Source organism: Coregonus lavaretus, assembly GCF_964263955.1.
Source record: "Coregonus lavaretus genome assembly, chromosome: 12".
NCBI lineage: Eukaryota > Metazoa > Chordata > Actinopteri > Salmoniformes > Salmonidae > Coregonus > Coregonus lavaretus.
This window is the reverse complement of record NC_139999.1, coordinates 38,314,927-38,459,105: the sequence shown is the minus strand read 5'-3', so window position 1 is coordinate 38,459,105 and position 144,179 is coordinate 38,314,927. Positions and strand designations below refer to the sequence as shown.

Here is a 144,179-nt window from a genome sequence, read left to right as displayed (position 1 = left end):
GAAGATGGAAAAAAGCAGTCCTTTAAATATTATTAATGTGTTTGTCAAAAGAGAGATCAGGGTCCAGAGTAACACAGAGGTCCTTCACAGTTTTATTTGAGACGACTGTACAACCATCAAGATTAATTGTCAGATCCAACAGCAGATCTCTTTGTTTCTTTGGACCTAGAACTAGCATCTCTGTTTTGTCCGAGTTTAAAAGTGTTGGCCTAGTGATGAAAAGGGTTGGCCTAGTGATACTTACCCTTACCTGCCCGTCATGACAGATCTGTTTTCCAGACAAGGGTGTGCTGTCCCCACAAAAGACCAGACTGCAGAGACCACTGTAAAAGCCCTCTGGTCAGCTGTAGTGCAACACTGGGGTTGTCCTGAGTGGATTTGGTCCGATCAGGGGGTAGCTTTTGAATCCGCACTTGTAGCCCAGTTCTGCCAGCTGGATGGGTGTGCCAAGATCCGAACCACTCCCTACCGCCGTCAGGACAACGGGGCCTGTGAGCTGTTTAATCAAACAGTGTTATCTCTCCTTGGGTCCCTGGGGCAAGATGAGCAGATGCGTTGGCCAGAGCAGTTGCCCATGCTTCGGCAGGCATACAACAACACTGAACATAACAGCACCAGGCTTACCCCATTCTTTGTAATGAGTGGCAGGCATGTCAGTCTTCCTGTTGATGTGATTTCAGGTGTGGAGGCCCCCACGCTGTGGATGGACCTAGATGGATGGGTGAGGCACCATCATGACCAACTACAATGGGTCTACAGTTAGGTCATGGCAAGGACCCGACATCAGCAGGAGCGAGACAAACAGCGGTACGACAAGCGGGGAAAGGACCTTCCATTGATGGCTGGGGAAAGGGTGCTCCTGCGGAACTTCGGATGACATGATCAGGGTAAACTAGCCCCCCGATGGCAACCGCAGCCTTTTGTCATTCTAGGACACCTTCGGCCTGGACTGCCAGTCCTTCATATCCAACCAGAGGGAGGGGGACGAATACGGACAATTCATCGGAAACCATGTGCGGCCTTTCCCCTACCGACCTTCAAACCGCTCCCAGATGCAACTCATGGGTGGCTGCGCTGATGATGAACTGGGGCTGTGGAGCTGAGTGGTGATCCAAGAGCAGTGATTCTTCCTGTTTTCTCCTTACACTACTCTTGCTCTCTCTGGGCCGTTTTGCCACGCCACTGAAACCCACTATTGTCGGCAGGTCTATTGCCGTCTGTCTTCCTCTCGTTTAGCACTGGAGGCGGGTCCATCGGTGACGTCAGCAAGCAGAGTCTCAGACCAGGCGCATTCCAGGACAGGTAGCTGTGTGGTTCTGGATATCGCCATTCAGAGACGTTTATTTTATTTTGTGGAGATATGGTTCTCGTCGGGCCCTAGAAGTCGAGAATCTATCCCCACCCTTTCTGTATGTTGTCTGTCTTTCCCCCTCCTTATTTTGTCCCATAGCAGTAAAGAGTCTGTTAGAGGGGTTGGCAGAGTAGAGCAGGGCCAAGGGTGGGTCCCATATTGTGTGCAGCACCAGAGTGTACTTACCTGTTCTGGTCTTCTGTGTTGGGGTTATGTGCTGGAGAACATTAAATCCTGTGTTGGGTGGAGTAAAGGGGTTCACACTAAACTGTGACATGTACTGTCTTAATTTGACCAGTTTCTTACAGGAGGAAAATAATCCTGCAGCAACAGGGAATTATGTGGATTGAAATTCATGGACAATTTTGTAGGGGTTGATACATTTTTCGTTAGGGCAAATCAATTTAAAAGTGGAAATTATGAACTTTAGAAGCCTTTTTAAAACTTGAATACACTGCAAGTTTGCATTTCCTGCTGTGCAAATTAAGATATGACATCTGTACATAGGAAGGGAGAAATGACTGGTAAAAATTATACCACACTGGTAAACAGTTCCCACCCCACATCCGAGTGTCGTCCACCGTCTAAACCCTCAGGATAGAGAAACTATATCCATGAGCTCAGCGCTTGAAAGGAACTTTAAATAACTTCCTTCTGTAAACACCACATCACAAATAGACACACCTCAGACACTCCAAACGAAAACAGTTTTTAGACAAGTCGGTGTGATTGATGTTTCTTTGGAACTCCTGTGTTTGTGATGTGGAACTGGCAATAAACAAAGAAACCTGAGACATGGGATCTGCTGCTGCTCCATACACATTCATGCTTCCTGTGCCAGAGGCAACTTAGACTGACAGGGAGCTGTGTTGTCTTCATTTGGTCTGAACCACCATTACTACTTCATTGCTCAGAAATGTGACGAAGGCTGCCGGTGAAACGTGTCTTTGTTTTGACCTCTGTTGCTAAAAAAATAAGCCATTAAAAGTTTTCCTTTCTTCCAGTATATGCCTTTTGACCCTAGCACCCACATTTGTTTTAATATTTGAGCTGAGCACGCCAATTTCTCTTCCTATCACTATGACTTGTTCCTCATACATGAAATTTCAATAATCAGTAGTTTCTCATATTCATGTTAAAAAGAAAGATTGAATTGCGTGTCATTGGTTGTGCTCTTGTGGTTAAACATTTGCAGTATGGATACGAAGACTCTGGGAAGTAAACAGGTGTTGCTGACCCTTCAAACTGAAGGCTACTGTATGATGGTTTTAGATAGAGTAGTGCTGTCTGGATGTCATGTTCCACATTACACGTAAGGACATACATTACCAGTAGTTTTATGTTTAGCAAAAAATTGATAATTAAAATAATTGTTTGGACAAATAAACCTTTGCTGCTGCACCTCTTTTACATGTGTACTGAATACAATCAAATCCTATTCAATCCATATACCAAGTTTCCAAGTCAAGAACATGATTATTCTAAGGCTGCAAGAATGCACATTTGGATTTGGGTCGTCCTTGGCCTGACCGGGTAGCAGTTCAGAGTAGGCCTACATGACCATCTAAGCCAGACAGTTGGAAGAAGGCCAGGACCATTATCTCTTGCCCAAGAGCAGTAATGACAGACAAACATTTCTCACACCTTCTGCACTTTTTGGCTCTATCAGTCGGACAGAATGGCCAGTTTTTTCTAACTAAACCAGTTGGATGAAGCTCACTTATCAGTCACGGATAAGAAACAAAAAGCAGTATAAAGGAGTTCCACCAGCACTCATGACAGCAGCAACATGACTTCTATCATTTTGGTCTTGGCCCTCGTTGCCAGCGGTAAGACCTTTTTGCATTTTTACCAGACATGGCAAGTAGATCAGTGTGTTTAAATTATCATTATGTCTCAAGGAACAGTGTTTTCAAACGTTTTATATTGGCCGACAAGCTATGGTTTTTCCTCCAGCTAGCTAACCATCTCAGCATAGCCGCGTGAAGTATTTTGGAGGTGGGGGTGCTGCAAATATTTCTGTCAACGATGCAGATTTTTGTTGTTGTTGCCTGTGCTGATGACATCTATATTGGTCCGCTAATACAGGACTAGTAAAGGCCCAGTGCACTACTTATGTGAAAAAATTTAAACTAAATGTATTTGAGTGTTTACCAGCATTTGTAACTTGAGTCTGATAATTATCTGTACAAAACAGTTAATCTGATAATACTTGTAGAATATACAAATACTTGCTTGATAAACACTACCGTTCAATGGTTTGGGGTTACTTTGAAATGTCCTTGTTTTTGTTTTTGTATTTTGTCTATTAAAATAACATCAAATTGATCATAAATACAATATAGACATTGTTAATGTTGTAAATGGCTATTGTAGCTGGAAACGGCTGATTTTTTATGGAATATCTACATAGGCGTACAGAGGCCCATTATCAGCAACCATCAGTCCTGTGTTCCAATGGCACGTTGTGTTTGCTAATCCAAGTTTATCATTTTAAAAGGCTAATTGATCATTAGAAAACCCTTTTGCAATTATGTTAGCGCAGCTGAAAACTGTTGTGCTGATTTAAAGAAGCAATACAACTGGCCTTCTTGAGACTAGTTGAGTATCTGGAGCATAAGCAATTGTGGGTTCGATTACAGGCTCAAAATGGCTAGAAACAAAAAACTTTCTTCTGAAAGTACACAGCGTTGTACGAGATCTTCAGTTTCTTGGCAATTTCTCGCATGGAATATCCTTAATTTCTCAGAACAAGAATAGACTGACAAGTTTCTGGCCATTTTGAGCCTGTAATCGAACCCACAATTGCTAATGCTCCAGATACTCAACTAGTCTCAAGAAGGCCAGTTTTATTGCTTCTTTAATCAGCACAACAGTTTTCAGATGTGCTAACATAACTGCAAAAGGGTTTTCTAATGATCAATTAGCCTTTTAAAATGATAAACTTGGATTAGCAAACACAACGTGCCATTGGAACACAGGACTGATGGTTGCTGATAATGGGCCTCTGTACGCTCATATAGATATTCCATAAAAAATCAGCCGTTTCCAGCTACAATAGCCATTTACAACATTAACAATGTCTACACTGTATTTCTGATCAATTTTATGTTATTTTAATGGACCAATAAAATGATTTTATTTCGAAAACAAGTACATTTCTTAGTGCCCCAAACATTTGAACAGTAGTGTATGTTTTCCAGTTTCTTGAAATACTTTGCAAATGCAACTTATTTCTATGTGAAAACTGAAATGGTCTATTCATTCCTTTTCCATTTTAGTAGACGCTCTTATCCAGAGCAACTTACAATAGTGAGTGCATACATTTTCATACTTTTTCCTCGTGGGGTCGAACTCACAACCCTAGCATTGCAAGGGCCATGCTCTACCAACTGAGCCACATCATCACAAACCACTTGTCTAAATGTACTCAATTACTGTATTGTGCTTTGTTTTTCTTTCTTCATGGTGATGGAAAGTCTTCAGGTGTAAACCTAGATGACCAGCTTATGTCCAATACAGTAATGTACAATTACATTAAGTGGTTTGTAAGGATGATATTATTTGATCAAGAAATATATTGAATTTGATGTGGATGTTTTGTGTCTTTGCCCATAACTTTGCACCTTTTGATGTAAATGTTTGAGGACAGGGTTTTGTTCTTTCTGGATGCCATTAAAATGACAATTGCAGAGAAAGGGACAGGGCAACAACTCTTACAATTACAACAATTCAATCCTGCTAGATCCTGTTCTTAATTATACAACTAGCATTTTTGCCAAAGCAGAGATGGTGAATTAGTTTTTTGCCCGCCCTATATCGGTCCGCTAATACTAATAAAAATAATAACTACTACTTTTATTAATAACTAATAAAAGGCCCAGTGCACTACTTTTGTGTATTAATATATTTTTTCTATTCTGATTTTTCAGGGGGTGCTGCAGCACTGTCAGCACCCCTACTTCCTGCGTCTATGCATCTCAGGGACTTAACACACCACTGAGAAACACTGGCCTAGAATAGGACATCTTGACAGCCCTATACATAGCCTATATTCAGGAAGTACACTGAAATTCCAATTATCTTCAATGCTTTTCAATGAGGAACATTTGGAATTGGAATTTGGTTCACTTTCTGAATTGACTGCAATTGAATTGGAATGACCCCAAACCTAACTTGTAAATACAGTACATAGATCTATCTGCAACCCTCCATATAATAAGTCCTGGATGTCCCTCTTCCTCGTCTGCAGCATATGGCTGTGGAACCCCAGCCATTAAGCCTGATACAACCCGCGTGGTCAATGGCGTGGATGCCCGCCCCAACAGCTGGCCTTGGCAGGTGAGGATGTCGAGACATGGGTTTCGTTCAAGATGCTTCAAATGTTAACTAAATGTTTCAAAATGTAAACAGTGCTGAATGTAACTTTAAATAGGTAAAGTGATGGAGGTGCTGACTGACTGAAACTTTTAATGGTAATGGACCTTACAGGAATGTTTAGATGGAATAAACTATAGTGTTCATTGTATCGACTGTAAATCATTGATAGTTTTGAGTAAAAGGAAAGTGTTTATGGTATTGACTGTGAAGTGTTGACGGAGCGGACTCTAAAATGTTACGTTTAGGCTAATTGCTAAGTGCTGTAAGAGTCTACTGATCATCGTCTGTCTCTGTAGATCTCTCTGCAGTATGAGAGGAATGGTGAGTACAGACACACCTGTGGTGGATCCCTCATCGCTACCAACTGGGTTATGACTGCTGCCCACTGCATTGAGTAAGCCAGCACACACACAGACACACTGCTGGTAATTTTAAAGATGTTGACCAGCACAAAACAGTAAAAAAAGAAGCAATTGTCTTTGACCAATGTGAAGAGGGGTAGGCTTAAAGCTCTGCAAAATGATGCTTCATGGGCCAGTTTTTTCCCTATTCCTCCATACAGTCTGAACCTGAATTATCGTGTGGTTGTGGGCAAACACAACCTGGCAGAGGCTGAGCCCAGTGCTCAGGCCTACTTCCCAGCTAAGAAAGGAATCATCGTGCACAAACACTATAACCCTGTCCTCCTGTCAGTGGGGTAAGTTGGCCAATGGCTTGTAAAATGGCTTGTAAAATGGCTTGTAAAAACACAGGTAAAACTTTACATTTACACTATTAATACAGTATATTCAGATTTATAAGGAATAAGGAGTTTATAACCTTTTAAGTATTACTTCATAAATAGTTTATACATGTTGGTGGAAAATTGTGTGCTTGTCATTTAGCTGGCTTCCAAATACTGAACTTATATATGGTTTCAATGGCCATAATAACAGTAAACTAGTAATCAGTAACAGTTTCTGATCTATTCTGATCCATTCATACTCTCATTTCCCTAACGACCAGCAATGACATCGCCATGATCAAGCTGGCAGAGCATGTGACTCTGAGTGACCAGGTCCAGCTGGCTTGTGTCCCCGCCCCCGGAACCATCTTGTCCAATAATTACCCCTGCTACATCACCGGCTGGGGAAGACTCACCAGTGAGTGATGAGTTGTGTGTGTGCGTGTCCGTGCATGCATCTGTGTCTGTGACTTTGCCTGTGTGTAATGCCAAGACAGCTTACTGTATGTCTGTTCTCTTCCATTACATTCATGCTCATTATCCCTCTGCTGTGTGTGTTCCAGCCGGAGGCCCCACCCCTGACACCCTGCAACAGGCCCTGATGCCCGTGGTGGACCACAAGACGTGCACCCAGAGCGACTGGTGGGGCGTGTCCATTCGCAGGTCCATGGTCTGTGCCGGAGGGGACGGAGTGGTGGGAGGCTGCAACGTGAGTCAGACACATACACCCATAGGGCTCTGGTCAAAAGTAGTGCAATATAAAGGGCATAGGGGGCCATTTTGGAGCAGACATTGTCCATAGTTGCCTATAGTTGGGCTGATGTCTCAACGCCCAGGTATGCATTTACAAAGATATGGACGACAGCTTTCAATTTATAAAGGAGTCAAAAATACAAGAGATACAAGCTAAAAAATAAAGATACAAGAGATTCAAGCAAAGGTGATGAGCATTATATTGTCATCAACCTATGTGGTAAACATTTCAAAGATATGAAGTGTTTTATGTTCTCTAAGTGACATGTCCTGTTCCAGGGAGACTCTGGTGGCCCACTGAACTGTAAGAACTCTGCGGGAGTATGGGAGGTGCATGGCATTGCTAGCTTCGTCTCCGGCCAGGGCTGCAACTACATCAAGAAGCCCACCGTCTTCACCCGCGTCTCCGACTACAATGAGTGGATTGATGAGGTAACCAGAGTTGCTGATGACCAGATCACTAAACACATCGCTATACATCATCACACAGGGTTGAGGTCAATTCCATTGCAATTCAGTCAATTTAGGAGCTAAACTGAAATCCAAATTCCATGTCTACATTTTCCGCATAGAAAATAATTGAAGAAAATTGGAACTGGAATTTTAATTTACTTCCTGAATTGTCGAAATGGACTTGACCCCAACCCTTTCACTGTTTGAATTTATTGGTGTTCTTCTTCAGTTGTGTTTCAAATGTGTTTTGTTTGGCTTGTGAAACTCATCTGAGCCTGTATGTTGTGTTTCTTTCAGACCATGATGGACAACTAAGACGTGTCTGTGTGCTCTTCTAATAAAGACCTGTGAATACATGAGAAAATATATTATTTTATTGAAATATTGTCCTTTTGATTAAAGTCAGCTTAAAATGTCAAAATATGTGATTGTTATTTCATACAAAGTAGAGAACAGGGCATATTGGTGGTCCTCTGTAGCTCAGCTGGTAGAGCACGGCGCTTGTAATGCCAGGGTAGTGGGTTCGATCCCCGGGACCACCCATACACAAAAATGTATGCACGCATGACTGTAAGTCGCTTTGGATAAAAGCGTCTGCTAAATGGCATATTATTATTTATTATTATATTCCTTGTTCTATCTTGAAGATTAGGGCCCAACATAGAGATATAGTCTTGACCAGTAGGGGGCCTCAGACACTAGTGAATGAACACCGTACAAACCATTTGAGGTTTCATTAAATTACAGACATTTCAGATTCAGATTTCCTCCTCATCATGCCAGACGTTGTGTGTAAACATAATTTCTTCATATGAACATCATTTCCTCGTGGCATCAATTAACTCCCAAATAGGCCTATTTTCTAATGGTTTCACACTTCCACCACTTTTGTGTCAGGGTTGACATTTGTTTTATGAAGGTCATGGACTACTAGTGATGCACAGTCCTCCTCTCACAGCATTATGCCACAATTCAAGCATATGCGTGTCATTCCACAAATACAGTGCCTTTTGGGTAGTGTCATTTTGTCACCTATTTATGTCACCTAATTTTAACGTTCTGTCATAAAGAGCACATGTTCAACTTCAAAACAAACATGTTTTCCGATCTCAAGATGTTAAATTAAGAGAAAAATGACTATAAATGTTGACATAACAGGGTTGATGATTTCATCCTACATCAGCCATAACTCCCCTTGTGAAATAATTTTTAACATGGTTTAGTTTAGTTAGAGCATAGATGTACAGTACCAGTCTTTATTTTTACTATTTTTTACATTGTAGAATAATAGTGAAGACATCAAAACTATGAAATAACACATATGGAATCATGTAGTAACCAAAAAAGTGTTAAACAAATAGCCACCCTTTGCCTTGATGACAGCTTTGCGCACTCTTGGCATTCTCTCAACCAGCTTCATGAGGTAGTCACCTGGAATGCATTTTAATTAACAGGTGTGCCTTCTTAAAAGTTAATTTGTGGAATTTCTTTCCTTCTTAATGCGTTTCAGCCAATCAGTTGTGTTGTGACAAGGTATACAGAAGATAGCCCTATTTGGTAAAATACCAAGTCCATATTATGGCAAGACAGCTCAAATAAGCAAAGAGAAACGACAGTCCATCATTACTTTAAGACATGAAAGTCAGTCAATATGGAACATTTCAAGTGCAGTCGCAAAAATCATCAAGCGCTATGATGAAACTGGCTCTCATGAGGACCGCGACACGAATGGAAGACCCAGAGTTACCTCTGCTGCAGAGGATAAGTTCATTAGAGTTACCAGCCTCAGAAATTGCAGCCCAAATAAATGCTTCACAGAGTTCAAGTCACAGATACATCTCAACATCAACTGTTCAGAGGAGACTGTGTGAATCAGGCCTTCATGGTCGAATTTCTGCAAAGAAACCACTACTAAAGGACACCAATAAGAAGAAGAGACCTGCTTGGGCCAAGAAACACGAGCAATGGACATTAGACAGGTGGAAATTTGTCCTTTGGTCTGGAGTCCAAATTGGAGATTTTTGGTTCCAACCGCAGTGGCTTTGTGAGACGCGGTGTGGGTGAATGGATGATCTCCACATGTGTATTTCCCACCGTAAAGCATGGAGGAGGAGGTGTTATGGTGTGGTGGGGCTTTGCTGGTGACACTGTCTGTGATTTTTTTTAGAATTCAAGGCACACTTAACCAGCATGGCTACCACAACATTCTGCAGCAATACGCCATCCCATCTGGTTCGGCCTTAGTGGGACTATCATTTGTTTTTCAACAGGACAATGACATAACACACCTCTAGGCTGTGTAAGGGCTATTTGACCAAGAAGGAGAGTGATGGAGTGCTGCATCAGATGACCTGGCCTCCACAATCCCCCGACCTCAACCCAACTGAGATGGTTTGGGATGAGTCGGACGGCAGAGTGAAGGAAAACCAGCCAACAAGTGCTCAGCATATGTGGGAACTCCTTCAAGAGTGTTGGAAAAGCATTCCAGGTGAAGCTGGTTGAGAGAATGCCAAGAGTGTGCAACGCTGTCGTCAAGGCAAAGGGTGGCTATTTGAAGAATCTCAAATATAAAATATATTTTGATTTGTTTAACACTTTTTTGGTACTACATTATTACATATATGTTATTTCGTAGTTTTTATGTCTTCACTATTATTCTACTATGTAGAACATTTAAAAAAATTAAGAAAAACCTTTGAATGAGTAGGTGTGTCCAAACCTTTGACTGGTACTGTATGTGATCCAACTGTTAAATTGACTGTTTTATCAAAATATACACACATAATGTCTGAAGGACATAAAAGGCACTCTATTCGTGGAACGATCTTTGAGCCACCTGAAATAATTATTAAAAACAATAACTCCTCCTCTATCTGCTGAAAATGATGTGTGGTTGAATTTCAAACAAAGCTGTGTTGTGCTACCCAGGGCCAGTCTTAGCCTTTTGGGGCCCCCCCACTTCGCAGGCAAACATTTTCTACTAATTTCTGCAGTTCTACACATTTTGCCATGGGGTGGAGAGAAATGTTTGCTGTTTTAAAACACATTTCCAGGAATTCTACACATTTTGCCATGACTGATGCCAGATGAGACAGATGAGCTGATTAGACGAGCTGTATGCACTGATGTAAATCACAGAGATACTCTCATCAGATCTCTATTGAGATATTATATTATATCATGGAAATGGGGTGATACCAGAGCATGCATATTCAAATGTATACAATATTTTCCTCAGAAACTGCCTTGTAGAGTATCTTGGAGCCAAATGCCACATATCCCCATTTGAAAGGGAAAATGTAATTAAAGGACATTGCATGCTTCTTTTCATGGGCTCAGTCTCTGGGGCTATGTTCAGTTGAGATTGCAGCTACACATCTGACACCACACACCTGTGTCTGTCATAATGAAATCCAATTCCTTTTCACTTGGGTCCAAAACAAGTAGACATTTTGTATGGTTTGTAATGTGTGAGTTGAAGAGAGAGGGGTAACAAGTGAAGTAGACTAAGAAACAACAGCAAATATGAAGTGAGAGAGCCTTATTTGTGAGGCCCTCTCGGTCTTTGTCACGGATTGGCTATTGCAGCAGACGACCACACCGGGTTCCACTACTAACAGCTAAAAACCAGAAGAAGTGGCTCCAGTGGGCATGCGATCACCAACATTGGACAACTGAGGAGTGGAAGAACATTTCCTGGTCTGACAAATCCCGGTTCCTGTTGCGTCATGCTGATGGCAGAGACAGTCCATGGCCCCATCCTGCCTGGTGTCAACGGTACAGGCTGGTGGCGGTGGTGTAATGGTGTGGGGGATGTTTTCCTGGGACACATTAGGTCCCTTGATACCAATTGAGCAACGTTTCCTTTTTTTGAATATTTAATTTAACTTTTTCTCCCATTTTTCTTTCTGACAACAAACAAGAACATACATAGACAATTGAGCAACGTTTCCATGCCCCAAATAATTCAGGTTGTTCTGGAGGTAAGGTTGTTCTGGAGGCAAAGGGGGTCCAACCCGGTTCTAGATGGGTGTATATTTGAACTAAATGTTCTTGTAAAACATTTTTATATGTTTTACAAGAACGCTTTTATTTTGAAGAGGAGCTTTTATTTTGAAGAGGAATCCAGAGATTCCGATAAATGTTCTGGCATAACAGGTGACAAACCATGCGACAGAGTAGGTTACAAGCATTTCACTGCGCAGACTAGAGCCAGACAGTCCCTGTGTTAAGAACAGTTGGCATTTCATCTGCTTTGCTTTGAGAATGAATTCAGACGCCCATCCCGAGAAGAATTAGGCTACACATCTACATCTATGTTCAAGAGGTAGGCTATGTGCTCTTTGTTTTATTATCTTTTTGGTCTCCCTGCTCTGTTTAGATGTCTGATAGTAAATTGACTATATTCTAGAGGCTGTAGTGTGTAGGTTGAGCGATAATACCTGCACACATGCTTATCAATTGCTTTTCGCTTTAAAGGTACAATCTGCACTATTTACTGCTGTTCAATGGCATTTTAGTCTTCAAGAATATAAGTTAATGCTTCATAATGTTTACAACTGTCTTACCCCCATCATAACCCAGAATATTGATATAAATTAAAGATGGTTTTACTCCATTGTTTGTAAAAAAAAATTAACAATGTCTTTGTAAAAAAAACGACAGTTTCAAAATAATAAAGTATAATTTCAAATCAAATCAAACGTATTCGTCAACATGTTTCGTAAACAACAGGTGTAGACTATTACAGTGAAATGCTTACTTATGGACCCTTCCCAACAATGCAGAGAGAAAGAAAATAGAGAATTAATAGAGAAGTAAATAATAAATACATAATGAGTAACGATAACGGCTATATACATGGGGTACCAGTACCGAGTCGATGTGCAGGGGTACGAGGTAATTGAGGTAGATATGTACATATAACTAGGAATAAAGTGACAGATAATAAACAGTAGCAGCAGTGTATTATATGAGACAAAAAAGTTAGTGCAAAAAGGGTCAATGCAGATAGTCCGGGTAGCTATTTGGTTACCTATTTAACTAATTATTTAGCAAAAAAAAATTAAGGTGCTATCTAGAACTGAAAAGGATTCTTTGGCTATCCTCATAGGAGAACCCTTTGAAGAACCATTTTCGGTTCCATATAGAACCCTTTCCACAGAGGGCTCTACATGGAACCAAAAAGGGTTGTACCTAGAATCAAAAATGGTTATCAATGGGGACAGTCGAAGAACCAATTTGGAACCCTTTTGGGGTCGGCCCGTCAGGAAGTCCAGGATCCAGTTGCAGAGGGAGGTGTCCATTCCCAGGGTCCTTAGCTTAGTGATGAGCTTGGAGGGCCCTATGGTGTTGAACGCTGAGCTGTAGTCAATGAACAGCATTCTCACATAGGTGTTACTTATGTCCAGGTCGGAAAGGGCAGTGTAGAGTGCAATAGAGATTGCGTCATCTGTGGATCTGTTGGGGTGGTATGCCAATTGGTGTCTGGGATGATGGTGTTGATGTGAGCCATGACCAGCCGTTCAAAGCATTTCATGGCTACAGATGTGAGTGCTGTGGGGCGATAGTCATTTAGACAGGTTACCTTGGCGTTCTTGGGCACAGGGACTATGGTGGTCTCCTTGAAACATGTAGGTATTACAGACTGGGTCAGGGACAGGTTGAAAATGTCAGTGAAGACGCTTGGCAGCTGGTCAGCGCATGCTCTAAGTATGCGTCCTGGTAATCTGTCTGGCCCTGCGGCCTTGTGAATGTTAACCTGTTTAAAGGTCTTACTCACATCGGCTACGGAAAGTGTAGTCACACAGTCGTCTAGAACAGCTGGTGCTCTCATGCATGGTTCAGTGTTGCTTGCCTCTAAGCCAGCTCTTCTGGTAGGCTCGCATCACTGGGCAGCTCGCGGCTGGGTTTCCCTTTGTAATCTGTGATAGTTTGCAAGCCCTGCCACATCCACTGGTGTAGTGGGATATGATCTTAGTCCTGTATTGAGGCTTTGCCTGTTTGATGGTTCGTCGGAGGGCATAGCAGGATTTCTTATAAACTTCTGGATTAGTGTCCTGCTCCTTGAAAGCGGCAGCTCAAGCCTTTAGTTCAGTTCGGATGTTGCCTGTAATCCATGGCTTCTGGTTGGGATGGATATGTACGTACGGTCACTGTGTGGATGACGTCGTCGATGCACTTATTAATGAAGCCAGTGACGGATGTGGTAAACTCCTCAATGCCATCAGATGAATCCTGGAACATATTCCAGTCTGCGCTAGCAAAACAGTCCTGTAGCTTAGCATCTGCTTCATTTGACCACTTCCGTATTGAGCGTGTCACTGGTGCATCCTGTTTGTGTTTTTGCTTGTAAGCAGGAATCAGGAGGATAGAGTTATGGTCAGATTTGCCAAATGGAGGGCGAGGGAGAGCTTTGTATGTTTCTGTGTTTGGAGAAAAGGTGATCTAGAGTTTTTTTGCCTCTAGTTGGACACATGACATGCTGGTAGAAATTATTTCAATTGTCCTGCATTAAAATCACCGGCCACGAGGAGCGCCACCTCTAAGCTCATGGACTGTCAGTCTGTGCAGCCATAGCTCCATCTGAATTTAAAAGTTGTTATATTTCTCCAGCCCCATCCCTCAGCTTTATTAAGCCAAGTGGTGGGCTGGTTTTAGGCAGAAAAACATACTCAGAATTGTGCCCTTAATCCTGCTCACTTAGAACATTCACTCATTGGTGCTTCACCATTTAGCAAAACATCACTCAAAGTTAAATGCATATTTGACTGGACTAACTTGTGTTTTTTGTCAATCCAACCAATTAGTTTATAGGACAAAAAAGTGTAAAGTTAGTCCAGTCAAGCATGCATTTGACTTGCTGAAGAGGAGACTGCAGTCAGAAACCCCCACATGCAACAACTGAACTGAACATGGCTCTGCAAAGTAAAGAGTAAAGACTGAATGTCATTAAGTATCTAAAAATTAAGATGTCAAATTTGGTTAAAGCCTTGCAGGCTTGATGTACTTGTTTAAGCCTGCTGTGTAAACACAGCCTTGTGATTGGCAATGTGAGACTAGAGCAGGGTTCTCCAACCCTGTTCCCGGAGAGCTACCATCCTGTAGGTTTTCACTCCAACCCTAATCTAGCACACCTGAATCTAATAATTAGCTGGTTGATAAACTTAATCAGGTTAGTTACAACTGGGGTTGGAGCAAAAACTTACAGGAGGGTAGCTCTCCAGGAACAGGGTTGGAGGCCCCTGGACTAGAGAGACTGAAGCTGACAGTGACTTAGACCTTGGGAATCATCTCAGATGAATGCCCAGGCCAGTCGTGCAGCAACCCCCCCCCCCCCCCTCTGCTGATCCAGATGGTTTGTTCTGTTGCCTCTAGACAGCTGGCATGCTTCTGGCTATCCTCTGGGCCAATAAGACATTCCGGGTAAAGGAGGGGTGAATTGTTGTTGTGGAAAATTCTACGTTCCATGCTTGAGTGATATTCTCTGTTTCTGCTAATGCTTCTGATTCAAAGTCTCCAAATGTGAATGAATCCCAATTGTATTTCCTTGATTCCTCGCCTCCTCTCTCCTTGCTTCCGTCTCAAAGCGCATTGGAGAAGAACGTCAGAGGGGAGGAACCTCAGATCTTCTCCTCCAATGCATTTTGAGAAGGAGGCGAGGAGAGAGAAATCAAGGAAAGACAATTGATATCACCCTAAGACCAGTCTCCATGCTACTATTATTGATTAAGTGGAAGTCCCTGTTTCCAACCAGTATTTTGAGTGACGGTGTGTTTGGGGTCAATACTGGGCAAGAGGATAAGCTGATCTTGTTATCGTATGAGAGATTGTCATCTATTCAATGCTCTGTCTTAATTAAAGACATTGAGTTGAGTATTGTATTTATATTGATTTCAATGTCATGGATCAATGAAGCAGTCAAAGTAAGAGGTCCAGAATCACTGTTCATTGCCTCTGCGTAGAATGGAAATAAATGAGAAAGAGAGAAAGAGCAGTGTTCCATTACCTCAGCACATCACAGATTTGTTCTCTATCCAAGGAAGTTAATTCAATATTAGTTCAATAAACAGCGTTAAATTCATCATCCAAAATGCAAAAAAAAAAAAATCTGCCCGAATGCATTGCTATATAAAAATGACTTCAAATATGAAACACCACTGGCACCAACCCACTGAGGTAGTAATCGATGTGGCATGCCTTTAAAAACAACCAGTATTTAGTCTGACAGTTTGTGTGCATCCAAAATGGCACCTATTCCCTAGTCAAAAGTAGTGCACTATACAGGGAATAGGGTGCCATTAGGGATACATGCTTTGTGTTGCTCAACATTCTGACCATGTATACTGCCAGCATATACAGCCAAACCGTGCTATGTTTTCTTTTTTTTCTCTCTCTGACCTACAATCCACCGTCCTGAGGCAATGTGTTCTGCCTGTCTGATATGATCCGTAGTACCTCCAGAATTTACAAGACATTTGTTATTTGTCCTTTTAAAGCTTGACTTTGAGCAACGACAAAATGGAAGTCAAGCTTAGTACGCGGGCTTCATTACAAACAGAACAGCTGCCTTGTACCCCGATGTTAACATTAATGTTACTCTTACACCATTTATAAAGATTACAACACCAATAGTAATACAGTGACTTGACTCAAACCCTTTAGCTCCGTGAGGAGCATACATCATCCACAAATGTTCTAATAATAAGTAATACATAAGTATTAAATAAGTAATAAAGTGCCCTCCACTAGAAGAACCAAATACTTACAGTGGTCAAAAGCCTTTGTATACTTCTACACCAGAGTTATTCAAACATGGTCCTGGGAACCCACAGGGTGTGCAGTCATTTATTCCAGCCCAGGATTAAAACACCCCACTCATCTAATCGACTAATCATCAAGCCGTTGATTATTAGAGTCAGGTGTGTTAATACTGGGCTAAAACAAAAGCTTGCACGTCCTGTGGGTCTCCAGCATCAAGATTGAAAAACACTGTTCTGCCCTCTCTCTGCTGGGAGATGCTTGCTCTTACTCAGCCTCAGTGGGTATCACCAGCTCGCGTGTCCCACTTCTTTGGAACTTGCAGAGTCCTTCCTTCCTGCCCACGCATTGGCAGACGAAGCGCCTATCTGCTGTGCATGTGCTTCCCACATTCAGGCTGACACACATAGCTGACTCTGATCTCAAGGCTCCCTGCCTGGGTATTGTGAGGTGTCTGCGTGTTTATCTCCCAGGAAATGATTTTGCCCTCGTCTGTCATATTAATCACTCATCGTTATTCATAGGCAAGGTTTGTGTGTGTGTGTGCGTGCGTGTGTGTGTGCATGCGACGGGCTGTCTGTACAGAGGCATTTTTGATGCAGAAACAACATCCTCAACAACAAACATTTCCCGACTTGGTGTGAACTATTCCTGGCAATCCTTATAGTCTAAAAATGGTCCAGCTAACTACTGTTAATGTCTCGGGCACTCAGATCCACTCCACCAAGCCCATGACTGGGTTTCACTCAAAAAATCTCTCTCTCTCTCTCTCTCTCTCTCTCTCTCTCTCTCTCTCTCAGACTTTCCACATCGGCAAACCCTGAAATACTGTGCTATTTGGCCATCCTATATGCCGAGAGCCAAGCTGAAAGTCATTGTATGGTGTGTGACAGGAGCCTTTGTAAAATACAGCTTGTTGTGCCATGCAGAATCCCTGTGTAATTAGGCACACTCTGTTATCCTCTCCACGGTTCATATCGCTTCTGACATCTTCTGGCATGGATGGCCCTCCCTGGCCGCCTCTCCCGTTGGAAGAGGATTTGGAGAGGCCTGCAGGGCTGTCTTGCCTTCTTTATCTCTCTGTGCAGTGGTACGATGGGGCAAAGAGTGGGAGAGTTGAGAAAGAAAGAGAGAGAGATTGAAAGAGAGAGAGGAAGAGGGAGAGAATTCTACACACATCCATATCCACATTCATAGCCTGATGATCTCTGTCCTTCTGTAGGTTATGCCTTTCTATCAGAAGGTGTAACTGCTCAAGAGATCTAATGTAAGCACACCCACCTGTTTAATTCACCTGTTTTGCTACAATGTGGCATGGATTAGGGCAAAGTCTGCTCTATCCCGAGCCATATATTTAAATGCATATACAGTGCATTCGGAAAGTATTCAGACCCATTGACTTTTTCCACATTTTGTTACGTCAGAGCCTTTTTTTTTTTTTATGCCTCAACAATCTACACACAATACCCCATAATGACAAAGCTAAAAAAGGTTTTTAGAATTTTTTGCAAATGTATTAAAAATAAAAAACATAAATACCTTATTTACATAAGTATTCAGACCCTTTGCTATGAGACTCCAAATTGAGCTCAGGTGCATCCTGTTTCCATTGATCATCCGTGAGATGTTTCTACAACTTGATTGGAGTCCACCTGTGGTAAATTCAATTGATTGGACATGATTTGGAAAGGCACACACCTGTCTATATAAGGTCCCACAGTTGACAGTGCATGTCAGAGCAAAAACCAAGCCATGAGGTTGAAGGAATTGTCCGTAGAGCTCTGAGACAGGATTCTGTCGAAGCACAGATCTGGGGAAGGGTACCACAACATTTCTGCAGCATTGAAGATCCCCAAGAACACAGTGGCCTCCATCATTCTTAAATGGAAGAAGTTTGGAACCACCAAGACTCTTCCTAGAGCTGGCCGCCCGGCCAAACTGAGCAATCGGGGGAGAAGGGCCTTGGTCAGGGAGGTGACCAAGAACCCAATGGTCACTCTGACAGAGCTACAGCGTTCCTCTGTGGAGATGGGAGAACCTTCCAGAAGGACAACCATCTCTGCAGTACTCCACCAATCAGGCCTTTATGGTAGAGCGGCCAGACAGAAGCCACTCCTCAGTAAAAGGCACGACAGCCCGCTTGGAGTTTGCCAAAAGGCACCTAAAGGACTCTCAGACCATGAGAAACAAGATTCTCTGGTCTGATGAAACCAAGATTGAACTCTTTGGCCTGAATGCCAAGCATCAGGTTTGGAGGAAACCTGGCACCATCGTTACGGTGAGGCATGGTGGTGGCAGCATCATTCTGTGGGGATGTTTTTCAGCGGCAGGGACTGGGAGACTAGTCAGGATTGAGGGAAAGATGAATGGAGCAAAGTACAGAGAGATCCTTGATGAAAACCTGCTCCAGAGCACTCAGGACCTCAGACTGGGGCGAAGGTTCACCTTCCAACAGGATGACGACCCTAAGCACACAGCCAAGACTACGCAGGAGTGGCTTCGGGACAAGTCTCTGAATGTCCTTGAGTGGCCCAGCCAGAGTCCGGACTTGAACCCGATCTAACATCTCTGGAGAGACCTGAAAATAGCTGTGCAGCGACGCTTCCCATCCAACCTGACAGAGCTTGAGAGGATCTGCAAAGAAGAATGGGAGAAACTCCCCAAATACAGGGGTGCCAAGCTTGTAGCGTCATACCCAAGAAGGCTCGAGGCTGTAATCGCTGCCAAAGGTGCTTCAACAAAGTACTCCGTAAAGGGTCTGAATAAATGTGATATTTACGTTTTTTATTTTTTATAAATTTGCTAACATTTCTATAAACCTGTTTTCGCTTTGTCATTATGGGGTATTGTGTGTAGATTTATGAGGGAAGAAAACTATTTAATCATTTTTAGAATAAGGCTGTAACATCACAAAATGTGGAAAAAGTCAAGGGGTCTGAATACTTTCCGAATGCACTGTATATGATCTGGCTCTACCACATCCCGGTTGAACAGTGGATAAGAGTGTGTAAATGTGTCTCTCTGTCAGTCCGCCCATCTGTCTACAGTAACGGCCGGTATGTGTGTGTATGTCCGCGCGTGCATGTGTTTGTTCAAGATAACTACACAATAGATTATCTTTGTATCTTAACCTCTTTTCTTCCTCATATCTCTTTAGTTGTAAAATCTTTTACACTTCATTTAAAGCTAGACTCTGCATTCTGACATCATCGTACACAGCGGGGCACATAGCTTCCTGCTTAGTGTGGGGGCGTGCCCTCAAGGCAGGGTGCAAATTGTGGCACTCTTCTTGAAATATTATGTTGTTGTTGAGGTCTGTAAGCAGGAAGTTGCCCCACTGTGTATGATTATGTCATGGAGTCTACCTTTAAACTTATTCTGAAAACTGCACTCGAAACATCTACCTGCCACTCTTCTCTAGCCATGGAATATGGGCTAAAGCTTTTCAAGCTTGCCATGAAAAATGTACAGATAAACAAATTAGGGTTGTCACGATACCATAATCGCAATATCGTGGCAAGGAAACAAAACATTAAGAGGACTAGATTTCCTGAGGAAAATGTTGGAAACAAGCAGCCTTATGTTGTCCCCCAGAATCATGTTTATTTTCCAAGCTATAGCACACTATATTTTACATACAGTAAGTTTTTTAAAGGACCAAAGAATGTGTTCTGCTTTGTGTTTTCCTTTTTGCCATGGAAAATCAGGTATCGTAGTATTGCGATACTGGTATCGTGACAACCCTAAAACAAATGTGTTAAATATGAATAATGTGTGCGAACATACAGTGGCTTGCGAAAGTAGTCACCCCCCTTGGCATTTTTCCTATTTTGTTGCCTTACAACCTGGAATTAAAATGGATTTTTTGTATCATTTGATTTACACAACATGCCTACCACTTTGAAGATATGGAGCTTTGTAGCTCCTTCAGGGTTATATTTGGTCTCATTGTTGCCTCTCTGATTAATGCCCTCCTCGCCTGGTCCGTGAGTTTTGGTGGGCGGCCCTCTCTTGGCAGGTTTGTTGTGGTGCCATATTCTTTCAAATTATTTGAATAATGGATTTAATGGTGCTCCGTGGGATGTTCAATGTTTTGGATATTATTTAAAAACCCAACCCTGATCTGTACTTCTCCACAACTTTGTCCCTGACCTGTTTGGAGAGCTCCTTGGTCTTCATGGTGCCGCTTGCTTGGTGGTGCCCCTTGCTTAGTGGTGTTGCAGACTCTGGGGCCTTTCAGAACAGGTGTATATATACTGAGATCATGTGACAGATCATGTGACACTCAGATTGCACACAGGTGGACTTTATTTAACTAATTATGTGACTTCTGAAGGTAATTGGTCGCACCAGATCTTATTTAGGAGCTTCAAAGCAAAGGGGGTGAATACATACAGTGGGGAAAAAAAGTATTTAGTCAGCCACCAATTGTGCAAGTTCTCCCACTTAAAAAGATGAGAGAGGCCTGTAATTTTCATCATAGGTACCCGTCAACTATGACAGACAAAATGAGAAAAAAAAATCCAGAAAATCACATTGTAGGATTTTTTATGAATTTATTTGCAAATTATGGTGGAAAATAAGTATTTGGTCAATAACAAAAGTTTCTCAATACTTTGTTATATACCCTTTGTTGGCAATGACACAGGTCAAACGTTTTCTGTAAGTCTTCACAAGGTTTTCACACACTGTTGCTGGTATTTTGGCCCATTCCTGCATGCAGATCTCCTCTAGAGCAGTGATGTTTTGGGGCTGTCGCTGGGCAACACAGACTTTCAACTCCCTCCAAAGATTTTCTATGGGGTTGAGATCTGGAGACTGGCTAGGCCACTCCAGGACCTTGAAATGCTTCTTACGAAGCCACTCCTTCGTTGCCCGGGCGGTGTGTTTGGGATCATTGTCATGCTGAAAGACCCAGCCACGTTTCATCTCCAATGCCCTTGCTGATGGAAGGAGGTTTTCACTCAAAATCTCACGATACATGGCCCCATTCATTCTTTCCTTTACACGGATCAGTCGTCCTGGTCCCTTTGCAGAAAAACAGCCCCAAAGCATGATGTTTCCACCCCCATGCTTCACAGTAGGTATGGTGTTCTTTGGATGCAACTCAGCATTCTTTGTCCTCCAAACACGACGAGTTGAGTTTTTACCAAAAAGTTCTATTTTGGTTTCATCTGACCATATGACATTCTCCCAATCCTCTTCTGGATCATCCAAATGCACTCTTGCAAACTTCAGACGGGCCTGGACATGTACTGGCTTAAGCAGGGGGACACGTCTTGCACTGCAGGATTTGAGTCCCTGGCGGCGTAGTGTGTTACTGATGGTAGGCTTTGTTACTTTGGTCCCAGCTCTCTGCAGGTCATTCACTAGGTCCCCCCGTGTGGTTCTGGGATTTTTGCTCACTGTTCTTGTGATCATTTTGACCCTACGGGGTGAGATCTTGCGTGGAGCCCCAGATCGAGGGAGATTATCAGTGGTCTTTTATGTCTTCCATTTTCTAATAATTGCTCCCACAGTTGATTTCTTCAAACCAAGCTGCTTACCTATTGCAGATTCAGTCTTCCCAGGCTCGTGCAGGTCTACAATTTTGTTTCTGGTGTCCTTTGACAGCTCTTTGGTCTTGGCCATAGTGGAGTTTGGAGTGTGACTGTTTGAGATTGTGGACAGGTGTCTTTTATACTGATAACAAGTTCAAACAGGTGCCATTAATACAGGTAACGAGTGGAGGACAGAGGAGCCTCTTAAAGAAGAAGTTACAGGTCTGTGAGAGCCAGAAATCTTGCTTGTTTGTAGGTGACCAAATACTTATTTTCCACCATAATTTGCAAATAAATTCATAAAAAATCCTACAATGTGATTTTCTGGATTTTTTTTCTCAATTTGTCTGTCATAGTTGACGTGTACCTATGATGAAAATTACAGGCCTCTCTCATCTTTTTAAGTGGGAGAACTTGCACAATTGTTGGCTGACTAAATACTTTTTTTCCCCACTGTATGCACGCACCACTTTTCCGTTATTTAATTTGTTATTATTTTCATTTCACTTCGCCAATTTGGACTATTTTGTGTATGTCCATTACATGAAATCCAAATAAAAATCAATTTAAATTACAGGTTGTAATGCAACAAAATAGGAAAAATGCCAAGGGGGATGAATACTTTTGCAAGGCACTGTATGTACAGTATGCCTGTGTACCAAATGGCACCATATTCCCCTTTATAGTGCATTACTTTTGATCAGGGACCATAGGAAAGTAGTGCACTATATATGAAATATGGTGCCATTTGTGATGCCCTCTATGTAAACAAATGTTCCCTCATACATGCATGATGATGCTTTTCAAGAACATTTATAAAAATGCATAGGTATGCAAATGTTAATTAGGAACAAACGGCAAAAGAGCAGCTTTACAATTTCACTACTCATAAACTGCATTCAGAACATCAGCATGTTGCATGTCTGCGTGTCTCAGTGATGTAAAGTTGCTGAGTGGATAATTTACAGATAAGGGAACAGATTCTACATGTAAGTGGGACAAAACAAGCAATACGGAATGTCTAAAGGTTACAATGAACAGACTGGGAGAAGCATTTGTGCATCAAAAGTGCTGAAATATATATTTTTTCTGACAGGCTTTTTCTCCCCTCCTAACATTTCTCAATGTTTTCTGTTGCAGGGCAACCATTGTACAGCCAACCGTTGTAGCCAACCTGCGGAGAGCAGTCCACCTCACACACATCCAGGATGTACCAACATCACTGTGGATCATCATCATGGAGAGCCAGCTGCAGCGGTTTGACCCTTGGGGTCCTGATGACTGGGCCCTGATTGACCCTGAGACAAAGCAGGGGCTGTGGTGAAGACTCACTCCAGAGGAAATAGAGAGATTTGAGAATTATAGGACATACAAACATTTCTCCAATATTCAGTGCTGTATCATTGGAACACATTGAATTTTTTGTTCAAGTAAATCGAGGTTGAATTTCAATTATTCCCCAAAATGAAAGCTTAGACTTTCTGGGACTGATACTTTACTTTAATATATTAATATTTAAAAGGTTGTTCTTCAGTATTACAAGAATGAAAGCAAAGATGAAGCCAAACATTGGAGCAAGTTAAAAGCTTAAAAGCAGTTCTTACATTTTTGATGGGGAGCCTGAGTCGAGGAACTATATATATATAAAAAATACATTATACTGACATCATCTGTCCTGCACAAGTATCACATCAAGAGCTCTGAGCCCTCACATCTTGAATCATTCTAGTTGGCGCCAGTCTACCCACCCACAGATATTTGAATACATTCATACCATATACTCTTACTCTGAGACTACCGTTAAAGAGAGCCCACTCTAGTGTCGGGTGACTCGTTTCAGTTGACTTGGCTCCTGTTTGGTTTGTGTCATGGAGTCCGGGGAGAGACTGGGGCTGTCGACGGCAGCTGTGGTGGCCATCGCCTGCAATGCCCTGGTGGCCATCCTCCTCCTCCTCCTCTTCCTCATCCTCTACAAGGCCTGCAAGGTGCCCTCCAGCCAGGAGAGGGTACCAGTGCTGGCTGTTCCCGCTGGGCAGCCGCAACAGAGCAGCGAACACAAGTACTTGCTGACCTCCTGACTGGGAGAGAGTGAGAGAGAGTGAGCACCACAGCGTATATTTAGGGCTCAGGGAGGTACTGTATAGTAGAGGAATAGACTGATCCCAGATCTGTTTGTACGGTCTTGCCAACTGGCTAGTAGAGGAAGGAGCGGAAGACAAATTGTCTCTGACTGCATGTCAACTGTCAAGCAAACAACACCCACTGGCCCTCTTACAAGGATCAAAGTTTAACTGTTCCTCTGAACTTCAGCAGCTGAATGAAACAACCTGTAACAGTTAAAAATGTGTCTCAGAGACAAGTCATAAACTCAACTTTTATATAGTCTGTTTTGATCTTCCTGGTCCCTGATGGAACTGACATGCATGAAGGTATGCAGGCATGAATGTGTTGTACACACACACACACACACAACCTAGTGAGGTCAAAGACACATGGTTTAACAAAATGTTAATTAATGCGGAGTCAAAGAGCCTAGAATGTTGAGTGTCTGAGGACTGGACTGGACTTCTCAGAATCTTCTAAATGCTTCTCATTTCAGAAATTTTTCTTGGGAAGAAAAACAAGCGTGTGTATTGGCGGTAACAGCAGGCTGTGTGGAGTGTGTGTCATGGTCACTCATACATAGCAGTGGTCTGTGAGCGAAGCATACTAAGTGTTATGTAAGGAGCTGAGAGGCTTTGCTCGCTTTGTCCTCTTAAAATGTGGTCCTCTCAGTACTAACCTCCTTTGGTACAGTGTCAATGACAGCCCACACATTGTAGTGGGAGAGCAATCCTATAACTCCTATTATGCGACTTGTTCTGGCGAGGACATAGCATCTCTTCCCCTTCACAACAAAAATAACAAGACATGCCAGACATTGGAATGATAATTAGTTTTAATTAATATTTCCAAACAAACTGAACTACTCTGTTTTCGAAAAAAATATAACCCAAAGCTTGAGTGGTTTTGCTGCATCAGGTAAAGGAGACTTTGCTGGTTGCACACAGACTACTTTACAGTTGTGTATATGTTTAGTATAGTGCACAGTGCAAGTGTGAGAAAAACAGTAGGCTAGATAGCACAGATTCAATAGACAGCACAGTACTTCAACATGGGAAGGAACGGTGGCTTTATAGTATGCAGCTTTAGAAGACAGTAGTAATATGGCATGAATGGTAGTGGGTTTATAACTGGAGTGCAGTAGTAAAACAGTGGGCGACTGCAGTCCTGCATGGTGTGGTCATAGTTTCTAAGCATTGCTGATTTCTGGCTCCCGCAGTAAACTCAGCAGCTTCTCCATCTTGGCGATCTCCACCTCAGGCCCCTTGGGCAGCTCCTGACCCTTCTTCTCCTGGTGAGAGACACATTAGCACACACATATGTCAAATACTGGAGGGGAAACAACTTGACCTTAATGAAGAAAAACATACACTGTGAAAACACAAGCTGGGAAGAAATAGATGTCAAACAAAGACAAGATAAAAGACCTGAAGAAATGCAATCCATTAAAAGCTTTTCTTTCTGGAGACTAACAAATTAGAAAAAGGCAGACTTGCAGAGAGTGCAACTGCCACTATTGGCAGTTAACACTCATTCATTGTTGACTTCAAACGTGGCCAACAGGAGGTAAAGGAAGCGGTCCAACATGGTGTCCGGTGGTAATTTGGCCACCTGGCACTTCTCACATGCTGTTATGGAGGTCCATCATTTCTCCCAGGGAGGACATCGAGTACCTCCCCCTTATCTGAGATCATCACTATGGTTACCGACCTGGCTGACGGAACACTGTGTATCCCGGGGTGGGACTTTAATTGAATTAACATCCTTTGGATTATTTGCTCGAAAGCGCTGGTTCTTTTCAGCGGTCCTTGCCCAACCTTGTTAACTGGTAAGGACTAAGGAAGGATAAGATTCAATCAAATATGCATTGCGGTACATCTCATGCATACAGTGTTATAACACTCTTTAAAAAGACTAATGCTCTTTCCAGAGGTTGCAAGGTAGAAGTGCGAGAACAGGTGGGACATAGTATCTTCATTGGTGCATTTATTCAAATATTCCCATATCTGTTTAAATATGCCCCCTCTCACTGTCTAAGACATTTAATCATATCTGATAGGTACGGGAGAGAGAGAGAAAGCTGAATGGGCAGAGATGATAAGTAGTGGAGTGAGATCCATCTTTCTCCACCCAGCCCATTCCTGTTCCTGCTGCCTGCTCCATCCCTCATACAACATCACCGCAGTATACTATATCATAGGGATCCTCAAAGCACACAGGGCTGGGCTGCGGTGTTACAGCACAGGGATCTTTACACAGTAGGGAACTTTACACAGTTTTACATGATGGTCTAATATTGAATCTATGGAAATTATGTGACAGAGCGCTGCAATATTCACACAGACTACAAATATAAGTTGTAAAAATGCTAAAGAAAAAAATTGCTAAATAATGATGAGCCTGCTGTAGTGGATGACTTGATTTAGGCAGTGGTACAGTGAGTTGATAGCTGACCATAACCTTGTTTAGAAAGCTTTTACAGAGAAGGCGCTTTATCTTGTTGCCATGCATGGGACAGAGATCTTGAAATCATGGCACTTGTCCTATCTATTTCAATAGGATTTCTCTCAATGCCGAGAGGTTATGCATATAGATGAGACCCCAGTGCTGCATTGCAGACTAATATAACGCATAGGCTCCTAAATCAATGGCTCGTTCAGGAGGGTGCAACGTTACAGGACATTCCGATAGAAATACTGTAGAACAGTGGTTCTAAACTGGTTCACGTTGTTTTGCCAAAATGCAATCTGGAAAACTATTTTTGATGCTATATTGATAGTAAATGTACCCATTATATGACAACAGTCCCACTTTTTTCATTGTCAATAATTCCATTTAGCCCATATTCTTGATGAAGAATGTTAAGCTCACTGGTTTGAGACCACAAAATCAACCAAATCCGCTAAATAGCGCTGCTAATAATACTGTGATTGAAGAATAATAGTTAAAATGTTAAATTATTTAAAAATATAAGTTCATTATCATGTCTAGTCGCAGTCGTATAAAGTACTTAAGTAAAAATACTTTAATGTACTACTTAAGTAGTTTCCTTGGGTATCTGTACTTTACTTTAATATTTATATTTTTGACAACTTTTATCTTTACTTCACTACATTCCTAAAGAAAATAATGTACTTTTTACTCCATACATTTTTCCTGACACCCAAATGTACTCATTACATTTTGAATGCTCAGCAGGACAGGAAAATGGTCCAATTCAAGCACTTATCATGAGAACATCCCTGGTCATCCCTACTGCCTCTGATCTGGCGGATTCACTAAACACAAATTATTTGTTTGTAAATGATGTCTGAGTGTTGTAGTGTGCCCCTGGCAATCCGTAAATAAATAAAAAACAAGAAAATTGTGCCGTCTGGTTTGCTTAATATAAGCAATTTGCAATGATTAATACTTTTAGTTTTGATACTTAAGTATATTGAAAACCAAATACTTTTACTCAAGTAGTATTTTACAGGGTGACCTTTACTAGAGTCAGCTCTAGGCTATACATTGCATGTCTATCTGCAACGTTGTGAAGGTGGTAACTCCTCTGAATACACATTACAGGTTCATTGGTGTGCCAGTGGACATAGGAGGAGATGGCTCTGCTGTGTCGTGAGGCAACAGATGGAGTTCTGGGCAGTCTTTATTCCCTGTCAGTGGCTCTGGACAGCCACGGGAGAAGGAGGGGAGAGGCTGGTTGTCACAGTGCTCCTAAATAAACATCTGGAGGGTGCTGTGCTGGGAATGGAGTTGGACAGAGAAATGTTTGCCCTCAACTACAGTGGGGAAAAAAAGTATTTAGTCAGCCACCAATTGTGCAAGTTCTCCCACTTAAAAAGATGAGAGAGGCCTGTAATTTTCATCATAGGTACACGTCAACTATGACAGACAAAATGAGGAAAAAAAATCCAGAAAATCACATTGTAGGATTTTTAATGAATTTATTGGCATATGATGGTGGAAAATAAGTATTTGGTCAATAACAAAAGTTTCTCAATACTTTGTTATATACCCTTTGTTGGCAATGACACAGGTCAAACGTTTTCTGTAAGTCTTCACAAGGTTTTCACACACTGTTGCTGGTATTTTGGCCCATTCCTCCATGCAGATCTCCTCTAGAAAAGTGATGTTTTGGGGCTGTCGCTGGGCAACACAGACTTTCAACTCCCTCCAAAGATTTTCTATGGGGTTGAGATCTGGAGACTGGCTAGGCCACTCCAGGACCTTGAAATGCTTCTTACGAAGCCACTCCTTCGTTGCCCGGGCGGTGTGTTTGGGATCATTGTCATGCTGAAAGACCCAGCCACGTTTCATCTTCAATGCCCTTGCTGATGGAAGGAGGGTTTCACTCAAAATCTCACAATACATGGCCCCATTCATTCTTTCCTTTACACGGATCAGTCGTCCTGGTCCCTTTGCAGAAAAACAGCCCCAAAGCATGATGTTTCCAACCCCATGCTTCACAGTAGGTATGGTGTTCTTTGGATGCAACTCAGCATTCTTTGTCCTCCAAACATGACGAGTTGAGTTTTTACGAAAAAGTTATATTTTGGTTTCATCTGACCATATGACATTCTCCCAATCCTCTTCTGGATCATCCAAATGCACTTCAGACGGGCCTGGACATGAACTGGCTTAAGCAGGGGGACACGTCTCGCACTGCAGGATTTGAGTCCCTGGCGGCGTAGTGTGTTACTGATGGTTGGCTTTGTTACTTTGGTCCCAGCTCTCTGCAGGTCATTCACTAGGTCCCCCCGTGTGGTTCTGGGATTTTTGCTCACCGTTCTTGTGATCATTTTGACCCCACGTGGTGAGATCTTGCGTGGAGCCCCAGATCGAGGGAGATTATCAGTGGTCTTGTATGTCTTCCATTTCCTAATAATTGCTCCCACAGTTGATTTCTTCAAACCAAGCTGCTTACCTATTGCAGATTCAGTCTTCCCAGCCTGGTGCAGGTCTACAATTTTGTTTTTGGTGTCCTTTGACAGCTCTTTGGTCTTGGCCATTGTGAAGTTTGGAGTGTGACTGTTTGAGGTTGTGGACAGGTGTATTTTATACTGATAACAAGTTCAAACAAGTGCCATTAATACAGGTAACGAGTGGAGGACAGAGGAGCCTCTGAAAGAAGAAGTTACAGGTCTGTGAGAGCCAGAAATCTTGCTTGTTTGTAGGTGACCAAATACTTATTTTCCACCATAATTTGCAAATAAATTCATTAAAAATCCTACAATGGGATTTTCTGGATTTTTTTTCCTCGATTTGTCTGTCATAGTTGACGTGTACCTATGATGAAAATTACAGGCCTCTCTCATCTTTTTAAGTGGGAGAACTTGCACAATTGGTGGCTGACTAAATACTTTTTTTCCCCACTGTATATAACTTGGTTTAGAGCTCAGGTCTCATCAACACCAACGATTCCCATGAATGATTAATTTAGTCACTGAGAAACATCAGAGTCCAACTGTTAAATGCTCTGACGTGTACCGGAATTACAGCTGCTGCTAACCTCCAAAATGAGTGTAATTAATATGGCGTGACTTGACGTCTGATGTCCGTGTTGTCCTTTATGTCCAAGACTTCTTCTCTTGGCCTGTGGTTACTGAGAGCACAGTGATTATAAACACCACACCTCATTAGCCACCACTATCAGAGGGTACAACGGGAGTGTGACTAATGAGATGGGAACAGCTGAAGGCTCCGTGTCAAATTGGTTTTGCTCCGTGAATTGCCCGGACCCTAACCCGATGTTCTCCAGTACAGCCCTCAAGAGGGAACAAGAACTGAAGGGGAGAATATATATTTTCACCACAATACAACGATAATTTAGAAACTGATTATCCAATTAAACAGAAGAACAAACAAACAACTACTTCACGGTGTGCAACCGAAGCTAATTGGACAGAGTGGGGGAGAGAGAGCGGTAGTCCCATGTTGAACCACACATACTATACACGTGATTCAATCAACTGTTTGCATTGTACAAAGGCCTATGTGTAAGCAATTAGCGTAAAGAGAGGAGGGGAAGAGAGAGGTGTGTGTGTGTGTGTGTGTGTGTGTGTGTGTGTTGAGCCCTAGAGGAGAGAGTAGAAGTAGAGGAGAGTAGGGGGGCGCTGTTGGAAGCCAAGGATGTAGCACGCGTCTCCCTATCGCTCCTGAGTTAGTGACCAAATTTATATATTTAACTTTGCAAAACTGCATACATTTCTGTTTGCCCAGGCGTCTGAAGAGACCCATAAACAACTCAGTTCAAGTTTAATAAATTTAAATTCGTAATGACATCAACCCGACCAAAAACAGAGTCTGCAAGAGCAGGCCGCAACAAGCCTGCAACTTCTCCCGACTCACCCCCGCCACCGAACGCTACCAATGCCGGCCCCACGGAAACACTGACTGTGGAGATGCTACAATCCGTGATAGGCACCCTCAAAGCCGACATTTTCGGAAAAATTGACTGTCTCTCTACCAACCTCAGGTCAGAGATATCAACGATCAAAGACGAGCTTAAAAAATCTATCGAGAGTATACAGAATAAGCTCGACGCACATGGGGTGACTTTATCGGATTTGGAGCGAGGGGCTACAGACCACAGCACTCGCATTAGCGAGCTAGAGGCTAACGTCGGCTCATTGACAACTAGGGTGGCATTCCTCGATAATAGATGCGAAGATATGGAAAGTAGAATGCGGAGGAACAACATTCGTCTACTGGGAATACCGGAGGGAGTGGAGGGCCCAAGACCCACGGAGTACATGGCCCAGCTACTTCAGGAGCTGCTCGGGCTAGAGGAGAAGCCACTGCTAGACCGGGCTCACCGCACTCTGCGTAGCCGACCCAGGGATGGAGAACCCCCACGACCATTTGTCATCAGGGTGCATTTCTTTCACGTCCGCAACGACATACTGAGAAGATCGGGAGAAGCATCCCCTCTTCTACATAAGGGTAAAAGAGTCTCGATATTTGCGGACTACACAACAGCTGTGGCTAAGAGGCGGGCTAGCTTTGGAGCTGTGAAACGCCAACTACACACCTGCCCGGGCGTGAAGTTCGGCCTCATCTACCCTGCGGTTTTGAGACTGACTTTACCGGACGGCTCCATGCACAGATTCGAGGACCCGGCTATAGCGGCAGATTTCATCAACAAGAACGTGAAAGCGGCTGTTGTACCGCATGGTTTGTAACAAATGGTTGGCTAGCTGGTCTTCCTAGCAGGCTAGTTAGCAGGCCGAATGGGTGACTAACGAAGCCATCTCTGCTGGGTTCATCGACATATGAATGTCATTCTCTTCTTTATCTCTTTATTTCCAGCCCAGGCTTGCCGCCTCTAATGCCAATATCTGGGGGTCTGCATGGCTGTTTCAGTCTGATCATTTACCATCTGCGTCGAGGTTAAACCTCTCTTAATCGAGGATAGTTTTCCTTAGACTCTATTGGGGACCATTCTATTCATGTTTGGCTTACTCTAGTTAAATGGTCACTAATCTTAGGTAGCACAGAGTAAGAGTTATCATGCTTAGCTCTAAACTTTCTTCGTATTTAGGGTTTTGCTTGCATCTCATTTGGGGAGATGCTTCGGCAAGGGCGGGTGTGAGGGAAGGGTTTGTTCACGCTCTATTTGTATATAGTTTGTATATGTTTTTTGTGCCTCTTCGTTTGTCTTTGTTTTTTACATTTGCGCTTTTAGGTTCAACTAAGATCTTCAGTTTACATTGTACCTTGTCCTTTACACATCCTCTCTCTCTCTTAAGATATGACTCAGCCTAGTGTAGCCCATACTGCTGGAGGGAATGGCTTTAATTTTCTTACTTGGAACTGCAGGGGCATAAATAACCCAGTTAAACGTAGTAAGGTGCTACACCATCTTCATCATTTGAAAGCTCACATCATCTTTCTCCAAGAAACTCATCTGAAGGTATCACAACACTCAAGTCTTAGGTACAGATGGGTGGGTCAGGTGTTCCATTCCTCATTTCAGAGTAAGGCGAGAGGGGTGGCTATTTTACTTCACAGATCGGTACCTTTTACATGTTCTAAGGTGATCGCAGATCCCCATGGTAGATATATAATTGTCAGTGGTAGGCTGCTCAATACAAAGGTTCTTCTTGTTAATATCTATGCTCCTAATTGGGACAATGGTGATTTTTTCAAATCGGTTTTCTCTACACTCCCAGATATGTCCACCCATATGTTGATTTTAGGAGGTGACTTTAACTGTTGGTTAGACCCACAATTGGATCGATCCTCCACTAAACCTACCACCCTATCAACCTCAGCTAGAGTTGTTCGAACCTTTATGTCTGAATTCGCAGTCTCAGATCCTTGGAGAATGGTTAATCCAGCTGGGAAAGCATACTCTTTTTTCTCATCGGTTCACCACACTTTTACGCGCATAGACTACTTCCTTGTTGATGACCGGCTCCTCCACTCCATAACTTCATGTTCATATAACCCAATTGTTGTATCTGACCACGCCCCTGTTACTATGGAAGTAGCTTTTCAAAATGTTGACAATCAGCGACCGCCTTGGCGACTAAAAACTCAACTGCTCAGTAATGAACACTTTGTCAATTTTGTTTTGAGTCAAATCGACTTTTTCATGATTACAAATAGAACCCCAAACATCTCTGCGTCTACTCTCTGGGAAACTTTGAAAGCTTATATCAGAGGTGAAATTATCTCCTACACCGCACATGAGAACAAATTGAAAAGGAATAGGTTATCTATGCTAACACGCTGTATTGCCCAATTAGATGACATTTATGCCGTTTCACCATCCCCGGATATTTATAAGGAACGTTTAACTCTGCAAGCAGAATTTGACACACTATTAACAGACCAGGTTACTGAAATGCTTGTCAAGTCTAGGAGCACTTACTATGAACAAGGAGAGAAAGCCAGTAAATTACTAGCTCACAAGTTACGTCAACAATCATCATCATCTCAGATTACAAAAATTCGTACATCATCTGGGATATCATTAGATCCTGGGGGGATCAATGAGGAGTTCAAGAGATTTTACCAGTCTCTATATACCTCTGAAAGTAAAGCGGATACACTGGAATTGGATAATTTCTTCCACTCACTATCTGTGCCTTCGGTCGGCCGGGATTTGGTAAAAAAATTAGAGCAGCCGATCACTGTTGAAGAACTGTCTAACGCTGTCAAATCCCTTCAATCTGGGAGAAGCCCAGGGCCTGATGGCTACCCGACAGAGTTTTATAAAAAGTTTATCACCAAAATAGCCCCTATTCTAATTGAAATGTACAATGATGCATTTGTAAATGGTGCTCTCCCACATACTCTCACTCAAGCAACCATTTGTGTTATTCTTTAAAAAAACAAAGACCCTCTTGACTGTGCATCATACCGTCCAATTAGCCTGCTAAATGTGGACTATAAAATTCTAGCCAAAATTCTGGCAACGCGGCTAGAAACAGTCCTCCCATCAATTATCTCTCCGGATCAAACAGGATTTATAAAAAATAGACACTCATTCTTCAATCTCCGAAGATTATTTAATATTATATACAATCCTTCTGTCGACAATACCTCTGAAGCCATTATATCCCTGGACGCGGAGAAAGCGTTTGATCGGGTGGAATGGAAATACCTTTTTTACACTCTAAATAAATTTGGCTTTGGCTCCAAATTCATGACCTGGATAAAACTTCTGTACTCATCCCCCCAAGCCTCTGTCAGGACTAATAACACTCAATCAGATCGCTTCCCTTTGCAAAGATCGACACGTCAGGGTTGCCCTTTAAGTCCCTTACTGTTTGCCCTCGCCATAGAGCCACTTGCAATAGCACTTCGCTCCAACCCCCTCATCAAAGGCATAGTCAGATACGGGCACGAACACAAACTGTCTTTATATGCAGATGATTTATTAATATACACATCCAATCTTTCTGTCTCTGTCCCTGCTGCCCTTGCCACTTTCGCATCCTTCGGTCACATATCAGGGTATAAACTAAATCTCAGTAAAAGTGAATTGATGCCACTTAACATGGCTGCAAAAAAATCCCCTTTACATAACTTGCCATTTAAAATAGCACACAGTAGTTTTATTTATCTCGGGGTACATGTCACAATTAGGTTTGAAAACCTTTTTCAAGCCAACTTTGCTCCTCTCTTAACCCGCACTAAGGACGATTTGGAACGGTGGTCTTTGCTACACCTCTCCTTAGTTGCTAGAATTAACTCTATTAAAATGAATACTCTCCCTAAATTCTTATACCTCTATCAGTGCCTTCCAATATTTCTACCCAATACATTTTTCAAAAAGATCGACGGCCTAATTCTACCCTTTATATGGGACAAAAAGCCTCCTAGGATGCGAAAACAGCTCTTGCAGAGGCCCAAACCAGACGGCGGTCTAGCTCTACCAGATTTCAGATTCTATTATTGGGCCGCTAACCTTAGGATCATTCAGTACTGGTTGCAGAGCAGAGTAATATTCCCACCCCCAACTTGGCTGGAGATGGAGGCTGCCTCGTCTACACCGGCATCACTGTCTTCCCTCGCTCACTCCTCTATTACAGGCCCTTACTCCTCCTTCACCAATAATACATGTGTCAAAACAACATTGAAGATCTGGAATCAATTTAGGCGCCACTTTGGGTTTCAAACAACCTCTTCCTTGGCTCCGGTAGCCTCAAACCCAGCTTTTCCCCCATCTATGATTGATGGTGCTTTCTCAACATGGTCTAATCTCGGTATTAAAAGATTCAGAGATCTGTATACTAACAATACATTTAGTACGTTTCAACAACTATCAGCTAAATTTGGTCTCCCCAGACATCATTTTTTTAGGTTCTTACAAGTCCGGAGTTACATCCGCAGCATAGATCCAGGATTCCCCAACCTTTCTAGTGGAACACAGTTCGACACATTTCTCACCCCACTTCCTAATCAGAAAGGCACATTGTCAATAATCTATAGTCAAATTTGCTCACTACAAGCCATCTCATTAAACAATATCAAATCCTCTTGGGAGGAGGAACTGGGTGAGGAAATATCTGATGAACTATGGGAAGGGGCACTCAAAAGGGTACATAGCTCTTCTATTTGCGCTCGACACGGCCTCATCCAATGCAAACTCATTCATAGGGCCCACTGGACCAAAGCAAGACTATCAAAAATTTACAAGGATGTGAACCCTAATTGTGTTCGATGTAACCAGTCCCCTGCTAATCATGTGCACATGTTTTGGTGCTGCCCATCTCTTGTTGGTTTCTGGAAAGACATCTTTAACACACTCTCAGAATTAAGTGGCACACAGATCGAGCCAGACCCTCTCATTGCATTATTTGGAGTTTCCTTACCCACAATACAATTGACCAAAATGAATAAGGATGTAATTGCCTTTGTCACGTTGTTAGCGAGACGATTAATTTTACTTAGATGGAAATCCTCTGCAGCCCCTTCTCATGCTCTTTGGATTAAATCTATTTTGAATTGCATAAAGTTGGAGAAAATAAAACAGACACTCAATGGGTCTGTAGACAAATTTTATGCAAAGTGGGCTCCCTTCTTTTCTTATGTTAAAAGAATACATTTCCCTGCAGTTCCAGAGTGATGTATATTTATATATTGGTGATGTAAGAAGCCTGGTATGTGCATATACGACATCTCGGATGTTAAGGACGGTAATAACTGTGCTAGCTGACCTATAACAACTGGATCAAAACAGATATTTTTCCTTTTTATTTTTTTTATTTTTATTTTTTTAATCTTATTTATGTACTTAATGTCTATTTTTTCTTTCATGTCTGTCTCTCCATGTTTTGCTGTATCGTTGTCTTCAAATTGTTGTTCCATATTCATACCAAATAACTTTCAAGTGCAATTATTTACTAAATGCTGGTACTGAAAATTCAATAAACAAAGTATATAAAAAAAAAAAAAGAAGTAGAGGAGAGTAGTAGAGCATTATGCGTTGGGTGAGGGCATTGATGATGATGAATCATTTGATCTGTTCCCAGCTTTGTAGAACAACAACAGACCTTTATGAATAATGCAAAGACCAGATACACATCTAGAGTGGATACAGCCACAGGTGAATAGCAAAGTTTCCCCACTCAAATGAAAGCACAGAATGTACAAGTAGTACACCAATGACACTAGCAGAATGTAGTCATTTTAAGCTACAAAGGAAGTGAATCATCTTTCATCATTTTTGTAACGATAACCGTGCACCCACTGAAATGTGATTTGCCATTTAGTATACTCTGCTTGTCTTTCGGAGCATTGTTGATGGGTCAGCATGACATGACATGATAAGTGACTGGAAAAGACATGGCCTGACTCAGTTGCTAGGAGTCAACTATCAAATAATTAATACGGAGAGTATAAAAATGTACAAGAGCACCATACAGACCGAAATCCCTACCATCAAACGGATATCTACCATAAAATATTGGATAAATTATCACTCAATCCATTTTTGCTTGAGCATCTTAATAGAGGTGAAAATAAACAAATGCACAAAGGCATTCAATCAATGGTGTTTTGTGGCAGCTAGACACACCAACATATAAATTAGGTTTATCCTTCATGAGAAACGCATGTGACAGGGGCCAGCTCACATACAGTCGGAAGTTTACATAAACTTAGGTTGGAGTCATTAAAACTTGTTTTTCAACCACTCCACAAATTTCTTGTTAACAAACTATAGTTTTGGCAAGTCGGTTAGGACATCTACTTTGTGCATGACACAAGTAATTTTTCCAACAATTGTTTACAGACAGATTATTTCACTTATAATTCATTGTATCACAATTCCAGTGGGTCAGAAGTTTACATACACTAAGTTGACTGTGCCTTTAAACAGCTTGGAAAATTCCAGAAAATGATGTCATGGCTTTAGAAGCTTCTGATAGGTTCATTTACATAATTTGAGTCAATTGGAGGTGTACCTGTGGATGTATTTCAAGGCCTACCTTCAAAATCAGTGCCTCTTTGCTTGACATCATGGGAAAATCAAAAGAAATCAGCCAAGACCTCAGAAAATAAATTGTAGACCTCTACAAGTCTGGTTCATCCTTGGGAGCAATTTCCAAACACCTGAAGGTACCATGTTCATCTGTACAAACAATAGTATGCAAGTATAAACACCATGGGACCACGCAGCCGTCATACCGCTCAGGAAGGAGACGCGTTCTGTCTCCTAGAGATGAACGTACTTTGGTGCGAAAAGTGCAAATCAATCCCAGAAGCAAAGGACCTTGTGAAGATGCTGGAGGAAACAGGTACAAAAGTATCTATATCCACAGTAAAACGAGTCCTATATCGACATAACCAGAAAGGCCGCTCAGCAAGGAAGGAGCCACTGCTCCAAAACCGCCATAAAAAAGCCAGACTACGGTTTGCAACTGCACATGGGGACAAATATCATACTTTTTGGAGAAATGTCCTCTGGTCTGATGAAACAAAAATATAACTGTTTGGCCATAATGACCATGTTTGGAGGAAAAAGGGGGTTGCTTGCAAGCCGAAGAACACCATCCCAACCGTGAAGGACGGGGGTGGCAGCATCATGCTGTGGGGGTGCTTTGCTGCAGGAGGGACTGGTGCACTTCACAAAATAGATGGCATCATGAGGAAGGAAAATTATGTGGATATATTGAAGCAACATCTCAAGACATCAGTCAGGCAGTTAAAGCTTGGTCGCAAATGGGTCTTCCAAATGGACAATGACCCCAAGCACACTTCCAAAGTTGTGGCAAAATGGCTTAAGGACAACAAAGTCAAGGTATTGGAGTGGCCATCACAAAGCCCGACCTCAATCCTACAGAAAATTTGTGGGCAGAACTGAAAAAGCGTGTGCGAGCAAGGAGGCCTACAAACCTGAGTCAGTTACACCAGCTCTGTCAGGAGGAATGGGCCAAAATTCACCCAAATTATTGTGGGAAGCTTGTGGAAGGCTACCCGAAACGTTTGACCCAAGTTAAACAATTTAAAGGCAATGCTACCAAATACTAATTGAGTGTATGTAAACTTCTGACCCACTGGGAATGTGATGAAAGAAATAAAAGCTGAAATAAATCACTCTCTCTACTATTATTCTGACATTTCACATTCTTAAAATAAAGTGCTGATCCTAACTGACCTAAGACAGGAATTTTTACTAGGATTAAATGTCAGGAATTGTGAAAAACTGAGTTTAAATGTATTTGGCTAAGGTGTATGTAAAATTCCGACTTCAACTGTAAATGTATAATTGATTGATACTTTCAATAAGCTCCTCCGCGGCTGGCAATGAACAATGTAGTCCCCGATCGATGGCCGGCCCAGTGAGGTCACGTCGTCAGGAAGTGAAGAAACTGCATCTTCTTCTTTCCAAGGGGGCAAAAACTCTCATCTCGCTTTGTTCAAATCAGTAAACACTGAACTACTGCTCATCATTAGAGTACTGCTCATCTAATCGTTTTTTAATCATCAGTAGCACTGTGAGCTAGCTTGTCTTTCGGAAAATGGGTCTAAAGATCTATGTGCATCCGAAATGGTACCCTATTCCCATATATACTGCACTACTTTTGGTCAAAAATACTAATATAGGCAATAGTGTGCCATGGTTTGCTGTTGACTCAACAAATAAGAGTCTCGTTGGTAAACTAGTGCTTGAGTGTTAAACTAACTGTCCAGTGAAAATCTCACTTTTAAAAGTTAATATTCTGTTAACTCATACCCAAATAATGTTATTGACTCATCCTATACTTGCATTTGTGGCCAAAGCATAAATGAGAGAAAAAACACTTCAAAATCCTCAAACTTGTATCTCAATATCTCAAACTGTTTTTAAAAATGCCTGCTATTTCCTCATGGATGATGAGCTGGTCAATCATCGGTTTACTTGCATCAATGTTTTTAATGACCGGTACACACCTACTCCATTCTGTTGTTGGGGTACGCTCACACCATTCCAACACAGAATGGCTACTTTTGAACATACCTAATGACCATGCTAAGAGTTGCTGTTACAGCTCCAGCGCTGCTGGGCTCTTTAGGCTCTTACCTTGGGTTTTTTGCGCAGGTTAGGCGAGAGCTTGAGGCTGGTGACATAGCCTCGGTCGTCTCCCACGATGATGATGGGGTAGACAGGGTTAAACTCAATGTGAGTTAGCTTAGTCTTTTTCTTGGCCACCACCGGCTGCTGGCAGATGGCCTCATATTTGTTGATGCTAAGGTCAAATATGTGAACCTGAGAAAAGAACAAAAGATATATAGAAAGTTAGGGATATTATCTCATACAAATGCAAGGGGAGTCATTTGGTCAAACCTGAAAAGCAATACAATGTGGGATGATGGAGAAACAGGTTTGAACCTGCTGCCTTGTGGAATGAGTGTGAAAGCTGACTCATACTGTTTTTTTATACAAAAATATATGAGGTATTCTCTAAATTGAGTTGAGCATGTTGTTCCATCCTCATCTACTCCAGCTGGTAACCTGAGTGACAAACCAATTCAGCAAGGCAAGAGAGAGAGAGAGATTCTCAGTGGGGATGCAACTCGGACCATCTGGTGTTCGTACCAGTGTTTGCGCAACACTGAGAGTGTGTGTGTGTGTGTGTGCACATGTCTCCTTATTTAAACAACCCTGACAGGAAACGCTTGCCTCTCCTGACATTTAGCGTCGCTGCAGATTGGTCCATTCATCAGTAAATACATGTCAACCAACACACACACACACACACAGTCTTGTACAGCTAACCTTGTGGGGACACACAATGCTGTTAAGAATGCAGAGCAGTGCTTTATTATGGACAGACTTCTCCCCATCTTAGCTACTGTTGTATCAATATGTTTTGACCATGACAGTTTACAATCCAGGGTTACTCCAAGCAGTTTAGTATCCTCAACTTGCTCAATTTCCACATTATTCATTACAAGATTTAGTTGAGGTTTAGGGTTTAGTGAATGATTTGCCCCAAATACAATGCTTTTAGTTTTTGAAATATTTAGGACTAACTTATTCCTTGCCACCCATTCTGAAACTAACTGCAGCTCTTTGTTAAGTGTTGCAGTCATTTCAGTCGCTGTGGTAGCTGATGTGTATAGTGTTGAGTCATCTGCATACATAGACACACTGGCATTACTCATGTCGTTAGTAAAGATTGAAAAAAGTAAGGGGCCTAGACAGCTGCCCTGGGGAATTCCCGATTCTACCTGGATTTTGTTGCCGATGCTTCCATTAAAGAACACCCTCTGTGTTCTGTAAGACAGGTAACTCTTTATCCACAATATAGCAGGGGGTGTAAAGCCATAACACATGTTTTTCAAGCAACAGACTATGATCGATAATGTCAAAAGCCTGAAGTCTAACAAAACAGCCAATCATTTACATTTTAGTCATTTAGCAGACGCTCTTATCCAGAGCGACTTACAGTTAGTGAGTGCATAATTATTTAATTTTTTCATACTGACCCCCCGTTGGGAATTGAACCCACAACCCTGGCGTTGCAAGCGCCATGCTCTACCAACTGAGCTACATTTGTGTAAGTGCTGTGCTTGTTGAATGTCCTTCTCTATAAGCGTGCTGAAAGTCTGTTGTCAATTTGTTTACTGTAAAATAGCATTGTATCTGGTCAAACACCATTTTTTCCAAACGTTTACAAAGGATTGGTAACAGGATGATTGATCGGCTATTTGAGCCAGTAAAGGGGGCTTTACTATCCTTAAGTAGGGGAATAACTGTTGCTTCCCTCCAGGCCTGAGGGCACACACTTTCTAGTAGGCTTAAATTGAAGATATGGCAAATAGGAGTGGCAATATCATCCGCTATTATCCTCAGTAATTTTCCATCCAAGTTGTCAGACCCCGGTGGCTTGTCATTGTTGATAGACAACAACACTTTTTTCACCTCTTCCACACTTACTTTACGGAATTTACAATGCTTGTCTTTCATAATTTGGTCAGATATACTTGGATGTGTAGTGTCAGCATTTGTTGCTGGCATATCATGTCTAAATTTGCTAATCTTGCCAATGAAAAAATAATTAAAGTAGTTGGCAATATCAGTGGATTTTGTGATGAATGAGCCATCTGATTCAATGAATGATGGAGCGGAGTTTGCGTTTTTGCCCAAAATTTCATTTAAGGTGCTCCAAAGCTTTATACTATCATTCTTTATGCAATTTATCTTTGTTTCATAGCGTAGTTTATTTTTCTTTTTATTCAGTTTAGTCACATGATTTCTTTTTGCCAATCGGTTGTACAGCCAGACCTATTTGCCATTTATTTTGCCCCATCCCTCTCAACCATACAATTTTCAATTCCTCATCAATCCACAGGGATTTAACAGTTTATACAGTCATTTTCTTAATGGGTGCATGCTTATTAGTAACTGGGATAAGCAATTTCATAAATGTGTCAAGTGCAGCATCTGGTTGCTCCTCATTACACAACACGGACCAACAAACATTCTTTACATCAACAACATAGGAATCGCTACAAAACGTATTGTATGACTTCTTATTAGGCCCAGCCTTTGGAACTTAGATATGGCTACTATATTGTGATCACTACATCCGATGGATTTGGATCCTGCTTTCAAACACATTTCTGCAGCATTAGTAAAGACGTGATCAATACATGTTGATGATTTCATTCATGTGCTGTGTGTAACTACCCTGGTAGGTTGATTGATAACCTGAACCAGGTTGCAGGCACTAGTTACAGTTTGAAGCTTTCTCTTGAGTGGGCAGCCTGATGAAAGCCAGTCAATATTTAAATCACAAACATTATCAAGCATTTCACACGTTATCCAGATACTGACTGTTAGCACTTGGTGGTCTATTGCAGTTTCCCACTAAAATGGGCTTTAGGTGAGGCAGATGAACCTGTAGCCATATTACATCAACAGTATTTAACATGAGATCCTCTCTAAGCTTTACAGGAATGTGGTTCTGAATATAAACAGCCACACCTCCACCTTTGACATTTCTGTATTTACTGCAGATCATATTACCATGTATTGCTACCACTGTATCATCAAAGGTATTATCTAAGTGAGTTTCAGAGATTGTCAGAATATGAATGTCATCTGTTACTAGCATATTATTGATTTCATGAACCTTGTTTCTTAAGCTACAAATGTTAACGTGGGCTATTTTTAACACTTTTCTGGGATGCTTCAATGTTTTTCTTGCTTTACTGGGAAGCTTAGCAGAGGTAGAAATGCTCTAGTTATTTATGTTAGTGCAGGGTGACCTGCACACAGTGGACTTCCTGCTTGGGCACACCACCTCAGTGCTAACAGTATATCTCTGGTTCATAAGCATATGATTACTGCATACAATAGCTGTAGGATCAGCAGAGGCATTCAGGGTAGTAAGAGGGACATAAATTAGGTTACTTACATTGTGTCTTCCAACGCCCCTGGGATAATGTACATTTGTTGAAGCATTATGACAACTCAGCGACACAATGGTAGGGATTAAATGAGCTGGGCTTGGGTAATTGATAAGTCATTGTCTCAACGCAGCCTTATAATGCTTTGAAATGCTGTGAAAGTGGTACTGTATAGGACAAAAAAATGAATGGTTGTATTATGACAGTCTGTCTGCTTAGAAACTCATGTTGCTGTGGAACTGCTTGAAAAACAAAATGTAGGCTATGCCATACAAAGTTTTCTAGCAGCTAGAAACTGGATTAGATCCAAATCAGGTAAATAAATGGTAATATGATACAATTGGGAAGTATTTATTCTTCTTTCTAGTTGAGTCTAGAGAATATCAATTAGTGTAATTCCTTTCAATAATAATTGTGTTTTTATGGCTGCTAGTGTATTTCATTTGGCATTGTTGAGAATGAGATAAAGGTAGAGTTAATGGAAGGTTTCTCTTTGGTTACGTGAATATGGCCTATTCCATTTCTAAGGTAAATATTTATCCAGCAAATGTTGAGGTAACTGGATTTCAGTAATTATTTGCCATCATTGAGGCTACTGTTGTGTTTGTGTTTAGTATTTACTGGATAAATGTTTTGTGAATTAGTCCAGATTTTTTGTTGTTGCACATACAGGTACAGTTGAAGTCGGAAGTTTACATACACCTTAGCCAAATACATTTAAACTCAGTTTTTCACAATTCCTGACATTTAATCCTAGTAAAAATTCCCTGTCTTAGGTCAGTTAGGATCACCACTTTATTTTAAGAATGTGAAATGTCAGAATAATAGTAGAGAGAATGATTTATTTCAGCTTTAATTTCTTTCATCACATTCCCAGTGGGTCAGAAGTTTACATACACGCAATTAGTATTTGGTAGCATTGCCTTTAAATTGTTTAACTTGGGTCAAACGTTTTGGGTAGCCTTCCACAAGCTTCCCACAATAAGTTGGGTAACTGAGTCAGGTTTGTAGGCCTCCTTGCTCGCACACGCTTTTTCAGTTCTGCCCACATATTTTCTATAGGATTGAGGTCAGGGCTTTGTGATGGCCACTCCAATACCTTGACTTTGTTGTTCTTAAGCCATTTTGCAACAACTTTGGAAGTATGCTTGGGGTCATTGTCCATTTGGAAGAGCCATTTGCAACCAAGCTTTAACTTCTTGACTGATGTCTTGAGATGTTGCTTCAATATATCCACATAATTTTCCTTCCTCATGATGCCGTCTATTTTGTGAAGTGCACCAGTCCCTCCTGCAGCAAAGCACCCCCACAGCATGATGCTGCCACCCCCGTGCTTCACGGTTGGGATGGTGTTCTTTGGTTTGCAAGGCCCCCCTTTTCCTCCAAACATAACGATGGTCATTATGGCCAAACAGTTATATTTTTGTTTCATCAGACCAGAGGACATTTCTCCAAAAAGTATGCTCTTTGTCCCCATGTGCAGTTGCAAACCGTAGTCTGGCTTTTTTATGGCGGTTTTGAAGCAGTGGCTTCTACCTTGCTGAGCGGCCATTCAAGTTATGTCGATATAGGACTTGTTTTACTGTAGATACTTTTGTACCTGTTTCCTCCAGCATCTTCACAAGGTCCTTTGCTGTTGTTCTGGGATTGATTTGCACTTTTCGCACCAAAGTACGTTCATTTCTAGGAGACAGAACGCGTCTCCTTCCTGAGTGGTATGACGGCTGCGTGGTCCCATGGTGTTTATACTTGCGTACTTTTGTTTGTACAGATGAACGTGGTACCTTCAGGCGTTTGAAAATTGCTCCCAAGGATGAACCGAACTTGTGGAGGTCTACAATTCTTTTTCTGAAGTCTTGGCTGATTTCTTTTGATTTTCCCATGATGTCAAGCAAAGAGGCACTGAGTTTGAAGGTAGGCCTTGAAATACATCCACAGGTACACCTCCAATTGACTCAAATGATGTAAATGAACCTATCAGAAGCTTCTAAAGCCATGACATCATTTTCTGGAATTTTCCAAGCTGTTTAAAGGCACAGTCAACTTAGTGTATGTAAACTTCTGACCCACTGGAATTGTGATACAATGAATTATAAGTGAAATAATCTGTCTGTAAACAATTGTTGGAAAAATTACTTAGGACATCTACTTTGTGTATGACACAACAGACTTGCCAAAACTATAGTTTGTTAACAAGACATTTGTGGAGTGGTTGAAAAATGAGTTTTAATGACTGTATGTAGGCTATTGCATCCTTTTGACTGTCTTTATAAGTTAACCATATCATTCCCTGTCTGTGGGGGACTGGGGAGGCCCAAAGCCCTGGAGTGCAGGACTCAGTTTTCAGCCATATCAAACACCATGCACGCTGCAGAGTTTTCCAGTCTGTCTGTTTGCAGACAAAGTGACAGAGCAGATGGTTCATAGCGCTTCGTCACATTGTTCATCAGCACTCATTTCCTTAATTTCACATGACATAACAGGCAAAAGAGAGACAGACAGACAGACAGACAGACAGACAGACAGACAGACAGACATAGAGAGAGACACAGACAGACAGACAGACAGACAGAGAGAGACAGAGAGAGAGACAGAGAGAGAGACAGAGAGAGAGACAGAGAGACAGACAGAGAGAGAGAGACAGAGAGACAGGAGAATGTGATGAATTCCCAGGCAGGCCAGACAGACGACAGCCTCCACAGCTACTCCTGCATCAACCGACCGGCCAAACCACTGAAGACCAATCACATCAGTAGACAGACAACAGCTGGCTGGCACGCTAACAACAGACACTGAGATAAACAGAACAAAATACTTGGAGAGTGCTGTAGTACAAATGACTCTGGGACGGACTCCATCAAACCTGCATTGGCAATGCTTATTGATTTATTTATTTTTGATGCAGACCACGTCTTCAGTAGGGGATACCCTTATAATATAAGTTGTTTTTTACCTCTTAGCCATATGAGAGTCATTGTTTTAAACATATTTTCTGAATAGACACAGACAGACTGTCACGATCGTCATAATGAGTGGACCAAGGCGCAGCGTGATATGCGTACATCTTTTTTAATGAGTACTTAAACAATGATTACAAAATAACAAAACGATACGTGAAGTCCTCGGTCATAAACAAACCTACACGGAACAAGATCCCACAAAACACAAGTGCACAACAGGCTGCCTAAGTATGGTTCCCAATCAGAGACAACAAGCAACAGCTGATTCTCGTTGCCTCTGATTGAGAACCACCCCGGCCAACATAGAACCACATAACCTAGAACAGAACATAGAAAACGAAACATAGACACTACACAAAGAAACTAACACCCTGGCTCAACATACAAGAGTCCCCAGAGCCAGGGCGTGACACAGACAGTAATGTCCATTCACCGTTTGCTGCTCCTCAAAAAAGTTATTTAAGCTTGTGCTAGTTAAATTTAAATAACGTTTTGACTACAATGGCCTTTATGGAGTTTCATAAAAACAACTTTTGGAGTGAGAGGACATGCCTTGGTCTCTCTGCCTCTAACTGGTTACATACCTTGCCATCAGTGGTGACTGCAGCGAAGACAGTGGAGGAGTAAGGAGACCATGCAACATCTCCCACAGAGGCGTTCAGGTCAAAGGTGAACATTGGGGTCCTGCAGAGACATGGACAGGGACACTGAAGTATAAGGACTCTGTAATGGATACAAATACTAATACTATAAAGTCAAGATTAAGCTATTTACCTTAAAGATAGTAGAAAAACAAGACATCATAGACCTTCTCTAAACTCTTGTAAGAGCAGGTCACAGTACTTGTTCATCATAAGTGCAAGTAAAAAGTTAGAGAGTAAAGAGTAAAAAGGACGAAGACAGACATTACTCTTCCCAAGAGAGGACTTGAAAATTAAAATCAATAGCGCCTCTTCACGCTACATAGACTCCATTGGGTCGAGCCGATGAGTAAATGCAACCTGCGCCCTCCTCTTATCCCACCAAAAATATAATTTCCTCCCTGTCAGTGTATTATAATGCATGTTATTTCCTCCTGTGAGTTCTTAAGGGTCTAGAGAGATGAGGCAGAGCGGGGAATGGGATCCAGGATGATAAGTTAGAAAGTGTGTGAACAGCAGTATCTCATCAAAGGTGCTGGCATAGAAAAGGAAAGAATGGAATATAAAACGGAAGGAGACCTGCACAATGACTGTTATTGCTCCCAATAGTGAGACTGCTTTGTGAACTGTAGGAAGAATACAATGGTTTTAAATGTTTGTCCTCAGTCTTTTGAGGTGCAGGCAGGCAGTCAGGCAGACAAGTAGAGCTAAAGGCATGAGAAAAATAGAACCTGGTCAATGCCATATCTTTGGAGTGATTCCTCATTAAATGAAGACACACTCATACTCATGAGTAGGGCTGTTGCGGTGACCGTATTACTGCCACACCGGCGGTCACGAGTCATAAAGGCAGTCAAATTCCACATGACCGTTCAGTCACGGTAATTAAGCTTCTCCAAGCTCTGATGCTGCTGATGGTCATTAGTAGCCTACCAAACTTGCTAACTGCCTGGTACTCAGCACTCTATTGTCCCTCTAATCACTCTGACGTCAATGCAAATGTAATCGAAAATCTAATCAAACACTTAATGAGAGCCCATGAGCTCATGTTGCGCAACATTTCTATAGGATATGCAATTGCGTGAGAAAACAGAGTGATGGCCTCTACTAAAAAGAGGAGGATCCCATCAGCTTTCAATAGACTAGGCCTGCTATATTTATTTCTCAACTTTCCTAAAATTAAGCACATTGTTTATCTTTACAACAGGAGTATAGCCTACCTGGCTGGCATGAAAATGAACCACAGGAAAAGCGTCCTCCATTCGCTATTTAAGTGCATAGATGACATGTATTTTTTCCAGCTGCCCCGTTTCAAGACAGGTGCATGCTAATGGTCCATTCTAAATCAAAACAAATTTCATACATATATTATTTAGTATATGTAAAGACAAGATTAAATCAAGAATAGTCTGATGGGTGACAATATTAGTCTATCACATGTGAATTATATATTATCATTTGTGAATGATGCCCAGCATAAGAACTGCCTTTTTCTTCTCGACTTTTTCGAATCATAGTCGCACACCTCATGTAGCCTAGCCCATAGGCCTATATGTTTTGATAAGGTTTCTATCACAACTAGTGGCCAAATAACTTCTTAAAATTAAGCACATTAATCCACTTTACAAGGGGTTTAGAACATAACTGGCATACATAAGCAGCGCGTGAGTTTCAAGTTTGGGGAAGATAATTTTCACCATAAAAATGCACCTTTATAATAAAAGCATTATATGCATAATCGCATTTGCGGTCACTTTTGATAATGGTGTTTTCCCGCTAATGGAACATTTGCGCTTATAGCCTACTGCCATGTGCGCATTGCTGTGCTTATGTGAAGAAATAGCCCAATAGTTGATCAACATTTTAAGCTAAATGTTCTGATCTGTTGCGGCAGCCACATTGTGTAAAAAAAAATATTTTGATGCTAGTGGTTGTATTAATTTGGGATCTATCGCATCCCACAACTGTCCCAGACTATGTTTGGAATATTGATTTCTCGCACAGAATAGAATAGGTCGACTTTTGTACTATGGGGGATAGTAGATTGACATAGGCTAGTGCTTTTGCTGTTCGTTAGGCCTCATCTTGTTGGCTGACGAAAAGTAAATGTGGACAGTTCTTCCAATATCTTCAATATGCACCTCGGAATTGGATAAGGACGCGCACAGTTGCATCCCCGATGTGTCTGTCTTCACTTGTAGCCTGTGAGAAAGACCCGATCACGTGACAGAGAACCATGTGAGTGAGAGGCGCTTCGGATTGCACAGCACTCAGGGAGAAGGGCACAACGCAGCACTCTAGGCCCCAAAAGGCATGGATTTTTTGGGGGTGCATTACGGCCACAAAGGGGATGCTGCCGTGAAATTCAAGGCATTATCAAGTGCTTGTCAAATTGTGAATGAGAGACTATTGAAGTGTGTACAGCCTGCGCAAAAAAACCAAAGCAGAGCTCATGCATTTCAAGCGATTTAAAAAGAATCATCATTAGAGTCTCATCAATGTATAAAAAATCAAAACATACAGCCCAACGTTTGTACAACAACTAAAGTTACATGAATAACTCTAAATTAAGCATATAGGAGTATCTATTTCTTTGTTAACCGCTCAACACAGAATAGCCGCATGTGCGCACTCCCTCAAATCGTTTGGAGAAAATATGTATATTTTATTCAGCTTTGTTCAAATTGTATTCTTCATGCTATAAAATAATATAAAATAATGGCACAGAATTCTAACCAAATCTTGTCTGCTAAATGAACTAGCGAAGCCCACGGCCATTTGGCATGTCCACATCAGGACCTAACATATGGACAACTCAGAGTATGCTATTATTTTCTTCTGAAATAGACTACATTTTCTTCATATCATGCTTCTTTAGACCTGTCTAAAATAAATAATGGATTTATTGTGAAGGTGTAGGCTATATTACATGGATTTATTAGACTTTTTAAAATGTAGATGTTCCAAAGGTCTGCATCAGTGGCTTGTCGGCTATGTGTGGAAGCCAGGAGATGCTAAATATGTTTATGTTAATTAACAGTAAATTACCGTGAGACAGACAGTTATTTGCTTGACAATCACCGGCTGATTAAATTTCGTGACCGCCACAGCCCTACTCATGAGAACAAAACAGATTGGGTCACACTGATTCCAAAGTAACAACAGTGGCATCAGGCAGTTAAAGAACACATTTACATAAACTAAACGTTTCTGTTTACTAAGATACAAAGTAGGGTCCTAATCAAATAAAAGTTTATTGGTCGCGTACACAGATTTGCAGATGTTATCGCAGGTGCAGCCAAATGTTTGTATTTTGTCAATCAAAAAGTGCTGCAGCCAGTCCCTAGAATAGAGAGATAGTAATTATATATGGATAAACAGACAGATAGCACATGAAGCCACTGAAAGAAGATAGGATGTCAAGAGGGTGCGGGGGCATTTATCACATATATTATTGATTTATGTAACCTGCAGAGGAATCCGTAACACTACTTCTGACATTTCGTGACTCAGGCTAGATCTGAGACGCATGACTCATCACTCAGAGCCCATTCCGATAGATGGAGTTACAAGGACTTGTATCAACAGGATAAAGTAGTGCCGACCTAATCAATCCACATGATCCTATTCAAATGACCATTTAAGTGTGCAGAGGGACTACTGTTCAACTACTGTTGAACTAAATAAGTGGCTCCGTCACCATGCTCCCTAAACAATGTAGAATCTATTCATGTTTTTCAGATGTTTCTGAAAAAGTATTCTGTTGTTGTCAAACCCCTTTCAACCTGATTGAAGATGTGATATCATTGGCGGGTTCAATGGCAGGTCGGGGATAGGTGCTAAACTAATGCTTGTGTAGTGATACTTACAAGTACTATAACACCAACAGTCTGCCCTAACACAAAAGACCAAAGCAGGCATAGTCAATAGCTCAGTGGTATCTATCAACACAATGAACAGTCTTGATAACACTGAAGTCAGTTGAGTACATGCCTGTGTTTTGATGTGTTCAAGCCCTCTGCTGGCAGTGCTGTTTATAGCCATAATGTGGGTTTAGTGAGAGAGAGCCAAGCTCATGGAATGTATGGACTGTAGAAGTGATTAGATAATTACGATTATTATTCAGTAAATTATATAATTATATCTTATATAAATTAATTGGTTTTGTCAAATGATCTGGCAGGCAAATTACATTGTTTCCAGAAAGGGGTTGTGAAAAGTGATGGATATCTTGGAATAGTTTTCATAGTTTGTAGTGCCATATAATGGATGGGTGAAAGTTGATTTAAGACCCAGGGTTCTATTTTAACAAACGCTGGCGGTAGCGTTATAGGTTCCGAAGTGTGTCAGAAATATTTTAGATTTAGGATTTGTTTTGCTATTGGCTCAAACGCTTATTAGCCAATCAGTTGTGTTGTGACAAGGTAGGGGTGGTATACAGAAGATAGCCCTATTTGGTAAAAGACCAATCCATATTATGTCAAGAACAGCTCAAATAAGCAAAGAGAAACGACAGTCCATCATTACTTTAAAGACATGAAAGTCAGTCAATACTGAACATTTCAAGAACTTTGAACGTTTTTTCAAGTGTAGTCGCAAAAACCATCAAGCGCTATGATGAAACTGGCTCTCATGAGGACCGCCACAGGAAAGGAAGACCCAGAGTTACCTCTGCTGCAGAGGATAAGTTAATTAGAGTTAACTGCACCTCAGATTGCAGCCCAAATAAATCCTTCACAGAGTTCAAGCAACAGACATCTCAACATCAACTGTTCAGAGGAGACTGAGTGAATCAGGCCTTCATGGCCGAATTGCTGCAAAGAAACCACTACTAAAGAACACCAATAAGAAGAAGAGACTTGCTTGGGCCAAGAAACACAAACAATGGACATTAGACCGGTGGAAATCTGTCCTTTGGTCTGATGAGTCCAACCGCCGTGTCTTTGTGAGACGCAGAGTAGGTGAATGGATGATCTCCGCATGTGTGGTTCCCACCATAAAGCATGGAGGAGGAGGTGTGATGGTGCTTTGCTGGTGACACTGTCGGTGATTTGTTTAGAATTCAAGGCACACTTCACCAGCATGGCTTCCACAGCATTCTGCAGCAATACGTCATCCCATCTGGTTTGCGCTTAGTGGGACTATCATTTGTTTTTCAACAGGACAATGACCCAAAACACACCTCCAGGTTGTGTAAGGGCTATTTGACCAAGATGGAGAGTGATGGAGTGCTGGCCTCCACAATCACCCGACCTCAACCCAATTGAGATGGTTTGGGTTGAGTTGGACCGCAGAGTGAAGGAAAAGCAGCCAACAAGTGCTCAGCATATGTGGGAACTCCTTCAAGACTGTTGGAAAAGCATTCCTCATTAAGCTGGTTGAGAGAATGCCAAGAGTGTGCAAAGCTGTCATCAAGGCAAAGGGTGGCTGCTTTGAAGAATCTCAAATATAAAATATATTTTGATTTGTTTAACACTTTTTTGGTTACTACATGATTCCATATGTGTTATTTCATAGTTTTGATATCTTCACTATTATCCCACAACGTAGAAAATAGTAAAAATAAAGAAAAACCCTTGAATGAGTAGGTGTGTCCAAACTTTTGACTGGTACTGTACTTCCATTCATTTTTTCAACTGGTACCGGGGGACATTCAGACGAGTCTTGTGAGGCCTATGGGCGTCCTAGAGCAAAATAGCCTACATGTACGGGTTCGTGAGAGTCTCACCTTTGCAAAGGTGAGACTAGTGTGTTCGTGAGAGCCAAATCGTGTTTGTGAGAGCCAAACCGTTCAGATGCTACAGACGATTTTGTGAGAAGACCGATCTTCGGGTCTGACAAACACCGCTCTAGCTCTGTCACCTTTCACCACAGATGCGGAATTGTGACATAGGCGGATGCGGTGGATCGAGGCGCATCCAATGCAAAAAAACAGATATCTCTAGCTTAAAACTGACAGATTATTATGTGGATTTTTTATTATGCTAATTAGATTTAAGCGGCGGCGCGGACATCAACCTTAGGGGGTTAAATAGCCTGCCCCTTATTTGCTAATATTTGCAGTCCATGTTGTTTTAATTGCATTGCTTCAATATGGAAATATACTGAACAAAACTATAAATACAACATGTAAAATGTTGGAAATAAAATATCCCAGAAATATTTGATACGCACAAAAAGCTTATTTCTCTCAAAGTTTGTGCACAAATTTGTTTACATCCCTGTTAGTGAGCATTTCTCCTTTACCAAGATAATCCATCCACCTGAGAGGTGTGGCATATCAAGAAGCTGATTATACAACATGATTCATTACACAGGCGCACCTTGTGCTTGGGACAATAAAAGGCCACTCTAAAATGTGCGGTTGGCCACTGGCACACTCTTGAATCCCGGTTTCAACTGTACTGGGCAGATAGCAGACAGCGTGTATGGCGTTGTGTGGGCGAGCGGTTTGCTGATGTCAACGCTGTGAACAGAGTGCCCCATGGTGGCGGTGGGTTTATGGTATGGGCAGGCATAAGGTACGGACAATTAACAGAATTGCATTTTATTGATGGTAATTTGAATGCACAGAGATACCGTGACGAGATCCTGAGGCCCATTGTCATGCCATTAATCTGCCGCCATCACCTTATGTTTCAGCATGATAACGCACGGCCCCAAGGATCTGTACACAATTCCTGGAAGCTGAATATTTCCCAGTTCTTCCATGGCCTGCACACTCACCAGACATGTCACCACCCATTGAGCATGTTTGGGATGCTCTGGATCGACGTGTACGACAGCGTGTTCCAGTTCCCGCCAATATCCAGCAACTTCGCACAGCCATTGAAGAGGAGTGGGACAACATTCCACAGGCCACAATCAACAGCCTGATGGTGGTCACACCAGATACTGACTGGTTTCTGATCCAAGCCTCTACCTTTTTTTTAAGGTCTCTGTGACCAACAGATGTATATCTGTATTCCCAGTCATGTGAGATCCATAGATTAGGGCCTAATTAATTAATTTCAATTGACTGACTTCCTTATATGAACTGTAACTCAGTAAAATCTTTGAAATTGTTGCATGTTGCGTTTAGATTTTTGTTAGATTTATGTTAATCATACAGCTACCCGGACTATTTACTTTGACCCCCTTTTTTACGCTGCTGCTATGCGCTGTTTATTATCTACGCATAGTCACTTTACCCCTACCTACATATACAGTACATACTGTACTCCCTCAATTACCTCGACTAACCTGTACCCCCGCACACTGACTCGGTACCGGTACCCCCTGTATATAGCCTCATGATTGTTATTTTATTGTGTTACTTTTTTCTTACTTTAGTTATTTGTTTTTTATTTTAAAAAAAAGAGTTAATATTTTTAATTTATTCTGCATTGTTGGTTAAGGGCTTGTAAGTAAGCATTTCACAGTAAGGTCTACACCTGTTGTATTCGGCGCATGTGACAAATCAAATTTGATTTGATTTGTTAAACATAGGCTATAGCATTTACTGTACACTGGTATATGGGCTAGGTGTACTGTAAATTGCAGTCTGGACATGCCAAACGTAGTCATTAAGCTAGATTAAAATCACTAGGCTACTGATAAGGCCTAAAAAGACAGTGTATAATTCTAATCAAATTCATATAAAAACAAAACAACAACTTGTTTTAAAATAGTTTATGTCTAAATACAGTTACAGGCACCATAATTGCTCCCTGTGGGTGTATAATACAGACAAGGCAACTTATACTATGGAGGGTTTTACGCACATCCCAAACTTTTCACAGGAGCTGGATAAAGATCCAATATAAAGAGAAAGGGGGAATGTCCACTCACAGTTACACTGCTCGCAAATGTAATGTTTTATAAACATAATGGAACCATCTTACAGATCATATTTGCACATCTCCAAAAATAGCAGACAAAATTGCATTCGAGCCATGTATGTTCTTACCATAAACCCATGGATGGTGAATCTTTCTAATAAGTTAAGTTTTTAATCAAATTCCATGAAAAACTACCAACAACAATATTTCTAAATAGGATTGGGTCAGAAGCATGATGTCATAAATCGCTTTTCTCATTCCATGGCACTGTGTGCACACGTAGGCCTAAATGTCTTTACGTTTAACTTTCGCACAACTATACAAAATACTAGGCTCAATTGTATTGTTGCCTATGTGGGAGACTGATTCTCCAAAAATAAATGGCCCACTGATATGGCATTATAGGAGGACTGAATAGTTTGGAGGAGCGTAACTATGTAACTAATCGGATGAGGGGCGCTCTTTGAAAATGGGGATGGATTCCCTACTTGAACAAGTGAAATGAAGGTATGTGAATTGTAAATAATGAAAAAGCATGAGGGCAAAAACCTCCAAAATATTCCAAAGCACTCTCAGTAGACCATTTAAAAGCCCTTTATTCATAGGCTAATTTTGGCTAATGGCCAGGATACAAAGACACACCTACGCGATGCTGCTAAACCATCCTTGATTAAGGGGAGGGTAGGCTATGCTTGGTTCTTAATCAAATTAAGCGAAATGGGGGAAAACAATCGTTTTTTTATGTTTCTAAATACGAGATTAATCTGCACAAACGGCACATCTCTCCTTCCATGGGCACTGCGCGTCATGGCTGGCTAGGCTGCGCTTCCGCTCTCAAAATCCATGCGTGACCGTTAAGATCTGCTTTTGTGAGTCTTATTTTGATAAGCTACAGGACTGTTTTGCTAGCACAGACTGGAATATGTTCCGGGATTCTTCCGATGGCATTGAGGAGTACACCACATCAGTCACTGGCTTCATCAATAAGTGCATCGATGAAGTCGTCCCCACTGTGACCGCACGTACATACCCCAACCAGAAGCCATGAATTACAGCAACATCCGCACTGAGCTAAAGGGTAGAGCTGCCTCGCTTCGAGGCAAGCAACACTGAAGCATGCATGAGAGCATCAGCTGTTCCGGACGACTGTGTGATCACGCTCTCCGTAGCCGATGTGAGTAAGACCTTTAAACAGGTCAACATTCACAAGGCCGAAGGGCCAGACGGATTACCAGGACATGTACTCCGAGCATGCGCTGACCAACTGGCAAGTGTCTTCACTGACATTTTCAACCTGTCCCTGACTGAGTCTGTAATACCAACATGTTTCAAGCAGACCACCATAGTCCTTGTGCCCAAGAACACTAAGGTAACCTGCCTAAATGACTACCGACCCGTAGCATTCACGTATGTAGCCATGAAGTGCTTTGAAAGGCTCACATCAACACCATTATCCTAGAAACCCTAGACCCAATCCAATTTGCATACCACTCCAACAGATCCACAGATGATGCAATCTCTGTTGCACTCCACACTGCCCTTTCCCACCTGGACAAATGGAACACCTACGTGAGAATGCTATTCATTGACTACAACTCAGCGTTCAACACCATAGCGCCCTCAAAGCTCATCACTAAGCGAAGGACCCTGGGACTAAACACATCCCTCTGCAACTGGATCCTGGACTTCCTGACGGGCTGCCCCCAGTTGGTAAGGGTAGGTAACAACACTTCTGCCACGCTGATCCTCAACACAGAGGGTGCATGCTCAGCCCCCTCCTGTACTCCCTGTTCACCCATGACTGCATGGCCAGGCATGACTCCTACACCATCATTAAGTTTGCCGACGACACAACAGTGGTAGGCCTGATCACCGACAACGATGAGACAGCCTATAGGGAGGAGGTCAGAGACCTGGCTGTGTGGTGCCAGGATAACAACCTCTCCCTCAACGTGATCAAGACAAAGGAGATGATTGTGGACTACAGGAAAAAGAGGACCGAGCACGCCCCCATTCTCATCGACGGGGCTGTAGTGGAGCATGTTGAGAGCTTCAAGTTCCTTGGTGTCCACCAACAAACTATCATGGTCCAAACAAACCAAGACAGTCATGAAGAGGGCACGACAAAGCCTATTCCCCCTCAGGAGACTGAAGAGGGGTCCTCAGATCCTGAAAAATGTCTACAGCTGCACCATCGAGAGCATTCTGACTGGTTGCATCACCGCCTGGTATGGCAACGGCTCGGCCTCCAGAGGGTAGTGTGTACGGCCCAGTACATCACTGGGGCCAAGCTTCCTGCCATCCAGGACCTCTATACCAGGCGGTGTCAGTAGGAAGGCCAAAAAAATTGTCAAAGACTCCAGCCACCCTAGTCAAGCGCACGGCAAGCGGTACCGGAGCGCCAAGTCTAGGTCCAAAAGGCTTCTTAACAGCTTCTACCTCCAAGCCATAAGACTCCTGAACAGCTAATCAAATGGCTACCCGGACTATTTGCATTGCCCCCCCACACTCCCCCACCCCCTCTTTTACGCTGCTGCTACTCTCTGTTTATTATCTCTGCATAGTCACTTTAATTCTACCTACATATACAGTGGGGAGAACAAGTATTTGATATACTGCCGATTTTGCAGCTTTTCCTACTTACAAAGCATGTAGAGGTCTGTAATTTTTATCATAGGTACACTTCAACTGTGAGAGACATAATCTAAAACAAAAATCCAGAAAATCACATTGTATGATTTTTAAGTAATTAATTTGCATTTTATTGCATGACATAAGTATTTGATACATCAGAAAAGCAGAACTTAATATTTGGTACAGAAACCTTTGTTTGCAATTACAGAGATCATATGTTTCCTGTAGGTCTTGACCAGGTTTGCACACACTGCAGCAGGGATTTTGGCCCACTCCTCCATACAGACCTTCTCCAGATCCTTCAGGTTTCGGGGCTGTCGCTGGGCAATACGGACTTTCAGCTCCCTCCAAAGATTTTCTATTGGGTTCAGCTCTATTGACTGGCTAGGCCACTCCAGGACCTTGAGATGCTTCTTACGGAGCCACTCCTTAGTTGCCCTGGCTGTGTGTTTCGGGTCGTTGTCATGCTGGAAGACCCAGCCACGACCCATCTTCAATGCTCTTACTGAGGGAAGGAGGTTGTTGGCCAAGATCTCGCAATACATGGCCCCATCCATCCTCCCCTCAATACGGTGCAGTCATCCTGTCACCTTTGCAGAAAAGCATCCCCAAAGAATGATGTTTCCACCTCCATGCTTCACGGTTGGGATGGTGTTCTTGGGGTTGTACTCATCCTTCTTCTTCCTCCAAACACGGCGAGTGGAGTTTAGACCAAAAAGCTTTCTTTTTGTCTCATCAGACCACATGACCTTCTCCCATTCTTCCTCTGGATCATCCAGATGGTCATTGGCAAACTTCAGACGGGCCTGGACATGCGCTGGCTTGAGCAGGGGAACCTTGCATGCGCTGCAGGATTTTTATCCATGACGCCGTAGTGTGTTACTAATGGTTTTCTTTGAGACTGTGGTCCCAGCTCTCTTCAGGTCATTGACCAGGTCCTGCCGTGTAGTTCTGGGCTGATCCCTCACCTTCCTCATGATCATTGATGCCCCACGAGGTGAGATCTTGCATGGAGCCCCAGACCGAGGATAATTGACCGTCATCTTGAACTTCTTCCATTTTCTAATAATTGCGCCAACAGTTGTTGCCTTCTCACCAAGCTGCTTGCCTATTGTCCTGTAGCCCATCCCAGCCTTGTGCAGGTCTACAATTTTATCCCTGATGTCCTTACACAGCTCTCTAGTCTTAGTCATTGTGGAGAGGTTGGAGTCTGTTTGATTGAGTGTGTGGACAGCTGTCTTTTATACAGGTAACGAGTTCAAACAGGTGCAGTTAATACATGTAATGAGTGGAGAACAGGAGGTTTTCTTAAAGAAAAACTAACAGGTCTGTGAGAGCCGGAATTCTTACTGGTTGGTAGGTGATCAAATACTTATGTCATGCAATAAAATGCAAATGAATTACTTAAAAATCATACAATGTGATTTTCTGGATTTTTGTTGAAAATTACAGACCTCTACATGCTTTGTAAGTAGGAAAACCTGCAAAATCGGCAGTGTATCAAATACTTGTTCTCCCCACTGTACATATTATCTCAATTACCTCGACTAACCTGTGCCCCCGCACATTGACTCTGTACCGGTACCCCCTGTATATAGCCTCGCTACTGTTATTTTACTGCTGCTCTTTAATTATATTTTATTTTTAGTTCTCTATTTTTTACTTAACACTTATTTTTCTTAAAACTGCATTGTTGGTTAAGGGCTTGTAAGTAAGTATTTCACTGTAAGGTCTACACTTGTTGTATTCGGCGCATGTGACAAATAACATTTTATTTGATTTTAAATGTTTACTTTTGCGCTTGTTTTTAAGGACACACCTAAAATATGATCACCCCTCCCACCTCAGTGCAATCGAGCTGATGTTAGACAGGTAAACTGCCGAACCTGACGTTAGAGCTGGAAAATGGCAGTGCGCCAGTTTTTACATGACAAAATTGGAAACTAACGTGAGTTTGACACTTGCGCCTTCTTAGAGGCCTTCTTAGAGCCCCAGGGTTCAAATGGATGTTTTTGTGGTGCCATTTTAAAACCAGAATTATAGCCTGACATAGATTTGGAACAGCGAGACATTTTTGAATTTAGCTACTTCTCTAAACTAAGCTGGCCAATGTGAAAATAAATATCAGAGACAGCATAGTTTGATTCGGGTGGGCACAATAGTATGATGGTGAGTAGACTTACCTGATGGTGTGGTCCCAGATCTTGACGGTCCAATCAGAACTGCAGGATATAAAGACCTTTGTGTGGAAGTGGTTCCACTTAACTGCGTCCACTGCCATGTTGTGGGCATTGTAAGTCTCCAGGAACTGGCTGGAGTAGGCCTTGGAGCACTGGAAATGACACAGCAATAATATGGAGTCAGACCTCACATTCACCACTCCAGATAGACAATATACTGTAGCTGTGAACCAAACTTCCGCTCTACTATTATTGCAAGCTACATCATTTGCATGGTGACAGAATGATAGGAGTGAAAGCAGTGAGAAAGTCTCAGAGTTAAATTAAAGGGATAAATCAATATACAGCCCTGGCCTAAAATGGTATGTCCCACTGGGCAAAACAGGTTGAATAAACATTGTTTCCACGTCATTTCAACAAAGAAAATCATTTGAATCAACGTGGAAAATAGATTGGTTTTGCAAAAAGTAATCAACGTAAGGGAATTTCATTTATTTTTCACTCAACCTTTAACCTAAATCCAATGTCATGGTGACATTTTTCTGTTGATTTCACGCTGAATTCACATTAGTTGACAACTCAACCAAATATAAATAAAAATAGACGTTGAACTGACATCTGCGCCCAGTGGGGTTGCTCTGTAAGGGGATAGGTAGTGAATAAGTCACAGCAGAGCTATTACATTTGTCCCAGGAGCTCCCGGAGGTGGCTGTTTTCCAACAAGAGGTGACAGATAGGAACTGATATCACACGCATAGTTGTGTGGGTGTGTGTGTGTGTGTATGTGAAAAAACTCTAATCTGTAAAAGTTATCAAAACTCTCGACTCTTAAATTTAACGAAACAGTAGGCTTATCGCCTATCTTATTGTTACTACTGGAGAGCATCGGCCAAATCCCCGGTGAGAGCGCATATTCACTTTCTTTATCGTTCGTTGTGTGAGTCAGTGCCACTGGAAAGTAATTTTAGGATAATATAATTTCCTCATCCAGGCTAGATGGATGTCATATTGTACAATATGCGTCTCACCTTTTCATAGGCCTAGATTAGATGGTTGCATTCAAGACGAGGTCGTTTTTATTGTTGTCAGTGTCAGCAGAGGAGGCTACCCTGTCATTTTTGTTAAAGATTAGGATTCTGCTAATACGTCTGGAGTCATGTTAAGTGTCGTAAAATTGTTTCTAAAATTGACAAAAACAATTCGGATCCTCCCCCCAAAACATCGTCTAGCTAGGCATGACCTCTGAATGTGTGCAAAGGAGAAGAAAAGCATTATTGAGAACCATTTTTTTTTCAAATAGTGAGTGGCGCAGCGGTCTAAGGCACTGCATCTCAGTGCTAGAGGCGTCACTACAGACCCTGGTTCGATTCCAGGCAGTATCACAATCCGGCCGTGATTGGGAGTCCCATAGGGCGGCGCACAATTGGCCCAGCATCGTCCGGGTTTGGCCGGGGTAGGCCATCAGAGTAAATATGAATTTGTTCAACCTCTCCGATCATTTTCATGGTGTCCATCCGGGAAGAACATCTTAGCATCTTCTACAACAGTGGTTCCCAAACTGTAAATTTAGGTCGTTTTTTGTTTTTCTCCATAGATTTTGTTGTAATGTTTGAGTCACTCAAATATCACATGAATACACATTAGACATGGCAAAATGTATAGAATTGCAGGAAATAGTTTGGGAACCCCTGTTGTACAATATAAAAGGCCTTCATTACAACCCATTTAAATGTAATGTACAGAGTTTTCAAAAACCCTTCATGTAGGCATATTAAACACTAAACACTGTAGGTTTATTGGGACTTAGGGCCTCCCAAGTGGCACAGCGGTCTAAGGCACAGCCGGCCGTGATCGGGAGACCCATGAGGCGGCACAGAATTGGCCCAGCGTTGTCCGGGTTAGGGGAGGGTTTGGCCGGCTGGGATTTTCTTGTCCCATGGCGCTCTAGCGACTCCTTGTGGCGGGCCGGGCACCGGCACGCTGACTTCGGTCACCAGCTGGACAGTTTTTCCTCTGACACATTGGTGCGGCTGGCTTCCGGGTTAAGCGAGCAGTCTGTCAAGAAGCAGTGCGACTTGGCATTGTCGTGTTTCGTGGGACGCATGGCTCTCGACCTTCGCCTCTCCCGAGTCCGTAGGGTCAAGACTGTAACTACCAATTGGATATCACGAAATTGGGGCGAAAAAGTGGTAAAAGTACAACAACAACAAAAAATACAGGTTTATTGTGACTTAGACCAGAGTGCACGTGTGTAATGAAACTATCTCCAACCCGATGTTGCAACAACGAGACACTAATGAGCTTGCAAGGTCTGGATAATCAGAATGGGCCTTTGACAACACACTGCTACAGCTAGGTCACAATCAGCCAAAACCCTTCATTAGCATGTTCGCTTACCGAACCATAACATTACAGTGAGCTAGCTAGCTAACACAGTGGGCTAAGGCTCATAATTAGCATAGCCTTTAGAGAGAGTAGACTGAGCTGCCAGTCACTTGAGACTCTGTGCGGCTGTGGCAGTTCTGTAAGGGGCTTCTAAAAGGCGTTTGTCTGTGTGTGTGAGATTGTGTCAATCTGTCTCAAAGCTGTAGCTGAGAGCAATGGAACTTTATTGAATCCTTCATCTCATCTAGATTGAGGGGAAAAAAAATCCCCTGTAGAACTCTGCTTCAGTGTGTGTGTGTGTGTGTGTGTGTGTGTGTGTGTGTGTGTGTGATCAGAACCTCACAGTAGTGTGTCTCTCTGCAACACTGCTGGATAGACACTTGGGGGAGAAGGCCAAATGAGGATGGACGCCAGCCAAAAACTACAGCTGTCTGCTGTTAATGAGCAAATCTGGGAGAGGTTTGGAGGCTCTGCCCTCATTTTGGCTCTCATTAAACGCTTAGCATCGTGTGAGAGGGCCTCCCAGAGCACCAGCCTAGACAGACAAGCCTATCCTGGACTAACAAGCCTAGCATAGACTGACAAATCTCTGACTACATACACAACTGCAGTGAAAAACCAAACCAAAAACAATCACAGTGACTACTCCTTTTCTTTAATTTAGCACTCGAAAAAGCCCTCCCTCTAAGCCCCCGAAAAACCACAAAACAAGTTGTAGGGCTGCACCATTGAGAGCGGAGATAGAGGCTTCAGAGTGGTGCTTTACAGCCCGCTGGGAAGAGGCTGTGCCGAGCCCAAAGCCTAGTGCTAATGAGATACTTCCTCACTCTCTGAGAGACAAGGAGAAGGCATTGCTTCTGTGGCCCAGCAGGATATCACACACCACACTACAAACACAACAGAACAAGACTCCATTTGATTCCTCAGAGGAGCAACTAGGAGATGGTCAGGACACCCAAGACAATTCATATCTCATTAAGTTACAGTAAAATAACTAAACGTTTTGGAGTAGCTGAATACAGCAATAGTCAGTGGGGGATACATGACTGGGGACCATGTTTGAATGTCTGCTCACCTTGTGAATCTTGCCCTCCTCCGTGCCAACCAGGAAGAGGTACTCAATCTGTTTGTGGAAGTCGAAGGATGTTCCACAAGCTGCGGGACGACAAACATTGTCAAATATTTCAATTATCCTAACAGGTATCAAACGGTGTTGAAGTGATGCGTCAGTTGATGACAGGTCTTACCCATGATGGGAAGTTGCACGCCTTCTGGTCCTTCTGACACAGCTCCCTCCAATGACAGCTTGATGATGTCTGTGAAGACCAGCTCATTCTGCAACCATTCAAACCCACATCAAAACTTCTGTGAGAACAAAATTATACACAAAAATACACTTACGCACAATATGAGATGGAACTCTGTTCCATCTCATATTGCTCAAGTGAACAGCAAACCTGGTTTAAAAAAACAGATAAAGCAACAGCTCACGGCACAACGCCTCTCCCCTATTTGACCTAGATAGTTTGTGTGTATGTATTGATATGTAGGCTACGTGTGCCTTTTGTAATGTTTTTAAAACATACGTTGCTCTGTCCTTGAGCTGTTGTCCATTAATGTTCTGTATTATGTCATGTTTCATGTTTTGTGTGGACCCCAGGAAGAGTAGCTGCTGCTTTTGCAACATCTAATGGGGATCCTAATAAAATACAAAATAAAATATTCACAAATACTCACAAGCAGACGTGCATATATTAACACACATACTGAGGAAAGTGAATGTATTTCTCGAGCACCTTGACAAGAGTCCATGACACCACACGGCCATCAGACGACACAGAGAAGAAGTTGTGATTGTTGTCCATGTCGTCCTTCTGCCACTTCACCTGAAAAGGAAATGCCACAAACATAGCATGTTAACACAAAAAACTATAAATCCGAGATTTGCAGACATACAGACAGACAAACAAAGTCTTAGACCATCATGTGACAGTGAGTCTTATCCAAATACAGAACATGCACAAACTAACACACACCTGCCACACGGGGTCGGTGTGCTTGCCAGACTTGGCGGTGCTCTTATAGATGGGCTGCAGGCTCTCTTCCTTGAGGTTGTAGACGGCCACGCAGCCGTCGTAGAAGCCCACGGCCACCAGGTAAGGCAGGTGCTTGTGGATGTCCAGGCACAGGATGCCCGACGGCGTGGGGTAGATATACTCAGGGAAGGTGGAGTTCTTCAGAGAGTAGAAAACCAGCATGCCCCGCCCCTGCTTGGTGAAGTCGTCTGGCGGGAAGAGCGGGGTCAACATTTTAAAAAGGGTACTGGTTTGGTAAACCTTGCATACTTACATGATCCAAGGCCCACGGCAAACAAATCTTTGTAGCTTTCATTCCTGTGGAGCAACAGAGAGACTATAATTATTCAATGCAGTTTCCCAAAAATATTACGAAGATTTCAGGTTTTCCCAGTGGTCCAACTACTGTCTATAAGCCACACATCTATCAAAACTGTTTCAGTGACTGTAAAGCCGCATTGTTGTTGTTGTTGTTGTTGTTGTAATGTGAGAAGACTGACCAGCAGAGGGCGGTGACAGACAGCCTCTTGGCTTTGTCGTACTGAAACTTCCAGAGGGGGAGAAGGGTGCCCTCCTGCTCCCGGTACTCATCAGAAGCATCCTCAAAGTACTTAAAATCTAAAAGAGGGAAGTGACATCTCATATCATGTCACCATGCAGAGACTATCAGGAGGTTTTGTATCAAGGTAAAATAACATGGCACACACAGGAAGGACCTACCTTGTGCAATGTCGTCAAACGTGTTTTGGTTCACCATCCGCTCGATGATCTTGGCCACCTTGGCCACTTTGGTGATGTCATCACTCTGAGGGGGAAACAGGGGGAAAGCTTTCAGTTCTCTACATTCAATGGGATCAACAATGTCTGTGTGTTGTTGAACGAGAGCCCGATTTTTCTAAGTGTTATCTCCAATTGAATGGCTTGGGGTCATAGTTTATTATTGACTTGAGGTTTACCTGTGTCTCCACCAGCATCATCTTCTTCTTGCCCTTGTCGTCGTCCTTCTTGGGGACCGCTTTCGCCTTCTCCTTGTTCTTCTCCTGCTTCTGCAGCACCTCCAAATACACGTCATAGATCTCCCACTGCAGGAGGAGGAGGTGAGGTTACCCTGTTGTATCACTAGCCTTCATAACATTCATGTTTAGGAGCAGCAAACAATGAGAATCATCAATGGCATCAAACTCAAAATGATGTATTTTTCACCTGATTGGCAGTAGCTGAGAAGTTTGCACGAGGAGGGGGCTCTGTCTGACATCCCCTTTCCTGAGAAGGAGTTCAGGGAATTTGTGTCTTGACAATCCTCGGAAGACAGATTTGCCCTTCTACAGTATTATAGGCAATTTATACTTCTTGCAACATAGTCTGCCTTGGCCCTAGCCTACCTACCCTGAGTGGGTTGTTGAGGGTCTGGGAGGCCCTCTCACTGAAGTTGAACTGGTTGGTGATTTTCTGCTCCTTTTTTCCAGCCTTGGACTCCACGCTGTCAGCTCTCTCCTCTCCCCCGCCCTCCTCCGCGTCCCCTGCATCCTCCTCACCTGCAGCCTGAGACAGAAGAAAGAACCAGAGAACTCTTTTCACTATCTTGTCTCTGGATCTTGTGTGGGTTTTGGCATGCATTGATATTAAGTCACTCAAGAGTCACTCAAATTACTGAATGTAGGCTATTTCACAAACGTTTTGGTATGTTAATAAATTAGGTGGTTTCCTACCGGAGTCTCAGGTTTTTCAGCTACAGTGGTCTCAACTGTGGCCTTTTCTGGAATAATAATCAACATCTCATGTTACCATCAAAGTTATTTCAAACGTTTGCTCTTGTAAAAGGCAGTATATTTGATTCCCACAAAAATTCCAGAAGCCCTGGCTATCTACCCTCAGGGAGGCCCTGTTTAGCCCTCTGTCTGCGTGCCTCATCTGAGTCCTGGTGCAACAGGTTACCCTCCAGCACAAAGTGGACAGCCAGCTGATCCACACTGCTGATTGGCTTGTAAGAACGTTCCTGAGAGAAGACAATGATACATATGTATTTGCATTGGATAATGCTTTTGTATTTCCATCATACAAGGTATCTTGAAAATATTGTTTGTTTACATTAATATCCATTACATGATGGACCCAAGAAGGAAGGGAGAAGTTGTTAATAAAGTCATGGATTAGACTGGAGGTTACTGTAATACTTTACCTTGAAGCTGTATCGGACAATATTCTGAGGGGCATGTGGGTTGTTTGCAGTCAGGATCCTGGTGAATTCCTCTTTTAACTCCTGGTTAAGTGAAAAAATATACAGTACATCAAACAACTTCTAAACATTGCAAAAAACTGGTCTTAAGAGTCTTATAAAGAAGAAGTTACTTATACAGTATCAATGGTCAGAACTGAGCCCCCTCCTCTGTGTATCCTTTATGACTCAATGACAGTCTGTCTCTGTTTGGTGCCATGTCAGGATTCCAGACACCACAGTCAGGCTACAGTAAACTCACAGCCTCAGTGAGATCCAGCTGGTCAGGTGGCTTGATCAGAGTCTTCCCTTGCATCCACTCATCTCCTTCACCCGTCTCTGTTCCATCCTCCTCATCCTGACCAAACAACATGACCAAATGGACATAAGCAACATATTTGTCTGACTAGAAAAGTTGACATAGGCTATATTGCTTGCCTAATGCTAACGATGTGGTCATGTGGATACAGGGCTCTGAATTAACTTTTTCATTGGTAGCACTGATGCTTTAGTAATGAGTGTCTTTGATCTACTAGAGTAGCTATCCAGCCCCTTTCCTTTCTTTCACTGCCATCTAAAACCATACTGGCCAAGTTATGGCTCGACATGGTTGTTTCTTATCAAACAAATAGTGAGCAGTCCGCAATAAGGCTAGTTTATAACGTTTAAAACATTATAAATGGTTTATTATTATAAAATGTGATCCGCGAATCCTCGATAGAAAGAAAAATTGTAGCTTCAGTAAATGAGTCATAACTTTCAATAGGTTTGGGCAAGAGAGGAGCAATTTACTACATCGTAAAGGTACAACCATGGTCACAAAGCGGAACAGACTTACCCGTGGTCATGGTTCTCACAGGTGAAGTGCAAAGGGAAAGGTGCATTATGTGAGGAGCACATGTATTTATCATGTTTTAAAGGTTATGAACAGTCAAAATAATGTTTTTCAAAAAATGTGATGATATTTGAAGGAAACCAGATGAAAGTATGATGACCAAAGTATGAAAAATGACTGTTGCTTCTTCATTGATAAAGTTTGATCATAAAGTTACTGGTCCCCTACCCCATGTCAAACACTTGGATTCATTATTAAGGGGACATGGTGACATCATCTTAACTCTCATTTTAATACACCAATGGTAACATGATATTCTCTTACTAATTTAAATATGTACCACCTTGTAACCAACATCAGATAAGGCGTGTTTGCAGAGGGGCGTGGTTTATACAGTGCCTTCGAAAAGTATTCAGATCCCTTTACTTTTTCCACATTGTGTTACGTTACAGCTTTATTCTAAAATTGATTTTTAAAAATAAAAAAATCTCAGCAATCAATAGACAATACCCCATAATGACAAAGCTAAAACAGTTTATTTTTATTTTTATGTTAATGTTTTTTTTTTTTTTTACAGAAATACCTTATTTGCATACAGTTGAAGTCGGAAGTTTACATACACCTTAGCCAAATACATTTAAACTCAGTTTTTCACAATTCCTGACATTTAATCCTAGTAAAAATTCCCTGTCTTAGGTCAGTTAGGATCACCACTTTATTTTAAGAATGTGAAATGTCAGAATAATAGTAGAGAGAATGATTTATTTCAGCTTTTATTTCTTTCATCACATTCCCAGTGGGTCAGAAGTTTACATACACTCAATTAGTATTTGGTAGCATCGCCTTTAAATAGTTTAACTTGGGTCAAACGTTTCGGGTAGCCTTCCACAAGCTTCCCATAATAAGTTGGGTGAATTTTGGCCCATTCCTCCTGACAGAGCTGGTGTAACTGAGTCAGGTTTGTAGGTCTCCTTGCTCGCACACGCTTTTTCAGTTCTGCCCACACATTTTCTGTAGGATTGAGGTCAGGGATTTGTGATGGCCACTCCAATACCTTGACTTTGTTGTCCTTAAGCCATTTTGCCACAACTTTGGAAGTATGCTTGGGGTCATTGTCCATTTGGAAGACCCATTTGCGACCAAGCTTTAACTTCCTGACTGATGACTTGAGATGTTGCTTCAATATATCCATATAATTTTCCTTCCTCATGATGCCATCTATTTTGTGAAGTGCACCAGTCCCTCCTGCAGCAAAGAACCCCCACAGCATGATGCTGCCACCCCCGTGCTTCACGGTTGGGATGGTGTTCTTTGGCTTGCAAGACCCCCCTTTTTCCTCCAAACATAACGATGGTCATTATGGCCAAACAGTTATATTTTTGTTTCATCTGACCAGAGGACATTTCTCCAAAAAGTACGATCTTTGTCCCCATGTGCAGTTGCAAACCGTAGTCTGGCTTTTTTATGGTGGTTTTGGAGCAGTGGCTTCTTCCTTGCTGAGCGGCCTTTCAGGTTATGTCGATATAGGACTCTTTTTACTGTGGATATAGATACTTTTGTACCTGTTTCCTCCAGCATCTTCACAAGGTCCTTTGCTGTTGTTCTGGGATTGATTTGCACTTTTCAACCAAAGTACGTTCATCTGTAGGAGACAGAACGCGTCTCCTTCCTGAGCGGTATGAAGGCTGCGTGGTCCCATGGTGTTTATACTTGCGTACTATTGTTTGTACAGATGAACGTGGTACCTTCAGGCGTTTGGAAATTGCTCCCAAGGATGAACCAGACTTGTGGAGGTCTACAATTTTTTTTCTGAGGTCTTGGCTGATTTCTTTTGATTTTCCCATGATGTCAAGCAAAGAGGCACTGAGTTTGAAGGTAGGCCTTGAAATACATCCAAAGGTACACCTCCAATTGACTGTGTAAAGGGTCTGAATACTTATGTAAATGTGATATTTCTGTTTTTTATTTAAAAACCTATTTTTGCTTTGTCATTATGGGGTATTGTGTGTAGATTGAGGGGGAAAAACGATTTAATCAATTTTAGAATAAGGCTGTAATGTAACAAAATGTGGAAAAGGTCAAGGGGTCTGAATACTTTCCGAATGCATTGTATAGCGAGATAGCTACTGTACTGGTGCCAAAAATTGACTGTAGGCAAATATGTCAGCAAATATAATTACAAGTTTACACTATTCATCTATGGCAAAGATACTTATATGTTTCCCTTTTCATCTGTGTCTAGCGTTAGCTAGTTACTGACTAGCTAGGTCTTCAGCCAGCATGGAACAAAAGGGGGGAAGGTTCGTTCAAAACTCAGACGCAGTTGTCAAGTCAACACATCCATCAGTGCTGCTGTGAACCGCATCATAAAATAAATGCCAAACGGGAGATGTATAAAAAAATTAATAAATGATGTCATGATGCAATTTCAATGTTGTTTGAGTTGCTTTGTGTATCACCAAATTTGCTTGAGATGATTTTACTACAACACTGCTCACTGCATCCAAGTTGCTTGACATAGGTGTTTCAAACAGCTGTCAGTCAAGGCGAGCTCATGAATATAAGATCCCTGCCCATTCAGCCTGTATTTTCAAGCTTCCTGGTAGTTAGCGATGACAGAAAAATAATGACTGTTCAGGACCTTTAACAGATTACAGAATAGAGACATGAAGTTGTGTTATATATACAGTGAGCGCCAAAAGTATTGGGACAGTGACACATTTTTTGTTGTTTTGGCTCTGTACTCCAGCACTTTGGATTTAAAATGACGCAATTACTATGAGGTTAAAGTGCAGACTGTCAGCTTTAATTTGAGGGTATTTATCCGTAATCATGGTAGCATCCACATGAATGTAGAAGTGTTTGGAAACATATTCTATCCTTATTTACAATAAAAATGACTCCAAAATGATGTAATCATTGCGTGCTAGGAATATGGGACCAAATGCTAAACTTTTGACTACTTTAATGCACATATAAGTGAATTTGTCCCTACACTTTTGGTCCCCTAAAATAGGGGGACTATGTACAAAAAGTGCTGTAATTTCTAAATGGTTCACCCGATATAGATTAAAATACCCTCAAATTAAAGCTGACAGTCTGCACTTTAACCTCACAATTATTGTATCATTCCAAAGTGCTGGAGTACAGAGCCAAAACAACAACAAAAAATGCATTGTCTCAATACTTTTGGAGCTCACTGTATTTCAAACTAGCCTCCTATGGTTTCAGGGACCAATCAAAATGGGAATACAACAGAAAACATGACGGGATTGGTAGAAAAATCTGACCAATAAGAGTCGATTTTGAAATATAATAGTATTATTTTAATTTTTGTGAGTGTAGTGTTAGATAGTAGGGTATTTTTTTAATTTTTTCAAACAAAGTATACGGGAGTTGTACTCCAGTCTAGTAGGTGACGGTAATGAAACATTTATTGGATGCCAACCGCCGTTAAACCTCATCGAAATAGAAAACTGTAGGCCTAGACTCTGAAACTACGTTGGTTTTTACCGAAGTGGGTTAATCTTAAAGAACCCCTGTTAACAACTTCGACTGTCCTCCAGAGATGCTGGATTTCCTTTTCACTTTTACAGGTGAGGTGAAATGATACAATATATCAACTTTGCCCAACGCTCAAATATGATACAAATTTAACAAGTTCGAAGCACACCAGATGTAAGAAGAACTTGACCTGCTCCCAATGGCACAAATAGAATTTAGTCATTCAATTTGTGTATGGTTATAATAGCCACCTACCTTTTTCTTGCTGGCAGCTTTTGCAGCCTTTGCTGCAGGAGCCTTCTGGGACTGAGCATTTGACCCCTATACAAAACAGACATATTTCATAACTTTGTTTCATGCACCACTAGGGCTGCATCTCAATAGTCTACAGTCAGTCAGTGGCTTCATCTGCTTGTCTTATCTTCTTTATCTGCAATATTCTGAAAATAACACAGAATAGACCATAGCAACCAGGCATTTGCCCCTCTTAGGGTTCTCCCCAAAGAACGTAAGACGGCTGCTGCGCCACCTTGTGGACTGGTTGTGCCACTCTTTAAAAAAAAAAGTTATTTGTTATAATTTAAGGCACATTTCTGTTCTTGATTGCAGAAAATGGCAGTTACAGGTGTTCAAAAACGCAAAAAAAAAGTCGCCGTCACCTGTTTACTAGTAGTTCCTTCACCTCAATGCAGATAAGGAGAGGGAACAAAAAAATGGAAGCCACTGTAAACTGTTGAGATGCAGACAATAATCTGCAAACCAGTCAATTATTGCTACTTGAGAGCAACGTTGTTAGAATACAGTCACGCATGCAGAATGGCGAATTTATTAGCTAAAACATTAGCTAACGTTAGCTAATGTTAGCGTTAGAAAACGTTAACGTTACCTGCTTGGATTTCACAGTTCCTGTCTTGTGAGCTACAGGCATTGTGTCCAAGAGATAACAACCTATTGATAAGAAATGCCTTCTTACTGTATTGATAACGAACACTACACAACTCTTTTTTAAATAGGGAGATGAAAAGTTTTCAAGCTGCAACTCCCCACTCCAGCTGCAAGTGTTTATCAGTTGCCGTGCCAACGAACCTGTCGGGTCTGGAGCTTGTTGAGCACGAGCGCCTCCAGCTGTCCTTTGCATGTCAATGCAATGTTGTGATAGTGAAATTCCAAATGCAGCCTAGATTTTGTAGTTAGGTTTTACAGGACAGAGGGCAATTTTCAAACCTTTTGCATGCACTTAAACAGTACAATTGACTGAATTATCCATCAAAATATACCAGGCAATTGTAAAGTAGGTCTAGACTAAAGCATGTCAGATAATAGGCTATATATTGTCAATGTTGTTGTTCTTGTGATCTCCTAAATTGATGTTTTCATGCGTTATCTCATATTGCCATCATTATTCGTCCATGATTGGACTGTGATGTCATGAATAATGTATATGTTTTTCCAGACCCGGAAGATGGCACCGACTAGTGATGGCATTCCGAGTCTTTTCGGTGAGCCGGCTCATTTGGCTCCCAAACGGCGTGGACCAGATTGACGCGCTCTCCCCATTGTTTATTGTTTTTGCAGTGAGGATTCACTCTCTTTAGATAATTATTTCGTAACTTATCCGCAGAAAAACTTTGTTTTTAGCTCAAAAAGCAGTAGTAAACAGTATGCAAATCAGGGAGCCAAATGAACGGCTCTTTCAAAGATGCGATTATGTTCCCAACGTTCACCAAAAAGAGCCGTTCATTCGCGAACGACCAATCACTAGTACCGACGTCGTTAGTGCTGTCTGTTTTGGTTGAGTCACCAGATCTGACCATGCCTTACTGACTGACTAGAGGCAGAAAACAAACGAGAATAATGAAAAAATAACTGATCGTTAATGCGACAAACTAAGGAATAAGTCGAGTATTTTTGTGTCTACAAATATTAAGATCTTGCATCGGTTTGGCGGTGTAACGTTAGCTAGCTAACACCATTCGTCGAAAATGATGAAGGAAGAAGAAATTGATAGGTTCCAAGTACCCCCAGTTACAGAGACAGAGACGCAGCCCTTGGTAAGTGCAATGTGTTGTTGCGTTTATTACTAGCTTCATTTTAGAGTTCAAATTACCTTGAAATTAAGCCTATATTACAATTTAAATGCGTGTACTGGTGGCTTTGTCGAAAATCCTTGTCAGACAGCTGGCCAGCGACTGCCTGGTGTTGTTTGCTTGGGGCGGGGGTGGGTGGGTTCCCATTTGACAATTATGTTTGAGTCCTCCTAAGCATTTCTTCTAACCGATAACATTTGATTGAATGGACTTCGTCTGGCCACCATTGCCATCGAGATTAGTTTCTAACCAAACTGGTGACGTGTTATTTCTTGTGAATTGGAGAGGGGGAAGAAGAGCTCGCTTCGATATGACTGCTGCTGGCTGGGTGAATAAACGCTGTCTCCAGCTGATGCATAGCCCCAGCGCGGAAACCCCAGCCTCAGTCCCAGCCTCAGCTGATGCATAGCCCGAGATGGTAGGGACGTCTGGTTGAGAGAATTACAGTATGTTTTCTCTTCTCAAACTAACCATGATACCAAAACGTCTGCCTCTTGTCATCCCTTCAACACTTTCGTTGATGAACTCACTCTACCACTGATAGGCTTAACTCTGGATACAGATTAACATTCACACGTGCACTGTTCATGTATACACTGGACTGGTCTGGACACAGTGTGTCCATGCACTTTTAATTTGTACATTCTAGCGTCAATATATGCATGGTGTTAGATATTTGCTGTTTCAGCAAGCACCTCTCTGTACCTCTTGAGTCTCAACAGGGACTGCAGGGGCCTGTCAGTGCAGGATGTGTATAGGTTCACCACCACAACAAGGTCTTTCAGTGTCCTTCATTGTTTCTTTATGGTATTTCACCATTCAGACCTCTTGATGTGCGTAGGGCCCCATACACTATGGTTAGGTCCCTTCAGTGCCTCTACACCAGGGGTGTCAAACTCATTCCATGGAGGGCCCAGTGTCTGATGGTTATATATCTTCTCTTTCAAGGTGCATTGGATAGAAAATACTTTGAACTTGAAAAAGATACAGTCCAGCTACACTGTGGGGGCTTCTTTGATATTATTAGGTGTGCCTTGCTTCAAACACACTTCACTTTAACCAGCTGTCCTTTCCAAATGAAGCTACGTGGCTGTAGGTGGGCAGACTGATGCTCTGTGCAGGCAGGTTTTCATCCTGTCCATGCCTGCATCCCCCCGAGGGTTGCAGAAAATCAGAGAGAATAATTTAGGCCTGTCTCGCTTCTCTTCAACATATCGATTTGATTCACAGTCCATGTTCTCATGTTTCTCACGTCTGCTAATGCTGGCATGGATTTAATTATTTTATCTGGTTACGCCTTAATGTGTCTGTGTTGGTCATAAATGAATGGTAGAGCTCTATCATTGCCATTATTTTATTCTCTCAGCCTGCTTCTTTTAAATTCTCAACATTGACATTCACCTTTCCTCAAGCCTGTTATTGTAATAAAACTTAAACTTACTACTGCTGTCAGTGATAAAAAATCTCTAGTATAATACGCCCTCTTTTTGAAATCTATTCAGGTTGCTAGTATTGGTTTCTACTTCTAGCCTGATTGATTTGAAGAAAATCCCATGGCTAGGTCTGTTAGGTCTACGTAGACTGCAATGACAACTTGTAGTCTCTCCTCATCCAAACCATATCAGAGAGTCAAAGAGCCAGCTGTTCTGTTGCACAGAGAGCTCTGTGCATTCTCATGCTAATCATTGTGAATAGTAAAGCACATGAATCAACTCGGCATCTGCTTCTCAAATGTTCTGAAATGGACTTCAAATGAATAAAACAAGCTGTCCTGTGTAGAATTAGGCTATGGTTAGAGTTGGGTTGTGCCAACACTCACTTGAACTTAAACAGCACTATAGAATGGTGACATGTATTTAATCCAAATGCCACATCCAATTTAACTGACAGGAACTGGAATTTGCCCCCCAACTCTGACATCTAGAACGCTATACACATCTATTTACAAGACAATCCTCAATTTTGCTCTAGCATTATGTTTTGTCCTGAATTAGAGTGATTGTTGAAGGCTGTAGTCATGGTGCAGGCTTCACAACAAACTTGAAACTGTATTTACTGTCAAACTAATTTCCAAGACTCGTGGCTGGCTGTCCTGATCGATCAGCCTGCGCTGTCATTGGTCCGATGGGAGCCCAGATTAATAATCCCACTAATCCCCTAGCAGTGCCACGTCAGCAACCTTGTGGCTCTTCATCATGATCACACTGGCGGCTGTTAGCGCTGGAGGTCATAGCTGACCAGACTAGGCCATTTGAAACACGCCTAGTTTAACTGGTCTAGTGTATGGTATGATGTCCTTGAGGTCTTTCATCAAGCATGGATGCATATCGAAGATGTATCGGTGTGTGTGGATGATATGTAGTATGACCTCTAACATGTATCCCTCACACCTTGTGCACAGTGAGAGCTCACTTCATCAAAATAAACACAGATGCACCTTCTACATGCATCCATACTAGATTAAAGACCTCAAGAAGAACAACATTCCATAACTTGACACATCATCCACACTTCATCTACTGTGAGTGGAGATACAATATTGAAGGTTTATTTTCTCTCCAGCTGCTCAGACCTCTCAGTAGTTTAGTATTGTGTGAGCTGAGGTGTGACTCTGAATGGGTAGAAGGAGAAGCTGGTGCTTGGAAAACCTCAAAGAAAATAACGGGTCTTTGTCGCAGAACAAAAATAGCCTGATGTTTGCAGGCTGTTACAGTGGGAATAGCTCATTGTTGTACTTTCCCATGTCCCTGTGCTCTGTTAGCACCACGTTGTCAGTTTTGATTAATTCTTTCAGCTTAATGAACAATATTTTACCGGATGAAGCCATTGTTTGTGTCCAGTGCCTGGATGAATTATACTAGACGGGAAAACGCTCTGAGTCTGTTATTTAACACTTGTTCTGAGAGAGAATAAGAAAGTGTGTGTTAGTTCCTCTGGATGAGTGTCTGCTAAATTACAAATAGAAATGTAGGCTATTGCGTAATGACACTTAGGTCTGTCTACAGTGTAGACTACACATTACGTGTTTTAAATGTAATAAACTATGCTTGTAAAATTGAAGTCAGCAGAATGGGAAAACTGTGTGAGGGAGTGGATACTGGATACTTTCACTAGGTGCTGTATAGTAGTTTCAGGCTCTGCCTGCTGTGCTGCTTGTTAGTGGTCTGTTGTTTCAACACGGCAGCCAGGCAGTTCCCTGGAGCGAATGCAGTGTTCTTTCAGGCTGCCCTTGTGGGATCTCCACTCCGGCCTACTTTGCTGGCTGTGACAGGCTTGTGGTGAACATAATGCAGGGCTCTGTCAGTGGAGTAGGCAGACCAGCCAGCCAGACCTTCCACCACCCAGCAGCTCTCGTCTGGGTCCCAAAAGGCACCCTATTCCCTTTATAGTGCACTACTTGTGACCAGAGCCTGGTCAAAAGTAGTGCACTATATAGGGTTCCATTTGGGACGCAGTCCTGTCTCTCTCTTAGCACTGGAGGTCCAACAGGAACCCCCTCTGTTCTCCCACGGCCCCCGAGTGACGTCACTCACAGACAGCCTCACTGGCCTACTCCCAGCCCAGTCTCACCAGTAGAGTGCTCTGGCAGTGGAAACTGACCTAGCATAGAGTCACAAGCAGGCACACACTTAACAGTAGCCTCTCACAGGCTTTCACCTCACGTGAGCGAAGTCTGGAAGCAGAGGCTAACTAAACAGTAAAATATAAATAGAACACCAGGATAGATGAGGGGAAAAAGGTGCTCAAGGGGCTGGAAAAGGCCTTTAGGCATGGTAAAATAATACAAATATTTATACCGGTTGTGAAGTCTGCCTGTTTTGGAATTGGAAATAGGACTGTCGCATATGGAAGCTGATTTGTGCCAGAGGTAAAATGTTAAACAACCACAGCGAATCTTGAAAGTTGAACACATCTGATAGAAAATGACCATGTCAAACCTGTGAAAGCTAATCATCAGTTTTTTTCTGCAGCAGGACCCAGCAGGATCCGAGGCCGACTCTGACACTAGAGAAGGTGAAACGGTGGCCATGAACTACAAGCCCTCCCAACTGCAAGTGAAAATAGGTGAGCCTTATTTATAGCATCTCCACTCCTCATTCCCAGTACAACATCAATGTGTCTGTGTTCTACTAACACATGGTGGCCTTCAATAAGACCATCTCTCCATCTATCAATTATTAAGTCATTCAGTCAATATATAACAACATATATAAATTGATGACATGCTATTAATGAGTCAATGGCGTTATTCTCATTCAGTAGTTCATCTATTATTTTTGGAGCAATGCTGTGTTCTTTGCGTAGAGCATGGCGCTTGCAACGCCAGGGTTGTGGGTTCGTTTCCCACGGGGGGCCATTATGAAAATGTATGCACTCACTAACTGTAAGTCGCTCTGGATAAGAGCGTCTGCTAAATGACTAAAATGTCAATGTAAATGATAGGCATATACAGTGAGGGGAAAAAGTATTTGATCCCCTGCTGATTTTGTACGTTTGCCCACTGACAAAGACATGATCAGTCTATAATTTGAATGGTAGGTTTATTTGAACAGTGAGAGACAGAATAACAACAAAAAAATCCAGAAAAACGCATGTCAAAAATGTTATAAATTGATTTGCATTTTAATGAGGGAAGTAAGTATTTGATCCCTCTGCAAAACATGACTTAGTACTTGGTGGCAAAACCCTTGTTGGCAATCACAGAGGTCAGACGTTTCTTGTAGTTTGCTGCCAGGTTTGCACACATCTCAGGAGGGATTTTGTCCCACTCCTCTTTGCAGATCTTCTCCAAGTCATTAAGGTTTCGAGGCTGACGTTTGGCAACTCGAACCTTCAGCTCCCTCCACAGATTTTCTATGGGATTAAGGTCTGGAGACTGGCTAGGCCACTCCAGGACCTTAATGTGCTTATTCTTGAGCCACTCCTTTGTTGCCTTGGCTGTGTGTTTTGGGTCATTGTCATGCTGGAATACCCATCCACGACCCATTTTCAGTGCCCTGGCTGAGGGAAGGAGGTTCTCACCCAAGATTTGACGGTACATGGCCCCGTCCATCGTCCCTTTGATGCGGTGAAGTTGTCCTGTCCCCTTAGCAGAAAAACACCCCCAAAGCATAATGTTTCCACCTCCATGTTTGACGGTGGGGATGGTGTTCTTGGGGTCATAGGCAGCATTCCTCCTCCTCCAAACACGGCGAGTTGAGTTGATGCCAAAGAGCTCCATTTTGGTCTCATCTGACCACAACACTTTCACCCAGTTCTCCTCTGAATCATTCAGATGTTCATTGGCAAACTTCAGACGGCCCTGTATATGTGCTTTCTTGAGCAGGGGGACCTTGCGGGCGCTGCAGGATTTCAGTCCTTCACAGCGTAGTGTGTTACCAATTGTTTTCTTGGTGACTATGGTCCCAGCTGCCTTGAGATCATTGACAAGATCCTCCTGTGTAGTTCTGGGCTGATTCCTCACCGTTCTCATGATAATTGCAACTCCACGAGGTGAGATCTTGCATGGAGCCCCAGGCCGAGGGAGATTGACAGTTCTTTTGTGTTTTTTCCATTTGCGAATAATCGCACCAACTGTTGTCACCTTCTCACCAAGCTGCTTGGCGATGGTCTTGTAGCCCATTCCAGCCTTGTGTAGGTCTACAATCTTGTCCCTAACATCCTTGGAGAGCTCTTTGGTCTTGGCCATGGTGGAGAGTTTGGAATCTGATTGATTGATTGCTTCTGTCGACAGGTGTCTTTTATACAGGTAACAAACTGAGATTAGGAGCACTCCCTCTAAGAGTGTGCTCCTAATCTCAGCTCGTTACCTGTATAAAAGACACCTGGGTGCCAGAAATCTTTCTGATTGAGAGGGGGTCAAATACTTATTTCCCTCATTAAAATGCAAATCAATTTATAACATTTTTGACATGCGTTTTTTTCTGGATTTTGTTGTTGTTATTCTGTCTCTCACTGTTCAAATAAACATACCATTAAAATTATAGACTGATCATTTCTTTGTCAGTGGGCAAATGTACAAAATCAGCAGGGGATCAAATACTTTTTTCCCTCACTGTATGACAGCGAGATGGAATCTTCAGTTTTTTCACAGAGACATGTAGAAAGGCAGGTTCTGTCAGATAGACCAAAGTTATTCAATTATTCTATGGCATGTAGTATCTTTGTAACATTACTCCTTTACCATGTTTTGCTGAATGTTTTTTCTTGACATAGGCCTAGAGCTGTCAAAATAGGTTTTTAGTTACTGACTGATATTGGCCATAGCCAAGATACAGTGCATTCGGAAAGTATTCCGACCCCTTGACTTTTTCTACATTTTGTTACGTTACAGCCTTATTCTAAAATTGATTACAATGTTTTTATTCCTCATAAATCTACACACAAATACCCCATAATGACAAAGCAAAAACATGTTTTTAGAAATGTTTGCACATTTCTTAAAAATAAAACACTGAAATATCACATTTACATAAATATTCAGACCCTTTACTGAGTACATTGTTGAAGCACCTTTGGCAGTGATTACAGCCTCGATTCTTCTTGGGTATGACGCTACAAGCTTGGCACACCTGTATTTGGGGAGTTTCTCCCATTCTTCTCTCCAGATCCTCTCATGCTCTGTCAGGTTGGATGGGGAGCGTTGCTGCACAGCTATTTTCAGGTCTCTCCAGAGATTTTAGATCGGGTTCAAGTCCGGGCTCTGGCTGGGCCACTCAAGGACATTCAGAGACTTGTCCCAAAGCCACTCCTGCGTTGTCTTGGCTGTGGGCTTATGGTCGTTGTCCTGTTGGAAGGTGAACCTTCACCCCAGTCTGAGGTCCTGAGTGCTCTGGTGCAGGTTTTCATCAAGGATCTCTCTGTACTTTCCTCCATTCATCTTATCCTTGATCATGACTAGTCTCCCAGTCCCTGCCGCTGAAAAACATCCCCACAGCATGATGCTGCCACCACAATGCTTCACCGTAAGGATGGTGCCAGGTTTCCTCCAGACTTGATGCTTGGCATTCAGGCCGAAGAGTTCAGTCTTGGTTTCATCAGACCAGAGAATCTTGTTTCTCATGGTCTGAGAGTCCTTTAGGTGCCTTTTGGCAAACTCCAAGCGGGCTGTCGTGCCTTTTACTGAGGAGTGACTTCCGTCTGGCCACTCTACCATAAAGGCCTGATTGGTGGAGTGCTGCAGAGATGGTTGTCCTTCTGGAAGGTTCTCCCATATTCACAGAGGAACTCTGGAGCTCTGTCAGCGTGACCATCGGGTTCTTGGTCACCTCCCTGACCAAGGCCCTTCTCCCCTGATTGCTCAGTTTGGCCGGGCGGCCAGCTCTAGGAAGAGTCTTGGTGTTTCCAAACTTCTTCCATTTAAGAATGATGGAGGCCACTGTGTTCTTGTTGACCATCAATGCCGCATTAATGTTTTGGTACCCTTCCCCAGATCTGTGCCTCGACACAATCCTGTCTCGGAGCTCTACGGACGATTCCTTCGACCTCATGGCTTGGTTTATGCTCTGACATGCACTGTCAACTGTGGGACCTTATATAGACAGGTGTGTGCCTTTCCAAATCATGTCCAATCAATTGAATTGACCACAGGTGGACTCCAAGTTGTAGAAACATCTCAAGGATGATCAATGGAAACAGGATGCACCTGAGCTCAATTTCGAGTCACAAAGCAAAGGGTCTGAATACTTATGTAAATATGTTTTTATTTTTTATTTTTCATTTTTAGTAAATCAGCAAACATTTCTAAAAACCTGTTTTCACTTCGTCGTTATGGGGTATTGTGTGTAGATTGATGAGGGGGAAAAAATAATGTAATCCATTTTAGAATAAGGCTGTAACGTAACAAAATGTGAAAAAGTCAAATGGTCTCAATACTTTCCGAATGCACTGTATTCCTATTAAACTGTTTCCACACTAAAGCCTAATAAAGCTTTAGTGTCTTTGATCTCCCTGAGCATTGCTGTGGTTGTTTGGGATATATTGCCTAAAGCCAATACCCAATAGCAATTCTACCCTTGCTACATAAAGGTCCTCCTTGATTGACACAGGCTATCTAGCAGTGACAGGCTGAATTTACTCAATGTATCCCAGGGCAGGATCTTTGAAAGGGCAATGAGGTCACAACTTCCAATCCCATAACCCTATCTCCCTCTCATGCACTCAGTTGGTCAGCAGCACTGTGCTTCAGAGATTAAATAAATAGTGTTATGTTGATGTTAAAAAGCTTTGCATCACAATCATTGGCTTGGCAGCCTGCTTATTCACTAATGCACCGCAGAGGAATTCCAAGCACACAGACGACAGTGTGGAAGTCACATAAAAGTCAAGCCCAAAGTTTACATTAAAACCCCACATGCCCCGCCAGTAGGGCTATATGAATGATAAATTACCACAGTGTTCCATATATCAGCACAACCAGTGTTGCAGTATGGTTGCCTACTCTCATTAGTTTTTAGTCATTTTCAGGTAGATGGTAGTGATGGACCTGAAAGCAACATGTTTTATTGTAGACCCAGTAAAGAAATCAAAGCAGATGAACAAGTGAGTCAATTTAATACATTGTCGAAAAGGGTATTGGGGCATTGTCTTGCATCAAATAGCGGTGACGACTACGCTGAGGACTGTGTGTCGCCTAGGAATGACTCCACCTGTTGGAAGACAATGGGGATGGGAGGTGACAGTTTCACTCATTGTTCCCCACAATGAAATTGGAGAGGGGACTTGGATCTGTCTCTGTTCGTTCATATGTTAGTGATACGCGAGATCTCAGACAGCACTGGTCCGATTTTGAAGAAACTTAGGTGAATGATGCGTCTTGCCGTAGAGATCCAGCATTTACAAAATGACACTGATTGGCCCAAGGCGGGAGCTGTAGTAATGAACTGTAATTTGTTGGCGCTTGTGACTATCTCAATTGGCCCAAGGAGGGGCGCTGCATCATTCATGGGGGACGACATGTTTACTGTTGCCTTGTTTGTTAATTGTCTCTAACTATGACGTCATCTCCTGTGATTGGCAGAGAAACAGAGAGTGCTGGCCAGGAAGGGATCAGTAAAAAATGGCACCGTGGGTAGCCCTGTCAACCAGCAACCCAAGAAGAACAACGTCATGGCCAGAACACGGTAACAAGCTCACACTTTATGGTTTCCTCACCATGTTATTATTTTGGGGCATTTTCATCGAAAAGGACCCATGAGCACCAACGTGAAGTTAATAGGGCATATCAAATTGGGTGTCAAATGAAAGCTAGGAGTCTGTATTTTTGGGAAATTAAGGCATAGATCAATTTTCCATCTTAAAAATGAGGCATAAGTAAAGGTTTTGATTTCTGGGTAAACTGATGGAAAAGGGGTCTTAGAAAAACATCTACCAGAAAGTCTTAAACGGTATCAGATATACACCAAAACAAAGTAATGTTGATGTAAAGATCTCTACTAACTAATATGAACCCTTCTATTTAGTTTTTGAGAAATTGTTTAGGCCTACCTTCTGTACGTTTAAGAAATATTGCATTGTGCCTTGTAATTCTGTTACCAAAATCCCCCATATCTTTAAGATATTTTATAATTTCTCTCCCTCATAGGATGGAGGATAATGGAAGTTCACAGAAGTAACAAGTAATGGTAGACATACCAATTAGTTATAGCGATTTTACTGATATCAATTTTGTTTGCATTACAGTGCATTCGGAAAGTATTCAGACCCCTTTACTTTTTCAAAATTTGATTAAATTGTTTTTTTCCCTCATCAATCTACACACAATACCCCATAATGACAAAGCAAAAATAGGTTTTTAGAAAATGTTGCACATTTATAGAAAAATAACTGAAATATCACATTTACCTAAGTATTCAGACCCTTTACTCAGTACTTTGTTGAAGCACCTTTTGCAGCGATTACAGCCTCAAATCTTCTTGGGTATGACGCTACAAGCTTGGCACACCTGTATTTGGGGAGTTTCTCCCATTCTTCTCTGCAGATCCTCTCAAGCTCTGTCAGGTTGGATGGGGAGCGTCGCTGCACAGCTATTTTCAGGTCTCTCCAGAGATGTTAGATCGGGTTCAAGTCCGGGCTCTGGCTGGGCCACTCAAGGACATTCAGAGACTTGTCCCAAAGCCACTCCTGCGTTGTCTTGGCTGTGTGCTTAGGGTCGTTGTCCTGTTGCAAGGTGAACCTTCACCGTAGTCTGAGGTCCTGAGCACTCTGGAGCAGGTTTTCATCAAGGATGTCTCTGTACTTTCCTCCGTTCATGTTTCCCTGACTAGTCTCTCAGTCCCTGCCGCTGAAAAACATCCCCACAGCATGATGCTGCCACCACCATGCTTCACCGTAGGGATAATGCCAGGTTTCCTCCAGATGTGGCGCTTGGGATTCAGGCCAAAGAGTTCAATATTGGTTTTATCAGACCAGAGAATCTTGTTTATCATGGTCTGATAGTCCTTTAGGTACCTTTTGACAAACTCCAAGCGGGCTGTCATTTACAGAGGAGTGGCTTCTGTCAGGCCTGATTGGTGGAGTGCTGCAGAGATGGTTGTCCTTCTGGATGATTCTCCCATCTCCACCGAGGAACTCTGGAGCTCTGTCAGTGACCATCAGGTTCTTGGTCACCTCCCTGACCAAGGCCCTTCTCCCCCAATTGCTCAGTTTGGCCGGGCGGCCAGCTCTAGGAAGAGTCTTGGTGGTTTCAAACTTCTTCCATTTAAGAATGCTGGAGGCCACTGTGTTCTTAGGGACCTTCAATGCTGCAGACAGTTTTTGATACTCTTCCCCAGATCTGTGCCTCGACACAATCCTGTCTCGGAGCTCTACAGACAATTCCTTTGACCTCATGGCTTGGTTTTTGATCTGACATGCACTGTCAACTGTGGGATCCCTTGGGATCCCCAGGACCGAGTTTGGGAAACCCTGCTCTAATGTAGTCCCCTGTAGCTCAGTTGGTAAAGCATGGCGTTTGCAACGCCAGGGTTGTGGGTTCGTTTCCCACGGGGGGCCAGTATGAAAAATGTATGCACTCACTAACTGTAAGTCGCTCTGGATAAGAGCGTCTGCTAAATGACTAAAATGTCAATGTAAATATGTGTGCCTTTCCAAATCATGTCCAATCAATTGAATTTACCACAGGTGGACTCCAATCAAGTTGTAGAAACATGTCAAGGATGATCAATGGAAACAGGATGCACCTGAGCTCAATTTCGAGTCTCATAGCAAAGGGTCTGAATAATTATGTAAATAAGATTTTTATTTTTAATACATTTGCCAACATTTCTAAAAACCTGTTTTCGCTTTTTCATTATGGGGTATTGTGTGTAGATTGAGGATTTCTATTTATTTAATCCATTTTAGAATAAGGCTGTAACGGAACAAAATATGGAAAGACTCAAGGGGTCTGAATACTTTCCGAACGCACTGTAAGTGATTAAAACTCTTAATTCTGTTACCAATAAATCAGTAATGGAATTACTGCAACAAAATTGGCTACAGTGGGAAATCATAATAGTCACAAACCACAGTTGGGTCACCTGCTACTGTCCTCGCTTCCACTGGCATACTGTTATGTTTTCTTTCTGTTGTCTGGTGGTCAAACCAAGAGTGTTAAAACAGTCTTAGTCTGGACAGCCCCTCCCTCCCTCTGCCTTTCTCTCTCAGACTCCAGTTAATGTCTTACTGACACATGAGCCCCCTCTCGTTGCCTTTACTGTAACCAGCATCCTCACCGACACTGGATGTCCATGGACGCTGAAAAGTAGTTGAAATTTGGTCATTCCACCCTGGCCTTGATGTTAACGTCCACAGATGCACCAGACCAAATCTGAACCTATCATAGATGTATGTTTCACAAAGTACAGCACAGTACTGTACAGTGAGTAGAGTACAATACAGTACAGCGTGTAGAGCACAGTATAGTACATTGTATTGTACTGTACCCTAATGCAGGGTTTCCCAAACTCGGTCCTGGGGATCCCAAGGGGTGCACGTTTTGGTTTTTGCCCTTGCACTACACAGCTGATTCAAATAATCAAAGCTTGATGATGAGTTGGTTATTTGAATCAACTGTGTAGTGCTAGGGCAAAAACCAAAACGTGCACCCCTTGGGGTCCCCAGGACCGAGTTTGGGAAACCCTGCTCTAATGTACTGAACTCTACTCTACCCTACTCTGCTGTGATGTCCAGACTAGTGACACATATCCATAATTATGCATTTGTGCAATTCCATTACCGTAATTCTGTTACCAGGTGTAAATCCACTTCACTTACTGTAGTTCAATAACCAAAATAGATTTTTTCAAACTCAAGGTGTCATGTCATAGCTGACACCACATTCTTTCTGCAGACATCGTTGAATCTTAATTCGGAGCAGATATTTAAGTGTTTGGAAAATGTGGTTGCATAAAAACCTGAGGGAGATTTTACCATAATTCCATTACCAAAGTTTGCATCTGCACAGTTCTTCCACTAAATTAGTTTTTGTACATTTATCAGTGGAAATTGTTAAAAGTTGTCCTTGTGCATAGAATTGTATGGTTTATTAAACTTTGAAATCAATGGTTTTTGTTTGGCATACATTTTGAGTCAAAGCGTAATTCCGTTACCGTGGCCCAATACAAAAATGTATAATACATTCATGACAAGGAAATTTGGTGCTTGTTTGAGTTATTTTGTCACATTTTGTGCCCTTTCCATTCAATTTGAAATGCTATAAAAAGTTAAGAATATTTTTGTGTCTGTAAACTTTTACCCAGAGAAAGGTCAGGCCATTCAAAGCACTTCTACACCAACCCTCCAAGGGGACAGCCACACAGTTCTTACGATGACATTTAACATTTTAAAACCCAAAATATAAACCATTCATAACAAAACAGGGACTTTAGAAATGGAGGTCTGTGTGAATGCTAAATTCAGGCTCACTCTAGTTGATTAACCTTGGGCCTGGTTCAGTCAAACCCACTAACAGGGGCCCTTCCCTTTGTCTGTAATCCTAGTCCCTGGGTGGATTAGCAGAGATGTGAAAGCAGCTCCCCCTACACCCAGAGCCCCAGATTATGGGCAGCGCCCGATAGATTGGAGGCCGGCGATTAGCCAAATGCGCTCTAACCAGGCTAGGAGAGTGCTAACCCATGCTGTGGCTGACTGGGACAGCTGCTGCTGCTGAGGAGGAGGCTGGTTCGTGCCATTTATGATATCCCAGTTTTATTCCAGATTTGTCCCAGATTTAGCCACAGATCTGTTTTATTCAAGAGATCGAAAGAGAAACCCAGGAACCAGAATATCTTTATTTTGGCACCACATAACTGGAACTGAGCTAAAATTCAAGTTGAGGTTTTTGGGGTATATTGCCCTTTTTATTGCCCCTTGTATTGAAAACTTGAATTTGAAGATTTGACTTTGAGGAGGATCCCCATGACCTGTATCTTCTGCTGAGTTAGATTGCTATGGTGGCGGCGCATATGCCTCCTTTTCACACAGGTTTCGTGTTTCTAATCTCCAAGTATTTTCTTCTCTCCTCTTCTTTAGGTTGGTGGTGCCAAACAAAGGCTACTCCTCTTTAGACCAGACCAGCCCAGATGAGAAGCCCCTGGTAGCGCTGGATACAGACAGGTAACAGTGAATGTAATATTTCTCTGAATGGGATTTCAAAAGGGTGAGAAGAAGATATCCTTATTTAAATCCATCTCACAACTTGCTAATGTCTTGGGCTACTCTCTCTCTCTCTCTCTCTCTCTCTCTCTCTCTGACACTGGCGTCCAACAGACTTGTTCCAGACTTCCACCGTGAGCCTTCAGTCTTTCAAAGCTCAGTCACAGCGCATAGGGGACTAACTACTTCCCTGAATTCAATACAGGCTGAAAGAGTAGCCCCTGCCAGAAAAGAGTGACCCGACTCGGGGAAAGCAGGAAAAGTGTAACTGCTCTGTTGACTGTTACAGCTCTGCTCCGAGCCTCTCTCTCTCTCGGCAAGTAGGCAGAGGCATTCCCAAATGAGGGAAAATCCTCTCCCAGGGTGCCGGATTAGGGGGTTTGGGATTTGGACCGCCGGGAAAAGAGGCTCAGGGTCCTCCCTCCTTCAGTGCTCCTTGCCCAGCGTGTGATACAGATGGTCTGCGTCCCAAATGGCACCCTTTTCCCTTCATAGTGTACTGCTTTTGGCTAGGGCCCTGGTCAAAAGTATAGGGTGCCAAGGGAATAGGGTGCCATTTGGGACGAATACATGGGTCCCCTACCCTGTGCCGATTTGCACTAAATGGCACCCATCACAACAATGACGTAATGTAGTATGTCATATGCTCGCTCTCTCTATCTCTCTCTCTCTCTCTCTCTCTGACACAGAGACCCACTTGTCTCCCTTATTTCAGCTTAAGCATGCACACTCACTCACTCAATGATTCTCTTTCTGTTGTTCTCTCTTTGTCTCTCACACTTGCACTCAATTGCACTGCCATTGTTGTTCTTGGCCTCACACACACACACCATTTTCTATTATGTCATGTCCCATTACTCAAAAACACACACACACACACAAAAAACACGTAAAAACATGCATGAAAGTACATGTGTGTTTGTGTTGAGTTTATTGTCTTGAGTTTGGCCGTGTCTGAGAGTTCAGCCTCATTAAGAATAGGGCCAATCATTCCTGGAGTCAGGATCAATGGAAGGTTCCAGATTGTCTCTGCTGGTTGTCCCTGTTAGAATAAATCAATCCTGCTGAAATGTCAGCTCCTTATGGTGCCTAATTATCTACTGGGGAGATGCCTGGAGATCTAGAATATAGCACTGCATTTAGATTTTCATAAATCATTTTCTGGAAGAGAACACTGAAACACTGAGCAATGTTTTCAGATGTATCCCGAAATTAGTTTATAGTTCTTCTCTTTTTATTATCAAGAAATTAAGCTCCATAGCACAATATTGTATTATTTATGTACAGTGGGGGAAAAAAGTATTTAGTCAGCCACCAATTGTGCAAGTTCTCCCACTTAAAAAGATGAGAGGCCTGTAATTTTCATCATAGGTACACGTCAACTATGACAGACAAAATGAGAAAAATAAATCCAGAAAATCACATTGTAGGATTTTTAATGAATTTATTTGCAAATTATGGTGGAAAATAAGTATTTGGTCAATAACAAAAGTTTCTCAATACTTTGTTATATACCCTTTGTTGGCAATGACACAGGTCAAACGTTTTCTGTAAGTCTTCACAAGGTTTTCACACACTGTTGCTGGTATTTTGGCCCATTCCTCCATGCAGATCTCCTCTAGAGCAGTGATGTTTTGGGGCTGTCGCTGGGCAACACGGACTTTCAACTCCCTCCAAAGATTTTCTATGGGGTTGAGATCTGGAGACTGGCTAGGCCACTCCAGGACCTTGAAATGCTTCTTACGAAGCCACTCCTTCGTTGCCCGGGCGGTGTGTTTGGGATCATTGTCATGCTGAAAGACCCAGCCACGTTTCATCTTCAATGCCCTTGCTGATGGAAGGAGGTTTTCACTCAAACTCTCACGATACATGGCCCCATTCATTCTTTCCTTTACACGGATCAGTCGTCCTGGTCCCTTTGCAGAAAAACAGCCCCAAAGCATGATGTTTCCACCCCCATGCTTCACAGTAGGTATGGTGTTCTTTGGATGCAACTCAGCATTCTTTGTCCTCCAAACACGACGAGTTGAGTTTTTACCAAAAAGTTATATTTTGGTTTCATCTGACCATATGACATTCTCCCAATCCTCTTCTGGATCATCCAAATGCACTCTAGCAAACTTCAGATGGGCCTGGACATGTACTGGCTTAAGCAGGGGGACACGTCTCCACTGCAGGATTTGAGTCCCTGGCGGCGTAGTGTGTTACTGATGGTAGGCTTTGTTACTTTGGTCCCAGCTCTCTGCAGGTCATTCACTAGGTCCCCCCATGTGGTTCTGTTATTTTTGCTCACCGTTCTTGTGATCATTTTGACCCCACGGGGTGAGATCTTGCGTGGCGCCCCAGATCGAGGGAGATTATCAGTGGTCTTCCTAATAATTGCTCCCACAGTTGATTTCTTCAAACCAAGCTGCTTACCTATTGCAGATTCAGTCTTCCCAGCCTGGTGCAGGTCTACAATTTTGTTTCTGGTGTCCTTTGACAGCTCTTTGGTCTTGGCCATAGTGGAGTTTGGAGTGTGACTGTTTGAGGTTGTGGACAGGTGTCTTTTATACTGATAACAAGTTCAAACAGGTGCCATTAATACAGGTAACGAGTGGAGGACAGAGGAGCCTCTTAAAGAAGAAGTTACAGGTCTGTGAGAGCCAGAAATCTTGCTTGTTTGTAGGTGACCAAATACTTATTTTCCACCATAATTTGCAAATAAATTCATAAAAAATCCTACAATGTGATTTTCTGGAGAAAAACATTCTCAATTTGTCTGTCATAGTTGACGTGTACCTATGATGAAAATTACAGGCCTCTCTCATCTTTTTAAGTGGGAGAACTTGCACAATTGGTGGCTGACTAAATACTTTTTTCCCCCCACTGTATATTATACTTTTTTTTTACTGTCCCTATCAACCTTGTTTGTGTTGCGTCCTGGTGTTTGGTAGGTCCAGGTATCAGACTACTCATCTCTTCTTGTTTCAGTGACGATGACTTTGACATGTCCAGATACTCTTCGTCTGGATACTCCTCAGCCGAGGTGAGATGTCTGAGGGACCAGGTATCTATGCACTACATACAGCTAATGTCACCTCAACCTTGTCATAAGTTGTCATAAGCACTGCATAACCTAACCTGTCACTTCACTTCCCTGCTTATGTCAATTCCCAACGCCTCTATCCTGTAACCTGTATCTTTTCTCCTCTGATCACCATTCACTTTTGTCAATTTATAACTATGGTGTTTCCGTCAGGCGTGATTTATCCATACATTTCATCACCATTCATTTCTATCCATGTGTTTATCTATTTATGTGTTTTAGTAGTAATTTTACTCACTAGAGTTTTTTTCATTACTTGGTGTTAGGTCTGCTACTATACAACGACTAGCACAAGCACGTCCCTTATGTTTTACCTAAAACATTGTGAGATTTCAACTCAATAATGACGTGTGTGGCTCTTATTATTATGATTGGGAAATTATCATGTTTTGTCCACTCTTTCCCCTGCAGCAGATCAACCAGGACCTCAACATCCAGCTACTGAAGGACGGTTACCGGCTAGACGAGATCCCTGACGACGAGGATCTGGATCTGATCCCGCCCAAATCAGTCAACCCCACTTGCATGTGCTGCCAAGCCACCTCCTCCTCAGCCTGCCACATCCAGTAGCCCCTCCCATAACAGATGCCCCCGCCACCAGGGTGTTGAAATGGTCGGGGGGGTGGGACAGAAGAAAAGGTGTATTGGAATTAGTGTGGATTTGGAAAGGGTGAAAATGCACAGCAAATTTACTAAGAGTAACTGGTTCCTCCTATGGTAGGACATGTGCATACGTTTGTCTGTTACATTATAAGGTCTTTATGTCTGAGTAGTATTCAGAAGCAGCTCTCCCTTGTCTCATCTTGGAATATAACATGGAGGGTAATGGAAGGACTCAAGAATGCGAACTTGTGTGAGATGGTCTCACAACTTGAGTGTTTCGAAGATGGTCTCTTGAGGAATATGTTGTCTTAAACTTTGTTTGACCTCCTGAAAGTCTTTGTTGCTGTCACGGTATGGAGGGATCAACAGTGAATGTACTGTGAGCGTGGCAAAAGGACAAACATTTGATTGAACAGAATGAAGAGCTGTCTGAGTGTGTAACGTCTAAAATCAAACATGGTCGGTATCAAACCCTTTAGAATATTTAAGGAGATACAGCAACGAACACAGAGGAATCGCAACTATTTATTTTATGTTTCTAAGCAGGCATCTCACAAGTTAAAATGCATAGTGAGTTTTGAGTTGAGTGGATTTGCAGCGGTCTTACTTCTCGCTCCTCTATCTTTTCTGATCAGATTGTCTTTCTCTCCCTCTAACACGTGACACATGAGGTGTGAACATAACGAACATTTGAATTCTCATACAAAGACATCAGAATAACTATTCGTATCTACAACTTTGATATGTGACTTGAGAACAGCTTTGCATGTTGCTCACTGTGCCACTTAGATAAACACCCTCACCAATACAGTAACTGGGGGGTTAGGCTCTCTTAACTTTACCCACTGCATCCTTAGCCTGGTCCCAGATCTGTTTGTGCTGTCTTGACAAACTCAAGTATGGTCAAGGCAAGACAGCATAAACTGATCTGGGACCAGGCTAGGTCAGATACTGTATGGTGAAGCCAATGTGTATTTAGTGCCATTCTACTACTGTCCACATGAAAATGATCATTTATTTTAGTGGATATTTCTATAACACTAAAAGGTTTCAGTTACCCCTCAATATAATTGTATATTGGGTCATCCTGCTTATACGTTTACTCGTTGTTGATTTTACTATGCTATCTTCACTTGTCTATTGTACACTTGTTATATCTTCATTTTTTTGTGTAAATTGCTTTGAAATTGTTTTGCTTTGAACATTTTCTAATATGCTCAGTAGGATTAATGTACTAACAACAATGTGCTAACAATTTCTGTACCTGCCATACTATAATACCGTTTCCTAGTCCTGGCACCCAGTGGTTGTGGGTACTGTAGTTTAACTGTGCCAAAAGGCCCATATTTTTCTTGTTTGTATAATGGTGTCCAAAAAAACATCCATTATGGCTGTTATGCCCATGAAAGTTAATACGAGATGGTGTTAAATTATTGTATGAATATACCAGTTGAATTGGAGAATGTGTGTCCTTATGAATTCCTGAGCAGGGATGTTACCAGTACACTTGTACTAATGATAGTGGTTGGGCAAAATGTCCGCCTGTACGTAGCTGCCCATGTCCTGCTATAGTGCTTCTAGAAGTAGGCTGTAGCGCCACCTTGTGCTTCTCACTGCCACTGACACCTCACATGCACAGTACACATGGCACACACACAGAATGCACTGTAGAACGCTTCAAATTGGAAATTGCACCTCATTGAAAGGGAATGTCTAACGATCCGAGACTGTGTATAGCGTACTGTATGTAAAGAAAGGGATGGATGAAGTAAAGATGTTCTTTACTGTACTGCTTTGGGTACTTGGTTATCCAGTGCATTCCACTGTAGTGCAATTAATTATATGAGGAAGGGTTGACTCCAGTGTGAATCCACACAAATTATGGACAAATCAAGCACAAACGGGTCAAGCCAAAATAATGAAAATACCTGCTGTTTTGGGATGGTGCAAAACAGGGATTACTGTGTTCAGTAGGCAAGAAATTGAAAAACGCTGTCCATATTCAAGAACATATCATCCAAATAGCAATGGCAATGTATACCTGCTTTGTCTGAGTGCCAAGCGTTAGTTTCCCCTGTCATTGTGATCACAAGTTCACACTCCCTCTCACCCCAGAGTTTACTAAAGTAGAGTATGCCTTAAGTAATGCATTGTAGTGGAAGATATTTATTGCCAGTGGTATGTTGTCATTTATTTGGAGAGAAAAAAAAAAGGAAAATATACAGTTTAACATGGACCCAGAGGGCAACACTTACATCTACGAAACTGCACTGAAATACTACAGTACTATTGTAAGTTTAGTGCTATTTTGCGGATGTTAAATATTGGCCGTAGTGTTCTTTTGTAATTTTTTTTTTTTTTTTTTTTTCAGACGCTCGTTGTGATTTTAAAGAAGATGTGAACAATTAAAGTTTCAGTATGTAACAATGTTATTGTTCTGTGTATTGTATCATGTCTACAAATAAATAGCAGAGGTCTGAATTAAAAGATGTGGTGCAACTTCCATGTGATGTCTGTGGAAAAAGGAAAAATATGCACATCCAGGTTCTGGATAGAAAAAAAAACATATTTAAAGTAATGTCCCCAGATATATATATATATGTATTTTTTTTTTTTTTAAGTTTGAGAACCTCCAATAGAGCAAATTGTAAGCGATAGACCAAGGGCTTGTACAGTTATTACCTCCACTGGTGAATGGGGGTGTGACAGTGACTATGGGCCAGGCCAGGAGGGTAGGGGAGAGGGGGTGATTAGCCTGACTTTATCCCCAGGGACAGACGGTGGACAGGGGTTTAGCGGCTTACCAACGAGGCGTCTTGAGCCTTCTCCCTTAGGAGGCTAGTCTATGTCCACGCTGCGAGGAGGTGAGGAGAGAACACGCTGTCTGTCCACCAAGAGAGAGAAGGCCTAGAAGACAGGTGAGTAAGACATCCAGGCCCTGAGGGTCTCTCCCTGGATAGTTTGGGCCCTAACCTAACTCTGGGCATACGCCATGGAGAGATTGGAATGTGTCTCTCCTAAGCTGCTCAGGTACTTCGTAAATCCTTTTACTAAAAGCTATAGCGCTATCTGTTAGGGAGTAAGGGAGTTTTCTATTGGCATATCTGGGGAATCTCCTGAAAAATAGGAATATTGCGTTTACTGTATGAGCTATCGTGTTTTCAATAAGCACATTCTGAAAATGTATCATGCTTTGTTTTTACAGCCAACCTTCCTCCACAGATTTCTGTGACAGGACAGTAAGGGGATCTCATCAGGACGTGGAGCCATGCTGCTGAGAATGTCGCCCCGAGCGGCAGCACTACTCATGCTGTGTGTTCAGCAACTGCATGCCTCCGCGCTGCTTGCTGTATCCTCCTACGAGTTCACTGCCTATAGGATGCAGCAGTACGCCGTACAGCAGGAAAAACATGGTAGGGTCACTTGGCCAGACTTACGAAGTACACTGGCTTGCGACAGTATTCACCCCCTTGGCATTTTTCCTATTTTGTTGCCTTACAACCTGTAATTAAAATGGATTTTTTGGGGGGTTTGTATCATTTGATTTACACAACATGCTTACCACTTTGAAGATGCAAAATATTTTTTGCTGTGAAACAAACAAGAAATAAGACAAAAAAACTGAACTTGAGCATGCATAACAAGGTCGCTGGTTCTAATCCCCGAGCCGACTAGGTAAAAAATCTGTCGGTGTCCTTGAGCAAGGCACTTAACCCTAATTGCTCCTGTAAGTCGCTCTGGATAAGAGCGTCTGCTAAATGACTAAAATGTAAATGTAGAGCCACCTTTTGCAGCAATTACAGCTGCAAGTCTCTTTGGATATGTCTCTATAAGCTTGGCACATCTAGCCACTGGGATTTTTGCCCATTCTTCAAGGCAAAACTGCTCCAGCTCCTTCAAGTTGGATGGGTTCCGCTGGTGTACAGCAATCTTTAAGTCATACCACAGATTCTCAATTGGATTGCGGTCTGGGCTTTGACTAGGCCATTCCAAGACATTTAAATGTTTCCCCTTAAACCACTCAAGTGTTGCTTTAGCAGTATGCTTAGGGTCATTGTCTTGCTGGAAGGTGAACCCCCGTCCCAGTCTCAAATCTCTGGAAGACTGAAACAGGTTTCCCTCAAGAATTTCCCTGTATTTAGCTCCATCCATCATTCCTTCAATTCTGACGAGTTTCCCAGTCCCTGCCACAGCATGATGCTGCCACCACCATGCTTCACTGTAGGGATGGTGATGAGAGGTGTTGGGTTTGCGCCAGACATAGTGTTTTCCTTGATGGCCAAAAAGCTCAATTTTAGTCTCATCTGACCAGAGTACCTTCTTCCATATGTTTGGGGAGTCTTCAACATGCCTTTTGGCGAACACCAAACGTGTTTGCTTATTTTTTTCTTTAAGCAATGTTTTTTTTCTGGACACTCTTCCGTAAAGCCCATCTCTGTGGAGTGTACGGCTTAAAGTGGTCCTATGGACAGATACTCCAATCTCCGCTGTGGAGCTTTGCAGCTCCTTCAGGGTTATCTTTGGTGTCTTTGTTGCCTCTCTGATTAATGCCCTCCTTGCCTGGTCCGTGAGTTTTGGTGGGCGGCCCTCTCTTGCCAGGTTTGTTTTGGTGCTATATTCTTTCCATTTTTTAATAATGGATTTAAAGGTGCTTCGTGGGATGTTCAAAGTTTCAGATATTTTCTATAACCCAACCCTGATCTGTACTTCTCCACAACTTTGTCCCTGACCTGTTTGGAGAGCTCCTTGGTCTTCATGGTGTCGCTTGCTTGGTGGTGCCCCTTGCTTAGTGGTGTTGCAGACTCTGGGGCCTTTCAGAACAGGTGTGTATATATACTGAGATCATGTGACTGTAAGTCGCTCTGGATAAGAGCGTCTGCTAAATGACTAAAATGTAAATGTAAATGTGACAGATCATGTGACACTTAGATTGCACACAGGTGGACTTTATTTAACTAATTATGTGACTTCTGAAGGGAATTGGTTGCACCAGATCTTATTTAGGGGCTTCATCGCAAAGGGGGTGAATACATATGCACGCACCACTTTTCCGTTATTTATTTTTCGAATTTTTTGAAACAAGTTATATTTTTCATTTCACTTCACCAATTTGGACTATTTTGTGTATGTCAGTTACATGAAATCCAAATAAAAATCCATTTGAATTACAGGTTGTAATGCAACAAAATAGGAAAAATGCCAAGCGGGATGAATACTTTTGCAAGGCACTGTATCTGCATCAGAGGAAAGTATACACCTGTTATTTTATAATACATTTTTATTATAGTGCAGCTCTGTAGAGCAGCCTTCTTTGGATGTACAAATCAAATCAGATTGTATTTGTCACATGCGCCGAATACAACAGGTGTAGACCTTACAGTGAAATGCTTACTTACAAGCCCTTAACCAACACTGCAGTTTTAAGAAAAATAAGTGTTAAGTAAACAATAGATAAAGAAAAAATAAAAGCAGTAAAATAACATTAAAAATAACAGTAGTGAGGCTACGTACATGGGGTACCGATACAGAGTCAATGTGCGGGGGCACCGGTTAGTCGAGGTAATTGAGGTAATATGTAGATGTAGGCATAGTTAAAGTGACTATGCATAGATAATAAACAGAGTAGCAGCACTGTAAAAAGGGGGAGGGGGGGGGGGGGGGGGGGGGGACAATGCAAATAGTCCGGGTAGCCATTTGATTAGCTGTTCAGGAGTCTTATGACTTGAGGGTAGAAGCTGTTAAGAAGCCTTTTGGACCTAGACTTGGCCCTCCGGTACCGCTTGCTGTGCGGTAGCAGAGAGAACAGTCTATGACTAGGGTGGCTGGAGTCTTTGACAATTTTTGGGGCCTTCCTCTGACACCGCCTGGTATAGAGGTCCTGGATGGCAGGAAGCTTGGCCCCAGTGATGTACTGGGCCGTACGCATGACCCTCTGTACAGTAGTCCTAAAGAAGATACTTGTGCACTGTTTTCCTCTTTTAGTATTTGTCTTTTCTGTGATTGAGACAGGAAAGACGGAAAGTAAAGTTTGGAACTGTGTTTTGACCTGTGACCTCTGTGTTGGGCTGTGGAGGTTGTCGCGGTGCCATAGTGCAGGCGGAGGCCCGCTCAGCAGACGAACCAGTGTTAACACGACGCTGTGTCATCATGAAGCTGCCGGACTTCACCGTGGAGCGATACCTGGAGGCGCTGAGGCAGAGCGCTGCCGCTGTACTCCTCCTGCTCCCCAGAAACATGTCCGCTGTCCCCCAGGAAATCATACAGGTATCTTAGACCTTTAATCAGGGTTAGCGGCCCATTCTGTTGTAATATCAATCACTTGGGAGTATACGACAATCTGCAGGTTTATGACAATGCCTGTTCTCTCTACCCGGCACCTTCAAGTTCTTCTGGATGTGTGGCACATTACACCAATATAATGTTAACCCTTTGCTTCCATACAGAGCTTCATGGTGAGTGAGAGTGAAGCGCTGCTAAAGGATACCATCATGCCTGTGTACGTGACCCCGGAGGACGAGCAGCTCCTTTATATGTACGAAGAGGTCAAGCACGCAGCAGCCTCCCGCACCTCCTCTATACTGGTCCGAGGTGAGAGGAGGAGGCGGGATGGGAGGAAGAGGGTCTGGAGAGTAGGAAGGTTGAGAGGGGGATGAGGAAAGGAGGTAGACTGTGAGGGAAGAGAGGAGGAGAGGATACAGCGCAATTTAAAATGAGATTTTAATAATAAATGTAATAGGTTCAGCATCTTTCATACAATACAACTTGAACTTCTCTCTCCCTCTCTCTTTTACTCTCTGTCTCTTTCAGTGTTCCGTAGTATGGTCACAGCCACCGTATTTCAGATTCTAGTGAGCAACACCAACCCCATCAAGCCCATCACTGACAACACAATCATTACTCTGGAGGTGAGTCTCTCCGACCCTGTCTATGACCAAGGGCATCAGCTAATTCTTATGGCATATGAACCATGCAATTTGGTTTCAAAATGATAATTGGATGTGAAATACTGTATTAGTCCTACTGGTCCCAACATAGCCATGTCAGACTTGTGTACAGATTGTGATTGGTCACTGTGCGTTCAGGGTGTACTTCCTGGTGCTGGAGAGGATGTGCCCACTATCGTTATCACGGCCCACTATGACTCCTACGGCCTTACTCCAGTAAGTCAACTGCACGCTGCGTATACACTAGTGAAATAAACATTTATTCACAAATACTGAGTTTCAATCAAGAATATGTGTGTGTGTAAAACAGTGGCTGTCGTATGGAGCAGACTCAAATGGTAGTGGAGTCACCATCTTGCTTGAGCTGGTCCGTCTCTTCCAGAAACTTTACAGCAAACCCCACAGCCAGCCTCCGTGAGTTACACACACTATCTTTTAGTTATTTACAGGTCATTAATTAGTTATTATTGTAGCTCAGTTGGTAGAATACGTCAAACGTATGCACGCATGACTTTAAGTCGCTTTGGAAAAAGTGTCTGCTAAATGGCATATATTATTACTATTTATATTATATATGATCACTATTCATAGATCATATAAAAAGTATTAATCACATATATTACATTTCTATTACATTTCAAATATCATACAATTTGAGTAATAGGCCTTAGGACCTTATCCAATCAAAACTGCAAATCAGGTTTTCAGGGAATGTTTGGGCTTTTGAAATGACACTTGTGTTCTTTGTGTTCTAGATACCATCTTCTTTTCTCCCTGACTGGCGGTGGGAAGTATAACTTCCTGGGTACCAAGAGGTTTATAGAGGAGAATATGGATCATGCCGGTGAGTTGCTGTTTCACTTGATCGTCTTTCAGATATGGAGTCAAGACCATAACTTTCGAGATCTAGACCAAGACCAACCATCTCAAGTCAGAAACATAAAGCATCTACACCCTAAAAACTTAAGCCACTGCATGTACAGTCGTGGTCAAAAGTTTTGAGAATGACACAAATATTAATTTTCACAAAGTCTGCTGCCTCAGTTTTTATGATGGCAATTTGCATATACTCCAGAATGTTATGAAGAGTGATCAGATGAATTGCAATTAATTACAAAGTCTCTCTTTGCCATGAAAATGAACTTAATCCCCAAAAAACATTTCCACTGCATTTCAGCCCTGCCACAAAAGAACCAGCTGCCATCATGTCAGTGATTCTCTCGTTAACACAGGTGAGAGTGTTGACGAGGACAAGGCTGGAGATCACTCTGTCATGCTGATTGAGTTAGAATAACAGACTGGAAGCTTTAAAAGGAGGGTGGTGCTTGAAATCATTGTTCTTCCTCTGTTAACCATGGTTACCTGCAAGGAAACACGTGCCATCATCATTGCTTTGCACAAAAAGGGCTTCACAGGCAAGGATATTGCTGCTAGTAAGATTGCACCTAAATCAACCATTTATCGGATCATCGAGAACTTCAAGGAGAGAGGTTCAATTGTTGTGAAGAAGGCGTCAGGGCGCACAAGAAAGTCCAGCAAGCGCCAGGACCGTCTCCTAAAGTTGATTCAGCTGCGGGATTGGGGCACCACCAGTGCAGAGCTTGCTCAGGAATGGCAGCAGGCAGGTGTGAGTGCATCTGCACGCACAGTGAGGCGAAGACTTTTGGAGGGTGGCCTGGTGTCAAGAAGGGCAGCAAAGAAGCCACTTCTCTCCAGAAAAAACATCAGGGACAGACTGATATTCTGCAAAAGGTACAGGGATTAGATTGCTGAGGACTGGGGTAAAGTCATTTTCTCTGAATCCCCTTTCCGATTGTTTGGGGCATCCGGAAAACACCTTGTCCGGAGAAGACAAGGTGAGCGCTACCATCAGTCCTGTGTCATGCCAACAGTAAAGCATCCTGAGACCATTCATGTGTGGGGGTGCTTCTCAGCCAAGGGAGTGGGCTCACTCACAATTTTGCCTAAGAACACAGCCATGAATAAAGAATGGTACCAACACATCCTCTGAGAACAACTTCTCCCAACCATCCAATAACTGTTTGGTGACGACCAATGCCTTTTCCAGCATGATGGAGCACCTTGCCATAAGGCAAAAGTGATAACTAAGTGGCTTGGGGAACAAAACATCGAAATGTTGGGTCCATGGCCAGGAAACTCCCCAGACCTTAATCCCATTGAGAACTTGTGGTCGATCCTCAAGAGGTGGGTGGACAAACAAAAATCCACAAATTCTGACAAACTCCAAGCATTGATTATGCAAGAATGGGCTGCCATCAGTCAGGATGTGGCCCAGAAGTGAATTGACAGCATGCCAGGGTGGATTGCAGAGGTCTTGAAAAAGAAGGGTCAACACTGCAAATATTGACTCTTTGCATAAACGTAATGTAATTGTCAATAAAAGCCTTTGACACTTATGGAATGCTTGTAATTATACTTCAGTATACCATAGTAACATCTGACAAAAATATCTCAACACTGAAGCAGCGAACTTTGTGAAGACCAATACTTGTGTCATTCTCAAAACTTTTGACCACGACTGTACACCCAGCTTCTACAGTAGGGAGGAAGGCCCCTTAACGTGTTGTCATACCTACTTTACCACATACTTGTATTTTCATCAGCTGCTTAGTGGGTGAACCATGGATGGGAGGGCACTGCTACAACAGCCCTGTAGTCCAGTTGATTGTAGCCTTGCTTTATGTCTCCCTCAAGTTGATTCTATCCTTGTGGTCCGTCTCCCTCCAGAGACCAGCCTTCTCCATGACAATGTGGCGTTTGTCCTGTGTCTGGACACGCTGGCCAATGGGGACGACATGTTCCTACATGTGTCCCGCCCCCCCAAACCTGGCACCCCTCAACACGCCTTCGTTCAACAGCTGGAGCAGGTAACTCCTCCCACCAGCAGATACTGTAGGAAGTGGGGAGGCGCTTGAAGGCCCAATGTCACTTGTATGAACTAAACGTATATGCATCCCACCACCTTCCATCGTAGGTAGTTTCTTCCCGGTTCCCTTGGGTGAGGCTTGGGATGGTCCACAAGAAGATCAACCTGGGGGAGTCCACTGTGGCCTGGGAGCACGAGCGCTATGCCATGCGCAGGATACCAGGCTTCACGCTGTCTCACCTGGAGGACCCCAAAGCTGAACTCAGAGGCTCCATCCTGGACACTGTGTGAGTGGCACTGCTCTGTTTTAATTTTAGGGTGGCATGACAACAGTATATTAAATGCATATATATTACTATGGCTACAGAGTCTGGAAAATGTCCTCGATGAGTCCATAATGAGGCTGCTATCCTCCCAACAGGTTGCATGTGGACTTGAGGAAGATGAAGCGCAATACACTCGTTATTGCAGAATCGCTGGCTCGGTTTATGTATAATCTCTCTGACAAGGTATAAAACATGTGTACAAACACACACACACACACACATACACACACTAGAATACTTTATTTGAATCATTTTGGATTGTATGTTTTCTTGCATAACTCATCTCGATTTGTTTTCCAATAGGGTTCCCCAAAAGACATACAGGTCTTCAAGGGCCAAATGGTAAGATAACATTTTTTACCAGAATCAGGAAAGGCAACTATAGTCATAAAGGGAACAATTCTGTCCTCCAGTTTAGGACACACTGTTGCATCAGTTCCAAGCAGAGTTATCAGAAATTGACTCTACTATGCACAGTGAAAACATAATGTGAACATAATCAGTGCAAACATAATGCAAGGGGAATCGTTAATTTAACCTTCTTAAGGAAACACTTGATTGCCACTTTTTGTGTCAAACGATTCCATCTTTGAGTGCCTTCATAAAGTATTCATACCCCTTTACTTATTCCATATTTTGTTATGTTATAGCCTGAATTCAAAATGGATTAAATCGATTTTTTTCTCTCACACATCTACACACAATGCCCCATAGTATCTTTTGATATTTTTGGCAAATTTATTGAAAATGAAATACAGAAATATCTACTTTACATAAGAATTCACACCCATGAGTCAATACACCTTTGGCAGCGATTACAGCTTTGAGTCATTTTGGGTATGTCTGTATCAGCTTTATACATCTGTATTTAGGGATTTGTCTACCATTCTTCCTTGCAGATTTTCTCAAGCTCTGTTAAGTTAGATGGGGTGCCCCAGTCTAAGGTCGTTTGATGAGAACCTACTCTGAAGCAGGTTCTCATCAAGGATTTGCCTGTATTTGGCTCCATTCATTGTTCTCTCTATCCTTACCAGTCTCCCAGTCCCTGCCGCTGAAAAAAATCCTGATAGCATGATCCTGCCACCACCATCTTTCACAGTAGGGATGGTGTTAGACGGGTGATGAGCTGTGCCTGGTTTTCTCCAGACATAGCACTTTGCATTCAGGCCAAAGAGTTACATTTGTTTCATCAGACCACAGGATATTTTGCCTTATGATCTCAGTCTTTTACATGCTTCTACCAAGGTCCTTCTTGCTCAGTTTGGTCGGACAGCCATTCCAGGTTAAGCTGGTTGAGAGAATGCCAAAAGTGTGCAAAACTGTCATCAAGGCAAAGGGTGGCTATTTGAAGAATCTCAAATATAAAATCTATTTTGATTTGTTGAACACTTTTTTGGTTACCACATGATTCCATATGTGTTATTTCATAGTTTTGATATCTTCACTATTATTCTACAATGTAAAAAATAGTAAAAATAAATAAAACCCTTCAATGAGTAGGTGTGTCCAAACCTTTGACTGATATGTAAATTAAATATGTATTTATTTAATTTCCAATACATTTTTTCCCTTTGTCATTATGGGGTATTGTGTGGTGATGGGTGAAGAAAAAACGTAGATTTAATCCATTTTGAATTCAGGCTGTAATACAACAAAATGTGAAATGAGTCAAGGGGTATGAATGCTTTCTGAAGGCACTGTACCTCTAACCTAAACTTGTACAGTGAAGTTACTGTATGCATCCTCAATTGTCCGTCTCAATCTCTGGTATAGGAGTTTCAGGACAGTCGTATGTCTAGCATGATGTCCTTCCTGACGTCACTCCCACGGGCAACACAGCTGGACAAGGATCCCAAACACGCCATACTGGTGAACACTCTGGAGCATGAGCTGAGGCACTACCTGCACCAGGTCCACAGACACACCTTCCGCCAAGACAAGAGGTACAAGACAGACAGATGCACCCACACAGTCATAAACAACACGTCCTCCTTCCTTTCATTCCTTTCATTCCTTGCAATTATGATTGTTAACAGAGTGAATTGGTAATGTTTTGTTTCTCTTTCAGGGATCCTGAACTTACCTTTTTTGACCAAATGGAGCAACCAATGATGATGTATAGGTATAAGGACAAAATGTATTTTTTTATATAATGCAAAACAGTCACATTTTAGGTGCTAGTCCAATGAGGAAAACTGAGTATCCAAAACACCCACACTTCCAAATCCAACGACTAACCTTGATTCAAATACATATTTTTATTATACCGAATAGTGTATACAAATTGAACAAACAACGCATTTCATAGTCTGGGTTTGTGAGGTTTGTTTCCATGTTTTGATTATGTTTGGTAATTGTTAACTGGATTTCGTTCCATATATGTTTTATCACCAGGATAAAGCCAGCAGCCTTTGACCTCTTCCTTGGGGGCTGTATAGCTGCTTACCTGGGGATAGTCTACTATGCCATCGAGGTTGGTAGACATTCACAGTTCACCTTGGTATACATAGAGACTGCTCATTTGCCAACAAACCCTGTCACTGGATCCAAAAGAGTGCATTTTCCCAACGGGATATGAAGCATATTATTTGATTGTGAGATTATGCAATATTAATTATGCAATAGTGCCATGTTCTGAAATTGTTGCTCAAGGATCACTGACCGTGTGCTCATTTATCTACTTTCATTTTTAAGAATTGTGGATATCTCTACACCAAACTGAAAACAGCTGTGAAGTCCAAACAGAAGTAAGGTTGTGACCAGTGCTTCGAAGACCTGGAAGACAACAGAGTTGTGGTTTTTAGGCCCAATGGAAAATATTTTTGTGAGAGAACTGACACTGACTGCATAGGGAATTGTGTAGGCCATACATTGCATTTCTATTTGAAACCATCTCAACTGAACAAGCCCATGGGGCATTGGCGAAAATTGTATTTAAAAATAATTTGTAGTCCATGTTAATGGTGACAAAAACAAATGTTGCATTTTATTACTTTTACGATTTTTGTAATAAACAGAAACCCTCTGAATAACATAAACTGTTTGTTTTATTTTCAAAAGTTTAGCTTTATCTATTAATAACATTTCTAGCTACATTTGGATTATAAAAGTGTTGTAATTTATGGAAGAACTCTCAGCCGGAGCAATGAACTGCACATTGCACAACTTCATGACCTTGTCATGCTATGGGATTGTGCACCCCCTAGTGTATGTATTTTTCGATGACAGTGTTGTTGAATATCCTTGAATGTCCTCTGTAGTTTTCGATAAACTTGTGATCATACCTCAGTGGTTGAGATGGAGAGCGTTAGCAAAATCTCTGTGCCATTATCTTGCTAAATAACTAAGGCAAGTCATTCAAGTGTATCAAACTCCCTTTCCATACTCCCTTTCCAAACTCCCTTTCCAAACTCCCTTTCCATACTCCCTTTCCAAACTCCCTTTCCAAATTCCCTTTCCATACTCCCTTTTAGTTTCACAGCTCGGCTACACTTATTTGAAAGGACGTGCGAGCCTACAAAGAAGAACACCAACAAACTTCTAGACATGTGGATCAGCCAGACACAGCATCTCAGCTAATGGTCAGTGCCAACATGAGGGAGAGGAGAAGCCTGTGCCGGTGAGTGTAGAAGAAGACTAGAGGATCGATTTAGCAATAGTTATAGGCTTGTATTTAGATAAATGAACTCATGTTTAATTGCCTGGAAAGATGCCCATGTTGAGTTGATTAGCTAATAGCTAGGCTTTTTGCTGGGGATAAATGGGGGTTGGACGGATTGTATGGGGTTTACAATAAGGCACAAGTGTCTGGAACCCACAAACAATAAATGTGCAACACTAGGCTAGACAGTGGGAGCGGCAAGGCATTAGTGTGGTACTAAACTAAATCTCCCCCCTTGCTTGGCAGGCAGTGGTGTAAAGTAACTAAGTAAAAATACCTTGAAGCAGGGACGGCCTGTTCAATAGGGCGATATGGGCGACGCACTGCCAAACGGGAAAAGGAAGGGATTTTTTTTCTAATCAATTATATCACGGCAACAGTAGTTATCAGTGTTCACGTCTGATCTGCCAGCCACTAAATGTCAAATCAGGCTAAAGTCGTGCTTCAAATGGCCCCGCCCGTTTTTGGGGCGATTTCAGTCAAGTTGAAAATCGCCCAGAAGTCTCTCATAGCCTGTCATGTAAAATCTATTTTTTTCAAATTTCAAAGCTTTCAATACATTCTCTATGGGTGTCTGTGGGCTTGCACTTACGCGCTTTCGTCATACGTGACGTAACCATGAACGTAACTAAGACAATAGCGGCTAGCAGCGTCTCTGTTGCGACCTGCAGTGTGGCGTTATTTTATGTTTTTAATTTGTAGACTTAGTTTACAAACATTCTGCCAACCATGGATTTCCAGTGGTTGGTTTTGGACTGATCTTGTTGATCGTGTACATACCCGCTACGAACGGACTAAATAATGAAAACGCTGCTGGCAGCGGAATCCCAATACAGCTGGGAGACTTGGCTGGATGACAGAGTCCCGGACAGAGAAGTGGAGCCGGCCGGCTTCACCCTGGTCAGAGCGGACCGCGATCCTGGTAAGAGAGCGACTCTGTACCCCGACATTGAACTGCTTTCTGTGTCATTGCGACCTTACTATCTGCCCCGTGAGTTCCCCCAATTGTTTGTTACCGTTGTGTACTGTTGATAATCACAAGTTTACTGGAGAACTGAGACCAAGTAGAGACTTTGGACAGGGTGGATATGGTATAATAAAGGCAGTTTATTCAGAGGTAAAGATATCTGGAATCGCGTGCACGGACTCGTTCGTCAAACTCTTAGGGAGAAGAGAGCCCCGAAAACATTGTGTGCAGACATTTTATACAATAAATGATGTAGGTTGAATCTAGTAGTTCTGATCTTCTGATTGGTCCTGATGAGTTGGGCGAGGTCCCCTCCACTGTTGCATTGGCTCTGAGTCGGGTTCTCTGTCTTCAAATGTTCAGCCTAAAGAGAGGGGATTTGTGTGTGTGTGTGTGTGTGTGTTTAACAGTGATGATGTGTGTGTGTGTGTGTGTTATCAGTGATGATGTGTGTGTGTGTGTGTGTGTGTGTGTGTGTGTCCTCAGAGCAAGAACTCGTGAGTTGGAAGAACTGAGAGACCTATGGCGTGGGTGTTGTCCTTGGCCACCTGCTGACAAGGCTGACAAGATAGGACTCTTTTGTCCATTGTTATAGGATAGGAACAGCATTGATTGAAAACAAACGCCCAACACAAAATGGGTCATGCACAAGATTTTAGTCAGACCAAGCTATAACATTATATATTTACTACGACAGTACATTCAACCAAAAGCTAATATAACAAAGGCATCAGAGATTATTTATAATCTGTCACAGAAACTGGAATCCATCTCCCCAGATCAGTCAATAAATGCTTCTGGTATTGACTTATATGCTGCCCCTGTCTTCATGTTGTTGCTGGACATATCTTTTTTAAAATGTGTGTAGGTCACCTAAATCATCAGAAAAATTGCCCCTCCTGAGAATTTTTTCAGGAGCCGCCACTGCCTTGAAGTAAGTCATTTTGGTGGGGGGGCTGTACTTTACTCAAGTATATATTTTTGCCAACTATTACTCATACTTTACTATATTCATAAAGATAATATGCACTTTTTCTTCCCATTTTCCCTGACACCCAAAAGTACTTGTTACATTTCGAATGCTCAGGCAGGACAGCAAAATGGTCCAATTCGCACTTATCGAGAGAACGCATGGTCATCTCTACTGCCTCTGATCTGGCGGACTCACTAAACACAACTACTAGGTTTGTAAATTATGTCTGAATATTGGAGTGTGCCCCTGGCTGTCCATAGATAAAAATATACAAAATAAATCGGTCTGTCTTGTTTTCTTAATAAAAGGAATTTGATGTATAGGATGTACTTATACTTTTGATACGTAAGTACATTTTAAACCAGATACTTTAAGTATTTTACTCAAGTAGTATTTTACTGGGTGACTCACTTTTACTTGAGTCATTTTCTTTATTTTTAATTTTAGGCCAGCGGTCGAAATTTACGCAATTGTTACGCGGAGGAAAATGGGGGAGGGTTTAGTATTTATTTATTTTTAGTCCAGGGGAGGGTCATTGTATTCGATTAAATGTCAGTATTTTTCAGCATTTTGGAATGTACATATTGAATTAGACTATGTGTAACTTTGGTGTACAACCCTGCTCTCTCTCTCATTCTCCTCCCTAAGCCTGGCATTGGTGGGCATTTCGCTTTTACCTTTCCATTGGCTGTTCGATCAGTCCCTCTTTGTGCTTACATTTACATTACATTTTAGTCATTTAGCAGACGCTCTTATCCAGAGCGACTTACAGGAGCAATTAGGGTTAAGTGCCTTGCTCAAGGGCACATTTACGTCATTTAGCAGACGCTCTTATCCAGAACGACTTACAAATTGGTGCATTCACCCTATAGCCAGTGGGATAACCACTTTCCAAATTTTTGTATTTTATTTTTTTTTTAATTTTTGGGGGGGTAAAAGGATTACTTTATCCTATCCCAGGTATTCCTTAAAGAGGTGGGGTTTCAAATGTCTCCGGAAGGTGGTGAGTGACTCCGCTGTCCTGGCGTCGTGAGGGAGCTTGTTCCACCATTGGGGTGCCAGAGCAGCGAACAGTTTTGACTGGGCTGAGCGGGAACTATGCTTCCGCAGAGGAAGGGGAGCCAGCAGGCCAGAGGTGGATGAACGCAATGCCCTCGTTTGGGTGTAGGGACTGATCAGAGCCTGAAGGTACGGAGGTACCGTTCCCCTCACTGCTCCATAGGCAAGCACCATGGTCTTGTAACGGATGCGAGCTTCAACTGGAAGCCAGTGGAGTGTGCGGAGGAGGGGGGTGACGTGAGAGAACTTGGGAAGGTTGAACACCAGACGGGCTGCGGCATTCTGGATGAGTTGTAGGGGTTTAATGGCACAGGCAGGGAGCCCAGCCAACAGCGAGTTGCAGTAATCCAGACGGGAGATGACAAGTGCCTGGATTAGGACCTGTGCCGCTTCCTGTGTAAGGCAGGGTCGTACTCTCCGAATGTTGTAGAGCATGAACCTGCAGGATCGGGTCACCGCCTTGATGTTAGCGGAGAACGACAGGGTGTTGTCCAGGGTCACGCCAAGGCTCTTCGCACTCTGGGAGGAGGACACAACGGAGTTGTCAACCGTGATGGCGAGATCATGGAACGGGCAGTCCTTCCCCGGGAGGAAGAGCAGCTCCGTCTTGCCAGGGTTCAGTTTGAGGTGGTGATCCGTCATCCATACTGATATGTCTGCCAGACATGCAGAGATGCGATTCGCCACCTGGTTATCAGAAGGGGGAAAGAAGAAGATTAGTTGTGTATCGTCAGCGTAGCAATGATAGGAGAGGCCATGTGAGGATATGACAGAGCCAAGTGACTTGGTGTATAGGGAGAAAAGGAGAGGGCCTAGAACTGAGCCCTGGGGGACACCAGTGGTGAGAGCACGTGGTGCGGAGACAGCTTCTCGCCACGCCACTTGGTAGGAGCGACCGGTCAGGTAGGACGCAATCCAGGAGTGAGCCGCGCCGGAGATGCCCAGCTCGGAGAGGGTGGAGAGGAGGATCTGATGGTTCACAGTATCAAAGGCAGCAGACAGGTCTAGAAGGACAAGAGCAGAGGAGAGAGAGTTAGCTTTAGCAGTGCGGAGAGCCTCCGTGACACAGAGAAGAGCAGTCTCAGTTGAATGACCAGTCCTGAAACCTGACTGGTTTGGATCAAGAAGGTCATTCTGAGAGAGATAGCAAGAGAGTTGGCTAAAGACGGCACGCTCAATAGTTTTGGAAAGAAAAGAAAGAAGGGATACTGGTCTGTAGTTGTTGACATCAGTGGGATCGAGTGTTGGTTTTTTGAGAAGGGGTGCAACTCTTGCTCTCTTGAAGACGGAAGGGACATAGCCAGCGGTCAAGGATGAGTTGATCAGCGAGGTGAGGTAGGGGAGAAGGTCACTGGAGATGGTCTGGAGAAGAGAGGAGGGGATGGGGTCAAGCGGGCAGGTTGTTGGGCGGCCTGCAGTCACTAGTCACAAGATTTTATCTGGAGAGAGAGGGGAGAAAGAAGTCAAAGCATAGGGTAGGGCAGTGTGAGCAGGACCAGCAGTGTCATTAGACTTAACAAACGAGGATCGGATGTCGTCAACCTTCTTTTCAAAGTGGTTGACGAAGTCATCCACAGAGAGGGAGGAGGGGGGGGGGGGGTGGGGGGGAGGATTCAGCAGTGAGGAGAATGTGGCAAAGAGCTTCCTAGGGTTAGAGGCAGATGCTTGGAATTTAGAGTGGTAGAAAGTGGCCTTAGCAGCAGAAACAGATGAAGAAAATGTAGAGAGGAGGGAGTGAAAAGATGCCAGGTCGGCAGGGAGTTTAGTTTTCTTCCATTTCCGCTCAGCTGCCCGGAGCTCTGTTCTGTGAGCTCGCAATGAGTCGTCAAGCCACGGAGCTGGAGGGGAGGACCGAGCCGGCCGGGAGGATAGGGGACACAGGGAGTCAAAGGATGCAGAAAGGGAGGAGAGGAGGGTTGAGGAGGCAGAATCAGGAGATTGGAGGGAGAAGGATTGAGCAGAGGGAAGAGATGATAGGATGGAAGAGGAGAGAGTAGTGGGAGAGAGAGAGCGAAGGTTGCGGCGGCGCGTTACCATCTGTGTAGGGGCAGAGTGAGTAGTGTTGGAGGAGAGCGAGAGAGAAAAGGATACAAAGTAGTGGTCGGAGACATGGAGGGGAGTTGCAGTGAGATTAGTAGAAGAGCAACATCATTCTCTCATTCTCCTCCCTAAGCCTGGCATTGGTGGGCATTTCGCTTTTACCTTTCCATTGGCTGTTCGATCAGTCCCTCTTTGTGCTTGGCATATCAAGAACGTGGGCATGTAGAGTATCTAGCGAATGAAATAGCGCTTGTAGTGATGACGTACAGTGGTAGAAATGCATTCAATACAACTGGGAACTCTGACATTTCAGACTTCCGACTTCAGTGTGTTCAAGACAACTGGGAACTCTAGGAAAAAATGGGAAGGGTCATGAAATTTGTAATAGATTGTTTCTGTGATTTTTTTTGGGTTGCTTATATATTGATGTGTGTACCTCATCTCTGATAAATTCAGTAGCAGTGCACGATAGGCTATAGGAAGTGCATGCTTGGAGAAGCACAGGACAAAGTTATATAAGAAAATGTACTTCCTAAATACAATAGGCTATTTATAGTACATTGTCTGGATAAATAACGTTCAGTCCCTAAGAACAGTACAAACTGTGTGCTGGTATTTAGTACATCCACCAGAGAGCGCCAAAGACTAAATCGAAATCAAGTCATTTTTACACCACCTCGTCCCCATTCCCTATCGATTTAGGCCTGCACTCTTGGAACATCGAAGTAGCAGAGCATATCTGCAGTCAGCAAGAGATATTTATATACCTGGTTTCTGAAGTCATGATCAGTTACCAACCTTATCGTAAGTTCATAAACTAGCAGACACAGTGTCCCAATACTAGTACATGATCTTCCTTAATAAATAGATTTTTCCAAGTGATGTTTGGGAGGATGAGTGGAAAAGGCTGTAACTTGTATGTTAAGTCTGAGCCTTACATGGCAAATTAGCACTCTTTCCTTACAATTCAACTAGGGAAAAACGTTTTTGAGTACAGTATGAAAAGGCATTGAATTTGTATTGATACGAGTTGTATGTTCTCCCTTTTAAAATAATGTTATTTTTTCACTTTTGAAACTGCACATATTCCCCATTTTATTCCATTGAGGTTATGTCAAAGTCGGGGGCAGGCAATATTGCTTTCAAACACAGTGTAGTTTGAGAGTAATATTCCCTCGAATTTGATTACATTATTTGATTTTCAGATGGGGAGCAACAAGAAGTTGACATACTTAGCATTCTTTCAAGTAACAAGAAATCGTTCATGTATTATATGGCTTCATGTTGGCTCGATATCCATGGTTTTGGATTGCTATCGTGAATGTTATTTTGAGATTTACAGTTCAAGGATTGTTAATTAGCGTGATATCCATGGCGCCGGTCCACACAGGAAGTGTGGGAGAGCGACAGAAAGAGGATAACTAACAGTTGGCCTTAAAACTCTCCCAGTAGACTATCGAAGTCACTGAGAAATTACTCTGAATATGTATGGATTATAATATTTGCTCAAGAACATGTCTTACATTTTAAAAACAACAAATAAACAAAATGAAAGAAGAAGAAATAAATAGCCCTGAAACAAGAGCCCCAAAGTACACCTTTCTTATGACCTGGAGATCATCCCTACCTTGTAAGTTATCCCTGTTACAACCAGTCTGCTCTCCTGGACAAACTAGCCAAAACATTAGGAGAGGAAGTTCACCTTTTAGAGGTTGAGGAGCATGATCATTACTCATCTTTTTTTGTCTTAAACTTTATTACCCTGCATTTTTCTGGTTTTAATCTTATTCTTTCCGTTGTGTCCTGCCACAGCTTGCTCCTCTGCTGGCTGCCAACTTTCCGTAATTATCTCTCTCGCTCTCTCTCTGTCCCTCTTGCGCTCTCTCATTCTTGCTCGCTCACGTTCTCTCTCTTTCTCCCCCTCTCTTTCCCCCTCTCTGCTAGCTGTTCACCAGAGAGCAGGGCCAGCGAATTAAATCTCTCTGGGGGATTTGGCCAATATAAACATGACACACATCTGGAGGACGCCAGATTCTTGACACGTAACAAGAACCAGCCTTGCGACCGGCGCAGGAGCAGTCCTCTTCCTGTATTCCCCGCCACCTCCTCTCTCCTCTTGCTCTTATTCACTTTTTCCATTCTGCTCTCTGCTTGCTGTTGTTTTGTTGTCGGTGCTCCGCAGGCAGTACACTCTCCCCAAAACTCTCGAGTTGATTATCAAATGACTGATCTTTTTCACTGTTATTCATCCATTGGCTATTCTACTGAGAGAGTGGCATCTATAAACTCTACATGGTGATTGCAAAACAATTAGACAGTACAGTAAAAACATATGGTGGATTTAGTTTTACGTAGATGACTTACAATACAATAATAAACCTACAGTGGGGAAAAAAGTATTTAGTCAGCCACCAATTGTGCAAGTTCTTCCATTTAAAAAGATGAGAGAGGCCTGTAATTTTCATCATAGGTACACGTCAACTATGACAGACAAAATGAGAAAAAAAAAATCCAGAAAATCACATTGTAGGATTTTTAATGAATTTATTTGCAAATTATGGTGGAAAATAAGTATTTGGTCAATAACAAAAGTTTCTCAATACTTTGTTATATACCCTTTGTTGGCAATGACACAGGTCAAACGTTTTCTGTAAGTCTTCACAAGCTTTTCACACACTGTTGCTGGTATTTTGGCCCATTCCTCCATGCAGATCTCCTCTAGAGCAGTGATGTTTTGGGGCTGTCGCTGGGCAACACGGACTTTCAACTCCCTCCAAAGATTTTCTATGGGGTTGAGATCTGGAGACTGGCTAGGCCACTCCAGGACCTTGAAATGCTTCTTACGAAGCCACTCCTTCGTTGACCGGGCGGTTTGTTTGGGATCATTGTCATGCTGAAAGACCCAGCCACGTTTCATCTTCAATGCCCTTGCTGATGGAAGGAGGTTTTCACTCAAAATCTCACGATACATGGCCCCATTCATTCTTTCCTTTACACGGATCAGTCGTCCTGGTCCCTTTGCAGAAAAACAGCCCCAAAGCATGATGTTTCCACCCCCATGCTTCACAGTAGGTATGGTGTTCTTTGGATGCAACTCAGCATTCTTTGTCCTCCAAACACGACGAGTTGAGTTTTTACCAAAAAGTTCTATTTTGGTTTCATCTGACCATATGACATTCTCCCAATCCTCTTCTGGATCATCCAAATGCACTCTAGCAAACTTCAGATGGGCCTGGACATGTACTGGCTTAAGCAGGGGGACACGTCTGCACTGCAGGATTTGAGTCCCTGGCGGCGTAGTGTGTTACTGATGGTAGGCTTTGTTACTTTGGTCCCAGCTCTCTGCAGGTCATTCACTAGGTCCCCCCCGATGTAGTTCTGGGATTTTTGCTCACCGTTCGTGTGATCATTTTGACCCCACGGGGTGAGATCTTGCGTGGAGCCCCAGATCGAGGGAGATTATCAGTGGTCTTGTATGTCTTCCATTTCCTAATAATTGCTCCCACAGTTGATTTCTTCAAACCAAGCTGCTTACCTATTGCAGATGCAGTCTTCCCAGCCTGGTGCAGGTCTACAATTTTGTTTCTGGTGTCCTTTGACAGCTCTTTGGTCTTGGCCATAGTGGAGTTTGGAGTGTGACTGTTTGAGGTTGTGGACAGGTGTCTTTTATACTGATAACAAGTTCAAACAGGTGCCATTAATACAGGTAACGAGTGGAGGACAGAGGAGCCTCTTAAAGAATAAGTTACAGGTCTGTGAGAGCCAGAAATCTTGCTTGTTTGTAGGTGACCAAATACTTATTTTCCACCATAATTTGCAAATAAATTCATTAAAAATCCTACAATGTGATTTTCTGGATTTTTTTTCCTCAATTTGTCTGTCATAGTTGACATGTACCTATGATGAAAATTACAGGCCTCTCTCATCTTTTTAAGTGGGAGAACTTGCACAATTGGTGGCTGACTAAATACTTTTTTTCCCCACTGTAATTGTCCACAACCATTACATCAGTCACAGATGATGGATAATGTCTAATGAAACCATTATTTCATTCAATTTAGAATCTTGGCTTAATAACTCCAGCTAACGATATCAAGCGAAATTAATGAAAAGTCTTGAGTGTTTGTTGTGTGTGTGTGTGTGTGTGTTTCTACATGTCTGCGTGTGACCTGTGACATCCTGTTTGTTTGCATACATACGTATGTTAGTGTGTCTGTGTTTGCGTATGCATGGTGCATGTGTGCGTTCGTTAGGGGTTGTGCATTCTTTCCATTACCCAGACCAAATCAATGCAGTGAGCTCAGAGCCAACTAGCACCCCCCCCCCCCCCCCCCCCCCCTCCCCCCTACATCTCTCCATCTCCTCCTCCCTCTCTGGATGTGCTGTGCTGTGCTAGGGGGAGAGTGGAAAGAGCTGACCCAACCCTGCCAGGCCCCGATGCAGCCCTGGCCCCCTGCCTGGCCTCCTGCTGCTGCTCATGGAGCTCCACTCACACACAGACACACAGACACACACAGGCTGTCTCAACACATGCGACCCAGGCTCCAATAACATTTACACACACACTCACACAGCCATGCATACACACATAGACTATTCACACATATTCTTAGTTCTACTGTTCGCTTATGTTTCTTTTTATTATTTCTGTGAAATGTGTTGGTTTTGGCACCTTATGTGAAAGGTGAGGTTTGTCAGCAGTGTAAAGCATAGGAGGCTGCAGAGGGGAGGTCGGCTCATAATAATGGCCGGAACAGAGTGAATGGACTGGCATCAAACACGTTTGCTGTATTTGATACCATTCCACTCATTCTGTTCTAGCTATTACCACGAGCCCGTCCTCCCCAATTAAGGTGTCGCCAACCTCCTGTGGTGTAAAGAGTAACTTTTAGAATGTATAATGTGTATATCAGTTAAATATGCCTAAAAACTGAGATAATTTGTGAAAAAACAAGTGAGGCATTCTTCTGAATAGAAAACCAAGTAGAAGAAGCCAGTCCAAATGGTTCAATGAGGCCTCCCGAGTGGCGCAGCGGTCTAAGGCACTGCATCGCTGTGCTAGAGGTGTCACTACAGACCCGGGTGCGATCCCGGGCTGTGTCGCAGCCTACCGGGAGACCCATGAGGCGGCGCACAATTGGCCCAGCGTCGCCCGGGTTAGGGGAGGGTTTGGCCGGCTGGGATGTCCTTGTCCCATCTCGCTCTAACGACTCCTTGTGGCGGGCCGGGTGGATGCATGCTGACTTCGGTCACCAGTTGTACGGTGCTTCCTCCGACACATTGGTGCGGCTGGCTTCCGGGTTAAGCGAGCAGTGTTTCAAGAAGCAGTGCCGCTTGGCAGGGTCGTGTTTCGGAGGACACATGGCCCTCGACCTTTGCCTCTCACAAGTCCGTACGGGATTTACAGCGATGGGACAAGACTGTTGTAACTACCAATTGGATATCACGAAAAAGGGGTCATCAAATTAATAATAATGATTCAATGACCATTTGGGTAACAGGACATGAATGAATGGCGCTGGAGCGAATAGCAGCCGTTTTACGGCCTCCTGACCAATTGTGCTATTTTGTGTTTTTGTGTGTGTTTTTGCGCTGATCTTAACTTATGTTTTTTTTTTTTTTTTTACATAATGCTACTCGTACTATTTGAATTGACCCCCTGTTTTTGCACTGACTCTCTTGCACTGGCTCTATGTACACTCACTGGGCTCTACCCACACACATACTACACTGACACTCCAACACACACACACACACACACACTACATGCACTCACACACACATTCACACACACACTACATACACTCACACACATATGCACATGCATATTAACGCCACACACACAGACACTCTTTCACACAGCACACGCTGCTGCTATTCTGTTTATTGTCTATCCTGATTGCCGTGTCACTTTTACCCCTACCTACATGTACATATTACCTCAGCTGCCTTGTTCCCCTGCACATTGGCTCGGTACCGACACTCTTTGTATATAGCCTTGTTTTTTTATTCTGCCACTATTTTGTCCTTTTTTTTTCTCTTCATATTATTCTTACTTTTTAACTCTGCATGGTTGGGAAGGGTTCGTAAGTACGCATTTCATGGTTAGTCTACATCTGTGTTATTTGGTGCGTGTGACAAATACATTTGATTTGACATAATAATAAAAATAATAATAATAATAATATATGCCATTTAGCAGATGCTTTTATCCAAAGCGACTTACAGTAATGCATGCATACATATTACGTATGGGGGGTTCTGGGAGTTGAACCCACTACCCTGACATGTAGGCCTATAAGCATTTCCATGAGTGATCAAATAACTTGTATCTATGCTTTTGGGGGATTTGACCACTCAGATTTGTACTTTCAAAATGATACTTTTCACTGCTGCTACAGTGGGTAGTTACCATATCATATCATTTTCAACTGTACAGTAATGCTGATTTGACTTTATACAGTGCATTCGGAAAGTATTCAGACCCTTTGAATTTTTCCACATTTTGTTACATTACAGCCTTATTCTAAAATTGATTAAATAGTTTTTTCCCCTCATCAATCTACACAATATACCCCATAATGACAAAGCAAAAACAGGTTTTTAGAAATGGAAATATCACGTTTACATAAGTATTCAGACCCTTTACGTAGTGCTTTGTTGAAGCACCTTTGGCAGCGATTATAGCCTCAAGTCTTCTTGGGTATGACGCTACAAGCTTGGCATACCTGTATTTGGGGAGTTTCTCCCATTCTTGTCTGCAGATCTTCTCAAGCTCTCAGGTTGGTTGGGGAGTGTTACTGCACAGCTATTTTCAGGTCTCTCAAGAGATGTTAGATCGGGTTCAAGTCCGGGCTCTGGCTGGGCCACTCAAGGACATTCAGAGACTTGTCCCGAAGACACTCCTGCGTTGTTTTGGCTGTGTGCTTAGGTTTTCATCAAGGATCTCTCTGTACTTTGCTCCGTTCATCTTTCCCTCGATCATGACACAGCATGATGCTGCCACCTTCATGCTTCACCGTAGGAATGGTGCCAGGTTTCCTCCAGACGTGACGCTTAGCATTCAGGTCAAAGAGTTCAATCTTGGTTTAATCAGAACAGAGAATCTTGTTTCTCATGGACTGAGAGTCGTTTAGGTGCCTTTTGACAAACTCCAAGTGGGCTGTCATGTGCCTTTTACTGAGGAGTGGCTTCCGTCTGGCCACTCTACCATAAAAGGCCTGATTGGTGGAGTGCTGCAGAGATGGTTGATCTTCTGGAAGGTTCTCCCATCTCCACAGAGGAACTTTGGAGCTCTGTCAGAGTGACCATCGGGTTCTTGGTCACCTCCCTGACCAAGGCCCTTCTCCCTCGATTGCTCAGTTTGTCCAGGCGGCCATCTCTAGGTAGAGTCTTGGTGGTTCCAAACTTCTTCCATTTAAGAATGATGGAGGCCACTGTGTTCTTGGGGACCTTCAATGCTGCAGATATTTTTTGGTACACTTCCCCAGATCTGTGCCTCGACACAATCCTGTCTCGGAGCGCTACGGACAATTCCTTTGACCTCATGCCTTGGTTTTTGCTCTGACATGCACTGTCAACTGTGGGACCTTATATAGACCGGTGTGTGCCTTTCCAAATCATGTCCAATCAATTTAATTTACCACAGGTGGACTCCAAGTTGTAGAGACATTTCAAGGATGATCAATGTAAACAGGATGCACCTGAGCTCAATTTCAAGTCTCATAGCAAAGGGTCTGAATACTTATGTAAATACAGTATTTCTGTTTTTTAAACCTGTTTTCACTTTGTCAGTATGGGGTATTGTGTGTAAATTGATGTGGAATTTTTTTCTTTAATCCATTTTAGAATAAGGCTGTAAAGTAACAAAATGTGGAAAAGGGGAAGGGGTCTGAATACTTTCCGAATGCACTGTATGTAGTGGTGAACCACAGTAATTCACCTCAAACCCTCTATAAATCAGCTTTTATATTGAACCAATCCTGGTGGCACAGCACAACACTAACAATCAATGCTGCCATAACATGAGGCCTTTGCTGTAACTATGTAGAATCGGAACTCTATTTTAGCATGTTGATCTCAAATTCAATCAAACAAAGATACAGAAAACCTGTAATTTACTAAAGCAAATGTTCAGGTGCAGCCAGGAGCAATGCTGTTTTATGGATTCCAGTGTGTTCCATATTGATTGAATTCTAGAAACTTAAAGATATTGCACATCATTGTCCAAATGACAAGAGAAAAACGGTGTTATTTCCATTCCATCCTGTTTGAGGTTTATTTTGTTCTGGCATGTTACATAAAGCCTCATCAATGCCACAAAATGGCAGTACAATAACCTGTGTTAATCAACACTGGGTGAATAGCCTCCTATTGTGAACGTCACTTGAGGATCTCTCAGCACACTGAAGTTTCAATGATACCCTCTGCATGGTTGGCTAACATTGGGCTCTGATTGCCTGTGAATGTGTCACTTAGGGGCTACGTCCCAAATGACACCCTATTCCTTATAGTACACTACTTGTCAAAATCAGTGTACTATGTACGGAATAGAGTGCAATTTGGGATGCAGGGAGAGTATCCACTTATGTTGATGATACTATTTTTCAGCCAGCTATTAATCATGGAAATCCACGTATAATTCCAAGGCCTAATCCAAACAGTGTCAAATGAAGGTTTCGGGGATACAATGCAATATAGTATTATCCATAGAATAGTCCAGGTTTGACCGGTTCATATGTTTTAATGTTTTTCTTGTTATCTCTTGTTTTCCATTCATTAATTCAATATCTAAATGTCATGTTAGATGTAATTCAAATTTGATTTTTGAAAAGTCCATAATGTAACAAAGTAAGGAACATGTAATATAATAAGGCTGGATCATCAAATGAGATCAGTATTTCTTCCATATCAAATTAAATTAAAGAAGTTGCATTGAACAATGACATTTTTCCCAAACACGTCTGTCTGGACCTGAATTTGATGCTAACATGAGCTTCTACCAATCCAGGGGTATAAACCACGACATGAGCATTGTCATTAATCAATGGAAACCTCCTTATCATCTGTACTGTGTCAACGTTACGAGGCAGCCATACAACTCCATATGGAACACACACCCTATTCCCTGTATAGTGTAATACTTTTGACCAGAGCCCTATGGGCCTTGGTCAAAAGTTGTGCTCTTTTTAGGGAATATGGTGCCATTTTGGAAGTATACATTGTAAAACTATGTTCTCTAGTCGCCCCATTCCTTTAGCAGGTTTATGGAAGGCTCTGGCCTAAAGGTGACCTCCACCAGAATCAGCACAACTATCACTCATGTACTTTTAAAGCCATTGAAGACTCTATGCTCACATTACTCAGAGCGTCAGATATCTAGCCTAGTAGCCTGGTCTAGTTTTGCTTCAGCCAACATGTCACTTGACAATGAGGAAAAAGCAGAAAGGTAGCACCCAGGCTAACAACTATCTCTTCCATTTATTTTATTAAATATTTTATAAAAGCTTACAAAAACGTGACAGACCTTAAAATCCAGAGCAGACAATGGTATAGTGGTAATACATTTCCTACTCCTTTATTTCCTCATAAAAATCCTTGACATTATGTACTATATTTACAAACTTTGTACAAAAGTGATTAAACAGTGGGTATAGAAAGTCATCACCCCCTTTCAAAATGTTCACCTTTTCTTGCCTTACAGCCTGAAATGAAAACACATAAAATCTGACTTCTTCCGGCTTTATTTACACACAGTAACCCACAATATCCAAGTGAGAACCCCCCCCCCCCCGAAAAAACTCTGAAAATGAATTACAATTAAAACAGTAAAATACCCTATTTGGATAAGTGAACACCCCCCCTTAGAATTGCAATTGCAAACTTGCTGAGGTATAACCAACCACCTTACAGATCAAAAATCAAGCTAATTGGCTTCCATCTGTGATCAATTGTGACTTTGATTAGTTCAGAATAAAAGCAGTTGTTCATAGGACTCCACTGCTTAGTAGTGCAATTCAAAGCAAAGACTCCACTATGGGCGGAAAGGTACTTTCAAAAGATCTACGAGATAATGTTGTGGAAAGGCACAAGTCGGGATGGATATAAAAATATTTCAAAGGCTTTGTCTATCCCTCGGAGCACAGTTAAAACCATTATTAAGAAGTGGAAGGAGTATGGCACCACCCAGACCCTGCATAGATCCAAACTGGATGACCGGGCAAGGAGGAGACTGATCAGAGAGGCTACCAAGAAGCCAATGGTGAGTTTGAAGGAGCTTCAGGCCTTTATGGCAAAGACAGGTCAATGTGTGCATGTGACCACAATATCACAAGCGCTCCACAAATCTGGCCTCTATGGGAGGGTGGCAAGAAAAAACCACTCCTCAAAAAAGGCAACATCAAGTCTCGTTTGAGCTTTGCCAAAAAGCACATTGTAGATTCCGAAGCCAAGTGGCAAAAGGTGCTGTGGTCAGATGAGATCAAAATTGAACTTTTTGGCCTGAACGCAAAACGATATGTCTGGCGAAAACCCAATACATCTTTCCACCCAAAGAACACCATGCCTACAGTAAAGCACGGCGGTGGCAGCATCCTGTTGTGGGGGTGTTTCTCTTCAGCAGGGACTGTCAGGATAGAAGGGAAAATGGACAGTGTAAAATACCAACAGATTCTTGAGGAGAACCTACAGCCCTCTGCCAGGAAGTTAAAAATGGGAAGATGGTTCATGTTTCAACATGACAATGACCCAAAGCACACCGCCAAAGCAACCATACAGTGGCTGAAGGACACGAAGGTGAATGTCCTTGAGTGGCCTAGTCAGAGCCCCGACCTAAATCCCATCGAGAATCTGTGGAATGACTTGAAGAGTGCAATCCATGAGCGGTCACCATGCAATTTGACTGAGCTTCAACAATTCTGCAAAAAAGAATGGGCAAATATTGCACAGTCTAGGTGGGCAAAGTTAGTAGAGACGTATTCAGAGAGACTCATGGCTGTAATTCAAGCAAAAGGTGTTTCCACCAAGTATTACCTCAGGGGGGTGTTCACTTATCCAAATAGGGTATTTTACTGTTTTAATTGTAATTAATTTTCAGTTTTTTAAATTTTATTTTTCACTTGGATATTGTGGGTTACAGTATGTAAATAAAGCCGGAAAAAGTCTGATTTGATGTGTTTTCATTTCAGGCTGTAAGGCAACAAAAGGTGAACATTTTGAAAGGGGGTGGTGACTTTCTATACCCACTGTAATACCTCTCTCAAGCCCAACCAGGACACACACACACACACACACACACACACATTGAATAACTCAAAATGTTTCTTTTTTGGTCTCTTCAGGACCATGTCATCATACAATGGTGTTCCTCTTCAAAAGCGTCCATTACAGTTGTACTGTCAACACCCAACTGGTCCTTCCAGCGTAGGAGGTGCTTGTAAAGGAAGGTGTGGATGGGATAAACCTTTTGGAAAGTTCACGATGGTGTCTATTCTCAAACAACATCGGCATTCACATGTCATTTAGCTGTGAACTGATGGGCTCACAGACAGAACAGAAGTCTCAAACCAGACTTGAGCTCTCTTGGTTGAGAGAAACGTTGTTGTAGAAGAATGTCCATTGATTCCTCCCAACACATGACTGTCTCCCATAGTGCAAAACCTTGAAATCAAGTCGTTAGTGACATCTGCTTAAAAGTACCTATGTGGGCATTGCTTTCCTAATGGCAAAAATACATCATACAGTGTATTCAAAGCACTTTCTTTGGTAGAAAATAAATGATTATTTCATACCTCAATAATCTTAGAAAACATTCTCAAAGGAGACCATAAAAGGACTTCAAATGTCAGATCTATGTATGGATACACTGGTCTAGGAATCTATTGAATTACAGTACCGGTCAAAAGTTTGGACACACCTATTCATTCAAGGGTTTTTCTTTATTTTTACTATTTTCTACATTGTAGAATAATAGTGAAGACATCAAAACTATATAAAAGAGTGTTAAACAAATCAAAATATATTTTATATTTGAGATTCTTCAAATAGACACCCTTTGCACACTTGGCATTCCCTCAACCAGCTTAACCTGGAATGCTTTTCCAACATTCTTGATGGAGTTCCCACATATGCTGAGCACTTCTTGGCTGCTTTTCCTTCACTCTGCCATCCAACTCATCCCAAAACATCTCAATTGGGTTGAGGTCAGGGGATTTTGGAGGCCAGGTCATCTGATGCAGCACTCCATCATTATCCTTCTTGGTAAAATAGCCCTTACACAGCCTGGAGGTGTGTTGGGTCATTGTCCTGTTGAAAAACAAATGATAGTCCCACTAAGCCCAAACCAGATGGTGTGGTAGCCATGCTGGTTAAGTGTGCCTTGAATTCTAAATAAATCACAGAGAGTGTCACCAGCAAAGCACCCCCACACCATAACACCTCCTCCATGCTTTATGGTGGGAAATACACAAGTGGCGATCATCCATTCACCCACACTGCGTCTCACAAAGACACGGCGGTTGGAACCAAAAATCTCCAATTTGGTTTCCAGACCAAAGGACACATTTCCACCGGTCTAATGTCCATTGCTCGTGTTTCTTGGCCCAAGCAGGTCTCTTCTTCTTATTGGTGTCCTTTAGTAGTGGTTTCTTTGCAGCAATTAGACCACGAAGGCCTGATTCACACAGTCTCCTCTGAACAGTTGATGTTGAGATGTGTCTGTGAAGCATTTATTTGGGCTGCAATTTCTGAGGCTAGTAACTCTAATGAACTTATCCTCTGCAGCAGAGGTAACTCTGGGTCTTCCATTCCTGTGGCGGTCCTCATGAGAGCCAGTTTCACCATAGCGCTTGATGGCTTTTGCGACTGCACTTGAAGAAACGTTCAAAGTTCTTGAAATGTTCCGGATTGACTGACCTTAATTTCTTAACGTAATGATGGACTGTCATTTCTCTTTGCTTATTTGAGCTGTTCTTGCCATAATATGGACTTGGTCTTTTACCAAATAGGGCTGTATACCTCCCCTACCTTGTCACAACACAACTGATTGGCTCAAACACATTAAGAAGGAAAGAAATTCCACAAATTAACTTTTAAGAAGGCACACCTGTTAATTAAAATACATTCCAGGTGACTACCTCATGAAGCTGGTTGAGAGAATGCCAAGTGTGCAAAGCTGTCATCAAGGCAAAGGGTGGCTTTTTGAAGAATCTCAAATATAAAATATATTTTGATTTGTTTAACACTTTTTCTGGTTACTACATGATTCCATATGTGTTATTTCATAGTTTTGATGTCTTCACTATTATTCTACAATATAGAAAATAGTAAAACAAATAAAGAAAAACCCTTGAATGAGAAGGTGTGTCCAAACATTTGACTGATAGTGTAGATGTAAGACAAACAGTTGATAAGCTGTCTGTTTAGCAAACGAATTCTCAGTGAATCTGTGATATAGCAACAAAAAAAAGTCTCAATTGCCTCACATTTTCTCAACCCAATTGCTTTGAATGGCTGAAATAAATAGAAAATAACAAACAACGTCCTTCCCCTTTACCACTAGGGGGTTGGAGCATATAATTAGTCTCTCTAGACAGTACAATACAGCCGTTAGTTGGTTTCCGGATTTGACCCACAAGATGGCCGCCCGAAGAACACAGTGTTAGGGCAAAGAGGAGAGTTTGAGTCTGCGTGAACCACTTGGCCACACAGCAACCATTACAGGACGGCCAGGTCGTGGCAGGACTTGGAGCGAACCTTCAGCGCCATCTTCTTGTTGTTCTTGGCAACCAGGCGGTCGAGGAAGCGGCGGGCCTTCTTGGTGAGGCTCTCCTTGCGCTTGTAGACGGAGCGCCGGCGTTCGTTGGTCTCCTTGCTGTCTCGCCGCAGGCGGATCTGCCGGACGATGCCCTCGAAGAGCTCGTGGACGTTGTGGTGGAGCGAAGCAGATGTCTCGATGAACTTGCAGTCGAACACCACGGCACATGCACGGCCCTCTGGGAGAGAGCAGAGCACAGAGGAAGAAGAGGTCATACGTGAGGTGTTTACGTTTGAGAGGTCTACGTTTGATTCATGTCTTTATTGGTCAGGGATCAGGTGAAACTCATAACATAAATAAATTTGATACATTGCACCAGAATTAGCACAAGCTTATTCTCATCTGCAGAACAGGTTAAATATCAAAATATTGACCAAATCATCAAGAATTACGGTGACATTGTAAAATACAGTGTTAGTGTATTAGATGTATGCTGTAAATCCAACTCATGGAATGTTAAGGGAACAGTCCACAGTATGTCGTGTGGACTGCAACATTTGATATAAATTATGATCATATTCTGTAGTTGTAACTTTTGCTTGTTTGACTATGAAGTCCACAGAAAGTGCAGCACAGACTATTGTATGCCAAACTGTATTAGTCTCTTAAAAGCAGAGTGCTGCTCATATTGCTTAAATGGCTCTCATCAAGTCACTGTTCAGAAGGTGTGGAGAGATGCTTTAATTATGACATTATCATTAGAATCAACGTTACCTTCTACAGCCACTTCTCTGGAACGGACCAGGTCACTTTTGTTGCCCACGAGGATGATGGGAATGTTCTCGGCTTGCCGTATGCGCCGCAGCTGGATGCGTAACTCAGAGGCACTCTCGAAGCTGGTACGGTCTGTGATGGAGTAAACTATGACGTAGGCATTGCCCACCTGCATACAGTAGTCCTGGACCCATTCCTCATCCTCCTCCTGAAAGACACAGACAAAGACATAGTTCAGAGAGAAGTTCAACATTCACCAACAACAGCCATATTTGGGAGCTCGTCCGGGATCTGGACTTTTATAGCACCTTTCTTTCTAAGAGTGTATAAGTAGAAGGGCAATTCCATGGTAACAGAGTGACACTGAGACTCAGATTTTTCTACTTTAAAATGTATGTTGAACAAAAAACAATGATTGCAAAGTTAAACAAACCATACAACTCTATGCACAAGGACTACTTTTAACAATTTCCACTGAAAATGTGGTGCTAGTTTATAGACGGGTTGGTTGTTTAGCAACAAAACCGACGCGTACGCAACTATGGGGCAAAATAAACAGGGTTGGCTTTGTTGTGGAAGTTCTACACAGGGACACCCGAAGTCAATATTAAATTAATCATCCTTTATTATCAGCATGCTGGAGAGGTTCCAACCAACTCAATGCACCATGTACACATGTCGATCAGGAGCTCTCCCGGAGCATTCCCGTTTAGTTCTCTTATATACTGCAGACAAGTCATATTTGCATGATTTAGCTTATTCATCATTCATAATTAATTCATCATTAACATTTGATTCATTCATGTGACCGACCAATACTGGGTCATGCATGTGACAGACCAATACCTCAAGAGGCTTCTTCTCTAAGCTGAGACCTTGAAACTGAGATATCTTTCATTCTCAAAACAAGGGTCTTGGCGTACTGCCACATTGCAGATACTGATAGTGAGGATTCGTTCAGTCACTTGCAGGAACACAGAAATTGGTTATTAGAAAAGCACATTAATAGAACACAGAAATTGGTTATTAGAAAAGCACAAACATAAAAATATCCATCACAGCTTAGATTGTTGACAACATGTAAGCTATATTTTGTCTACAATGTTTATTGAAAACATAAATATATTTGCAGAATGAGCAAAGCCATATTAGCATTCATATGAAATCAGTCAAAACACCTCAAAACAAGACATGGTATCAAGAACAAGATAAAACGAGCTGAAATGAGCCACTTACGATTCCTTACGATTCCCCACATTCTTGCTAGAAATCTGACAATCCAGAATCACAACAACACGCTGACTTCTACCCCATGGAAGCACGCACATCGTTTTCGTGACGTTGTCAACTAACCCATCTATAGAATGCCCTGTAAATGGTCCTTCCTAGCACAATCTATAAATGGTTCTAGCAAGAACCCTTTTATAATCAAAAGGTTCTTCCTAGATGGGTTCTACCGAGAACCGTTTTATCTTTGAAGGGTTCTTCCCAGAACCCTCTATGAACGGTTCCACCAGGTTTATTAGCCTTGAACTCTTTATGACAATACATTACATACATCATAAGGCCTTTCTTTGAGAGCCTAGTTATAGCCTAACACAGTGGTGTTAGGAAACTCCTGGTTTACGACCCACATCAGGCCTGCAAGTCACATTATGCTGGCATGCAAAGTGATGTGTAATTCCTATTGGAATCCAGCCAGAGTGAGGATATCCAACAACTTTTAATCAACTGCAACCTGCATTCAGAATGACTGCCAGGGTAGGGAAGATTGATAAATGAGATGACCTAAATCATCTAAACTGGAATTACTATCTCAGTAACGGCTGCAATAAGTCCAACTACTAACATATTGGATTAGTTTGTGTAGCATAAGAGTAATTAACTAATCAATATACATGCAAAAACACAGATATTGAAACAATTCTAAAAATCAACCTGCAATAGTGCATGCTGAGAAATGGTTATGATGGGCATGGTTTTGAGTTTTCCCATATAGGTACAGTTTAAGACATTCTCACACCTCTTTTTAAACTGATCAGATTACTCAAACTCCTGTTGTTAAACGTTAAACACTGAGATAAACACTAATGCTCAGGCACTATTTAAAAGAAAGGCAAAAATTACAATATAAAACGTATGATTCAGAGGGTTCTATGCAATGTTGTGCTGCTATTTTTATTTACTTGGCCAAAGCTTTTGATACGGTAGACCATTCCATTCTTGTGGGTCGGCTAAGGAGTATTGGTGTCTCTGAGGGGTCTTTGGCCTGGTTTGCTAACTACCTCTCTCAAAGAGTGCAATGTGTAAAGTTAGAACATCTGCTGTCTCAGCCACTGGCTGTCACCAAGGGAGTACCCCAAGGCTCAATCCTAGGCCCCACGCTCTTCTCAATTTACATCAACAACATAGCTCAGGCAGTAGGAAGCTCTCTCATCTATTTATATGTAGATGATACAGTCTTATACTCAGCTGGACCCTCCCCGGATTTGGTGTTAAACGCTCTACAACAAAGCTTTCTTAGTGTCCAACAAGCTTTTTCTGCCCTTAACCTTGTTCCGAACACCTCCAAAACAAAGGTCATGTAGTTTGGTGAGAAGAATGACCCCCCCTCTGAGGGTTTAGAGCTTGAGGTAGTCACCTCACATAAGTATGGCTAGATGGTAAACTGTCCTTCTCTCAGCACATATCCAAGCTGCAGGCAAAGGTTAAATCTGGACTTGGTTTCCTCTATCGTAAATGCTCCTCTTTCACCCCAGCTGCCAAACTAACCCTGATTAAGGTGACCATCCTACCCATGCTAGATTACGGAGACGTAATTTATAGATCGGCAATAAAGGGTGCTCTCGAGCGGCTAGATGTTCTTTACCATTCTACCATCAGATTTGCCACCAATGCTCCTTACAGGACACATCACTGCATGCTATACTCCTCTGTAAACTGGCCATCTCTGTACACCCGACGCAATACCCACTGGTTGATGCTTATTTATAAAACCCTCTTAGGCCTCACTTTCCCCTATCTGAGATACATACTGCAACCCTCATCCTCCACATACAACACCTGTTATGCCAGTCACATTCTGTTCAAGGTCCCCAAAGCACACACATCCCTGGGTCGCTCCTCTTTTCAGTTCACTGCAGCTAGCGACTGGAACGAGCTGCAAAAAACACCCAAACTTGACCGTTTTAACTCCAGCTCTACATTCAAAGACTCAATCATGGACACTCTTACTGACACTTGTTGCTGCTTCACGTGATGTATTGTTGTTTCTACCTTTATGCCCTTCGGGCCATGTTTGTGCTGCTACCATGTTGTGCTGCTGCCATGTTGTGTTGCTACTGTGTTGTTGTCATGTTGTGTTGCTACCATGCTGTGTTGTCATGTGTTGTTGTCTTAGGTCGCTATGTAGTGTTGTGGTGTCTCTCTTGTCGTGATGTGTATTTTGTCTAATCCCAGCCCCGTCCCCACAGGAGGCCTTTTGCCTCTTGGTAGGCAGTCATTGTAAATAAGAATTTGTTCTTAATTGACTTGCCTAGTTAAATAAAAGGTTAAATAAAATAAATAAATGTAAAACCCTTCTTGCCTTCCAAAGAATCTGTTTTGCCTTCCAAAGAATCATCAAAGAACCCTTTCTTCCAAAAACGGTTCATAGATGAAAAAGGTTTAACTCTTTGCCTCACAAAGAACCCTTTTGGAACCCTTTTTTCTAAGAGTGTAGCATGTGTTCTCTGTTATAATCATTGAAGCCAACTTTGATGTCGAAAATGCACTCATGCATTCAAAAGATAATTGAGATAAGTGATGGTCAACATTAAGTTTTAATTTCGTTATTCGAAAAGGGAATAAGCTAATTGTGATGGCCCCAAGTGGATTTCTATGTATTTGTGAACACAGAACTCTGGTCCCCAGGTACGGTCATTGGTCAGACATACATCTATCTGACTTTCTGCCTCTAGTGACACTTGGTGCCCTTCAACGCATTCAATCCACTGTCCTTATAGACATCCTTATGTCCCTATATCTCCTCTAACCCAGTACAAACAAGTCAACACGTGGCTTGGCCTGCACGCTTCACTCCCCAGCTGTAATCAATACTGGAGTAATTAGGCCCCACAGCCATCGGTGTCCCATACAGATGCTCGCCTCATGCCACTGGAGCCACCACTCACTGACTCCAGCACAGCCAGGATTCGCCCCACTTCAGCTCGACTCAATGGAGTTTAGCTACAGGCACACAGTGCAAGCACATATATTTTTCCACAAAACCGAGGGAGGGGCAGGGTCGCCTCTAGATATCATAGTTGTTTTGAAGTAAATAGAATAGAGCCTTATGGTTCAGTTAGCACAAGCTGATTTGTTTCTTTGCACTACCTCAGTGTTTGTGTTCTCAAGTGACACCGAGTAAGATTAAGTTATATGAATTAGAAAGCTTGCACCCCTTTTTCTTTTTGAAATGAGTCTTGATGGGAGAGGATATCATATTCTCCTCTACTGTGCGATCCATTTCTTGTGATAAAGATGTTGAGGTTGAGGGTTAGTGTTGTGTCATACCTGTTTCTCGTTCTCCCAGCTGTCCATGACGATGAGGGTAGTCTCCTCCCCATCTACAGTCATGGTTTTCTCATAGGTTTCCTCTAAACAAACAAAAAACAAGGAAAGAGATTAGAAAATATCTTATTTCATACTGTACCTCAATAACGTTGGAAAACATTCTAAAAGGGAGTCTAGACATTGCAGCATAGGGTAAAAATATAAATACAACTTGTTTTATTCTTGTAGATAAAGAAAGGATTACGCATAATTTATGTCACCTCCTTCAAACATGTCTACTATTGGTTGCAGCTAGCAGGTGTGATGTAATTTTAGGATATCTCTCTCTAAATATAGGCTTGTTCTTTGTGAATGGATACCTGATGGAGACCTAAGGTTCGAAACCTTGTAGACTGCTGTCAATAAACCACATGGGAGCATAGATTTCAGTGTGCAGAATCTCTTTTTTTGTTATGCTGAGTCACTTATGCCATGTCCATTTTAAGCTTTTGACTTTAGTAACAAAAATATGGAGGTGTTTTACAAATGTGGTTATATATAATTGACATCAAACAAGAACTCTTGACATCCAAGAACTCTACAGTTGTGTTTATCCCTACTACCGTTCAAGTGTGCTATAGAGTTATTACACTTTCACTACCATATCATCATGACCATGGAATCTAAGCCATGGAAAAAAGCATTGAGCCATGTCTAGTTTAGTCTGATTAGATCCTCCTTGCCATTGTGACAGCGAGACTAAAACACACTTTGGCCAAGAGTGAAAGAACTTGTTACAATAAGTGTAGAGTTGAAAGGAAAATGTAAAAGCTGCTGCACAAGACAAGGACAAATGGTCCGGCAAAGCCTTGAAAAGTTGAGTCTAGGTCTTTGAGTTGAAGTGACAATGTAGGTTTTTGATTTTATTTTATTAGGATCCCCATTAGCCAACGCCAATGGTGACAGCTAGTCTTACTAGGGTCCAACACATAACGAAAAATACCTTACAGACAAAAGACTTTACAATTTACATACATTTAAAAACATTAACATGTAGTGTGTGCATGTGTTTGCATCTACAGTTGAAGTCGGAGGTTTACATACACTTAGGTTGGAGTCATTAAAACTTGTTTTTCAACCACTCCACAAATTTCTTGTTAACAAACTATAGTTTTGGCAAGTCGGTTAGGACATCTACTTTGTGCATGACACAAGTAATTTTTCCAACAATTGTTTACAGACAGATTATTTCGCTTATAATTCACTGTATCACAATTCCAGTGGGTCAGAAGTTTACATACACTAAGTTGACTGTGCCTTTAAACAGCTTGGAATATTCCAGAAAATGATGTCATGGCTTCAGAAGCTTCTGATAGGCTAATTGACATCATTTGAGTCACTTCCCGAGTGGCGCAGTGGTCTAAGGCACTGCATCGCAGTGCTAGCTGTGCCACACTGTCGTAGCCGGCCGCGACCGGGGGACCCATGGGGCGGCGCACAATTGGCCCAGCGTTGTCCAGGGTAGGGGAGGGAATGGTCGGCAGGGATGTAGCTCAGTTGGTAGAGCATGGCGTTTGCAACGCCAGGGTTGTGGGTTCGATTCCCACGGGGGGCCAGTATAAAAAATAAAAATTATGTATGCACTCACTAACTGTAAGTCGCTCTGGATAAGAGCGTCTGCTAAATGACTAAAATGTACATGTAAATTGGAGGTGTACCTGTGGATGTATTTCAAGGCCTACCTTTAAACTCAGTGCCTCTTTGCTTGACATCATGGGAAAATCAAAAGAAATCAGCCAAGACCTCAGAATAAAAATTGTAGACCTCCACAAGTCTGGTTCATCCTTGGGAGCAATTTCCAAACGCCTAAAGGTACCACGTTCATCTGTAAAAACAATAGTACGCAAGTATAAACACCATGGGACCACGCAGCCGTCATACCGCTCAGGAAGGAGACGCGTTCTGTCTCCTACAGATGAACGTACTTTGGTTGAAAAGTTGTGAAGATGCTGGAGAAAACAGGTACAAAAGTATCTATATCCACAGTAAAACAAGTCCTATATCGACATAACCTGAAAGGCCGCTCAGCAAGGAAGAAGCGACTGCTCCAAAACCGCCATAAAAAAAGCCAGACTACGGTTTGCAACTGCACATGGGGACAAAGAGCGTACTTATTGGAGAAATGTCCTCTGGTCTGATGAAACAAAAATAGAACTGTTTGGCCATAATGACCATCGTTATGTTTGGAGGAAAAAGGGGGGTCTTGCAAGCCAAAGAACACCATCCCAACCGTGAAGCACAGGGGTGGCAGCATCATGCTGTGGGGGTTCTTTGCTGCAGGAGGGACTGGTGCACTTCACAAAATAGATGGCATCATGAGGAAGGAAAATTATGTGGATATATTGAAGCAACATCTCAAGACTTCAGTCAGGAAGTTAAAGCTTGGTCGCAAATGGGTCTTCCAAATGGACAATGACCCCAAGCATACTTGCAAAATGGCTTATGGACAACAAAGTCAAGGTATTGGAGTGGCCATCACAAAGCCCTGACCTCAATCCTACAGAAAATGTGTGGGCAGAACTGAAAAAGCGTGTGCGAGCAAGGAGGCCTACAAACCTGACTCAGTTACACCAGCTCTATCAGGAGGAATGGGCCAAAATTCACCGAACTTATTGTGGGAAGCTTGTGGAAGGCTACCCGAAACGTTTGACCCAAGTTAAACAATTTAAAGGCAACGCTACCAAATACTAATTGAGTGTAAGTAAACTTCTGACCCACTGGGAATGTGATGAAAGAAATAAAAGCTGAAATAAATCACTCTCTGCTATTATTCTGACATTTCACATTCTTAAAATAAAAAGTGGTGATCCTAACTGACCTAAGACAGGAAATTTTTACTAGGATTAAATGTCAGGAATTGTGAAAAACTGAGTTTAAATGTGGCTAAGGTGTATGTAAACTTCCAACTTCAACTGTATGTATTCACCCCCTTTGTTACGAAGTCCCTAAATAAGATCTTGTGCAACCAATTACCTTCAGAAGTCACATAATTAGTTAAATAAAGTCCACCTGTGTGCAGTCTAAGTGTCACATGATCTCAGTATATATACACCTGTTCTGAAAGGCCCCAGAGTCTGCAACACCACTAAGCAAGGGGCACCACCAAGCAAGCGGCACCATGAAGACCAAGGAGCTCTCCAAACAGGTCAGGGACAAAGTTGTGGAGAAGTACAGATCAGGGTTGGGTTATAAAAAAATTACCGAAACTTTGAACATCCCACGGAGCACCATTTAAATCCATTATTAACAAATGGAAAGAATATAGCACCAAAACAAACCTGCCAAGAGAGGGCCGCCAACCAAAACTCACGGACCAGGCAAGGAGGGCATTAATCAGACAGGCAACAAAGAGACCAAAGATAACCCTGAAGGAGGTGCAAAGCTCCACAGTGGAGATTGGAGTATCTGTCCATAGGACCACTTTAAGCCATACACTCCACAGAGCTGGGCTTTACGGAAGAGTAGCCAGAAAAAAGCCATTACTTAAAGAAAAAAATAAGCAAACACATTTGGTGTTTGCCAAAAGGCATGTGGGAGACTCCCCAAACATATGGAAGAAGGTACTCTGGTCAGATGAGACTAAAATTGAGCTTTTTGGCCAGCAAGGAAAACGCTATGTCTGGCGCAAACCCAACACCTCCCATCACCCCGAGATCACCATCCCCACAGTGAAGCATGGTGGTGGCAGCATCATGCTGTGGGGATGTTTTTCCATCGGCAGGGACTGGGAAACTGGTCAGAATTGAAGGAATGATGGATGGTGCTAAATACAGGGAAAGTGTTGAGGGAAACCCGTTTCAGTCTTCCAGAGATTTGAGACTGGGACGGAGGTTCACCTTCCAGCAGGACAATGACCCTAAGCATACTGCTAAAGCATCACTTGAGTGGTTTAAGGGGAAACATTTAAATGTCTTGGAATGGCCTAGTCAAAGCCCAGACCTCAATCCAATTGAGAATCTGTGGTAGGACTTAAAGATTGCTGTACACCAGCGGAACCCATCCAACTTGAAGGAGCTGGAGCAGTTTCGCCTTGATGAATGGGCAAAAATCCCAGTGGCTAGATGTGCCATGCTTATAGAGACATACCCCAAGAGACTTGCAGCTGTAATTGCTGCAAAAGGTGGCTCTACAAAGTATTGACTTTGGGGGGGTGAATAGTTATGCACGCTCAATTTTTATTTTTCACAATTTTTTTTATTTTGCATCTTCAAAGTGGTAGGCATGTTGTGTAAATCAAATGATACAAATCCCCCCAAAATCTATTTTCATTCCAGGTTGTAAGGCAACAAAATAGGAAAAATGCCGAGGGGGTGAATACTGTCGCAAGCCACTGTACATGTCAGTACATACACACAAAAAGTCTCGAGGGAGAGGTGTTGTGCCGTGAGGTGTTGTTTTTTTATTTTTGTTGAAACCAGGTGTGCTGTTCACTTGACCTATATGAGATGGAAGGGAGTTCCTTGCAATCATGGCTCTGTATAATACTGTAAGTTTCCTTGAATTTGTTCTGGATCTGGGTACTGTGAAGGTCAGAACCTGTAAACAAGCAAACAAGTGATATGCCTACAATGGAATGTGTTGTAATGTCCTCGTAATGCTGTTCTTTCCTCATAAAACACTTGCCATTCACCACACCAGCTCTAAACCAACCAAGGAGTCCACTAAGAAGAACAGTTTAGTTGCTGTCAGTCAAGCAAAGTGACACAAAACTAAAAACAACATTACCAGTCAGTGACAAGCTGAAAACAGGACAGCTATACACTTTTTCCTGATGATGTCAGAGGGACGTCTCATGAGGAGAGACATTATCTTTCTGGAGAGCTAGGAGCTGACACACACACACATTTTTAACATTTACATTTTAGTCATTTAGCAGACGCTCTTATCCAGAGCGACTTACAGTTAGTGAATACATATCTTTTTATACTGGCCCCCCGTGGGAATCGAACCCACAACCCTGGCGTTGCAAACGCCATGCTCTATCAACTGAGCTACATCCCTGCCGGCCATTCCCTCCCCTACCCTGGACGACGCTGGGCCAATTGTGCGCCGCCCATGAGTCTCCCGGTCGCGGCCGGCTGCGACACACGGCACCCTATTTCCCTGTTTAGAGCACAACTTTTGACCAGGGGCTATAGGGCAACATTCAGCTGGGCTGCCTCACAAATGGAACCCTATTCCCTTTATAGTGCACTATTCTTGACCAGAGATACCCCACTATAAGGGGAATAGGGTGCCATTTGGGGCACATCTTCAGCCATTCACTCCCATCCACGACCATCAGCAGACACGACACACACAAGTCACAACAGCATGAACCTCTCACAAACGAATGAAGCCACTATCTGTGTCTAGGCTACCGTATCAGGCATGACCTAAACGTTTTCATTATTTATTTTGTAAATATTATGACTTTTATCCTATCATAATAAAAACTTTTAGAGAAATTGAGAACTTAAGAGAAATTGTTGTTTCAAAAAGGACAAACTGCACCAATCATCTCACTCAATAGCACAGCTGGATGGCAAAATGCACGGGCCAATACAAGCTGCCAATCAATGCTTTGAGGTCACTCAGTACTACATGTGACAGATACAAGAGTTCAATCAATGTGGTTGTGACAGGTTGGCCAAGGTTATTAGGGCCAGGGCAATGTCAGTGACCATTACTTTGACAGTCTTTGTTGAAGAGATGCATCAATTAATTAACTAATTGAATAACTCATTAGTCATTAGTGTCCATAGATTTTAATTAGCAGATAAGGATGTATGATACTGAATAGTTTTTAGGTTACTGATAAGACATTGAGAAAAAACTACTAAATAGTTGCGTTAATAGGCTACATACCATAAAGAGCCTCATAGTAATCATAAGAATTGTGCTTGGTAAAAAACCCACCTCCTGTATGGTCGTGAGCATCCTTCTCCTGTATGCCAGCAAAGATATTGGCAAGACTCGACTTTCCAACACCGTGGTCTCCTAGCAAAACAACGCGGTACAAACAATCTGCTCCCGAGCCATCTGAGTCATTATCCGAGTCATCAGAAGACCAGTTGGCGCGGCAGTGGAGAGACTTGTCTCCGGGATGGTATGAGGCGGACTGTCCGAGCGGAGGGTGATGGGGGTCGGCTGGCGGGTCTCTGCCTCTCGTCCCCGGCTGATGAGAGGCAGGGATAGGAGTACTTGCCCTTCTACGCAAAGTCTCCTTGCCCTCTCTCTGTGTGTGTGTCATCTTAGCGAAAAGGCAAAGAACATCCCTTAAAAAGACGAATATGTAACATAATCAGAAGATAAAGTCATAATTTACTAGGACATAAGAGTTAGGCTCAAGGTTATTATAGTTTTGTGTTTTTATATTCGTTTTTATATCTATTAGTTTTCCGATTTATTTGAAATTCAGTTTAGTTTCAATTTTCACACCTGATTTGCTAGTTGTATAAAAATATTTTGATTTCGTTTATTTTATTTAGTTTCAGTTTTAGTGTTATGGACAGAAAGTATGCGTGGGCCAGGCTAGGAGCCATTTGTGTTGTATAGTTTGTTGTGTGTTTTTTGGGACGTCACCTGCAACTGGGGGGCAGTAATACTTAAGGTGATAGGTTAGGTTAGGTTTACATTATAAAGTCAATCTCAATGTGACTTGGATGTTTTTGTGTGATTAATTATTTTATTTTTTTGTCAATGATTGTATTTATTATTATTTCACTTTTTTATCTCTTTATTTTTAGGTATTCTTTCTTAAAACTGCATTGTTGGTTAAGGGCTTGTAAGTAAGCATTTCACTGTAAGGTCTACACCTGTTGTATTCAGCGCATGTGACAAATAACATTTGATTTGATTTGAAAGGAATAGCGCTGAGACTGATGTCAAAAAATATGGTGGAAGGAGACACTCTCTAGCCCATGTTTACACCAATCCAATGCTTTTTAACTTTAGGAGTACATGTAAGTAGAATCAAGTTAGCTGCTTTTCCCATGTTAGCTAAGGATAGCTAGTGATAGTGATGCACAAGCTAGGCCTTTTTGAAACATCACCACCTCTAAACCACATTTACAATCCGATTCAGTAAGCTTGAAAACCCCATTCGATTTTTGCCCAAAGTTTAGAAAAAAACTAAAACTGGACATAATTCTTGATGTCTTTTATTTTATTTTAGTTAGTTTTGGAGTCAAAGATAATCGTTTAAGTTTAGTTGTAGTTTTTCTAACGGGTTTGTTAATTATTTTATTTCAGTTTACTAAATAGTTTTTTCATGATTAGTTTTCGTTTTCGTTTCAGTTTTCGTTTACTATAATAACGTTGGTTAGGCTAAATAACATAACCAACCCCTATAATAAACCGTTCATAAACAGACACTGCTCCCCGATTAAAGCTAAATTGTGAAACAAACAAAAATGTCACGGCCTGTTGAGTGTAAAATAGCACTGAAACATAACATTGTCTGGAATTTACTCACAACTGTAGCCATGAATCTTCTAATTTTGTCCAGTATTCTCCATTGCAGAGCAAAGCACAGACTTCACCATATAGTAAAGTTGTCTCGTGTCGGGGAGCTGTGTGCGAGCTGTCATTCTGTTCTTGTAACAAGGCAAGCTTCCAATGTATCAATCAGTTTTGTTACACTTAGTATAGAATAGCTGATGGGACACTGTAACAGTATACCCCTGGAGTCATGGAAACATCCTGTAAAGTTCGACAAACCTGAAAAAATGTAAGAGTGGAATCAGGGGTCGCTCGCTCTCTCTCCTCTCTTTTTCTATCTCCTCTCTGTCTCCCTCTCCGTATCCCACAAGAAGGCATGCACATGCACACACACAAGGGCAGACACAATGTTTCAAATCACCTCCAGTGATAACATGCACTGAGACGTAGCCATGGTGTAGGCTAATTCAAATAGGCTATTTGGAAAACTCGAACACCACTAACTTTTTGGTCAACACCTAAATAATGTAATGGGGCGGACAATCATTTCAATATCCTATTTTTGCTTTCATAAAACCATAGCTCTTCTTCTAGGAACGCTATTGCACTTCCTGTCCAAAAAGTTGTTGGCTACATGGCGTATGTTAATTAGGCTACTTTAGTTTTCTACCTATGTATACTCACCCGTGCTGTAAATTCCGTTTAACGCATGTAGGCAATGCGCGTTATGGGTGTTTTCAGCAGAGCGTGTCCTTTGATGATGTGCGTGCTTCGAATCAGCCCTCATTCGAGTCCCTCATTACTGCTGGAACTTTTCCCTGTGTGAGTCCACTTTAATCTCATCGAAGAACCCACCCCGACTATATGACGTAAAAGTAACTCACTTCCTGTTCTAAACTGTTCGTTTTCTCTCTCTTTTACCACAGTAATATTTACCTCCACAGTGCAGATATCTACTGGGGCAGGGTTTCCCAAACTCTGCCGCCCACCCCCCCGGGTGCACGTTTTGGTTTTGGTTTTGGTTTTTGCCTTGGCACTACACAGCTGATTCAAATAATCAAAGCTTGGTGATGAGTTGGTTATTTTAATCAGATGTACTAGGGTGCCTTTAATGATGACACATTGCCCAAGCAGGACAACCACTGCTTTATATAAATATCAATAGAAAATATGGGGACAGGATGTGTCTCGTCCTTACATCCATGTCTGTTTAGATTTGTCAAGTCAAGCCCCAGTGTTGAACCCTTTATAAAGTACAGAAATACATTAAAAGTGAGCCAAGTTCCATTAAAAGCACTTTTACAAGTATGCTGCATATTTTCAGTTTGAGAAAATCAGTACACACACACATCTGTAAATCAGTTCTGTCCTAACACTGTGAGAGGGCAGAGTTCACACCCCTAGCCGCAGACCAGCGCTCTCTACCAGGAAATTGTATTCTCTGAGGCTCTGCTGAATCTTTTCCAACTGAAACAACATAAGTAATCAGACCAGTCGGCCGTACGATGGCCAGATGAAGGCCCTACACTGTTTATAAAGCCAGTTCTTTCCCACACTTAAGTAAATTACAGTGAGAGACTTCCCAAAACTACCATTACAGGGTCTGAGGAGATTTGTGAAGCGAGTGAGGGTTGGAAGTGGTTACTCTCACTGGGGCACTTACTGTGGAGAGAAAAAGCAAACAATAAACATATTCTAAATATTGAAAATTATTTTCTGTGCACCGGCACATTGAAGAATGTGATAATAGCCAATAATTGAGATTCAACTGGCAATTATAGACCATAAATTATAGCTGAATGAAACCATACCAATAAACACATAAAATGTTCATACACTACATGACCAAAAGTATGTGGGCACCTGCTTGTCAAACATCTCATTCCAAAATCATGGACATTAAATGGAGTTGGTCCCCCCTTTGCTGCTATAACAGCCTCCACTCTTCTGGGAAGGCTTTCCACTAGATGTTGGAACATTGCTGCGGGGACTTGCTTCCATTCAGCCACAAGAGCATTAGTGAGGTTGGGCACTGATGTTGGGCGATTAGTCCTGGCTCGCAGTCGGCGTTCCAATTCATCCCAAAGGTGTTTGATGGGGTTGAGGTCAGGGCTCTGTGCAGGCCAGTCAAGTTCTTCCACACCGATCTTGACAAACCATTTCTGTATGGACCTCACTTTGTGCACAGGGGCATTGTCATGCTGAAACAGGAAAGGGCCTTCCCAAACTGTTGCCACAAAGTTGGAAGCACAGAATCGTCTAGAATGTAATTGTATGCTGTAGCGTTAAGATTTCCCTTCACTGGCCGGAACCATGAAAAACAGCCCCAGACCATTATTCCTCCTCCACCAAACTTTACAGTTGGTACTATGCATTCGGGCAGGTAGCGTTTTCCTGGCATCCGCCAAACCCAGATTCGTCCGTCAGACTGCCAGATGGTGAAGCGTGATTCATCACTCCAGAGAACACGTTTCCACTGCTCCAGAGTCCAATGGCGGCGAGCTTTACACCACTCCAGTTGATGCTTGGCATTGCGTACGGTGATCTTAGACTTATGTGCGGCTGCTCGGCCATGGAAACCCATTTCATGAAGCTCCCGACGAACAGTTCTTGTGCTGACGTTGTTTCCAGAGGCAGTTTGGAACTCGGTAGTGAATGTTGCAACCGAGGACAGACGATTTTTACGCGCTACGCACTTCAGCATGTTCCTTGAGCTTGTGTGGCCTACCACTTCGCGGCTGAGCCGTTGTTGCTCCTAGACGTTTCCACTTCACAATAACAGCACTTACAGTTGACCCGGACAGCTCTAGCAGGACAGAAATTTGACGAACTGACTTGTTGGAAAGGTGGCATCCTATGATGGTGCCACGTTGAAAGTCACTGAGCTCTTCAGTAGGGACATTCTACTGCCAATGTTTGTCTATGGAGATTGCATGGCTGTGTGCTCGATTTTATGCACCTGTTAGCAACGGGTGTGGCTGAAATAGCCAAATCCACTAATTTGAAGGGGTGTCCACATACTTGTATATATAGTGTATGATTCCACTGCAAAAAAAATGAGAATAAATTGTACTTTTTTGAAGTTCCTTTCTCTTTCAAAGAATATGCAAATGATTTGAACCTGAACCCTGGAGGTATTTATTAGAAAGGTTTACAAAAGTTTATTGGCCCCAGTTGAGCTGTATTAGAATGAGGAACTTGGTTTGAGAAGATGGGCACTCCGTTAGTGTAACAGACATTTTGGGGTTGCGCCAAGAAGAGCCCAACAGGTTTAAATGCAGCCAAGCGACACAAGTCGTGTCTCTCCTAGTCTGTCACACATCTAAATGGGGAGCCGCTCCTCATGAGGGATGTTTAAGGTCACGGTCATTTCCGGGGTGCATCTAGAATGAACACAACACACATTTAAAACCTTACTGCACACTGAGCACGATTTCCTTATTTACATACTTAATATACATTTGGAAATGTTAATTGCTTGTGAAGGTGTAATGCCATAAGGAAGAAAGTATTTTGGTGCCATTATAAAGTGCACTTCAAAAATGAAATCATGATTAAGTATTGGCTATTCTTGGTGGATATTCAATATTTTAGAAACCTACAGTACTGATATAATGTAAAAATTAACATTTCACACAAAATGATACAGTACATGCACATCAGGTGTGTTCTCCTATTTACATCATATGATACATGTACTGTGGGCTAATTCAATTCTGATAATGAAGACCTACATTTTACATCCTAAAACTGGCCCATCTGAGTGATAACAAATGAATGGAAAGTAACATCTCACATTGCCTTAAGTAATTGCAAAAGACAGAATAAACAGGCTGACAGCAGTTTCTCTATGGAAGACTGTATCCTATCACGGAAGAAGGAAAAAACACGTCTGTTTAAATAAACACACTCTCTCCCCAAAAGTGACTTCAGACAATAACAGTGTGAGAGAAAGCAGTTGTGTCTGTGTGGACTCGCTATTTACCAGCCCAGAGAATGATGAGTTTGGATCAGTCAGAGTCAGTTCAGCTTATTCCATATGGAACATCTGCACTTACAGTTCAACTTCATATTTATAGTTCCCTCTCTGAGGCTTAAAACACGTCAGTGCTAAAATGGTGTCTTTGCTAAGTGAGATTCAGGATGTTTACCGAAAACGTCGTAATTTCTCAAAACCACAATTCAACATTGGATTCTTATATAAAATGCCACGTGAAAATGAATTCCGAAGCCTACAACCAAAGATTGATGAGTTACGGCTGTTGGTTCGCAAATCAGAGGTGGGTGTCTTATGTTTTACAGATACGTGGTTGGATTAATCGGTTTGAGATAGGCAATTACTCTGTTGTCAGGAAGGATCAGAATCAGAACGGTGGGGGGATATGTGCCTTTGTAAGATTGGACATTGCTTATAACGTCAGATCGGATTTAATCGATGCTCTGGACATTGTCTGGCTGGATATCTACCTTCCCAAAACCAAGGCGATTTTTATTTTTGGGGGTGTTTCAGGTCGCCCAATCAGAATGCATTCTATGAAGGTCTCGAAACTGTGTCGTCAAACTGTAATGATTCCCTGGTGAAATAAATCATTTTGTTAGGGGATTTCAATACTGATGTTTGCAAAAAGGATAACCCAACTCACAATGTATTGATGCACTTCTGTAGATCACTTGCTCTGAACCAAATGATAAAAGATCCTACCCGAGTATGTAAAACTGCAAAGTACGATTGACTTAATACTGGTGTCTGATAAATCCAAAATATCGCAGAGTGGAGTGAGTCTATGGAATCTGTGATACTTTGATTACATTTTGCACAAGGAGGTTTTTTAAAGATATATTTAAATGTCTCAAGACTGCTCGAATCAGAGCACTCAAAAAATACTGTGTTGAAATGTTTAGGGAGCAAGTGGGTACAATTGGCTGGTCACCTGTGCTGGATAGTGTAAGGGTAGGCAGTGCCTGGGAAGCCTTTAAATGTATATTCCTTGATGTGGTGAATGAGATGGCTCCCATTAGACAGGTCAGAGTAAAGCAGAGATCTAGCCCTTGGTTTAATCATGAGATCCTATAATCTATCCAAGCCAGGAATAAGGTCTTTAAGAAATTTAAGAACTCTCAAGAGCAGCCTGATTTTCTCATATATAAAGATCACAGAAATGAAGCACAGAGCAGGATGGATGAAGCTAAGAGGGGTTACATTGCTGATAAAATCATTGAGAACAAAAATGATCCTAAAAAGCTTTGGAAATCATTTAAGGAACTAGGCTGTAGTAGTTCTACCAAAAACAATCTAAACAGTATTGAACATCAGGGGGGAGATGGTATATGAAAAAGCAGAGGTTGCCAATGAATTCAAGTCTTTATTTTTTATTTTTTTACTTCTGTTGCCAGCAAGCTGGTTAGCAACCTGCCCACCAGTTCTAGTTTGTATGGAAACGACCAAGTCAATAAGTATTATGCAGAGTTAGGGAGTTAGCAGAGATTCAATGCTCCAAAGCCACAGGCCTGGATAATATTACTGCAAGGTTTCTTGGAGATTCTGCTGAGCAAATTGCCAATTGTATTAGGCCCCTTGCGAAAGTATTCACCCCCCTTGGCATTTTTCCTTTTTTGTTGCCTTACAACCTGGAATTAAAATTGATTTTGGGGGGGGGTTGTATCATTTGATTTACACAACATGCCTACCACTTTGAAGATGCAAAATATTTTTTATTGTGAAACAAACAAGAAATAAGACAAAAAAAAACAGAAAACTTGAGCATGCATAACTATTCACCCCCCAAAGTCAATACTTAGTGTAGAGCCACCTTTTGCAGCAATCACAGCTGCAAGTCTCTTGGGGTATGTCTCTATAAGCTTGGCACATCTAGTCACTGGGATTTTTGCCCATTCTTCAAGGCAAAACTGCTCCAGCTCCTTCAAGTTGGATGGGTTCCACTGGTGTACAGCAATCTTTAAGTCATACCACAGATTCTCAATTGGATTGAGGTCTGGGCTTTGACTAGGCCATTCCAAAACATTTAATTCCCCTTAAACCACTCAAGTGTTGCTTTAGCAGTATGCTTAGGGTCATTGTCCTGCTGGAAGGTGAACCTCCGTCCCAGTCTCAAATCTCTGGAAGAGTGAAACAGGTTTCCCTCAAGACTTTCCCTGTATTTAGCGCCATCCATCATTCCTTCAATTCTGACCAGTTTCACAGTCCCTGCCAATGAAAAAAATGGTGACGGTGATGAGAGGTGTTGGGATTGCGCCAGGCATAGCGTTTTCCTTGATGGCCAAAAAGCTCAATTTTAGTCTCATCTGACCAGAGTACATTTACATTTACATTTTAGTCATTTAGCAGACGCTCTTATCCAGAGCGACTTTACAGTTAGTGAGTGCATAATTTATTTTTTTTTCATACCTTCCAAGTACCTTCTTCCATATGTTTGGGGAGTCTCCAAATGTGTTTGCTTATTTTTTTCTTTAAGAAATTGCTTTTTTCTGGCCACTCTTCTGTAAAGCCCAGCTCTGTGGAGTGTACGGGTTAAAGTGGTCCTATGGACAGATACTCCAATCTTCGCTGTGGAGCTTTGCAGCTCCTTCAGAGTTATCTTTGGTTTCTTTGTTGATTCTCTGATTAATGCCCTCCTTGCCTGGTCCGTGAGTTTTGGTGGGCGGCCCTCTCTTGGCAGGTTTGTTGTGGTGCCATATTCTTTCCATTTTTAATAATGGATTTAATGGTGGTCCGTGGGATGTTCAAAGTTTCTGATATTTTTTTATAACCCAACCCTGATCTGTACTTCTCCCTGATCTGTTTGGAGAGCTCCTTGGTCTTCATGGTGCTGCTTGCTTGGTGGTGTCCCTTGCTTAGTGGTGTTGCAGACTCTGGGGCCTTTCAGAACAGGTGTATATATACTGAGATCATGTGACAGATCATGTGACACTTAGATTGCACACAGGTGGACTTTATTTAACTAATTATGTGACTTCTGAAGGTAATTAGTTGCACCAGATCTTATTTAGGGGCTTCATAGCAAAGGGGGTGAATACATATGCACGCACCACTTTTCCGTTATTAATTTTTTTAGAATGTTTTGAAACAAGTTATTTTTTTCATTTCACTTCACCAATTTGGACTATTTTGTGTATGTCCATTACATGAAATCCAAATAAAATTTAATTTAAATTACAGGTTGTAATACAACAAAATAGGAAAAACGCCAAGGGGGATGAATACTTTTGCAAGGCACTGTATCGTTAATCTCTATCTTGAACAAGGCGTCTTTCCCAAGGACATGAAACAAGCTAAAGTTCTACCTCTGTATAAGAAGGAATTATAGGCCTGTATCTATCCTCAGCATAACATCAAAGATCCTGGAGAGAGTTAGACATGAGCAAATATATGAATATGTCAATAAACAAAGCCTAATGTATGATTTTCAGTTGGGGTATAGAAAAACATACTCCACTGATTCATGTATACTTGACTGACTTCATCAGGAAAGAGATTGATGAGGGAAATCTTTGTGGAATGGGACTGCTTGACCTACAGAAGGCCTTTGATCAAGTTAACCACTGTCTCCTAATCTACAAACTGGAGGCACTGGGGTTAGCAGTATCCCTCTAGGCTGGGTAGTCCTACTTGTCAGATAGGGGGCAAGTGGTAGAGGTTAATGGTTCACTGTCTCAGGCAAAACCAATACATTTTGGCGTTCCGCAGGGAGCATGCTTGGGCCACTCCTGTTTTTAATGTATATAAACGATATGAAAGATGCTTGTTCTTGTTGTCTTTTCCTTTATGCGGATGACTCTAGACTTCTGGTGTCTCATAAAAGTAAAACTATGTTGGAGAGCATACTTAGCACAGAGCTTACTAACTTTAGCAAATGGCTTGGAGACAGTAAGCTATCTCTGCACTTACAGTGCGTTCGGAAAGTATTCAGACTTGTTGACTTTTCCACATTCTGTTGCGTTACAGCCTTATTCTAAAATTGATTAAATTGTTTTTATTCCCTCATCAATCTACAATACCCCATAATAATAAAGCAAAAACAGGTTTTTAGAAATTGTTGTAAATTTATTAAAAAAAAAAATAATAATAATACACTTCTTTACATAAGTATTCAGACCCTTTGCTATGAGATTCGAAATTGAGCTCACTGCATCCTGTTTCCATTGATCATCCTTGAGATGTTTCTACAACTTGATTGGAGTCTTGACTGGACATGATTTGGAAAGGCACACACCTGTCTATGTATGGTCCCACAGTTGCCAGTGCATGTCAAAGCAAAAACCAAGCCATGAGGTCAAAGAAATTGTCCGTAGAGCTCCGAGACAGGATTGTGTCGAGACACAGATGTGGGGAAGGGTACCATTCTTAAATGGAAGAAGTTTGGAACCACCAATACTTTTCCTAGAGCTGGCCGCCCGGCCAAACTGAGCAATCGGGTGAGAAGGGCCTTGGTCAGGGAGGTGACCAAGAACCCGATGGTCACTCTGACAGAGCTCCAAAGTTCCTCTGTGGAGATGGGAGAACCTTCCAGAAGGACAACCATCTCTGCAGCACTCCACCAATCAGGTCTTTATGGTAGAGTGGCCAGACGGAAGCCACTCCTCAGTAAAAGGCACATGACAGCCCATTTGGAGTTTACCAAAAGGCACCTAAAGGACTCTCAGACCATGAGAAACAAGATTATCTGGTCTGATGAAACCAAAATTGAACTCTTTGGCCTGAATGTCAAGCATCATGTCTGGAGGAAACCTGGCACCATCCCTACGGTGAAGCATGGTGGTGGCAGCATCATGCTGTGGGGATGTTTTTCAGCGGCAGGAATTGGGAGACTAGTCAGGATCGAGGGATAGATAAACGGAGCAAAGTACAGAGAGATCCAAAAAATGAAAACCTGCTCCAGAGCGCTGAGGACCTCAGACTACGGTTCACCTTCCAACAGGACAACGACACTAAGCACACAGCCAGGACAACGCAGGAGTGGCTTCGGGACAAGTCTCTGAATGTCCTTGAGTGGCCCAGCCAAAGCCCGGACTGGAACCCGATCTAACATCTCTGGAGAGACCTGAAAATAGCTGTGCAGCGACGCTCCCCATCCAACTTGACAGAGCTTGAGAGGGTCTGCAGACAAGAATGGGAGAAACTCCCCAAAACAAATCAAATCAAATTGTATTTGTCACATGCGCCGAATACAACAGGTGTAGACCTTACAGTGAAATGCTTACTTACAATCCCTTAACCAACAATGCAGTTTTAAGAACGAATACCCCAAAAAATCAATATAAAATAATAGAGCAGCAGTAAAAATAACAATAGCAAGGCTATATACAGGGGTACCGGTACTGAGTCAATGTGCGGGGGCACCGGTTAGTCGAGGTAATTAAGGTAATATGTACACGTAGGTAGAGTTATTAAAGTGACTATGCATAGATAATAAACAGAGAGTAGCAGCAACATAAAAGAGGGGGGGGGGGGGGGGGGGGGGGGGGCAATGCAAATAGTCTGGGTAGCCATTTGATTAGATGTTCAGGAGTCTAATGGCTTGGGGTTAGAAGCTGTTTAGAAGCCTCTTGGACATAGACTTGGCGCTCCGGTACCGCTTGCCGTGCAGTAGCGGAGAGAACAGTCTTTGATTAGGGTGGCTGGAGTCTTTGACAATTTTTAGGGCCTTCCTCTGACACCGCCTGGTATAGAGGTCCTGGATGGCAG

The 144,179-nt window shown here is 42.3% G+C and overlaps 5 protein-coding genes across 5 annotated transcripts; 3 read left to right on the top strand and 2 right to left on the bottom strand.

Annotated features, from left to right (window-relative positions):
- Positions 1–3,140: 3,140 nt before the first annotated feature.
- LOC311138139 (chymotrypsin-like elastase family member 2A) lies at positions 3,141–8,062 on the top strand (the record flags this gene model as incomplete). Its single annotated transcript, XM_084172808.1, has 8 exons — positions 3,141–3,180; positions 5,604–5,692; positions 6,028–6,125; positions 6,294–6,428; positions 6,737–6,873; positions 7,019–7,164; positions 7,488–7,640; positions 7,959–8,062. The coding sequence occupies 8 exons, from the start codon at positions 3,141–3,143 to the stop codon at positions 7,974–7,976; spliced, it is 816 nt and encodes a 271-aa protein (XP_084028934.1). The 3' UTR covers positions 7,977–8,062.
- Positions 8,063–25,253: 17,191 nt separating this feature from the next.
- On the bottom strand, positions 25,254–70,592 carry dnai1.2 (dynein, axonemal, intermediate chain 1, paralog 2; the record flags this gene model as incomplete). Its single annotated transcript, XM_084173052.1, has 20 exons — positions 25,254–25,355; positions 39,081–39,266; positions 45,960–46,059; positions 58,654–58,802; positions 62,111–62,190; positions 62,283–62,370; positions 62,832–62,921; positions 63,072–63,319; positions 63,385–63,428; positions 63,611–63,728; positions 63,831–63,915; positions 64,067–64,192; positions 64,314–64,373; positions 64,497–64,652; positions 64,820–64,866; positions 64,980–65,106; positions 65,290–65,370; positions 65,588–65,683; positions 69,920–69,985; positions 70,551–70,592. 20 exons carry the CDS (start codon positions 70,590–70,592, stop codon positions 25,254–25,256), a joined length of 2,091 nt encoding a protein of 696 aa, XP_084029178.1.
- Positions 70,593–71,417: 825 nt separating this feature from the next.
- Positions 71,418–91,279, top strand: LOC311137828 (protein FAM219A-like). The gene is made up of 6 exons (XM_084172428.1): positions 71,418–71,715; positions 75,723–75,816; positions 80,771–80,873; positions 85,264–85,347; positions 88,360–88,414; positions 88,886–91,279. Exons 1-6 carry the CDS (start codon positions 71,647–71,649, stop codon positions 89,042–89,044), a joined length of 564 nt encoding a protein of 187 aa, XP_084028554.1. The 5' UTR covers positions 71,418–71,646; the 3' UTR covers positions 89,045–91,279.
- Positions 91,280–92,345: 1,066 nt separating this feature from the next.
- On the top strand, positions 92,346–101,985 carry LOC311138047 (BOS complex subunit ncln; the record flags this gene model as incomplete). Its single annotated transcript, XM_084172695.1, has 15 exons — positions 92,346–92,490; positions 95,151–95,341; positions 95,521–95,665; positions 95,885–95,982; positions 96,160–96,237; positions 96,332–96,435; positions 96,777–96,865; positions 98,770–98,909; positions 99,017–99,195; positions 99,330–99,417; positions 99,538–99,576; positions 101,008–101,177; positions 101,303–101,356; positions 101,629–101,707; positions 101,929–101,985. The coding sequence occupies 15 exons, from the start codon at positions 92,346–92,348 to the stop codon at positions 101,983–101,985; spliced, it is 1,656 nt and encodes a 551-aa protein (XP_084028821.1).
- A 19,308-nt stretch (positions 101,986–121,293) lies between these two features.
- On the bottom strand, positions 121,294–135,234 carry LOC311137876 (GTP-binding protein REM 1-like). The gene is made up of 6 exons (XM_084172483.1): positions 135,161–135,234; positions 134,511–134,755; positions 132,953–133,311; positions 127,016–127,098; positions 122,462–122,669; positions 121,294–121,925 (listed from the first exon to the last, which is right to left on the bottom strand). The coding sequence occupies exons 3-6, from the start codon at positions 133,284–133,286 to the stop codon at positions 121,648–121,650; spliced, it is 903 nt and encodes a 300-aa protein (XP_084028609.1). The 5' UTR covers positions 133,287–133,311; positions 134,511–134,755; positions 135,161–135,234; the 3' UTR covers positions 121,294–121,647.
- Positions 135,235–144,179: the final 8,945 nt, after the last annotated feature.

Excerpts from the sequence above, each read along its gene's own strand:
- LOC311137876 (XM_084172483.1), bottom strand. The coding sequence starts at position 133,286 with ATGACACACACACAGAGAGAGGGCAAGGAGACTTTGCGTAGAAGGGCA. Across the intron at positions 127,099-132,952 it reads TGCTCACGACCATACAGGAG|AGGAAACCTATGAGAAAACC; the intron begins GTGGGTTTTTTA and ends TTGTTTGTTTAG. Across the intron at positions 121,926-122,461 it reads CAGAGAAGTGGCTGTAGAAG|AGGGCCGTGCATGTGCCGTG; the intron begins GTAACGTTGATT and ends GCTCTCTCCCAG.
- LOC311137828 (XM_084172428.1), top strand. The coding sequence starts at position 71,647 with ATGATGAAGGAAGAAGAAATTGATAGGTTCCAAGTACCCCCAGTTACA. Across the intron at positions 71,716-75,722 it reads AGACAGAGACGCAGCCCTTG|CAGGACCCAGCAGGATCCGA; the intron begins GTAAGTGCAATG and ends TTTTTTCTGCAG. Across the intron at positions 85,348-88,359 it reads GTAGCGCTGGATACAGACAG|TGACGATGACTTTGACATGT; the intron begins GTAACAGTGAAT and ends TTCTTGTTTCAG.